The sequence below is a fragment of the Ixodes scapularis genome, unplaced genomic scaffold (genome assembly GCF_016920785.2).
Source record: "Ixodes scapularis isolate PalLabHiFi unplaced genomic scaffold, ASM1692078v2 ptg000247l_1___fragment_3__unscaffolded, whole genome shotgun sequence".
In the NCBI taxonomy this organism is placed as follows: domain Eukaryota; kingdom Metazoa; phylum Arthropoda; class Arachnida; order Ixodida; family Ixodidae; genus Ixodes; species Ixodes scapularis.
This window is the reverse complement of record NW_024609948.1, coordinates 1,621,683-1,765,861: the sequence shown is the minus strand read 5'-3', so window position 1 is coordinate 1,765,861 and position 144,179 is coordinate 1,621,683. Positions and strand designations below refer to the sequence as shown.

The window sequence follows — 144,179 nt, the reverse complement described above, 5'->3', positions numbered from 1 at the left end:
AAGCGTGGATACAGCCGCCGTTGCCAGTGCTCGGAAACAGCTTGCGGAATTTCTTGCTCAGTATTCTCCAGATGATATTTACAACTTCGACGAGACTGGCTTTTTTTACAAGTTGGGCCCATCTTCGACTCTGGCATCCGAACCTGTGGCTGGAAACAAGCGAAGCAGAGAGAATCACGGTGGGATTTTTGTGCAACGCAAGCGGCACCCACAAGTGGAAGCCCATTGTCGTGGCAAAAGCGGAGCGACCACGATGTTTTGGAAAGACATTTGACCCGAACATGTATTGCTCCTACAATTGTAACAAGCAAGCATGGATGACAGGAAAGATATATGAAATCTTCTTGGCGAAATTCGACCGCTTCTTGAAGGCTGAGAAGACGAGGGCTGTTTTGTTGATAACGCATCATGCCATTCTGTTCGTGCGGACTATGAAAACCTTACCTTGAAGTTCTTTCCACCCAACATGACTGCCAAAATACAGCCCTTGGACGCAGGAATTATTCGCGCGGTTAAGGCACACTACAGAGGTGAACTTGTGCGGCACTACATCGCTTGCGCGGAAGACAACGAACCGCAAACTGTTGACTTCAGGTGGTGCCTTCAAAAGCTGAAGAGGGCGTGGGACGCGGTAAGGCCTCAAACCATTGTGAACTGCTGGCGTCACGCAGGTATTCTTGTTAACAGCTCTGCTATGGAGGTGGAGGATCCGATAGATGAACTTCCGCTCGCGGCCCTTCGTGAAGCTCTTCGACAACTCGGGGAGAAAAACCCAGATGAAGAGGCATCGGCATTCTTGGATATAGACGAAGAGACTAACAGCTGGGAGCCTATGAGCGACGAGCAGATCATGGAGCTTGTCGGTGAATCCGCTCAACAGGGCCATCAACTTGTCGAAAACTTTGCGCCGACAGAAACAGACGATGAAGAAGAGAGACCAACCGTTACTCGATGTGAAGCTCGCCGTGGCTTGGAGACAGCAATCGCCTACCTTGAGCAGAAGGGGGACGGAGAACGTGCACTTCAAGTGGCCGAAGTGTTGCGCTTTTTGGACACTAAAGTGGGATCGAAAGCGTCAGTGCAAACTCATATCTCCTCGTTCTTTGCGAAATAAACAATGCTTTTTTTTTAACAATTATTACCTAATGTTTGTGTTTTTGACCTTGATTCGTTATTATGGACGATTTTTCTGGGGAACGGAGGCGTCCATATTAACGAGACATGACTGTATCACAGGTTTTTTAGTTTTTTGCTTGGTTTTCGGATTCTGCCACTCCATCTCCGCCTGGTCAGACTCAGGGGTAGATGGGGAGGTGGATAGGGCAGGAGCACCGCTCTCCTGAGCTCCGCAAGCAGGCTTGCCTGCCGACTTGGGAGGGTCGGAGTTGCGAGATCTTAACCTGCGGCCACGACCAGAACCTGACGGGAGGGTGGCAGATGTACTGGGGAGGGATTCAACCCCGTCCATCTTCTCCACCTCCTTCTGTGCTACAGAAGCTGCATGAGGGCCATGCAGCTCCTTGGTTGCAGGCGGTCTCTCCAGGGAGTGAGGCCGAGGGCCTCGCTTTTTCTCCCTGGTAGGAGACCGTGCAGACTGTACAGGCACAGCAGGCGCTGGCCTGTCTTGGGATGTGGGAGCAGCCTGCGAACCCTCTCCGCGAAGAGAGGGAGCCTGCTGCCCCTGGGTAGGCTTTGGGGTCCTGAGGGCGGCAGCCAGGTCTTCGAGCAAGACCTGGGTTGCCCTCGACTCCATACGCGGCGCAGGACCCCGGCGCGCCACGTCGGCATACGAGCCTTGTGCAAGGAATGACCAGCGTTTCTTGGCCTCAAGGTATGTAATGTTCTCTTTAGCCTTTAAACTCAGTATCTCCTTTTCCTGCTTCCACAGGGGACAGGCACGGGAGTACGCTGCATGGGTGTTTTTGCAGTTGGAGCAGCACACAGTGCTTTCACAGACGTCTGCGACATGTTCGTTGCTGCCACACTTGGCGCAGATCTCTCTTCCACGGCAGCTCCTGGACCCATGCCCGAACCTTTGGCACCTGAAACACCTTTGGGGGTTCGGCACATAAGGACGGACACGGCAGTTCAGATAGCCTGCCTTTACTGTTGCTGGGAGACAGTGCCGTTCAAAAGAAAGAATAAGATGTTTTGAGGGAATCTCCTGACCTTCGCGGCGAATTATAATCCGCTTTACTGCAATGACACCCGAGTTTCGTAGGCCTTCAAGGATCTCATCCTCACTTACATCTAGCAGGTCCTCTTCGGAGATGACACCACGCACAGTGTTCAAAGTCCTGTGCGGTGTTACCGTGACTGAGGTCTCCACGATGCTCTTCATCTTCTGAATGGCCACACTTTGCTCTTGTGTGGTGACCTCAACCAGGAGGTCCCCAGAATGCAACTTTTTTGCTTGGTAGGAGTGTCCGATCAAATGCTCAAGAACCTTGGCAACAATGAACGGAGACAGCTTGGCGGCAGGGCGTTGATTGTCTTCAGAGTGAACTACAAAAAACTTAACAAAGTGTTCTGTTTCTGGTGCTTTGGCGATGACTTGTTCCGGACAGGGCCGTTTGGATGCCTGCCTGGAACCGGGTTTAGAGAGAGAGGGAGCCATAAGAGGCGGAAAGTGTTCAGAACCTGTGGTGTGCCGCCCACCACGGAGCCCAACAAGGGAATAGTTAACGGACCATAACAAAAAGGGCTTTGCTGGAACCGTTAGACTATTAGCACTGCCCAGGTACTATAACCAAGTGTGGTTTTGGACGAGGAGTCTGTCGCCACCCAAGGTTAGCCCTTGCCGCCAAAGGAAATGAAAAAACGAAAGAAGAGAAAATGAGAAGAGTGAAAAGAAGGAGAAGACAAAGGTAAAAGAAGGGAGGGGATAGTAGAAGTGGCGACTGACTGAATCATCCTGGTCGGGCCAAGCCAGGACACCCGTCTACGGGAAGCGGGGGCCGAAGTGGTGTATTGCCTCACCCGGGGGGCCCCGAAGGGTCCAAACCTACCCCGGGTTCGACTCAACCACCAGGATGCCCTTTTCCCCGGACACGGGAAAGCCACGCACAGCCAGACGTGGGCGGGTGAACCCGCATGGCTCGGGGTCCGTGGAGACGCCACTCTCCAAACACCTGCTTTCACAGCTGCCCCCTGCGGGGTAACGTAACAATAACTGATGCGTCTATTATTGTGCTAACTGAGACCTGGCTTCGTTCTAATATTTCTTGACTGATTTCTTCTGACCTAATTTTACAGTGTATCAATGTGATCGCAAATTCTCTACTAGGAAAAAGATGGGAGGTGGGGTGCTATAGCAATTGATGCATCATTACAATCTGTTAGGCGTCCAACCCAGGCCTTCATTATGGCGTTCCAACGTTTCACCATAGGTCGGCATTTCCGAACCCACTCACTCACCATCACATCACTAATTACAGCAACATCCAAAAGTCACAGCCCTTCACATCACAAAGTACATTGACGTCCAAAAGTCACAGCCTTTCATATCACAGAGTACACCGACGTCTAAAAGTCACGGCCTTTCACATCACAAAGTACACCTACGTCCAAAAGTCACAGCCCTTCACATCACAGAGTACACCGATGTCTAATATTCACGGCCCTTCACATCACAAAGTACACCGACGTCCAAAAGTCACGGCCATTCACATCACGGAGTTCAACCGGACAACAAACTCATCCCCATCACGTCACCGCGATCTCTGAACTCACAAAGTCATTCACCGTCACTTCACGAATCCGTCAAGTTCACGAAGTACTTCACCGTCACATCACGAATCCTATAGAGTTCATGAAGCATTCCCCATCCCATCACCACCAACTCTGAATTCACAAAGTCGCTCACAGTCACATCACGAATCCGACAGAGTTCATGAAGCATTCCCCATCCCATCACCGCCAACTCTGAATTCACGAAGTCGCTCACCGTCCCATCACGAGCTCATCGAGTTCAGCAAGTCGTTCCCCTCACGTCCGTGAACTGATCCCGTTCATGAAGTCGTTCGACCGGTTCGACTTCATGGCCCTTCACCGAGTCACAGTCATTCACCGAGTCACAGCCATTCACCGAGTCACCGAGGTCACGGAAAGCGGCGTCGGCCCCTGCAGCCGCGGCCACCGCCACTGCCTCCGGCTCTCAGCCATCGTCGAAGTTCTTTCGCAGCGGCGCTGACGGCTCCAGATGTGTGTGTCAGTGTGTGTCTGTGTGTGTGTGTGTGTGGGGGGGGGGGGGGGGGGTGGTATTGGGCTGTGCCGGGCAACGCACCCTGCACTTGTCATTTTCTTGGTTTAGCTTGTTCCCTCTGGCTTTTAGTTTTGTTGTCCCGTTTCTTTTATTTTCGTTTTGTTTCGCGCTTTCTTCATCGTGTGCGCATGCTGTGGAGAGCGAGCGGCTTCTTGACTTCCCTGCTTCGAACTTGTGAGATAAGGTGCTTGTTTCCGGGAGAGTTATAAGCCCCACGAATGCCCAGAACCAAAATGACTGCTGGTTTGTGGGCGAGCGGTATTACAAAGGGTGGCATCATCCTAGCAAAGCGCACATGAAGGCTCCCTAGACTTCGCCTGGTTGTCGGCATTGTGATTGTGGAGGCGACCCCACCTCAAAACCTTCTGGTCTGTCTTATTTTTTTTTAAACTTTCGTTGCACACAATTTTTTCCACAAAAAAAAAAAAAAAAGAAGGCGCTTATATTTTTGCCCACGACCACTCGCCGAGGGGGCAAAAAGGAGAGACAGACACGAACCTGCGTGCACGATTTTTGTGAAGCATCTTACAAACATTAATACGAGTTCATATTATATGAACGAAGACGTTTTAGCGAATTATATTTTAGCGAATAGAGATCACATACGCGAGTCGACGTTTAGGCATTTGTAGGGGCGGCGAACTGGGCATCCAAACAGACCGCGCCAGGCGGTCTGTTCGGAACGATAGCAAGGGATATGAACTCAAGTTCGAGCGTCAATCGCCAAAGGTTCGGCAAGCTCGAAAACAGGACAGCGGCGGCCTCCATTTTATCTATTCGGTCAAATGAACGCCGCCATTCGCTAAAGTGGCATTCAATGAAACGTCGTGGGCCAGGTTTCGCTCGCTAAACCGTCGTTCGATCAGTACAAAATTGTTCTGTGTATTTTATCTTAATAATTATGATCCATGGAAACCAGCCTATCGTTGCCTACCTCACTTTACGTCGTAAAATAGCGCGTTAATGCCACTTTCATAAGAGATACCATGATAACGCAATACTTCACAACCAACCGCTGAATCACCCGTCTAATATTTTGTCACGGATTTCATCATATATATATATAAAGTAGACATTCCAAAACAAGAGTCATCCATTCCCGAAAATTTCAGTGGACTGGAACTATCTTCCCACATCTGTTGCCACAATTGCCACTTACTATATGTTTAAAATTGCCGCAAATAATCTATACAGCTCAGGCTAAGCTCCAAAATGTACAGCTTTGTTCTGTTTTCTTCTAACTCCCGCTCACCTCTGTAATGCTGATGGCCCTGAGGGTATGTCAGTTAAACAAATAAATAAAAAAAAGTAAGTGCCTCCCCTGAAAAACCTCTTAAAGAGGCGACCTGCAGCTTGCCGAAGCAATGAAATCTGTGTTTTATTCGAACCCGTTGGTCAGGGTACACCTCATCATTAATTAAACCACTCATTGGATCATTCACCTTAAAAGCAATATGTTTACTTCTGAGCGTGTTCGTGTCGCTCAACCCACAGGGTGTCACAAAAGAAAATTTACACGGTCTTTTTCACCGTAAAAATAAACTAGGCATCGCCGATCGCTCATTCTCCGCCCAAAGGTAGAGCTAGAGGTCACAACCAGATGCCGAAGTTTCAGCCCGATCCGATAACTCAATCAAAAGTTAAAAGTGATTTTCTGAAAAGTTCAATGGGAAAATGGAGCCCATTTTCGCCCGTTTTCGGTTTCTGGTGCCATACAGCCCCATGTGTTTGAAAACGCCGTCGGCCGCCATTTTCCCATTGAAAATTTCAGAAAATCACTTATAACTTTTGACTCGGTTATTGCATTGGGCTGAAACTTTGGCATCTGATTGTGACCTCTAGCTCTACCTTTGGGCGGAGAATGAGCGTTCGGCGACGCCTAGTTTATTTTTGCGGTAAAAAAGACCGCGTAAATTTTCATTTGTGACACCCTGTACTTTGAGCGAAATGCAGTCGAGGTAACTAATGATGGCGGTCGACTCCACTTTTCTCAGCTTTGAACCAAGGCACGCGCGCCTCACGCTCGCGCGCCTCACGCTCGTTGTTTTACGCCGGGGTTTGGCTGCGCATAGACTCGTATTATAGGTAGCGTACTGTGTTTTCGGAGTTCATTTTTTAATAGAATCGGAGCGTGTTTTTCGGAGTTTATTTTGTAGCGTAGTTTACACTGGCCGAGGTTGAGAAGTTTCGCGTGGCTTCTCGCGAGCCGTGCTGCGTATGCGCGAGAAGCAGTGACGTCACACGTGTCAGCACCGACTGGCCCACCTTCAAACTTTACCACAGTTCGACTAAACATCTGTTGGACAAAGATTCAATCATTTGCTAAAGTCCGACGGGGCGGTGTTCGCGAATATAATAGACTCGGAAGCTTGATGGGACGCAAGTTCTTGAAGCGGGAATCTCTACGAAGCGTTTTATTAGAGGACCGGGTCTTCCAGTTTCACCCCTTGGCATTGCTTTCAGTCAGAATGGCACGCTGTGCGATTGATTGGGAGCTAGTGCGCCACTTTCCGCGAGAACACCAGTAATGCAGGCGGCTGCTACCTACGGAGAAAACTGCGAATGACAAGGTCTAAAGTATCTAGACTTAAAAATGAATTTTCTAACGTTATACTCACATGACGTGACGTGAGCATGTAAAACGCGGTGCTCAGTGGCACCTCATTTCACATCATTTTTCCACTGTATTTTATACACCAACTCATGTTTACAAACAAACTGGAGCGCTCCTAGCCGACGCCACCGGCGCCGCGCATGCGCGATGGGGTGTGGGCAAGAAGCTCGCCGCGTCGCCGATAAACAAACCATTGAATTGCGTTGTTGTCGGCGGTGGTGTGAGTCCCCGTGCACTTTTCTGCGTTGGAATTGTTGATTCTACGTCTTCCTGGGCATTGCCTGACTACTTGAGCAGCCTCAGCGAAATTACTGAGGCTCGCTACACCACAAAACTTCGCGTGGATAATGTGACATGCAGCGATTCATTCCGCGTGGACGCCGCAGAGGGTACGCTAAAGCCTGATTCGCATGATGAAATTTCGGTCGCAATTTTAAGTCATGACGTCGCTCGGGTTACAACAGCGCGAACCGTAGCTGAGATGTTCAACATCGATACTGAAAATCGCAAGCAGAATCGGACCAAGTCGTTGATTGTCACTGGTAACAACGATCAACATCTCCCTGTATCCACTGTTTACATCGAGCCTGCTTACAAATTTTCAAACTTAAGCATTTTGAGGCCTGCACTCACTTCTTATCGCAAGTACCGGGCCAACATTTGGTCCACGGCCGGTGTCGTCTAAAAGAGCAGACGACGAGCAGAAGCGTTTGAAAGAGCAGACGACAGTTCGAGCGATCAGGCGGCCGTTCGATCTTGAAGACGCACTGAACGTCCGCATGCAGGCGGTCCCAACAACTTGGCGGTATTCCCGCTTTCATGACGGAACAAAACAAATAAATCTGATGACAACAAATATCCGTGAATTTAACCCAAACTGCCTCCCGCCCAAGCAATCGTGGTCCGACGGCGACTGGTTTTCCATTTTCACGGCACATATCCACGTTCTCGGACGAACCGAGCACATGAAAACTGATCTTCAAACCTTTCTCGACTCTTTTGGTGCAGCCCCAGTCGCGGCGTTTTGACGAGAAGGCAAGTTTTTGTCAGGTTTTTTTTAATACAACGCTAGAATACACGTCTCACATAGGGACTTCCGCCTTCAGCCCCAGACCGGAAGTACGCCCGACGCGCGAACACCGCGCCGTGACGTAACAGAGATGAGTTCGTTGGTTCGTGTATAGCCAGAACATAATTTCGGCGACCTATTTGCCTATACATGAACTCATCTCTGTTACGTCACGGCGCGGTGGTGGCGCGTCGGGCGTAACAGAGATGCTCCTTAAAACAAACACCAAAAGGCTCCTTAAAACCAAAACCGACAGACTCCACACGTAACTCGTAACAAAGAAGAACAGGTCACAACGAGTCGACAAAGGACTTAAAAGGAAAAACCCGAACAGCGAACTTTTCCTTACACCTGGCAAGGTCAAACTTTGTACCTACAGGTTACCTCAAGCTTGAAACACAAAAGCTTGCCCCAAGCTTGAAACACAAAAGCACCAATCACAAACGAGCGTGTTGGGGACGAATTAAGTAAGTGCTTATACTTCCTGTTTACACGTCTAAGAAACTAGGGAGTTTTGTGTATTGTTCCCATAATTCCTGTAAGGATACCCGATACTCCTTTGTCGTCTTTGTGCATGCATAGTATCGTTATTGGGTATCGTTACCGAGCACAAAAACCGTCTACAAGAACTCCCTACCGTTTATCGTTTTTCTAGTGAAATTAAAGACGACGTTGGCAAGGAGAAGAAAGCTAACTAATCTCGAAGGGAAGAGGTCGTCTTCGCTCCTTCAGCTCCCCTTGGTAACCGGTGATTTCTTCAAGCAGACAGAGCCAGTGAGGACGCCTTCAGCGAACATCAAACATAGTCTTTGAGATGAATAGAGGCAGGTTCTTAATCTTGTTTTTGTTACAAAAGAAGGGTCATTTTGAAACAAGGTCTGGTGGGAAATGCAAGATGGGAGGACGGGTAAACAGCTCGTCCACACTTCTAGACGGGGAACACAGCCTGTCAGAAAAACTGGACATCGCCAGCTCATCTGACAAAAAGGTGAAATGTCAGGCTCTAAAGAGCGTGGGAAAGTAAAAGCTCTTTGAGTGAACCGACGATACGTGCCCCAGAACAGCACGGCAATGTGCATGAAAAAAGTTTAAAGGAACGCGGCAAGCCCGGTTCAATAGTTTTCCATGTTTTAAAAATAACAGGCTTATTCAGCTTTTTGCACACCTCGTGTGTTTGTTTACCCCTCAGACGCTCTGACGTACCGCTATTTACACCTCGTTTTGACCAATGACGGCGCGCGCTTTTCTGTCTCGTCTTCGCGCGTTCTGTGCGCCCCCTTTATGTTTCCCGCTGATTGTTGTGCCATTCTTCGTATTTACTTATTTTCAATGGGTCACGATAACGTTCGCAAGCGCGGAAGACACGTTTTGGTACCCCTACTTGCACGTCGTATAAACACTTACTTCGAATTTGACTTTGACCTCGACCGCGCACCTTGTTTTTCATTGGTAGCCTGCTTGCAACAGAAAGATGACGGTGATGACAACGTAATCGCGGTTTGCTTGTGGTCCTGTGTGATGGGCTCTCACTTCCGATCGAAGTGAGAGCCATTCGTATCGCTCCGACGCTGTTGAAAAAACTCAGCATACCTTTGAATGAGTCACTTGCTCACGAAAATAACGAGGAGACGAATGTCTAAGCGCTTATGTAAGAAGAGTGGTCTCGATTTCAAATAAAAATCACTCCAGCAAAATGTGGCCGATATGGTTCGTATGCAAAACTAGCTAGCATAAAAAAAGAGATAAATTCAGAAATGGGGACGGTCTATCGTCTCCCCCCTTGGAAAAGATTTATGTCATTTTATCAAGAATCTTTGAACACTCGTACCCCGCCTTCGCGTTCGAAGCGCTGTTCACGGAGTAAGGCTAGGCTGCTTAGTGGATTGAGTTTCGCCACGTGTTCGTCGCATATTTTCTGATGGGGTCCGGCTTTTACACACAAGTATCGTGCCAGTAGCTGACTTTTGCTCAAATAAACAGAAACAAAAACCTCTTTAGTCAATATTCACGTTCAACGGAGATCGAAGAACTCTGTTCGTATTCCTGGAATTCAAGAACTCAGGCATATGCACGGCTGTGATGAAAACTATTATCGGCAACAGCCAAGCGAAGCCCCCACCTAAACGCCTGAGAGCACGTAAAATCCTCTCCGCCTGTTATTGCAACGGACACATCCGCGCGCTTTTTAGGAAACGTGGGCGACGAACCGTGATGCCAATCGGCTGCTTCCTCACATTTTTAAAATTATCATAATTCTCTCGCATATGAATAAAGCCCGTAAACTTCCGTGATTTTTCTAGAATAGCGTCAAGCCTTCCCGAGATCTTAGATGCTAAATAGCGTTTGAAAAAATCCGGAAGCGGCCGAAACAGATCAAATCCGGCGCACACTTTTTCGTGTGGACGAATAAAAACGAGCGTATGCCGCATATTACCAGCATCAGAATATTCGTAAGCATTATTAAGCGAGAGCGAGAAAACAAACATTGTATAGTCCAGTTAGGGTCACACCAGTACTCGCGTAAAAGCTCCGGGAAGGCGGTTTTATTTGTGTTTCCTTGAGGGGTGCGCGCACGCACGCACTTGCAAAAGACAAAAACATGGGCGCACGGACGCACGCAGATGCAATCAACGCGAAGAGAAACCCTCCCGTGGCAGAATAGCACAGTGGCAAAACGACACCTTCTCCGGCCCTCCCACACACAATGACACACACCGACACACACACACCGAAAGGAGGAGCCGCCAAGCCGCGCCGCGCAAAGGGAACCCCACGGCCATGCAGGAGGCTCAAACGTCTGCCGCGCACAGACAAAGCCCCCTAACGTTCGCCAAGCTGCACGTGTACTACGCGACGCGGGTACGCACGCCCGCAGTATCGGGGCAGAGGAGCGGAGGCCCGCCAAACTCGTTGGAGCCGCCGCTGAGTCTGTGCCGGTCCAAACATCCCCCCCCCCTCCCCCCCAATCCCCATCTGGGAAGCGCTGGTGCCGCTTCGTCTGCAATACACAGTCCCCTCCCCATTTCCGATTTCGCGCTTAAGCCGCGCACAGTCGCACACGCAAAATGCCAGACCCTCTCTCAAAGTCCTCCAAAGCAAACGCCCCCTGCAGTTGCTTCCCCCAAACGTTACCAGACCGCCCCTACGAATCTCGTTCTGGCCTCTAACAGAAGTTCCTTCCAAGTTTCTGCTCCGTCTGCACTCTATACTAACCACCACAGCATGCTTGTGCGTTTAAGGGCACCAACATGCTGCAGACACTACCAAATGTCAAGTTGGCTATCAGTCGCGAAGAGTACGCACACGCAAGCAAATCCATACCAACATCTCCTGAGTCCTGACTCCTAGTTCACGAACTCAGTCCCCATCACATCACAAATTCAGTTCACGAACTCATTCACCATCACATCACGTATACACCAGAGTCACGAAATCCTTCACCACTGCATCACGGGTACGTCAGAGTTCACGAAATCACTCCCCGTCACATCACGGCTCCTTCCGAGTTCATGAAGTCACTCCCCTTCGCATCACGACTCGTTCCGCGTTCACGAAGTCACATCCACTTCACATCACGGCTTCTTTCGCGTTCACGGAGTCACGCCTGTTCACATCACGACTCCTTCCGCGTTCACGAAGTCACATCCCCTTCACATCACGGGTTCTTTCGCGTTCACGGAGTCACGCCTGTTCACATCACGACTCCTTCCGTATTCACGAAGTCACATCCCCTTCACATCACGACTTGGTCCGAGTTCACGAAGTCATTCACAGCCCTTCACCATGACGCGGTGAGCGTGAGTGAGTGTGAGTGAGCGAGTTCGTGAGTGACTTCGCCGAGGTATGCGTTTCACTGGTCGTCAGGGACTGCCAAGCGTTGTGTACATAAACAATGCCCTCACATTCTAAAGGACTTCAAAGGACTTGCGTGGCATAAGGAACGTGCAGAAAGATCTACGTTTCCAGGGCCACTGCACACAACATTGCTTCAAGTGGAAGTTTATTGCAGAGGGAGAAGTGTCGTTGGCATCTTCTGGGAAAGAATAGAAAAGACAGTGAAGTGCAGCTTACAAGTTATACTTGAAAAAAAAAAAAAAAAAAAAAGTTTGGCTTTGAAGAAATGCCAACTATTCTACAAGAGGTCGAAGCCATCGTGAACTCTAGACACTTGGCTCCGGCTCACGACACTCCACACGAGACAGAGGCTTTAAAGCCTGTACCCTTCATGTCGGGATTGCAACTGACAGCGCTTCCATCAGCCAGTGTGGAAAACATGCCAAGTTCTAGAAGAGGGCAAGTCCCCAGATATTAGCTGCACGGGCAGAAACAGACAGGAAGAGAAGTTCTACAAGAGACACAGATCAGTTCTGGAGGAGGTGGCAAAAAGGATACCTCCTCCAACTCCGCTCTGCGCACCGGTCGACCAAGACACGTACAAACAACCTGTGGAACGGGGACCCTGTTCTCGTATGTGAGGACAAGAAATCCCCGTTCATGTGGAGAATGGGAAGGATCGAAGAAGTTTAGCGGGGCCGAGACGTGAATTTGTGTTTGATGCACCTACGATGTTACGCTTCAACGCCCCGTGCAGCTCCTCTACCCCTTTTGAACTGTCCGAGCGAATAAAACCTTCGTGACTCCTTTGTGCAGGAGAGAGGATGTTGCATATTCAAAAGGATTGGAATGACATTTTCCACCCCACTTCCAGCAAGCTCCCCCAGGGTAGGGTCGCCAAACTCGTCGAACGCAAAGTTGAGCTCGAAGTTTGCAGAATGCGCTAATTGGAATCTTGCGACGATGACGTTGCGCCAAGCGAAATGCCAATCATTAGATCTTCCTCATTTCTTCGAAATCGGCAAACTTTGTCAAATGTAGCAAAGTTCATTGAGGTGCGCGTGCAGCGTGTTGATTGAACGGTTGCGCCGACAATGCAGCGCCCGTTTGTCCCTACACCCCTATGCCACGCTACAATTAATGCTTTGAGGATTGTCCCAAGGCGGCCTGCTGACACGCCAAATCCATCCAAACTTTGTGTAAAAAAAAAAGCAATTAGAAACTTTGTTTGTTGAAGCTATCATTGACAACAGTGCGACGTTTCAGAACTTTGCGAGAGCCGTGGTCTGAGCCCGAGATCTTCGCTTTGGACCGAGGCAAAGTTAAACTTTTTAAACATAGCGATGCCGTACACTGCGGTCAATCTTATCTACCGCCACCGTCGACGTCCCTACTGGGACAACCGGAAAGCTTTTGAACTCCCCTATGAGGACGTTTGGCGACAGATGCAGTTATCGAAGGCCGTTGTGCGTTGGCTATGCGACGAGCTTCGCTCGGCGCCCAGACTAGGGAGGCGACGGACAATCGCGTCCACGATGACTGTTGAACAGCAAGTCCTTTGCGTGCCCTGGTCCCGAAGCACGGTGGCGACTGACAACCACCCTTCAGTCACCCGGACGACTGTGAGCCGGGCGGTCAGAGCTGTTGCGGCTAACATCGTCGAGTGCCTCGGCAGCTGTTGGATCAACTTCCATGCGGAAAGCAAGGCCACCACCAAGGAGCGCTTCGGCCGAGTCGGCTGCATGCTTGGTGGCTTCGTTGGGTGCGTAGATGGGACTCTGGTCGTAATGCTGGGCCCGCGAGACACGTAGACCGTCACCAAGGCAACCTACTGGTGCCGAAAGCACAACTACGCTCTGAATGTTCTTAAGTGGTGGTGTTCATCTCTTGCTGTCCTCTCTTTTTATGAACTGTGTAGTCGCATTTGGCAATCAATTCAGTAGAAACTAATGATTCCTCTGCGATACGTCACAGTGTTTTTATGCTGTTCACTCGTTCACATTGACTAGAAAAGACAATGTCTAGCCAGACAGTGAGAGGGGTTCTACATAAAGAATACATGCTGTAAACAACTTTATTTTTGCGGGCTCTATCTTTCGTAAATTCGGCAAAGTGTGGTTTACGTCAATATTTCGCGGGCACGAAATCTTGAGAATCAGGGTGGAGTGCTGTGCACTTGTTACCATAAGAAAATATATTCGTGGGACCCATTTTTCGCAAAATTATTCAGGTCACGAAATGTTTAAAATTTGGGTCGTTTACAGTTCTCCTTTTTCTGTCCTCTTTATATGCTTCGGGGTTTTGTGTCCCTCCTACTTTCCTTCTTTTCCCCGGCTCCAGGGTTACCGTGTCAGAGTAAACATCTTCCTCTGTCTTCTTTTTTTTTTTTTTTTAACTATACGACCTTGTCCCATGCTTGCACCTTGTTTATCTAGTCAAAACGTTGTCAAATTATTGCTCGTACTTTGATCTGTCAAGTTGATAATAAAAGCACATGTTCATTGAGCGACCACTTATTCTGTTTAAAAGGAGCAAAATAAATACAAAAAAACTCTTCGAGTCAGGATCTCGAAGCTTGACAAAAGTGGTCTTTATCGAGGTCGTTGCCGCATCATACCCGCTGTGGTGCGTGAAAAACGGACTTGTATGCGTTTGCACTGGAGTTTGTTGGATCATATCCTTCTAATATGAGTATGGCCGTATAGTTTTGTCGCGAAAGCAATATAATGCAAGTTAAAACAAGCATTTTTCTCTGAAAATCCGTGCAATAGGTAAACTTGCGAGCAACTTTGTACAGAGCATTTTTTGTGTCTTCAGTGAGTGAAAAGAGGAAGTGCACATTAAAGTTCTTGTGTTTGTCTGCCAACATGTTTCTGATTGTAGTGTTTCTAGTAGACAAGACCATCTCTTCATGAGTCTATGCAAAGAGTATTCTATAGCTTGTTGACTTCTCAAGGCCTTGACACACAATGACACGCATAAGCTATCTTGTTGAACTCAGATATATATTTTAGGATACTTCAGCACAGAATAAGCTTGTTCAACAAGTACTAGAAACGATTTAATTTTCGCACGGGACCCAATGAAGTCAAACTTCATTATTACAAACACTAATATAGCGAAGTACCGGATATAGCGAAGTAAATACGAATTTTGGTGGGTTATATGCTTTATTTCAATGGAAGTTCCACCTTTAAAATGAAACTGAAACCACAAGATCCGATGCGATATTGGTTATAGCAAAATTATTTTCGGCCGCGCACGACTCGAAATATGTGCAATACGCAAAAACAAAGCTAGAAAATCTTACGGCTTGACATCTAGGAGACTTTTAGGAGACATATCAAAAGCGCAGACTGTAGTAACATACAAGAAAAACTGATGTTAATGAAGCTTACGATATATTCATTAAAATTGTCATAAATCTGTATACATAATCTTTCCATTTAAAAACATTGAGAACCAACAAACGAGCCTGTAAGCCTTGGGTGACTGAGGATCATCTGAAATCGATGCGTATGAAAAGTAGCCTATACATTGCATTTTCAAAAACAAGGAACCTTGATAAGATAGCGGAATTCAAATCCTTCAGGAACCGCCTAAATGCGGATTTAAGACGTGGAAAGCGCGTCTACTACATGCAACAGTTTGACTGAATTCATGAAGCACTCCGACTTGCTTTGGAAGAAACTTCCTGCTCTTTCAGGCAAGACGCCTAAAATATATAGGAAAGCTTATTATTATGGTAGAGAAAAGTGTGGCTCTGCATTATCAGATGAGCTTAATAAATACTTTGTTCGCACTGGCACGGGAACTTATTGTAGTGGTGCAGCTAAAAACATACCAAGAATTCGCAAATCTATCTTTTTTCATCCTCCCGACGAACGTGAAGTATACTCAACCATATTAAATTTACGAAACAATTTTAGTACCGATGTTGATAGTCATAATATTAAACCAATAAAATTTGTTCCTGACCTCATTTTGTTTTTTGTAACAGATCTTCATAATCTTGCTCTTTCATGTAGGTTTAGAAAGAGTTATATACGTAAAAACAGGGGACGGGACAACACATCTTTCAACTTTTAACCTCCTTTTAACTTTCCCTCTCCTATAGTGGAGCTCCGAAGGCGAAGCGTACGGCAATAAATTCATTTGTTTGTTGAAAGTTGAAAGATGTGTTGTCCCGTCCCCTGTTTTTACCTATATAACTCTTTCTAAACCTACATCATTACCAACGCGCTCACTAAGAAGTTTGCTCTTTCATCTGGGCATATTTCCCATAAAATGCAAATCGCTAAAGTCGCTGCATTGTTCAAATCAGGAGATGGAAACAGTTTGGGGAACGATCACCATATATCTATACTTCTTGTTTTTTCAAAAGGCTTAGAAAAGATTATGTACTCCAGAATTATAAATTTTCAGCAAGACATGATCTTTTAACACAATGTTAGTTTGGATTTAGAAAACTTAGATCAACCAAGACCGCACTTTTACACCAGGAGACTATACTTGACAGATTACAAAAAAAGTTAGCAACTGTTGGTGTCTAAAATTTTTAGACTTTAGCAAAGCCTTCACTGTATCAATCACGACATTCTTTTAGACAAATTGTATTCATATGGCTTTCGAGGAGTTTCGTTTTCCTTGTTAAGGTCTTTGCAGTTCCGGCAACAATATGTTTCCGTAAATAATCATAAGTAGGGTTCAGTGTTTTCAGATAATACCGAAAAACTCTGAAAACATCCGCCGGTAAAATTTTGGTCAATTTGGAGTTATCCGATAAACTAACAATTTCGACGTGCCAATCCTCCCCTCCCAAACACACAGACATACATAAAAGTATATTACAATCAATGGTTTGATCAGCGCGTAGAGTCAATGGTCTTGGGAATATGCCAACACACTTCTGTTTCAAATTTCGGTCAGCACAAAACAGGTCATTGCACTTTCGGGTCACTACAAAAGTCACTGTTTATGTTTCCAGTTTGGGTCATAATATTTAAGCTTTAGAGGAAGGAGAGGTTGTGTTTTTGTAAGAGTGAAAGCTGTGGACCATAGAGATTGCATGAAGTGGGGAAGAGGGACATTTGAAACTTCTCTATTACATCATTTACTACACTACCTCACGCGGCCGCGTGAGCTAGTGTGGGGGGAAGCGTGTGTTCAAGCTTCGTTGCAAATCACCATGGTGTCCACTGCTCCGCCAAAACGACTGAAGTAGTTAATCAGGGCATCCTGCATCCTTTCCTTTGGAAGAACCCTGTACGATCGCCTTACACGTCCAGATTTTGACACTAACTTCTTTCGTCTCGGAGGATGCACCACTTCCAACACAGACGACGAGATCAACTGCTCTCCGTCCGAAAGTCAATCCCCACTCACTGTCGCAATCTCACACACAAACAGTCGGACAAGCACTCACGAATATCACCGCAGTGTGCAAGGTCCATCGAGGACTGGTCCTGCTCCAGTGTTCGGCCTTGCATAAGACATGTCCGATCATGAAAGGAAAACAGACAACCTTCGCACTACTTCTTGTCCTCGGCGGAACTGTCCTCGTCGTCCCCGTGATTCCGCAATGAGCCTAGGCTCAAGTGTCGGCACAACTAATTGGGGGGACCCGAGACCGTGCAGGGCCCCAACGTAGGTACCGGGGGAGCGGCGAAGAAGCCCGGAGGGCCCAGGAAAGGTTTGAAGGCATGACTCGGGCTCAGGTAGTGGGGAGACCACAGCCCCTGGTGTTGGGCGAGCTTCATTCGCACTGTCATCTGCTTCTCACGTGTTTCGTCGTGCCAACGCTGTGTTGAGGACGTGTGTGGAGATATGGTCGGGGACGTGGGTGTGACTAGTCGTCGATCTTAACGTTGTCGGAAAGAGGGGTGAGCAGAGGGGACCTGTTCTTTGTTTCATTCATGTCGCTTTGCCGGAAAGCTGGCGGACTACCCTTGGCTTCTGTGATGCTGGGCTCAATATCAGTAAACCGGACTGAACTTGCCAAAGTCTGTTTCACTTCCTCAAGGCACGTTTCTGGCGGATTGTTGTATACCAATTCGAAACGAGCTGCAGGAACGTCAAAGGAAGTTGGTCTTGGCATCATCACCGGCACATAGAGCTTCAAAATCAAATGATATTGCGGTGTGTCTCCTATGCTGTAGGTCCCCGTACCAGGCGTTCCATCGAACCACAGACCGCTTGGTGCGCTGTAACGTTAATCAGCATGAACTACCAACTCGCCCAGTCAGCAGTCTTATCCGCTTGGACACTTACTTGATGAACATCCACAGTGCGATGAGCATGAGGAAGATACAGTGGCACATGACGCAGTCTAACTGCACGAATGCCGTGATGACTTGAATACAGCATATTCCAGAGAGCTGCGCCGTGACCTTTCTAGGAGACAGGGCCCCCATTAGCGAAACGTTGCTGTCTATGTTGTGACACCTCAGCTAAAGCGTGAACAGGATGCAGCGTTGCCCAATGCTGGGCCCGGGACGGCCGGTGCAGTCCGCCCTGGATTCTGGTCTCGCCCCTCGAGGGGGACCTCATGGCGTGAGCAAGACGCGATATGGGTTCAATGCGGTCCCAGCTCTCGGTAGCCAAGCTGAGCCGGGACGAGACGTTTACACCCACATATTATTTATTTATTTTCAATAAGAAACACAGCGAAATCAAATTCCGAATTTCGGAGAATTGGGAATCAAACAAAAATAAACTCCGATAAACTCTTAATTTTCGGCAAAAAATTAACTTTGAAAAACACCCTCCAAATTTGACAAAAAATAAACTCCGAAAACATGAAACCCTAGTCATAAGTCATCTTTAGTTGAAATTTCTTGTGAAGTGCCACAAGGCAGCATTCTAGGACCTCTTTTATTTCTTTTTATATTAATGACATAGTTACTATTGGCACCGAAGTCAAATTCATTATTTATATAGATGATACGGCTATGATAATTTCCGGCACAAATTCTGAAACTGTTATTTCTAAGACAAACAATGTTCTGTGCAAGTTTAAGTTGTGATGCGAAAATAAGTCTCTTGCCTAAATACAGACAAAAGTAAGGCCGTAATATTTCAACTTTATTGAGGTAGTCGGCTTGACTTACACCTTGCTTTGAATTATGGCCCTGGTGTTAATCCTTACACAGATAATGTTAAAACTTTGGGAGTGTTTCTTTCTTATATGTCCTGGAATGATCATGTGCAACACATTCGTAATAAAGTTTCAAGAGAGCAAGTGTGCTAACTAAATATGGGAATATTTTACCCACCAGTGTTAAACTTCAACTTTAAAGGTCCCTTTTGTACGCACATTTATTGTACAACCACCATCTTGTCTGGAGATCTACTGGTTTGACGAATTTAAACACACTTAGTGTTTTACGAAAGAAAGCTATTCGAGCTGTTGCGAATGTCTCTGGGATGTCTCCATCGCTACCTCTTTTTGAAAAATATTCTATAACTGATGTATCGGATATCTACTTTCAGCATTTAATATTCACATACCAAGCTGCAACTTGTGGTAAGCATTAACATTCTTCACACTGTCTGACTTTCGTCCATACATCTCATTGTACCATACCCGTCTCATTCATCCTTGGCGAATTCCTCAATCAAGAACTAATTTTGGACATCAGAGAATCAAGCAAATACTTCCTGAATTGTTGAATCATATCGCATCAATGAGATTCCACATCACTTCACTAAATAAAAGCGACATACCCAACATTGTAAAAATCTGCGCCTAATTATTTTTGTCTTGTGTGTACAAAATTCTAGTACATCTAACATTATATAAAAGTTTTCATAGTGTACATCTTATTATTTGTTATTTAATTTCTTGACTTTGCAGCCCTCAAGCTGTGCAAACAGCTTTTTTCCTTGGCATCCCCCCATCGTTCAAGGCGGGAATAAAATCAATGCTCAATGTTCAATATCGAGCCCACAAAAATAGTCATTTACAGTAGAGCAAATGAAATGCGAGACAGAAATACGCAGGTGAAGACACAGGTCATTTAGAACGAAAAGCACAATATTAACTTGGACCAACAATGCTTGCACTGATAGAAAAAGGTATTCCTCCCTTCTGCATGTGCAATATGGAAAAGGCTTTGCCTTGGATTGCTGAATCTATAATAATTACATCAGTGTGTTAGAATTCTATGTGAATGATATAGAAAACTTGCGGTGCTGCCTTCTGCAGGTGTGTGATCCAAAGTCACGCATAAGCTACATTGACTCCAGCATGACTGGTGGGGCCCATGACAGCTATGTCTGGAAGCGGTCATCCCCACAATAAGGATGAATGTAGGACGTTCTGCAGTGCCATCGCCAGACACCTGCGTGCTGAATGAACCGAAAGTGTAATGTAGCATCCCGGTTTGCCCTGGGGTGGGTTGTGGCGGAGGCTGCGGACCATCGAGCAGGTTGGTGTTGCAGAGCGCCCTACGTGACCACTGACTGTAGGGTGCAGTGGGGCGCCTGCGCCGCTGACTAGTTTTGGGGCTTCCGCGGTGTCGGCCACGACTCACAATAGGGATTTCCCAGTCGTCCTTCTTTTCCTTTATTTTTTTTTTTCTCCTTTTGGTGCTGCAGGCTTCTGGCATGGAACCTCGGTCTTTCTGCTCTCACCGGCATCTCTTTCTGAGTGCAAATAAATATTATCATTATCATTATCATCCCTTCGAAGGGCAATGGAAAGCGGCATCCTTCAGCCTGGTGAATTCTGCTAAGTAGGAAATTAAACATTTCACAACTGTATTTGACGGTGGGGTCAATGGTGAGGCCGCCACACTGTGTGTAATACAGGGGTCTTCTATCTTCGGTAATAATTACCAAAACAAAACTAACAAGGAGGTATGTAGACAAATGGTCACCAAACTGTACCTTGCACATCTGTGTGAATCTTTATATTTTTAATTATCGAAGTGAGCTCTTGCCAATAGAAAATATAATCTATTGTTTTCCTTAATCTTCATCCCACTTCATAAAGTGGGATACAAACTGGGAAATGATCACAAGCAGGCGAAGCATAACATTACAAGTGGCTATGCAGATAACATAATTTAGTCAAAAAGGCTGTCTGAAATTTAGCATTTGCTAAGATTCGTTTACAAATCCCAGCGGTCAGCTCCTTGTAGGCTCGATGAGAAGGGCACTCTGCAAGTTAGATGTAGTAAAGACTTTACATACCATCGCAAAATAAATCGCAAAACGCAAGAGAACAAGTGGCACGACACTGTGAAACAATCGGCCTCACTAAGATTGCTAAAGTTAAAGGCAGCTAGAATCCTTTTCTGACACCTTTCATTGTGGTAAAAACCCATAAGGAAGGCAGACCATTACAAGTCAAAGTGGAAGACAAAGGAACCTGGCCACATGTAACAGCAAGGGAAATACAGGAACATGTACCACTTCAAGTTGAAGATCCAATCTAGGTCCATAATTCCGATGAAGTAATTGAATTTTGGAAAAAACACCAGCCCATCACAGCTTTTTCGGTAGAAACGAAAGACATGTTTTACAACATTCCACAGGAAAAAGCAACACAGGCAGTGGAAAAGAGCTTCGACGCTTTCGGCTTCAAGTTTTCAAAACGAGTGCGGAATCAGCATTAGGGATTTGCTAAGTCTCTTACAGACCTATTTAAGTTCTCTAAATGTCACGTTGAAAGATAATGTATACACTCAAAAAGAAGGGATCTGCATAGGGTCCTGCATAGCACCAGCTTTATGTGACCTGTTTATAGTAAAAGGAAACGGAGTTACAGCAGTTTTTCCAGGAGAATGGAGTCAGCAGGTGCTTCCGATATGTTGTCTATTTTTTGGTTTGTTTCCCAATACACCAAATGACAGACACATCATGCTCAAAGATCATGGAGAAGTAATATTTGGACGTGGGCTAGTCGGCGGTGCATAGTTAACATATAGTTAAAACAGAGTTCGCACTGTCATAATTATATATTTACGATCATAAAGAAGTTCCGAGAGGCGCACAAAGGACTTGAATTCACCTCTGAATTACTTGAGGGAGGTAGCCAACAATGCTTGGACATGAACACGACTTTCGAGAACACACAGATGTGCTGGGTGTACAAAAACAAGAGGTGAGAAAGGAGTACTGCTGTATGACTCCGGACACACCAAGTTAGTCAAGAAAAGTGTTGGATCAGGACGCATCTGGCAAGCTATACAAAAAATATCATGTCACCACGGAGTCTTAAAAAACCTCGGGAGCCAGACACGCAGACTAAGTGCAAGCGGTTACCCAGAACCCTCACTGGTCGCCGACGCAGAAAAATACATTTCCAATCTCACAGAAAAAGCAAAACCATGGAGCAGATTGTGGACAAAAGGCCACTGGTGGTACTGCCGTACATACACAATTTCTGACATTAAATAAAGATCGCCGAAAATTTTGAAGTTAGGGTGGCATTATCTGCCCCTTTCAAGCTCAAAGGATTATGCAAAGAAGCAAATAAACTGGAGGACGAAACGAAGGGCAAGACATTGTGTCAAGTGAAACACAAACGCAAATTTGTTGAATGTGCTGAAGGGGTGATACACAAGATAGCACTGACGTGCGGCAAATCCTACATCGGGCAGACCGGAAGATGTGTAAACGAACGACTCGGAGAACACAAACAGGCATGCGGTCAACTGCAAGCACCAGGCAACCTAGCCGGGCATTCTACAAAATGCAGCTGCGAAGCTCCGCTAAAGCCACTTTATTTTGGCCAGATCTTAAGATAGGACGACACGCAAAACCATCGAGGCTTTACATATGGTTTCAGAACAACACAAAACGTGCGTCAGCGTGCCATCAACAGCTTTGAAACAAAAAGTAGAGCTACTAAAGAAGGTACCACAGCATGTTGGAACAAAACACAGCTCCTAGGTAAATGCAGCGGAGACTGGCTCACCATCAGGTTCATATGTCTATGGCGGCTATTGCGAACACCACTGAGATCGGAAGCAGAAAAAAGCAAGGCACCAAATAATGGGGTTTTCTAGCCACAATAATTTTTCAAAATATGGTGTGGGGGAGAAAGAGGAGAAAGAAATTAGACTCGTTAGTCTGCGCCATTCATGCACGTTCTGTTTCTTCTATCCTGTTTTAGTTTTAACAATGTGCTGAGCTCAACACATTGTTAAAGTTTGACTATTTTCATCATTCTTTGATTAAAAACGAGTCACTGCCCGAATGCTCGCCGAGGCTTTCACTGTCACGAGCTGAAGTTGAGTCGTCTCCAATTGTCATCACAAGCAAAGGGTACGTCCGAATCATCAAGCTTTTCGAACCGGAGACTGAAAACAGTAGTATGCTGTTTACATTACAATTAAAACGCGACAACACAAGTTCTGGATTCATGGCATCGCGTTCGAGTATGCTTGGGTCGTGCTAGGTACAATATTTAGGTGCAAGGTGAGAAACATTCAAACCCAATACCGCTGCATGACCCTTTTAAGTTATGCATGTATCATGGGCCCTTCTGATAAGCACATGGCTATTATCTGGAACTTGAAGACAACTCCCCTGAGGAATTACAGGATGTGAATGAGACGGTGGATCTTCCTGAAAAACCGCAAGAGAAACCACCCAAAAAAAAAAGTCCTCCTGCAAGCAGGTGGACCTTCTCATGTTGGTCCTTGAGGAACAAGGGCACAGAGGCAAGAGCTTCGTGAAGCAAGAGGAAGGACACACAGGGAAAGGCAGCGTCAGTTTGCAATTGTGCAGGAGTCCAATGATCTGCAGTGGGATTTCCTGCAGTTCCTAAAATCTAAACCCCAAAAGTAAAAAAATGAAAAATGCAAAGAAATAGCCTCCTTTTTACTTGACTTCGGATTGCAAGCGTTGGCATGCAATGCTTTCAGTGATCATTGTCCCGCCTTGAAGCCCAATTACAGACGTTCTGTTCAAGGTGGGAACTTGTTCGGGATGAACGTCCTACCCCCTGGTATTTCCTAAAGGTGGAAGTGAGTTGATGCTGAAATGTGGGTACAAACAGGCGAGGTAAACTCAACACTAAAAGGACTGGTCCAGCAATACCAGCTATTTATAGTTGCTCAAGCTATTTATTTTTTCTCATTGGCAAGCTATACCAAATGTACAACTGTCCGGTCCACTTTTTAGCTGATCAGCTGTATGCTTCAAGTGTGGTTGGTAATTAATTACTGCTATTGTACTAAAAAAGCTGGCAGAGATCTCGGGATGCCTAAGAACCTCAAAGGTACCGCAAGCTTGGAAAGATGCAAACATAATGCTGATCACAAGAAGAGAGATGTTGACACAAAAAGAGATGTGATCACAAAAAAAGAGACCATGGACAACCTGGCAAAACTTCAATTGGTATGTCTAATCCATCCTGACCCTGAGTTAATTGAGCCTCGTATGGCAGTTACAGTGCTCGGAATAGCTGTGGCAGCACTGATTGATACCAGTGCGAGTCTGTCGCTTAGTGGGGCCTACCTGATTGAACGATGCAAAGAGCAGAAAGCTAACCTGCACAAGACTAACGTGCGCCTAGAGCTGGCGTCAGGACCAGAAATGCTCACGAGTCATGCCGTGAGGTTACAGATCGGGTTTAACGAGAAAAAACGTCGTCAGCATTTCGTTTGCTCACGTGGTCTCACGGTACCACTAATTGTGGGGTTGGGGTGTGTGAAACTGCCATGAATCACGCGCAGTCACAGAGACGCAACGAGAAAGTGTGTGATCTGTGCGAAGGGTTCCCACAATCCCCTGCTGCTGGCGCTCTATGTATTTCAACCGGTCCATTGTAGATTCGCTGCGTAAAAAATATGCACGGTGGCTCGCGGCAGCCATTAGCGGTCTGGAGACATGGAAGAGAGAAAAACATTTTTTTTCTTCTTTAAGCCACGAAACAAAAACCAAAATATCCCCTCCAGACATGGTGTACACATTTGTGTACGGGACTTAGCAAATTTATCTACTCTTCAAATGTGGTTTGTACCCCTGAAGACACACTGTGTACAATCATGTACACTCTGTGAAACCAGAGCCATATATTAGGAGTTTGGCCATTCATTGGTATCAATGGGGTGAAAATCGGGGAGCGCTATTGGCCGGAAAGTTGATTGGCAGGCCACTCGTCACCAATCAGAAGCCGCAAAACCTCCCCTAGCGGTGGTCGTGAGCGTTACAGGTAAAGCAGGGTTCGGTAAATTCATTTTAGCGTCGCTAGAGTTAGAAAAGTTAAGTGCCTGGTGACTGAAAACTTGGTGCATGTGAGCTTTTCGTCATAGCATTCTTTAATGGTAGAATAAATGAATGTGCACTCGAAACCCTGCCAACCAAATCGAAGAGGACCGAACACGCGGACATGTGCGTTTAAATGACGTAAAAAAAAGTTTGTGTAGCCGCGGGAGTTGCGGTCTTGTCTGAAAAATGGGTAGTTCTTGTGCGTTGAAGTGCCGGAACAGAGCTTCCAGGGGAATTAGCTTGTTGAAGCTGCCGGAATCCCAGAGGAGACGGAAACTGTGGCTTTTGAGAATCAAGCGTGGCACGGGGGGGAAACCTCCCAACTGGACGTACCTCTGCGAGGCGAGGTATTGTTCATTGTTAATATTGTGACGCGAACACGGTGGACACAAGTGCACTGCGACCAAACCGCGTATTTTGTGATCTTTTCTCTACTGCCGTGGAAGCGTCCTGTGTACTTTCGCTTCACCGCAGAAAGACGAGTGGTTCAGGCCTGTGGCGTCGTGCGATGATGGATTTGTAAGACCGCATATTTTGAAAGCATGAGCCTCTCATCAGCGGAATAACTGTACTATGACTTGAGCCGCTGAATACACAGCTTTGACGTCTACCAAAACGTTATTCGCTGCAGGACCACTTCCAACCCTCCCAGTTCCAGACGAGGTGCTCTGACGACTGGAGGAGACAGAAAGCCACCAGCAGTTCCAAGCTTGTTTCTACATTCTGAAAGTCAAGTGAGTGCGTGTAATGAGGATAAGTGAGATTTTTGTTCCTTTGGTAATTACCAAGATTATGAGAGTAAATTAAAAGCAATAATTTATCTTGTGTTAAGATGTTTTTACTGACATGATTTGAAAGAGGCACAGGTGACCTATAATATTGTGGACTTGGTGTGCTGTTGACATCTCTGTTCCATGCCAGAGACCTTTTTTTAATTTGGAGTGGTCCTTGTGCAAGGGTGCATGAGACACCATCAGTCAGTGTTGCAGCCTGACGCAGCACAAAGCCCCGCCTCATGGAAATGTAAGTCGAAATTCAATAACTCATATTCTGTTGCTTCTGTTAAGTTAATGCATGAGGCATTCGTCACTCTCAGCTGCCTTGCAATGCAGCGACAGCCTCACCAGCTAGGTATGTGTCATGGTTCTTGGTCCAGTGGGTGCTGCCCACCTCACGAGACACCCCAAGCCATGCAAGAACCTAAATACCTGGAATGCGCCTGTCCGTGTCGTATGTGTCTCTTTTTTCGTCCTGTTCGTTCGCGCCTTTTAACTTTTTAATCTAAATACCTCGTGCCTAAATAGCCAAACTTTCCAAGCAACTCTCATTTGCTCTTTGCATTACTGAAGATGCCTCCCACAAGGGAGGTGAAACGTTTAGCTAAATTATTATTTCCGTTGTGTCAAGCCGACTTTGTTACTGGTTATCATGTCTTCGCCCGGCTTCTAGAGTATTTTTGCATGCAGATTCACGTAAAAACAAGTATAGCAAGTCATCCCTTGAAGTCCTACTGCATGCAGCATGGGAAAACAAATGTGAAATTGGGGAATCTGGATCAGGACGTGCAAGATTACATTCAAAAGCTCCGATAGAAGGGAGGCATCATTAACCAGACGACCACCATTGTCACTGGTTGGGGAATTGTTAAGAGGGGACACTACTCAAAAAAAAAAAAATTTTTTTTCTGCAAAAAAAGTTGATTTTTGAAAAATGTCATATTTACATCCACCACCATCTGGAGAGAAATTTTTTACTTTGAACACATTTTTCTCCGTTCCACATTTTGGCATAAATTTCATTTTAGGAAAACTATTGTTTGTTAATGGGACAAGAGGAAAGACTCGCTTATTGTTTTACCTAAGTGGAATTTTATGGGCAGTGCAACTATGGAATTGTTTTTTGACTTTGTGGATGTCTTTTATAAAAGATGTTAAGGTTTTGTGGATGACATAAAAGGCAAAAAAATTTATTTGATTTTTCACTGCAATGTTAGTATAAAGTAAATTACTTTATGGAAATTTTCCTTTCACAGCTGCGCTCTCCAGGCATTCTGCTGCGGCAAAATGGGCAAAATCCATGATAAGAAGAGTGAACCTCGTCCGTAGGAAAGTAACGCGGACAGCCAGGAAAGTTCCAACTGATTTCGAAGACATCAAGAGCGAGTTTCTAGCAAGAGTTGAAGACGTGGTGCGCGAAAATTAGATTCCGAAAGACATGGTACTTAACTGGGACCAAACTGGCTCGAAGCTAAGCCTGGTAAGCCACTGGATCTCCACAGGATCTCCACAAATCTCCTTGGTTGGACGTGACAACAAGAGAGTGATTACTGTCCTGATCGCAATAGACTACTTCCATAAAGCCCTGCATGCAACACGGCGCGCGTTGCACTCTGGGAACTAGTTGGCCAGGGAGGAGGGTGGCATGGTTTCGGTTTCGATCGACACGTCGACAAGAGATTGTTTTCTGGTCCCGAGAGCGTCATTTGTGGTCTCTAAACTAACCTAAATGGCCAGACCTCGAAGCTTTAGCACAAGCCCGAGACGTATAGCTTGTCTTAACACATGCTTGTTTTATTTTTGTACTTGAGCCTTCCTGTTAGCGCTCCAATCGAGGTATGTGGACGAGCCAGTGCTGGGAGTCTCGACGCTGCGAAGCTCGGGTGCTCGGGGATCTTGCTTGTGTACGAACCAACAAGCTGTAGCAAACAATAAGTATGCATACATCGAGCTCGCGCCTTTACATTAGTGTTGTTGATCAGGAAGTTTGTTTGCTTCGTGCGTCCATAGACGAAATATTTCTTTTTGCAACTACTGTTTTTCTTAATGTGCCTGAGTATGCGAGGTAAAACTCGGAGGTGCCATTGAAAAGCTCAATTTGAACACACTACTTACCTCTTATCTGTACTGACCCGCAGCACTGCACGAAGTGAAGTCCCCACCCGCTTGCATTTCACTAATATTCAACATCGCGTATGCGCATAAAGTTATCCTGCAATCATATAAGCACATTCGCGCATACAGACCGTTTTAAGAATGCAAAAGTCGAGCACTTCTGTGACGAATGTCGCACCGTTCGCCGGAAGTGCGTCAGACGGGCATGAACCCCTATGCGGTCCGCATTGGAGTTCATGCCCGTCCGGCGCACGGTGCGACATTCTTCAGACAAGTGCTCGAACGAATTCAAAGCGCATTTGACGGTTGCTAATGGCCATAATATTTGTTATGTGTTTGCTTTCTTCCTGCCTGACTATGCCGAGATAATTTCAGACACACCGTTCCCGGCACAGATCTCGGACGTCAGTAAAAGCTTGTCCAAAAAGGCTTAGCGAGGAGTAGGAAACGCTTGTTAGGGCCTCCGTCGTAGCTAGCCGATCTCAGCGTTTGCGAAAAGTTAATCTTCTATCAGCATAAAATTTGAGTGGGAGATACATGATGTCATGAGGAAGACATCATAGTAACTTTTGTGCAGTAGTGAGGTCGAATTTATTGCGTTTCCTTAAAAGTTCATGCGTAAACGCTGGCCTCAACTTTGATATCCTGTGAGGATGCGGCTTGCTTTTCGCCCAATGAAGTAACAAGAAGCGGACGTTTGGCAAACAAAATGCGTGTAAGGCTCCAGACGAACAAATTTCAGTTGTAGCTCACTGGTACTAGACGGGATTACTGACATTTAGCTCAAAGATGCACTCGTGGGGTGAGGTGACTAAGCCACGACTTACTACGTTCACATACGCACGCACAATATCCGGTGTTTCGGGAACCAAGGAAATTGCCCCGGTCTTTGTTTTGTATCGCTCCAGAATGAGTGTATTGTACGTTCGTGACAAGTCAGATAATCGAAAACGCAAGCAGCGCGTTCGGTCGCGGCGTGATAGCATGAGATGGAGCTGCTCAGTCGAAACCGAAACTGAGTGGCCAACTAGTTCCCAGAGTGCACTGCGTGGTATTTCGCCGCAATGGGGTGCGTCGGTTTTGGAAGAAGTCCATTGCACTGGGAGGAGCCGTTCTGCCTCCCCAGATAATCTACACGGGAAAGACAACGAGATGCCGTGTAGCAATTGGTTTTCCAGCCCCCTGGGACATCTCGCATTCCCCAGACCACTTGAGTACTACCAACACGATGCTGCGTTACATAGACGCCATGCTTGTACTATAACTATCTACATTAGTGCGAACATATCTCTGCGTGGCCCGTGGTACTATCAGGGCCTCCTGTCGACTGCTCTTTGAAGTATGCGGAGAGCAAGTTCGTCTGCTTCTTGTGCAGGGGTTGCAGTAACGTCAGAACGCCGAGCTCTGATTGGCTCGAATGAAAAAATAGTGGGTCGCCACGACCCACTATCTAAACGTCGTCTGCTCCTTTGCAACGTCGTCTGCTAATCAACAGCTGTCTTACCTTTACGAGCGAGCTCGACTTCACCTTTCAGAGAGGGCAGACGAAATAACTTGAGAGGTAAGATGTGTTCTTGTCTAACAACTAGCAGACACACATCAAGGAGTGAAGCCAAAGGACTCGCGGCCGAGATGGCTGACGCGCCAAGGATTGTTTGCTAAGAACCGAGAACGAGGGAGGTTACCGTCCGCAAGTTCCCTCTTTTCGTGTACGGCGAGACTCCTCACCCTTTAACGGCTTCAGCGGGTTGGCGCGGTTGACGCAGTTTACATCGTCTGCTTTACGTCTGTTAGTCAAAGCAATGGCTGTTTTATCTTTCCTGCGTCTGTCGGAGATTCACCGCTTTTTCACAGACAAGAATGCGGCCTTCGAAAAAGGCGAAGGAAAATACCTTGTAGGATACGTCCTTTCTTTTGAGGCGAAGAGCTTCACTCTAGTAGCGAATATACAGGCGTCGTTTAAGAATTGTAGCTACGCAGTAAAAATGACGCTCTTCGATAAAGGCGACATTTTAGAGAGTCACTGTGAGTGCCTTTGTGGGGCCACAAAGTGCAGCCCCGTGGTGGCTACTGCACTTTATGAAAAAGTTGTCCTGGAGCCGCGCGCGCGCACCCACAAACTGGAAGGTCATTGAGTTTGTGCGTGCGCGCGCTTTCCGCGGCAATGGTCGCGCCCGCGGAGAGAGCCTTTTTATGGTTTTCGCTTTTGTTATCTTATTTTTGCTTTTGTACTGGGTTTGTTTTAGGCGTCGGTTAAAGGCTGCCGGTTTGCTTGGTTCCGAAGTCGAAAAGGAAGCGGGACCCGCTTTCCTTTCAGCTTTCGTCACCTTTGCTCGGTCACAATGGCTTCTTGTGATTTTTCTTTTCTTTTTCTTTTTTTCAATGATTCTCTTCTTTTTTTTTTTTTCCGTTCACGTTGGACCGAAGGCTGCAGCGGTCGTGGCTTCGAATTGCGCTTGCTCGGAGGAGGCGGAAACGAGCTACCCGTGAAGCAGTGGATTTTGCTCGACAGTAAAATGAGTCGCAAGTAAGATACCAACCCGAGATTTGAGTTCAGTTAATCTCCTGTCTAGCTTCGCTATACACAGACCAAAAAAAATCACATTTTTAAACTTTTGTGAAACTTTTCGAGCTCGGTACCCGAGTCATGGCCCACCCCACAATTTTTGAGAATTTCAGGCGGTGGGGGGGGGGGGGGGGGGGGGGGGGGGCGTTGACTCGGGATATTACGGTATATATTTTATAGCTTTCATAGTTGAACAGTACAGCGCACATATACTGAACTACACAAAGTTAAGCCTCATAAAAAGTCCTACCTCTGGAACACGAAAGTAAAAGAATAAAGGTCTCAGCTGTTCTACAAGGAGTGCGCTCTGGAGAAGGAGCACATGCAAGTACATTCAAATAGAACATACATTGTCGTGGGCTTCGTTCGAAGTAGCAAGGGCCGCCTCCGAGATGTTCTGAGCCTCGTCAATGATCTTGGCAATCTCGTCGTAGGCCAGGGCCGAAGAAGACGTCTGCTGCGTGGAGTTCAGGATTCTGCAAAGCAGTACTTGTTCAGTAGGTACCCTCGTCGTCTCCCACACGGAGCCACGCATAAAAGCATTTGGACGTCCACCAGAACGTCTGGTAATAACAGCAAAACACCCTCGGCCAAATACAATTCAGATATGTCTGCCCATGAATTGGCCAACTACAACCAGAACAGAAATTCTCCAATATTTGTGTTGCTCGCATTAAAGGTTCTAAGCAGGTTGCACACTTAGTGGCCTGAAGTGAATGGTGCTGTCAAAAACTCGCGGATGAAGATGACGCAATACAGTGTCACTGGACGGGGTAAACTGAAAGCCTTGTTTTGGATGACAACCAATTAGCTCGCTAAAATCATGTTTGCCACATTTTTCCTGTTTGGATGTATCAGTTTTCCTCGGACGCTGACACTCTTCGATTGTGGAAAGCTTCCCGAGGTGAAGACTAGAATAAATGCCACTTCTAACGAGGGTTAACATGTTTTAGCTCTGTTGAGCATGCACAGGGTAGTCCCAGCTAGAAAAAGTAAAACTTCATGGCCTGCTTGCTCAGCAAGCCACTGGCATGGTAAAAACTTTTGGGGAAATAAATCCTACATGATTATAAATGAAACTTGCTGAAACCGTGCATCTGAAGTTAATAAAACCCAAATATAATGTTTCTCATTTTTTATTAAAAAATGTCTTCTAAACACATTTCTTTAAGGGGTTAGGACATGCCGAAAATAAAATGAGATAACTACCGTAAATTCCGAGATAGCCCACCTAACATTGAGAGCGGGTGAAAATATAGGAGTGGGCCAACTTTCGGAGTACGATCGAGAAAAGTTTGAAAAAATTGCTATATTTAGGTTGTGTCCCTTCCAAGCTTTCTTATGGTGGGAGGGACAACAAAGCAAAAATGACTGTACTTCCCAGTCAGCAACGTTCGCTTATACCTCGCCAAAGCTAACCAGCCGCATTTATGCTGAGGCCATCATTGATCCCAACACTACTTGTACTAGACTGGGCTATCTCACGGTGTTTAATAAAACATAGGAAATCAAGCCAAAAGTAGGGGGAGGGCTATTTTTCGGGGGTGGGGCATCTCTCGGAATTTTACGGTATACTGCTATCACACATTGTATCTTCCTATATTTTTGCCAGCATTAGTAGAGATGCACGGAAACTGGAGCTTAAGTTAATGTGTCTTCGTATATCAAATTGACTCCGTAAGTGTGACGTCATGGGTCCAAACAAATCGTTGCTAGGGTCGTTGTTATGGACAAATACATGTGGCTCGGTTTCGCTGCGAAAACTTGAGCGTTCAAAAATCAGGAGTAGGATTCAAACTTCTAAAAATCACATATATACAAAGCTTGAATGTCATATATGTTTCGACAGAAGTGTGCCGGTAATCGCTACTTTCTGAAATATTTACGACTGCAACTTCCGGTCCTTAAGGGGGCACACCCCCTAGGGGGGTCAACTTTTGAACCCTTGTCTTATAATTAATGAAATTTACAGGGTAGGCTGGTGGTCATGCTAGAGGGTGTATAACAAAATTTCAGGTCTGTCGGTTAAGTGAGAAGGAAATAAGGGTAGCTTCTATCAGCAACACGCCTACGTTGTTTAGTTAATCTATCGTCAGAAAACTGTTGCGATATTAAAAATTTTTATTTGCTAGATATGTAGCAGAATGCATAGAGGATGCGGCTATGGAACATTTTTTTCTAAAAAGTAATTTATTTCTATAAATTTTCTCTTCTGAAAAATTGGTCAACGTTTTGGTCTTCTGTGCCTTCGACAAAATGTCAACATTTTTTACAAAAGACATCCGTAAAGTGACGAAAAAGTTCCATAGCCGCACTCCTTATTAAATTTCAGTCAGGAAAAGGGAAGAATGAGCTTCCCCTGTTTTGCCATTATCAAACGATAGATTGACTAAAATGGAATTTATACCAAAAAGTGGAACGGAGAAAAATGTGTTCAAAGTGCTCCAAACCCTACCTTTTCTATAGCTTTGGTGGACAGAAAATAATTTATAAAAAATTAACTATATAGTGAAAATTAATGAAACTTTTTGGGAATACTCTCTAGATGTTGGTGGATGTAAAAATGTAATTTTTCAAAATCAACTCTTTTTGCAGAAATTTTTTTTTCTGGGCAGTGTCTCCCCTTAAGATGCCTGCAGCAGACGACGAATGCAAGAAGTATGCCGTCTGCCACACGCCGGCCGGCGAAGCCGGCGCAGTCGTTTGAATCGCGTGAATAAAGACGATATTCTGATATTGCATTTGTTTGAAATATAATGAGTTTCAGACACTTACAAGAATTCATAGTGGGATAAGATGCAAAATATGGTTTTTCGAAAGTCCTGGCGTCGATCGAGATGATCGTCTGCTCAAAGATCACATTTGCACCCGTGAGAAAAGCACTTCAGGCGATCGGTTGACTTCCCAAATATTGTTTGAGGACTCGCGCTATGGGAGGGTGCTTCGTACCTGGTTGTAACCATCGCGTGGAGAAAGATTCTTGTAGTTTCTTTAGATTTCCGCAAGACCCCAAAACGCGAAAGTACTGGATAAAAAACATAAGGTGAGTACATGTAGCACTGGCGGACAGTCGCCTCGGTGTAAAAAAAAAGGACCGAACCAACCGAGAGCACGTAAAACCCGTATTCTGTTCGGTCATAATGTCTTAAAATATGGCGCTATATTTATATATTATTACTATAACATTGATAAAGTAGTTGCATGCAAGTAGTAGTGAGAGTAAAATCCAGCTGAAACCTGCAGTAGTCTTACATTGCTATGGTAAAGCAGCGTTAAGAAGTATGTCTGTGTCCATGCGCTATCCGGTTATTTTGTTTATGCTTATATATCTACCTTTGCTGTTGTTTTTTCATTGTGCTCTTCATATGTTCCCCTTTACGGACTAGCTCTTGAATTTAGCATATTTAGTACAAGACTGGTGGATAGCGTTCTCCTTGTTCACCTTTGTTTATATATACTTTTAATTGAGTGTTTTATTTAACTATATATTATTATTATTATTTTATTGAGGAACAACTGCAAGGTTGTTCATGGGTACAATAAAACGTTGATTGACTATTATTATTTTTTTAGGAGAGCAGACAGCGAGCCGGGGCAACAAGCACGCATTTGCAGTTGCCATTTCAAGGATGGAAAAAAAAGCAAAATGCCAACCATTTTCCCTTGGAATAAGGAAACTCGTTTCCAATTTCCAGAAACCCAATGTGGACGGAGGTGAGGACCTGAATATGCGTTATATTTCATTATAAGGTTAATAACACACAATTAATTTTTTCTATCTCTTTATATTTAACAAATATTGTTTGATGTAGCATATAACCTTTGTGTATGCTTTGCACACATTGTGATTTGCAGGAAGCGAACAGAACCCCACACACCACAGCAGGCACACAAACCTACCACGTCAAGAGCTGTACTAGAAGCGGAGAATTACTTCCTGCAGAGAGTATGTGTGCTTTTAATATGTTCTTTAATTGAAAAGATGTCACATCAAACATGCCTCTTTAACATATGAATCATAACCATGATTTTTCATCTGAAGGTTTAAGTTAGCATGCCTACATGCACATATTTTCACATCCAAGACAGTGGCATCAGGAGTTGTGCGGGGAGGGGGTGGAGGGGGGGGTGACAGGGGTGGGGTTGATTGATTCAGCCCCCTTTGCACAATATATCTTACTAGTATTACTTCAAATATCACCAGCTGCTTCAACACGGCAGATTATATAGTATAGCGAACAATGATTGAGAACTAGAAATAAGAGACTTAACTGGGAAAAACTTCAAAGAAGGGTTTGCTCTGATCTTAACTTTTGATGCACTTCAAACTTGAGTCAGTTGCCAAATTAAGATAAATATTTTCTTTTCTCCGGTTTGTATGCTGATTATGACTTGTCAAGGTTCCTCCGCAGATTTTAAGGGAAACCCATGTATATTGGGCACAAAATAGACTAAACTAATCATCAGCGATCATAATTTACTGTCAGCACTACTACATTCACAGAATATTATTATAGCATGCAACTCTGCATTTAAAGTATACATAAACTGAGAAGCGAGCTTACAATTTGACAGCATCAGTTATAGCACACATTTTTCGTTCCATTCAGGTCAGAGGGGGGTTACAAGTCGTACATACTGTAATTTGAGTACATATTTTGCTATGATATATCATATATATTAGGTTCACTAAATTATATTACAGGAGGAAGAGGCTTCCGGGAAAGAACACCAAAGACGGTTCACCTTCAGTTCAATTGAGGAGAAAACCAACCTGGTCGTTCTCTACACGGGGCTGCCACACAAAGATATGTTTTATCTCTTGCTAGAGCTGTGCCAGAGGTTCACCATAAGCTACCATGCGGGATGGCAGGTGCAGTCCATTGAGCTGGCTGACCAGCTATTCATGACTCTCGTCAAGCTGCGCTCGAACACCACCCACCTTGACCTTGCTGTTCGATTCAGCTGCAGCACTGCCACAGTCTCAAATGTGGTGCTCACATGGGTCAACATATTACACAAGGTGCTTTGCGATGGGCTGATGGGCCAGATTCCTTCGGTGAACAAGGCCTGTCTCCCGTCATGTTTTGCCAGCTTCACCAACTGCAGAATCATCCTCGACTGCACAGAGGTTGAAGCTGCTGTCCCAAAGGTATTAAATACAACTGAAGTTTTCAGCTTAGCCATATGAAGGAAATATGTATTATATTCTGCCATATCACACAAATACATTTCATTGCCTTAGTATCGAAGAGCATTCTGCTCTATCTTCCTAGCAGTGAATTTTTAGGTCACGGGCCTCAGGGTGCTGCCTCCGATTTGTTTTTTGGCAATCATTAACTTTATAAACTACAGAAGTAATACAATGTCAAATATAAAATGTCAGAAAAAAAAAAAACACAAGAAAGAATTGCAGCTGCTACAGGACCTGAACGTACACAGCTCACATACCGTTCAATGTTTCACACATATCACATTCTCCTGCCTGACCTATATTTCTAGCAATTGTTTCGCAACACATGTGTTTTGAGTGCTTGTAATATTGGGTGCCTCAGCCCAAATTTGTAACAGCCTATATGTAGCTGGCAAGAAATGTTGCCAACACATACAGGACTGCATGAAAGCAGATGCTGTCTTTGCCCAAGTGGTGATGTAACTTGTGAAGAACGTCAAAGTGCGATGATTAATGATAATCTTGTGAGAGACAAGTTTGAAATAGCTAAGTAAATAATTGATGCCATATAAAAACTCAAAACTTTTATAAAACATGTGCATAAATATCTACATGAACTCCTGGAACTTCTGCTTCTCCCAATGCACGCGGAAGCACCGTGGGAAAGCAGCAGTTCGGCTGAGCCTCGATCTGCTGGTTTTCTTGATCATGGTAGATCTCCATCAAAACATAACAAAAATCACACACGTCTTTGCTGCAGTCAAGCGCACTTCCCTCTTAAGAAGCTGGTATATAAGTTCTCAAACCTATGTGTTTCCTCTTAGCCCAGGTTTTCCGAAGAGCACTGAGTGAAATTTTATATTTTATAAATGTAAGATAATCTACCTTAAAATGTATAATTACTTACCCACTTTGTGGCGGAGGGTGTTAAGTATACATGACCCACTCGTGCCACTTCAAGAGATATAATTTGAGTGCTATTGTGTTTCAGGACAGTCTGAGCTAATCTGCTCATTTGTCTTTCAAAAATCCTCAATAACTTTGTTTTCATTTTTTTCTACAATGCAACAGGAGATGAAACTCCAGAACATCTTGTACAGCCCCTACAAGCGCAGCACTACTCTGAAAGGCCTGGTTGGTGTGGCGCCAAATGGGGTTGTGACGTATGTCAGCAAACTCTACCCAGGATCCAACACGGACAAAGATATCGTGAAGGACTGTGGCGTGCTAAAACAACTGGTGCCAGGGGACCTTGTCCTCGCAGACAAGGGCTTCCTGATCAGAGACCTCCTCCCTCCTGGAGTGAGCCTTAACATACCACCGTTCCTCTCAATGCCACAATTCACACCACAACAGGTCCTGCTGACGAAATCAATTGCCAGGGCCCATGTGCACGTTGAGAGGGCGATCGGTCGCATTAAGGGCTACACGATACTGGAATACATTCCAGTTACATTTTTTCCCATCGCCTCAAAAGTCTGGGAAGTCTGTGCTGCTCTAACAAATTTCCAAAATCCACTTCTGAAGGAAGTCGAACAGTTTTACAGGCCGAAGAACTAGCCTGGAAGTAGCTTTTGTAAAAGGGGTGTGAATAATGATTTTCCAAATCAAATCGAGCGCGAATCGAATAATTTTCTATTAGTTACCGAAGAGTTGGGTGCAGACTATAAATTATTATGCTTTTTTAGAAAGCATTAAAAGAACAAAATGCTATATACAAATTACTAGAATTAAAAGGTGTGATTAGATAGAGGCAGAAACTATAACAGTTTGTACGAGTTTTCTTGCCACAGCAGGATTTTGGCAGAATGTAAAGTGCAAAAGAAGCATATAAATCACATCAAGAGGCCACTCGGAGTCAGTCAATACAAAGTACATACCCAAAACAGAAGAAACGAACAAGGTCAAGATGCGGAATGTGAGCTCACAACTCAGATAGCAGAAACAATTGCAAGAAAAAAATTATACAACTTGTAATTACACGTCTTTCCACAAGCCACATTGGGATAGAAGTAGTTGAAGATTTATAATTCAAAGCATGCAAGATTAATTTCATGAAAAAGTGTGCAGTTAACAGTATACGCGCAGTAGAAGACAGGTAGAATGACCCCATACGAACATTGACCGGTACTGCTCGCGATCATCCTGTATAGGTGTGTGGCAAAGGCCTGTGAAGAAAAATTTGTGGCATGAATCATTTAGAGTGGTACTGAATCTTCGAAAATTATTAGAAAAATATTTGAAACTTTAGAAAACATTTGATTCAGATGCTTAAGACGCTGAATCGAATAGGGCGATATTTAACCCCTTATTAGAAAATTATGCAGATTTTTGCACCCCTAACTGGTAAGCTACTCCCAGGTAAAGCGTGCACATCCACTATAAACTCATTACAAGTAATCTGGTTGAAGCAGACATTTGTATACTTATTTGCCAGGTTTGGCTGGTTTTTCTTCCTGCCGGTGATTCAACCTTGGATCTGCATAGTGCCCACTCTTTTTACAATGTACCAAAATGTTGTTCATCATCAAGGTCTGAATTACGAGTTTAGACTGTTCTAGGCCAAACGCACAGAAACCTCACCTTAGCTTACGTTTTTCATGCACCTATTGTTCTATATGTCGAAAAATGCCTTTTTAGCAACCCAGCTTGTAAATATATTGTGGGTGCAGCAGCATTTCACCAGTTTGGCCCCTGTGTTATGTGTTCAATTCTCGTACTGGTGAAAAATGTGTGTGTCATCACAAGTGGAAGTCACCCTTGTATTCCTACTAAAGGCAGGTGTTTCTCTTTAGAGGTTTGCGTTATTAAGAAACAAGGAAAGTAATTCAGGACACCAACCGAACTCGCATGGCATGTTGCATTGCATGTTGTTATGTGCACTTCTTTTCTTGGATGAACTTTTGATTATTAAACTATATTTCAAACACAATAGTCGAGAGGCCATGGATGTTCTACAATAAATGAAACACGGATAACTTGGTATAATTTCAGTTGCCATCCATACTTTCCCTAATTTCCTTACTCAAATACTGAATGCATAAGGATTTTTTGACCAAAAAAAAGTTTCTTGGCTGTCTTTACCCTAAGAAAGGTGTATAGGCAGTTTAGACATGACTGAGCCATGCATTTAAGCCTTTGATTATAAGCTTCCTCACTAGCTTACATAGTGGCTAACAAGATTTAGAAGTCTCTTAATTATAATAATGCTCAATTCTCTGTTCTCAGCGAAGGTTGCTTGGGGGTTTCTGCTATTTTAAAAGATATTTGAGAATTTAAGTGTGGAACTGGAAGCCCCTGTATCTGTGAGGTATATGTAAATAAATATTTCCAAATGAATTCCTATAAATATGTGCCAGTGAGTACTGCTTGCTCCAGTCCCTACCTATTTAACATTGCATTCAGCTCACTGATGGAGAGAGCTCTGTAGAAAAAAAAACAAAGTATAAAATACAGAGCGAGATTATTGAGGAACACTAAATAGTTCACAATGGAAGCTTGACAGGTCAGAGATGTAACTGTTTGAAAGACACAGCTAGTATAAAAAAATACTGAAGTCATATGCTTCAGACAAAAACTAAATATATGTGGCTGCAGTAATGATTAACAGCTGGGCTGGTCATGTCTTCCTTCGTCTTCACTCATTGAATGATGTCTCTTGATGTGTAGTAGTGCGAAATGCATGCAGCCATGTCTCTCGTGTAGAAAAGACAGGATACGTTACATTGAACTGGATCACTTTCAGTTTCTTTTATTTTGCATGAATAATTATAGACAACAAACTGTACAGAGCATGACATAGTAGGCATAAACAAATGAACAATGGCTTTTATATTTGTGGTTAAATGCGAGAATAATGCGAGAAAATGCAATGTCATGTTTAGACTGCCTGAGTTGAGAATGTGGAGCTAAAAATACACTAGCATGTGCATAGTTCCCCTCTGTAGCAATACTAGTAAACATGTTTTGTATCAATTCGTGGCAAAAAGATGCTCCTAACATGAGAAGTAGTAAACAAATGACCAAATGTGTGATGATGAAGAGCAGCACCTGTAAATGCCTTTGTGTTCGAGTTCAGTGACATACGTAAGATGAGCATGAAAGTCAGTGTTGGGTAAAGTACACCTAAAAAGTATTTCAAGTAAAGTACAAAGTAAATGAGACGTGATGTACTTCAAGTAAAGTAGTAAGTACACTGGCTGCAATGTACTTGAAGTAAAGTACTATAAATACAATGTACTTTAAGTAAAGTAGTAAGTACACTGGCCAGTACTTGAAGTAAAGTACTATAAATACAATGTACTTTAAGTAAAGTACTACATGCTCAGAGAATGTACTTCAAGTAAAGTACAAGTTACCTAAACCTACTTGAAAAAGTACTTTTAAGTACAATGTACTTAAAGTACTTCCCAACACTGATTAAAGTACACGCAAGCTGGTCAGCTATCATGACTGTAGTAACCGTGAGACAAGAATCATGATTACTTTAATCATGATCTACATATTGCTAGTACGTGAATAAGTGTGGAATAAAAGTGTCATGATAAAAGTGCAGTAGAATGTCGAGATTAGCTGCCCACTCTGCATCCTTCTTAATGCCAACAGTGATACTGCCTTTTGGGTTCCAGATCGTGAGGTACCCCTTAGTTCGCTTCGCAAAATACATCTGAGCTTGGAGTTGGTGGTAGTGGTCATGGCCTTTGTTCACAAGCACGCTGCTGCCATCATAACGTAGGCTGTAGTCCTTGGCGTCCTTCAAGTGGCATAGCAACGACCCCTCACGAAATTTCCATGGGCATTTTACTTCAAGAACAGCCTCGTCTCCAACAAGACCATCTGGTGATGCACCTAACAGGCCCGACTCGTGCAGCCAGAGCCCTGTTGGCGTTGGCGTCAGGCTGGTGGCTTCGCTAAATGCCTTGATAGCATCTGGTTCATGGATGATGCCCCATTGGACAGCTTTTACACCTTCCAGTGAGTATTCGCCAAGTAGGTGACGAAAGAGTGAAGGAGGAAAGCTGTCGTTCTCACACGCCTTGAGGACTTTTCCAAAGTTACTCGCGGTCAGGCGTAGCTTTCTCTCCACTTGCCACAGCGGATTTGTGCGTTGTCCAGCTGTAGACTCTGCCAGCTGCTGGATCTCTTCACGTGACTTTGCGGCTTTCTCAACCAGATAGGCGGTTCGGTCGGCTGCCTGGGTGTATTCATCACTAAATATTAGGTCCTCAATAGTGACATGAATGGGCATGTCTGGCTCTCTGGACAACAGCCATGTGTAGCCAACTGTGGCCCCAAGAGCATCCAGGCGACTCCTAATCCAGTCTTTGTCCTCCTCACTAACGGGCCGATTCAGTGAAGCGGAAGTACATGGACTCGGAATCAGAGTCTCGACTGGTCCAACCTGTCTGTCCTTTGAAGTCGTCTTCATGGTCCATGTGCAAGCTCGATCTGTGCAGGAAATATTTTTATGAGCAAAGAGGAGGAGAGCTGCCATGTGATGGCATCGAAGGGAACCTCGAGGGCAGTTGCAGGTGGCCCTGGCCACAGTCTTGGGGTTCGTCATTTCAACCTGAAGAAAAAGATTTTTTTATAAAATTCCCTAGTTCAGCTCTATGTACCTGTCATTAGAATTTCCTGTTTGCAAAATCTTACTCAGCTTCACGAGCATGCTTCTTTGAAGCTTGACAGCGACATATAGCTATATCCCAATTAATTTTTTAAAATGTATTTATATGTTATTTTCTCAATTCGATAGATGAAAACAATTAAGAGGGGTCTTCTAAGTTGTCTAAAGTTCTTATAACTACAATGTATTTTACATTGAACTATATATTTTCGCGGTTTCAACGTAAATCAATGATTACAAGAGGGGTCTTTTTAATTGCGCACAATTAAAAAATCAGCCTTCTACAATGAAATTAACAACACTAAAAAGGGGCCCACTAGTCTACAGTTATTAAAATTACGATGCATTTTACAGGTTGTACTCGCATCGCGGGTTCGATGGAGATCTTCAACAAAAGATCACATCCACAAAATTTGATGTATACAAAAAAAGAAAAAAAAAAGCAAACTAGTGCGAAATTGCGATAGACATGCGATTCTTTAATAACCTGACAACCTTAATAATAATAATAATAAACGACTTACCTCGACGGCGTACGATCTGTTTTTCATGCTGGCCTGCACTACGCCGGTAAAGCACTTAAGATCGTCGTCGTAACTGATTTGCATGACATGGTTGGACTTAACGGCATTTTCACCCCTTTCAACTAAACTCGGTTCTTCACAGAAAAAAACGCACAATGCGGAGGCCTCTACTGCCATAGCGATGCACTTGTTTTTGCCGCAATAGACGCCCGCTGCAACCGTGTCGTCTGCTACCAAAGCAAAGCGAAGTGTAATACTCCCAAAATGGCTTTCATCGTCGGAATACGACACTGAGACGACAATAACATCTTAATAATTAGATATCAAAAAGTTAGGTTGCTTACAAAAAATTATTTACTTACTCGTAAGCAAACATTTAGCCTCATCTGGAGTCTCCATGCATTGGTCCATAGCAACGTCCCTAGCAACGATTTGTTTGGACCCAGACGCCATGTTGTGACGTCATCACTTACGGGTCAATTGTCATTATATCAAAATATTTTACACTTCCCTTTGAATTCTATATATACGGGTTTGAATGTATCACTGTAACGAAGTGGTCATTCACTGCTGTCGCAACACTCTAGCTCCCGCCCCCGGTGTAAGAAGGCTCTTTAGGTGTAGAGACTCCGCTCTCCGCTGCGACCAGATAATGACACCCTGCGCGCTTCACTTCACGGAGCCACCCCTAGATGACGCCGTAAGTTTCAGGCCGGCAGCGTACCGGGCTACTTGTGCTAGCTGCCTGCTCGGCGTACAGCTTGCTTTCGGTGGCTACGGGTTCGCGTACGATGTGGTATGTAGGTGGGGCCACTATCATCTCTCTCAGCACACTGAAGTTTACATAACCCGAAAAATGGCAGGCGGACAAACAAGAGTAACTCCCTAATACCAGCTGACGCGGGGGTCTACGAGTGAGAAAGAAATATCCCTCTGCTGTAGATAATTTCTAGCCTAGCTTACATTAACGTCGGTAAGCGTTTGTAAAATGAATAAACTCTGAATGCATCGCAGGTAAACGATAACTTGAGTGCGACCGAAAGAAAAAAAAAAGAATGCACAAAAATAAAGAATGTTTAACACAAACCTTGTTAGCGGATAATAAACTGAATTGTTTTAAGCTCCGTTCGCGTGACTTTTCTAAAAAAATATATATATTGGGTTCGCAAATTACTGTTAATTCAACTGGACTAATAAAAAAAAAATTTTTTTTCAACATGCGGGGCAGCTAACGTGATTATTCTTTTACATATTAAGGCAGCCTTTGAGTCCTGCTAAATTGAACTGCTGACCGAACTGGCACGAAGTTACACATTTTGCACGCAGTTTAATGAAAGCAGCTTTCTTTGAAAGGTTTACTTTGTTAGTACACTTACGTTGGCATGTAGCAGATTGCAACAAAAGTTTATAGTCACCACACTCGTCAAGGAAAACAAACCGATTGTATTAATGGCACTTCTGATATAAGTATAATAATAATACAATCACAAACTTAAAAAAAAATAAAAAAAAATTGCTGTAAAAAGAGATGCTGTTCAAACATTGCTTAATGTATGACATACTCTATAGTTGCTTTTGGAGTTCTTTTCCACATTACGAGTCGCACAGTCGGGACTCTTCCTTCTTCTCTCGAGACTGCTTCTTTGCATCTCGGTTTTTTCCTTTGAAGTCCTGTTGCATTCTCATGCGATCCGAACCCTTTTGCACGTTCGACTGAAACCAGAGAAGCGTCTGCCTTCCACGGAGGTGTCTGCATTCCACGAGAACGCCAGACAGAATCCGACCCTGAACAGATGGGCAGTCTGTTGTGTCTGCGTCTACCGCATGCAAGACAATCCCATACTAGTCGCCCTCAATTCGGAGAAGAACAACAACCGAGCATGTGACTGATGCATTCGGCAGACGTCTTTATCCTGATCGTCTCTTTTACTAATATTTTCATGTCATTGTTTTCCCTTTCTAAAATGTTCACGTTTCCCCAGGCTGGAGAGCAGTCGGCGTGTTCATTCAAATGTTTGGCCATTTCCAAGTTCGGATCTTTGGTTTTTTACATTTCTTTTATGCTCTTTTCACCATTGCAAAAAAAAAAAAAAATTTGGAAACAATTAGAGGGGGCGGAAGCAATGGGTGACTTGGCCCACGTTTCGGCAGAGGGCCGGCGACCGGATGGCCTGAACGTTTTGGCGCCCTCTAGGGGCAGGCGGAGAAAACATAGGAAAGGAGGGGAGATGATGTGTTCGCCGTTCCGACGGGGCGAGGAGAGGAGTCTCCACACCTAAAGAGCCTTCCTACACCGTGCTCCCGCCTTTGTCCGTGCCCTCCCGACGCAAGGGACTCACGTCTGGCACTCCCTGGCCTGCTGCTGGAGCTTGTGCGAGTGGATCTCCGCCTCCCGCACGTAGGGCACGGCCTTCTCCGTCGCAGGGCTCAGCTTCTCCAGGAACGTCTGCAGTTGGTCCACCATGTCTCGCAGACGGGCAGAGTTCTCACGCAGGCCCTGGGGGCAAAACGGGCCGGGGCGGTCATAATCTGGAGGTGCGTTGCATCGTCAAAGGTGCATTCCATATTCGCCCGCATTATACTTCACGAAACCGACGGGCACACTATTCTGGCAGGGGCAGTAGTGACACTGAATGCACCTCGTCGCTTCGCGGTGATGTTCAGCGCCATTTTGAGACATGCAATGCCATCTGGGATATTAAGAAGGAACTCTGCTTTAAGTTTCCGTTTCATTTTTTTTTTTCTCTTCTGCGAGGGGGCGTTATTTTGCGTGACTTTAAAGTTCCAAGATCGTGAGTGATCGTACAGGCACAGCGTCTTCGCTGCACGCCGACGCCCCTCAGCAACATCACCTGTCTCGTGATTCCGGTGCATATGCAATTAGTTTTCTGGATAAAAGTGGCAGCAGTGAGTCAGAAGATGACTTTCATTGGATCTTAGTTTCAATTGTGGCAGTGGGTCGAACCAGCAGGAATTATCCACAGGTGCCTGTCGGTACGTTTCGTGTTAGCTCGCTGAAGGCATTTCTTGCCTCCGTGAGCTTCTGTGGACACACTGGGTGTGTTCGAAACGCTTTATTTTTCACCTGCAGGGCGTCAACCTTACGTACAATTGGTTTTATGCTGTCAGCAGGAAAACGAGTGGAGTTTTCTCTGAAAAAGCGGCCCGGTCCTGACCTCGGCATCAGGCTACGGAGTAGCATGGAACGAGTTGGGTGGGGCTTTAAGGAATGGTACGGTCGTCACAAAACAAGAGGTTTTGCATGGAAACTGTTCAAATTCGCAGGAGTTGTTTCTAGAAAAGTAAGCTACAAAATATATGTTTTAATTTTTTTTACTCCTAATACTTTGCAAGGTACATCAAATTAAAATAACTTCTGCATTGGTTACACAAAATTTGACATTACATTTTTTGTGCTACATAATATCTTAATGACATTTTCGTTTTTGAAAAGAGAATTCCTTTAGCTACATTTTGGTATGCTTTGTACAGAATTATACCTAGTAGGGATATTTGCAGCTAAACAATTTTTCCTTGAGATCACCCCATAACAGCCTCTTTTCCTGTAGTAAGAAAGATTTAAGTTTACTCCACTAGCAAGCATATTATGTAAGATTCTGAGCGCATTTCCCAACACTCCTTGTGAAAGGCCATCGCTTTCAGTAAGGTAGCATGGGTGCTCACCTCATAGGCGTTTTCTGCGTCCGGGTAGTAGTCCTGGCAGGCCCGAAGGAGTTCCCTGGCCTCCTTCTGAAGTGCCTCGGACTGCAACTTGAGCTCCTCGCTTTGGGCAATGATCCCCTGAACCAAGCCACAAAGAATATTCAATTGGAATAATCCGCCAGCACACAGAGCCACCAAAGACGAGGTAACAAAATTCCATGAACTCATTGTAGAGTGACAATAACATACAATTTATCTCAATTGTGTTTCACTTGTCTTACCTATCTTACTAATCCTTTTAACTTGTTTTTGTACATTTTTCTTGTTTTGCCGTTATGTTTAGATATTTGTTACTTTATAATAATAATAATATTCTCTATTTTGGGTGCCCAAAAACAACCAGATCAGTCTTCCCCTTGGTGCACCAACACAAACAGCAAAACCAGCAAACAAACAAAAAATCCTAAACACACATAAAGTTAAGAGACAAATGTAAGATTATCCAAATGGCGACGGTACATTGAACAGCTGCAGATATATCAAGGTGGGGTGGAGCAATGGCGTTATAGAATGACTGAATCCGAGAGAGAGGTGAGGCATTGGGGCGGCGGAGAAAAGCTCACCGGAGAAAAGCTCACCGGAGAAAAGCTCACCGGAGATAAGCTCACCGGAGAAAAGCTCACCGCAAAACCGGCAGATGCGGAGAAAAGCTCACCGCGGCTGTTGAGCGGATGCGGAAAAAAGCTCACCAATTTTTTCTTTAACTTAGCGGATTCTGCATCAAACGTTGTAATTTAACATAATTCGCATAGTACAAAATCATAACATCGTACACCGGTGAAAAAGACAATTTATTGGCAACTGGCAAGGTGCCATCGGTAGCTCTGTCAAATAAAGATGTTTGTTCTTTGTGAGCTAATATGAATAGCGGTGTGGTGAACCGTTTCAGTTTCAAATATTGTGTAGTGCCTAATAGGTAAGTAGGTGTTTGTTGATGTATCAGTATCGGCTACGCTGTTTTTTTTTGTTTTTTTTTTTGTTAAATTCACTAACAAAACTTTAGTTGCGAGAACAGATTCGTCCTGTCGTGTTTGTTGTCTTCACTCCGTCGTCGTCGTTTGAGCGGTTTTTATCATGTATAACGTTTACCAACTCGCCCTATTCGCCACCTTAAAGAAGACTACTTCTTATATAGGTCACGAGTAACAACGGTGCCAGTGTGCAGCTCTGAAGGTCACTGGTGCCTCGCCGTAGAAAGGCACTATCACACAAAGGCAACGTGTAGAAACACCAGCACGAACGGCTAGAAAACGTGCTTCTCCGTGAAAGAAAAAAGTTTTTATATCCTGCTGACTGTTTTGTCCTATTTTCAAAAATTAACAAAAGCTTCAAAGAGAATTTCAAGCACCGCGTTGTTGTCCGCATGCACTTTCGGATCTTTGGCATTTACAGTTTTGATTTTTAGGTTTTAGGCAGACATTATTAAGTTTTCGAACTTTTTTCTGTTTTTCAAGTTCATACAAATTTGAGTTGGGCTTTCGTTGCCTACAGAGTAAGCCACAGAAAACACTCGCCCGCAATTATTAATTTGGAAGCAATATACCTAATAAGCTTAACAAATAATACAAAAAAAGGACATTTTCTTTTTTACAAAGCTGACAAATTTTAATGATAATAAATTGATATATGTTACGCATGATCCAATAGCCTCCATATAAAAAGAAGAAAAAAAATCGGTGAGCTTTTCTTCGCATACGCTCAATGGCCGGTGAGCTTTTCTCCGCATCCGCCGGTTTTGCGATGAGCTTTTCTCCGGTGAGCTTATCTCCGGTGAGCTTATCTCCGGTGAGCTTTTCTCCGGTGAGCTTTTCTCCGGGATTCGAGGCATTGCACAGTGGGTGAACATAGAAGCAAACAAAATGTCCCGTTAGACGTGAATACAATATATTCTATATTGTACCCTACATAATATCCTCCCTTGGAGAGCCTTAGGGGTATGTTGAATAAATAAATAGATAAGAAGGTTTGAAAGTGCACTACACAACAAGTAACAATGCAGCTAGAAAAAATTGCAAAATACAAAACAAAACAAAAATCACATTATATTACTGGTTACATTAAGGGGGACACTACCCAAAAGAGTTAACTTTTGAACCTTTTGCTTATTATGAATTAAATTTACAGTATATACTGGCAGTTGTGAGGCAGAATGCAGTGCAAAGCTTCATCTGCATACATGAATTGTCAAATAAATTATAGTCGTTTTTATCAGAAACACACTGACTTTGTTTGAGAAAACTATCGTTTGAAAAATAATGTAATACCAAACGTTTTTCTTCACTAGATCTGTAGCAGAATGCCTCAGCGTTGACAAACGTGCATGCAAGATGCCATTTGTTTAGGCTTTTACTTTAGAACAGTTATTGCTACAGACGCCAGCACATGCAACGCGTGGAACACCATTCCCTGCATTCTCCTCGATGCTTGGGTAATTTAGCAATAGGTCTATTGAGTAGATAAGTTATCAATAGGCACCATTTTCAAGATCAGTAGACTCCCAGGTAGATAATAAAAGTTTCTCGAAGATTTGCCACTGTGCGACCAGCGTCGGCCATGTTTACGCTCGCACTGCCCTCTATTTGTCGTCAAAGTCAAAAAGCCAAATTGGATGTTTAGTGTTTATACAGCGTAAGGTCGCTCTGCCAGGGGGGGGGCGACACTAGTTTACACTGTAGATGAGCAATTTTGCCAGTACAGTACGACTGCTAGCCTGGGTCTTTAACGTGCATCACGCAGTAGTGATACACGACCACACACCGGTACGATGCTCATCCAGATCGAAACGGGCAGGGGTGGGGCTTGAACCCTGGCTTCTGCAGCGCGAGCTTTCGCTCTACGCGCGTCAAGCTGGGTGTGCACTGTAGCCCACTTGGCCATTGAATCCCCCCTCTTAGTCGTCGTTCTCAGCTCTTGCCTGCCTAGTTTCCTTTCCTTCCTGTCTCCCGGAGGGGTGGTCCTGTTGTGCATGTCTAGTTTCCTCCAGCTCCTTAGGGCGGGTCTGTTTTGTGTGCTCAACAGCTTCGCAGGTCATGCACCTTCACACAGTGGAGTAACTTACGATTTCCGTGTTTTTTGTCAAATATGATATAGAAAAAAAAAACATTTGCATACAGCAAGCTGGTTTATTAAGCCCCTCAATTAGGATAGCTGCGACAAATATGTCATTTACATGCCCCAGTTAATAAATATAGTTATATCAAAATTAACCGAGCTTAGAAGTGGACAAGCGGAAGGTTGGGAACCATGGGCGCCGACTACAAGGGACCTTGTTACCATGATCAATGCCAACATGAGAAAGAGAGGTCTGTGGAGGGCAACTGCTCTCGGAGCAACGTGATTTTTAATATGGTGCACTGCACGTTAGCATGGAGCAGAGCCTCTGGCTCAGGATGGCAGATGCACTCACCCTGAACGGGGAGCTGTTAGCCGTGTTCTGCAGGTGGGCCACCTCCCGCACCATGTCCTCGACCCTCTGGGTGTGGTTGGCCAGCTCGTAGAGGCGCCCCTCCAGCTCCTCCGCCATCGTCTGCCGCAGGTCCTCCAGGGTTGCGTCGTTCTGCACCGCCGGCAGCGAGAAGTTCTGCGCACGCTCCAGGCCTGCAACGGCACGCAGTGGGCACCTTCAGCAGAGAGTAGAGAGGCACGGATGTCGAGCACTCGGCGACTTATTACAAGGAGGATTAGCCAGGGCCAAGGCCACTCATCCTTCTATAAAAACAAAAGGAAGAGCTAAAAGGAGGGTAAAAAAAAGTGAAAGCCGTTTACAAATCCCTGTAACGCCGAATTGGAGCGCAGCTCTTGAGGAGGAGGAGTGAAGGGTACTGAGAAAGGGTAGACCCCTCCCCCTTCTCCTCCTCCTCCCCTCATTCTTTAATATGCTCCGGGGGGGGCGTCACGTGACTTCGGGGAGGGGGTCACGTGACCTCGGGGAGGCGTGACCTGGGGGTGACCTCAAGGCCACGTGACCCCAAAGGTGACCCCCACGTGACCTGGAGGGGTCACGTGACCTCGGGGGGGTCACGTGACCTCAGAGGGGTCACGTGACCTTGAGATGACCTTGGAAGGGGTCACGTGACCTTGGGGGTCACGTGACCTTGGGGAGGCGACCACGTGACCTCGGGGGTCACGTGACCTCAGAGGGGTCACGTGACTTGGGGGTCACGTGACCTTCAAAGGGTCACGTGGGGTCATCTTGGGGTCACGTGACCTTGAGATGACCTTGGAAGGGGTCACGTGACCTCGAGGGGTCACGTGACCTTCAGGGGGTCACGTGGGGTCACATGACCTTGAGATGACCTTGGGAGGGGTCACGTGACCTTGGGGGTCACGTGACCTTGGGATGACCTTGGTTACGCCGACGCCGACGGCGACGGCGACGCCAACGCCGACGGCGACGCCGCTCAAGCCGGGAACGGGCCCCTAAGAGCTGCGCTCTAAAAAATTGACTGCATCTCCACGTGGTGAATGATGTTGATTGGGGTAAAGCTCTGGTGGTGCTTGTCTGCGCAGATGCTGAGCCGCAGCATGCCGAGCATTTCGTTCCTTTTCATCCATGTCAGAAAGAGAATGTGTAGTATGGAACGTGGTTATATACGCATTTGAGCATTTGACCGCAGCGCCTTCTCGTCTATTAACGTTGAGCCAATGCATGCAAAGTTTAACGCAATTATATACGCATTTGACCGCAGCGCCCTTTCCTGTATAGACGTTGAGCGGCTACATGCAACCTTTCATCCATGACACCCCCAGCTCTTAAGCTACTACCAGATCTCAGAGCCCCCTACTCGTGCCGCAGTCGTGGCCGAGTGGTTAAGGCAATGGACTAGAAATCCATTGGGGTCTCCCAGCACAGGTTCGAATCCTGTCCACTGCGCAAACTTTTTTTTTTTTTTTGTTTTTTTTCATTTTTTTTTTTTTTTTTGCACGAGCATGTGAGCACGTGAGCTCACGAGCACGAGCACCAGCAAGATCGATGTGAGCACGGACACCGGACGGACAAGGCTAGACCCTAAGGAGCTTTGCCCCTAAAAGCCATCACTTCAACAAATCTGCAATGATAATATTAAGGCTAGGTTGCAGCAGCATACGTGACATCACAGTTTACACTGGCCTATTGTCTGTCTGAAATTTTATTGCAATTTTATTTTGCTCTTTAAATACTAGATAGCATTATTAAGGTCACCCTTTCTTCGTGTTGGCGCCGTGGATGTAGCCTCGATGGAGAAGAGCGATCAGTCGCCCATCTGTTCTTGGACTGAGGACTTCTCTCGGTAAATGCTCAACAGAAGAAAAGCAGACCAAAAGCAATATGAAAGCTTTTGCTTGCAGCCTTTGTATATCACCAAAATCCTGCAGGAGCGACAACGGCAGGTGCAGCTTGGTGAAAAAAGAGCAGCGAGGGACTCGGCTGCCAAAAGGAGAGTGCTGGACCCAGTAGTGACACAAAGTCAGTCGCTCTTAGTGGCCGCCCGGCAGTTCAAGTGCCAGTTTACATATATAACCCATTTAGTATGGCGATAACGTCCAAGACAGACTGGTTTTAGACGGACGGGAGCAAAAAAGGGGCTTCTAAATGCTACAACGCCTTAGGTAAATGCCAAAGACTGCTATTGAACAAATATTCTAATAGTTGTAATTAACAATACACTATTCAATATCTGCTTCGAGATGAACTGCGATATTCTCGCTTTTACAGCGGACCTGTTAAGGGCTAGTTTCCCCAGGATCGTGTCCACCAGCAAAGAAATGATGACACCGAACTCTGGACACCTGCTGCCATCTATGAGCGATGGCGGCAACCACACAACTGCTTGCCGCCGTCGCTCGTAGATGGCAGCAACCTTTTTTTCGGAGGAAGAAAAGTGGGAGTGGAACGAGCGGCGATGTGCGCAACAGCGTGAATGGTTTCGCAATTGCTGCGAAGCCGCTATCACCCAAAGTTCCACCGCGTCGAACGGCTCAGATTCCCTTGGAATAGAAGAGCAGATTGCTCGCCTGGAAAGACATCACCGAGAACAGAAGCTACAGCTCCGCTGCTCTTCCTTCTTTACTAAAGTGGAAAGGCTGAACGTTTTTTTTTTTTAGTGCGGAAGCATTAACTGTCCCATGGAGCGAGCCGATGTCATCAGCCGTGCGAAATGGCAGATAAATTCGTGAAGCCACGATTTGAGGCATCCCAGCTTTGAAGCCGCATAAAACGCCACACAAAACGGCCAATAAATGAGGCCGCCGCGCGTCAGTTTCAATTAGCACCAATCCATGGCGCTGCCTGCCCGCATCTCCAGCGCACTAATAAATGGAATCGGCTGGCGCGCTCGGGTGGCGGCACGGCTGCCGGAGCATGCCGGCCGATTCCTGCAGCTGATTCTGTGCCACTGCGGCACGGCCGGTGTCAGCGAGGCGCGGCAACTTCACGAGGACGTGTGCAAGAACGACATTCATACTTTCGCATTCACAACTCATAAGAAGCCTTTTTTGTTGCCAAATTGGAACTTGGAAAAATAATATTTGCATATAGCAAGCCGACTTATAACACCCCTCGATTAGGATAGCTGTGACAATTTTGTCGTTTACATGACATAGTTAATAAACATAGCTATAATAAAATTAACCGAGCTTAGATGCGGACAAGTGGAAGGTTAGGAACAACCTTTATGAGTTGACCTGGAGTTTTCTTTAAACGCATGGCACACGGTAGTGGAAGACTTCGAGAAACTATTCGATATTCGATTTAAAAATATTCGGTCAAAATCGCCATTCGCTTCGAAATGGCTTCCAACTCAAGATTCACTCTTCGCACAGGGTTACTAAAGAGACAGCCAATTTTTAACTCGGCCAATTGTCTACCACATGCTAAGACGACAAAAATAGCAGGTGCCACATCTTTGCAGTAGATTTGGAGCCATCTTAAATCGCCGGCGCGGTTTTCGAAGCGCGTGTCCGGTTGGCCGACGGAGGCAACCTTAGTGCCATTAGAACCAAAGCAATGGATCGATCCATCGCGGCGGCGGAGAAGTGAACGAAACACCCACCTTCTCCGGCCTGCGCCAGCTCTTCCTCTGCTTCGGCGAAGGGCCTCAAGAACTCGGTGGCATTGAGAAGCTCCACGATGCGGGTGGCTTCGTCGAGCAGCGGCTCCACGTTGGCGGTAGAAGTCGAGCCCAGGCCCTCGGAGAAGGCTGTCAGGCTGCTCAGAATGTCTAAAGAGACGGGGCAGAATGGAGCAGCTAGAAGAGCTATGCTTCACACTTTTGGGGGTTTATTTTTCTTAGCTTGGGGCTGTTTTTTCTGGGTTTATTTTTCTTCTTGGATTCAGTGTTTTTCATAGTAAATTTTGGATGTCAGGCAAAAAATCTGCACTTATGGGTGCTTAAGTTAAAAAAATAAGACATGGACGTCGAATTCCTCGCTCCTCAACGAAACAAACGCGTGATGCAAATACTTGTAAAACATCCTAGTACCGATGAGAAGATGAAAGGAGAAAACTGGCATGGCACAGTTCTTGACGAAAGCAGCTGCAATGAGGGTCAGTTCAGGGGGCTGTCCCGGGTCAGTACAGAATAAAGCTGTACATAAGGCTCTCCTTTCTCCAAAGCTTACTGGAATTCTCTCATCCAAGGACAGCTCCAATTAGGGTTTCTTTGGTGTTTCCTCCAATTTTTAGTGCAAAACATTCTTTGGCTAGGAGCTCTGCATTTCGTGAAGCCCAAAAGTAAAACCTGGATCAAAGTGTGGCTGTAAGGCTTGACACTGATTCGTTTTGAGCGGGGGGAAGAGGCCATCGGCAGTAAAAGTGCGTTTGCACTTAGTGAAAATCGCACCCAGACCATTAAGATTTATTAAGTGGGCGTTTTTCCAGCATGTCACAACACGTCGGCGTAAGTAGAGCTGCTATTTGGAAGAAAAGCCCTGCAGGGCGTCCACTCTGCGTCTGGCAGATGTCAACTGGACACCCTGTCACACCTTTTGAAAACCCGGGTCAGCGCCAGGAATCGAGTGCACATGCCACGCATTAAGCCAGCTCACAAAAACTAATGCACAAAAAGAGAGCATAGATGCCACACGTTTAACATGCAACACAATTGCCCAGTTTTTCACAATGTTTCAGTCGTCATCGAAAACATCGAGCCCTACTTACGACACACATTATCTGAAATTTCAGGAAATACGCCGTATCTAAAGTGCGAAAAGCCGCATTTTCAAATCGTAATGGCCGCCCATTGCACCCGCTCTGCACAGGCAACAAAATGGCAATGCCCGCAAGACAATCGGGGGAATACAGTGCCGATACGCCAAGCGTAGCTTACTCAGTGGGTCTAGTGAGGAAGACACAAATCCAACGAGGGAAAGAAGGAAGCGGTTGTCAAGATTAAAAAGACACCTGGCTGACCCTTAAATCTCACCAGCCGCTTTCCTTTCTACCCTCGTCCACGCTGGCTTCCTCGTTCGTCGGCCGTCGTGACACGTCGTCAACTACTTCGACGGAAGCAGCCGAGCTTTAAATTAAAACGCACAAAACGGTACCTCGCATCTCCTGGACCGTCTTCTCCACGTTGAGCTCTTCCCGGTCGGCTTCCAGCCTGGTCTTGTACGCCGTGTGGTTGTTCGCCGTAGCCGAGAGCGCCAGGCTCGAAGCCTGCACGAAAAAGAGCAGAAATCGTCGGTGGTTGCGCGCCCTCCCCAGAGGTACAGCACCCGTTACGCGTGGCGTGATTTACGACGTCTCGGTTTGCCGATTCCTCCATTTCCACCCGATCACGTTGCACGTCTGTCGCGCCGGCGTGATCCCAGCGGTGGCGGAGCAGCGGCATGAGCTGCAGATGCCTGTTCCGCTGCAGCTCGTTTAGCAGCCAGACGGTCGATGGAAACCGAAGCAGACCCGAAATGGGACACTGGGACGGCGGGGACCGTTGTTTCCAATCGCCTTTTTTGCCGGCATTTCTACCACCAACCGTCACAATCGCGACATCCAACAGCATGACAGACTGTCTTCTGCGACTTAATCTGAGGCCACATCACAGCCACTTGCAACACACAGAGAGTGTAGTGCAGTAAACACACCAGTCAAAGGCGTGTTCCAGGCGTTGTGCACCCGAAACGCGTCTCTGACCGGTGAGCTTGGCATCCCATACTGGCAATGCATCAAAAGCGGCTCCGAGTGGCAACTGGCGTTGCAGAAGCCATCATGTCGTGCTGTCGGACGTCGCGATCCTGACAGCTTGTCGAAGAAGGTTGTGGGGATCGTGATCCCTGAACATTCTGTCGCGTCAGCGTTTTGGCGCGCCGTGGCGGCCGCGCTGACCTAGCGAGAGGTGGCACTGCTTATCACTGAGTGGCTTCCTCCTTTCCCCCCTGGGGGCGATTTTCGTAATGAACCCCCGCAGAAAGGAGATCGACGTGTCGCTTCTTGATTAGCCACTTCGCCCCGCCGTTATCTTAAAACCAGCGAACAGCGAGATCTTTCTCTCTCTTCTTCCTGGGATTCGGCGGCGGCGACAACGGGGAACCGCCCGGCGCACCGGTGAGCATTTACCTCGTCCTTTGTATCTTTGTGAACGACTGTTCGGCCGTGGGCGATTTCCACACCAACGGCGTTCACCAGCTGATAGCCGCTGTTTTCTTATTTGTTCCGTTGTTAATAAACAGAGTTTATCACCGTCACCAACGTGACTGGTGTCTGATTGCGCTCAAAGAGCAGCATGCCATGCGAGTACGAACTCGCTTCGTGGTAGAGCGTCTCACCGCGAACGTGGTACTCCCAAAGGCAGTGGCCCAAAGGAGAACCACAAGGTCTGGCAAAAAACTAGGAGCGAACGCATCGCAACTAATGGCCGCCGAAGCTTTTGTGGAGAGTCAAGCCAGAGAGCAGCCTACCGCATCTACCTCCGCTTTTGTGTGGATCGTGGGAGGCGACAACACTTCATGATGTGAGTGGGTGGACGGAGAAGCTTTCCAGGCACCATAGTAATGAAGGCGAGAGAATGACTCACGTCCTTGCGCACTGTCGAGGCCAGTGCTTCCAGATCGCTGACGTTCTGCGCCAGGGGGCTCACGTCCAGGGAGGCGGGCTTTCCGCTGAAGCTCATCAGCTGCTCCTGTCGAGGGAAAGAGCGTCTTATTTTATTTTCTCGTAGTCTCGCAAAGCACGGAGAGTACTCTGTCGAGAAAAAGAGGCGACAAATTCGGTGCACCAACGTTTGCCCTGCACGTGGCATCGCAACGGCAGTTGTTAGACTTTGCACAAAGCGAACGCGCCGTCGGGTAAAGTTCATTGATTGTTTGCGGCATACGGTGAAACACCACTAAAACAAACAGCTGAAGAAAATTTTGTAAACTTGCCCAGCAAAACAGCACTATGTCCACTGCATCCAATTAAGTGAACTCCCACTTTAGCAAACTTTTTTTTTAGGTCCCTCAAAGTTTGTTTGAGTGTTATTTCACCGTATTTGCTCCATGAAGTCCGGCCTCAACATGGTACTTGGGAAGTATGAGCCCATTTCAGATAATATATTCAAAGGGACCATACCATTGTGAGCATAATAAAATTTATATATATCCAAATATAAAGCTGGGAACATTTTCCATTATTTTCCCTGCTCGTTTGCATGTAAGGAATTGTTTATTAGCTCGATCAATGACAGAACTGAAGAATTGGGGCTGTATTTGGGTCGCTTAAAGGGGTACTACAACAAAATTTCGGCGCTCATTTCTTGGTCTATATGTGTTCAAAGGAGCAGCATCACATCGAACATACCAATATCTTGTAAAAAAGGCTCGAAAAGAAATTTTAAGACTAATTAAACGATTAGCAAAGAGCACCTGATGGATGTCGCTAACGCCTCGCTTGTAATGTCCGTCTAGGAACCTTGACAGCTAGTGACGGAGGTTGTCTCGCCTCCGGCCACGACGAGAGAAGGGGGAAAGGAGGAACTCCCCTCTTCCCGAGAATGCCTTTTGTGTGCCGCAGTAGTCGTTATTGTCCCCCCACAAGATTATAGAAGATTAACCCGTCGCTCAAAATTCGTACAAAAGCAGCCGCTTCGGTGGCTGGAACGACTAGGCCATCCTCTCGACGTCAGCCTCGCCGTAGCTTTGCTCGTCTTGAGACGACCTACGTCACGATTGCGTTGGATGTCACGTGGTCTCCGCTGGGCCTTCTCCGAGCGCTTGCCAGAGTGGGCCGTTTATAACGAAAAATACAGCCACCAGAATCAATATACAAACGTGCGATTGTCATTTACGGATATTAGGAATCATATTCAACCTATTTTTGAACACAACGGGAATCTTTCAAATATTGTTGAAGTATCCCTTTAAACCCAACAGTACTCCGTTTTTTCCCCCTTGAGAACTAGATCGGCAGCATATGCCGGAGCCATTTCATTCAACAAGCCGACTTCTCGAGCGCCGGCTCGTCTTAGCCATAATAAAAAGTGGTATGTATAAAAACTGAGTACCACCCGAAGCTCTTTTATCTCATCAGCTGCTCCATCAGACGCAGTCGATTACATAAGAAGGAAATTTGAGCGAGCTGGAAAACACTGCCTTTGTGACCAATAATACACAGAGCATAGGTGTCCACCATGAAATCCGGTGAGATTTGAAGCCTGAAATACCAAGAAAAAAAACTGAGGTACACCTAAGCACTTCTTATGAGTTGTGAGTGCGAAAGCATGTGCATCATTCTTGCTCTACGCGTGTTGGCGCGCCGGCTGGCGCTGACCTGGCGCTGCGTGTCCGGCGAATGGGAGCCTGGTCGACGTGCGCTAGCCAATGGGATCGAAACGGCGTAAAAGGTGCCATGGCTAACCGGCGAATGGGAGCTAGCTTGATTTGGAGAGCATTTAAGAGCCGTTTGCGTGGCTTCAAAGGTGATGACGTCGGCTCGCTTCATGAGACAGTTAATGCTTTCGCATTCAAAACCGAGTATGCACCCATGTCTCAATAAGTGCCCACCCCTTACTACAGAAACATTTCAAATATAAGCCGAGAAAATATGAAGTGTCCATCCCAACAAACTTCTGAGCCCACCGAGCTAACTGAAGTGCTTCACCACACTGGATGCCTCTTCAAGAAGACAGCGCGATGCAGTAGAGCAGGCTTGACGAGAGTGCCATGTCTGCTTTGAAAATTAGGGTTTTGCCAGACCCCTATATATCTCCTATACTGTTCAATCGGATCAAACAAAAACCTGCCCTACCACGTAGCTTTTCTGCTTTCAAACCGAACAAGCACTCATCCCCATATTTTTAAATGATCTCCCGTACAAGAAAACAGTGCCAAATAAATGCCAGGGCAATGATAGACAAAACAGGAGCACTCTGTACTGTTTCTGTCTATTTTTTTCCTTACGTTTATTAGGTGCCGCTTTCTCGTACACGACAGACCTACCAGCCCAAACCACCACTTGCTATCTTTAACTTTGCATGACACTTGCTCGGTATTTTACGGTATGTTACATGAAACTGGTCCAGAGCGCCTACGCAAACTTCCGCACCTGAGTGCACCTAATAACATTGCTCTCAATAACTCAAGAAAAAAGTAAGCTTTGCTCACGGTTCATACGTAGCGCGAGGTAGTTCTTACAAGATTTGATTGTGGAAGAAGGAAACAATGCTCTTGGCCTTTGGAATTTGTATGTCTTAATTGATAAAATAATTTACAGCTAATCTAAATGCCACCAAGATATATTTTAATTTGCTACATAAAGAAGAAAATAATTGATGCTCCGCAAGGAGCTGCACTTTTAAGGCGTTAGCGTTATAGGGCCAGCCAACCTCAGGAGCTGCCCAAGCACAAAATGTGTAGGTAGGTCAGTTTCTAACCACTAGACGATTCCGAAAAAGAGCGGCGACCGGTGCCAGAGATTGAACCCGCCACCGGCGTGGAAGCCGAGTGCGGTGCTGACCGAGCTACAAGCCCAGCACGCAAAAACGAAAGGAGCAGAAGCAGGTGGTGTAAGGTGGCACGAAGAGCAGAGGGGTGGAAAGAGCGAGAAAGCGTGCTTCACTTCTCTAGGTGACCCAGAAAATTCAGTGCAAAGGCTTTGCATCCGGGGGGTGCTGAAGGGAAGCGCGCTCAGTGTCAGAAAGAGACAATGGTGTGATGCAATTCGTTTCCATAAGAAACCCTGCCCCAGGCACCATCCAAACTATAAGCACCGCTTAACCTTTAAAGCTACAGCATTTAAATGCGATTGGGAGGTTGACCAAACATGCCGCCAATTTTGATGACTACAGTTCTTTGGGGAAATACAAGTACATCCCATAAATTGAAAGAAAGACGAGGGACCCACTTTCAGGTCGTGCGCAGTCTGGTTGACGAGCTGCAGCCGCTGGTTGGCCAGGTAAGTGGAGGAGATGTCACGCATCTCGTCCCCGATGTTGTCGATCATCTGCTCCAGGCTGTCCGTGTCATCCAGCAGGGCGTGCACGCACTCGCCACACTCTGCGTCCGTAAGCAACGCACATCGGTGAATTGTGCTGTGTGCACATTTAGACGGCAAGAAGTGAAGACAGCCCCAATGTACATCTGGTCCCTACTTTCCTGCAAAGCACTTGGGTGAGTCAATCGCTGCAATCCATAAAGAGAGCTCGGTAAATGACAAGGCTGTAAATACAGTCTAAGCTCGTTACAACAAACATTTGGATATAACATACCGATCTATGAAGTTCGGTTGGTTTTCCTTTACATGCCATTGACTCAACTTCATATCTGATACAACATACTCCTCTTACAACAGACCGAAATCTCGGTCAAAATCAAAGTCTGTTATAACCAGCTTAAACTCTATGTTTAGGCTTAAAGAACTGTCTTTGCTGAGACAGTAGGTGCGATGAAACGTCATGCCCAGTCGCGCAGCGCACAATGCTTTTTAAGTCTTAACATATATCCAGCCTCATCATTTGCCAAGCTCGCTCTGTAAATCAGAACGACTGGAATGTAGACTTTTCAGATTTCTTAGAACTGTAGCTGAGAAATTTATCCAGTGCAGTACAACTGCCAACCTGGGGTCTTTAACGTGCACTGCGCAATGGTGACAGACGACCGCACGTCGGTACGATGTTTGTAAAGATAGAAATGGGTAGCGGTGGAGACTGAGCCCGGGATCCCTGGGGTCTGCAGCACGAGCATTCGCTCCTCATGCTACGAGCCGGTATGCAATAACACACTCGGCCATCCATCGCACCACGCATAGTTCAGTCTAAATATTTTAACTGCTTCTTCAATTCTACTGGCTGTAATGCGCAACGGTTCCTTTACCACACGTGATGTGCGCAATAAAACTAAAGCAGACGAGAGTAGAAAGTTGGGCTTGTTGGTGATTCCTAAAGATTAAAAAGCGCGACAGGACAACGGACACAGAAGGAGACACAGACACAGTGCTTATCGCTGTGTCTGTGTCTCCTTCTGTGTCCGTTGTCCTCTCATGCTTTTTAATCATTAAAATAAAGCAGTTGAATTATATGTGCCACCCAGAGAGGTTGTCAGCCTATGACAAACCTTAAAAAAATCTTTTTAACCTTTTGATTTATACGATTGGTTGCAACGTTTACGTGTTCTGTCACAGAAGGACACCTACTCCTTTTGCTTCCTTTTTTCTGGCACTTATTCTTTGAATCTATAGGGTGCAATTCATCTGCAGGCATCTGTCTTAGGACGATGACATGAGGTCATTCTGCAACATAACACGACGCGTCTTTCTTTTCTGTGTTCAAGGATTCTGAAACTTTGTGACAGACCCCCCCTCTCTCTTGACTGTCAGCAAAGAAAACCCCTCCCACTAGAGGCAGTGGTACAACAAAGCAGTGCACAAGCCTAGAGAACATTGTCAACAGTAGTGCAGATATTAGGAAGCCTGACGTCACTTGACAAGGTGACGCCACGTCACACCATGACATCACATGACATTGCGAACTCTTCATACATTCACAAAACCCTCACAATGTGACCACGCATTTAAGGCGCCCTATTTGAGCCTGTCATGGCTGGTGAATGGAAGCCCACCCTTGCAGCCCTCGCGCTCCACGAAGACCCATCGGTAGGGGCACCGGTCACACTTGTCCCCTTCCACGCCGGGCAGGCACTGGCACTGGCCCGTCTGCTGGTTGCACACGGCACCCGCCGAAAACTTGGCCGCACAGTTGCACGCTGAAACACGAGGCACATTGTTGGACGACATTCGGAGAGCATCTGCCACATGAAACGCCCTCCGACGAACCATAAAAATTACTTTTCCATGCAAAGCACTGAAATATGATGCCAGGACACTACCCCAAATATGTTTTTTCTATAGAGTTTCTATAAAAAGCAAGCTCGAACCAAAACCAGAGGACAAGGACAGAGAAGAATGTGATGTCAGACTCAAGAAGTCCTTGGGGTCATTTCAGTCCCCTGAACCTTTTTGTTGAAAGTTTATCTAAATTGACATGTTTTTCTGCATTTCAGTGGTAATAAAATTGTGCGTTATGGATTTTATATATTTATTAATGAATATGTATCTGACTCAGGCAGCCTATTACTTCTAAGATACATATTGAGAATTGAAGCGCTCCCCTGGGCCGACGACTTTGTTGGTGATGGTGAGATTGTTTAACGAAAGCCAGGTCGACTGGCTTCGACGAAATCCATTCTCTAACTGCCTTTTTTGCTCCAGCTTGCTCTCTCTACCCATCTGACCTTGTTTTTTAGAGCCAAACGACAATCCCTCGCAGTCACTATTCGGCATTCAACGCTACACATTACTTGATTTTCTTGAGGACCTAATTTTTGCCAATTTCGCAACTTGAACAATTTCCAAAAACATCTTTTACGCGAATATATCACCCCATGGGGAAAGGGGTAATATTCACCCCTTTCCCATAACATTTTACTCCAAATCGCAAAACTTTGTGCCTCCAAAAATGACTAAATATTGAGCTCGCAAAGATAAAGTTCTTTACAGTATCCAACAATATAACAAGGTCTGCACCCTCATCGTTATCATACATGACTGAGGAAAAAAAAAGTGGGGGAAGCGCCAAACAGTGGATTCTCCACAGGTGGTTTTTGCACAAAATCAAAGTTCAATCACTGGCCACAAACAATTTTTCTCGATAGTTACGCCCTCATAGTTGCGTTCCTCTAATACTATTACAGGCACCCATAAATGACTTGTCACTACAGTAACTGAAACAAGTTTCCAACAGGTGCGTTTAATGTCCTATACTGCACGAGCATGCAAAGTGGTACAAAAGCGGCAAGAAATTACAACCCAGGAGGCAGTGGCAGGGTCCGCCAGTGGTCGCAATTCTCGCTGTTGGTCTCAAAAGTGCGAGCAAAGAAGGCGAAGCTACGAACGGGTCGCCACTGTCACAGCCTTTCAACTCCTGGCTGCCGGAGTCTCCGTCGACTGACCCTACAGCAAAACAGACGTCCACCATAACTGCCGCTTCACCCCTGCTTAAATCACAGTCAGCAACTAAACGCGACATCACGAGGCGGAAATTGAAAAGCCAAAAACGAGGACACGACGAACACATGAGGCGGCACCAAGAGGCGAATATCGGGAAACCAGAAATAAAGGCGCAATGAACGCCACGATTGAAGATGCGCCGGTATTGTGGGCGCTCGCGAAAGAGCCACTCACAGATGCATCCGTCGGCCGAATAGCGCCAGTAGCCCGGCTCGCAGACGTCGCAGCGCGGCCCTCCAGCCCCCGGCTGGCAGGGGCACTGTCCCGTCTCCAGGTCACACTGCTTGGACTGAGAGGCCAGGCTGCAGTCGCACGAGCGGCAGCCTCGGCACTCCGAGAACCCCCAGTGGTTGGGCTGCACGGCCAGACACACGCCCACTCACTCACCGCAAGCCCAAGGGCGGTTTGTCCGCCCAAAATGTTGAGCATCCTTAAAAGGCGGGCCAAGAAGAACACGCCGGTACTTTAGAACTTCTAGGCAAAACAGCGATGAGGAAAGAGCCACTGGGAACAAAACCAGCAGCATGAGCTTCAACCATTTCAACTGGCTGACATCCTTCCTTCACTGCAGAAATGACACGTAAAAGTTTACTGCCGATTAAAATAACGACCAGAAGTCCTTTCATCTGGTGCCGAAACCCAGAAATGAGGTGCAATAGAAAGAACCCGGTCGGTCAACTCGAGAGCATCTTCAGCAGCCAACAAAGGCCGAAAATATGTCCCATCAAGCCACGACTGACCATTCTTGAAGCACGTAAACAGAAACTTTTCAGCTCTCAACAAATGTTACATAAAAAACTTTCAGCCTTTCCACTCTGGTGAAGAAGGAAGACCAGCAAAGCTGTACTATGGTCAGACGACCTCAAGGACAACTTGTTGGACGACTTCTTAGACGACGCCTACAGAAATTCAGCCTTTCCACTCTGGTGAAAACCAGAGTAAAAAGGCTGGAAACGTTGCCGCCATCTATGAGCGGCGGTAGCAACCAGACAACCGGCAAGCCAGTTGTCTGGTTGCCACCGTCACTCACAGATGGTGGTAGCTGTCCAGAGTTTTGTGTCATCATTTGTTTGCTGACGAACACGATGCTGGGGAAACTAGCCCTTAACAGCTCCGCTGTAAAAAGAAAGTAGTTTTTTGAAGCACATTTTTTTTAACACATGCAGTTCGACGAGATAAATCTTTTGGCGTTTGAATTTTTTTAAATGGTCCACAAACAGAGAGGTTATGGTCATAAGATGAGAAGCTGATAAGCTCGAAAATTACTCCACTAGGGAAAGCACTCCGACACAAGTATGCCACGGCACCAATACATATGCTCGTTGACGATGACACAAGACATCTGTTTCTCATTTGCATCATACCGATTCCATGGGTTTACTCTAGGCACGAGGGGATTTTGAGTTCAAAGCGAATTTGATGCGGATAGTGATTTTGGCCGAATATTTTCTAATCGAATATGGAAGAGTTTCTCTGAGCCTTTCACTACTGCACCATGCTTAAACGAAAATCCTGCTGAACTCATAAGGGTGTTCCCAAGCTTTCACTTAGAAGTCCATTTCTAAGCTAAATTCATATATAACTATATTTATGGACTGCGGCCTCAGAAAGTTTAATGCCTAAGGTTTTAAACTTTTAGAGATACCCCGAAATACCTACCGTAGAATACTGTGCATCCACCCATTCCGCACTAAGCGCCTACCCTCAAAATTTAAAATATCTAAAAAAATATGCACAGGACATATATATAAGGGTGGTTCAAGTGACCAGGCTCGACCTAAAATGGGCCATATAAATCAACGCCTGCATGTAGCCATGTAAACTTTTCGTCAAAGGTGTATCTGTTTCACAGGTCGGTTTTTTCTTGTAAAATTACAAAGTGTAGTTCTCTTTTAGTAAAAAAAATTGGGCCAAGAAACCTGCCAGGGTCTATGGCGGACGGCGACCCAGACGACCAAGTCCAGTAGCAGGGTGTGTTTTGCGTTCGTATTGATAGATGGCGTCGGAGAGCAGTGCCTAAAGGTGCAGCCGACCAGCGAAAGATAGCAGACGAAATCCGTTGGCAGAAAAAGCGCCACCGTTATGCAGACGCGTTTCTTTACTTAAGTTTTGCTTTTATTGTTTGCATTTATTTTTTAACCGAAGGTACACTTCAAAAAGATTATATTCATTTTAATAAACCACGGTGGTCGCGAGCCGTCGCAATCAGGAGGGAGCGCCATCTATCAATACGAATGCCAAACACACCCCGCTACCGGAACTCTGTCATCTGCGTTGCTGCCTGCCTTAGACCCTGGCAAGGTTCTTGGCCTTAATGTTTACAGAAAGAGAGCTACGCTTTTGTAATTTTACAAGAAAAAACCGACCTGTGAAATACACCTTTGACGAAAAGTTTACATGGCTACGTGCAGGAGTCGATTTTTACGGTCCATTTTAGATCAAGCCTGGTGACTTGAACCACCCTACATGTAAAATTGATGACCTCACATGCGCCCATCCCCTATTTTTTCGCGATTATCTTCAAATTTTGAGTACCTGCTTGATCGGTATTTTACGGTAATCGAGGGGATTTATACTACATCTTTGTGCATAAAAAAAATCTTTTCTTCAATCTCGTATTTTATGTACAACGAAAAGGCAGTCACTAATGATAAACGCAGGTTGCCCTCTAATATATGCTCCTGCATAATAAGCACAGTCTAATTCTTTTCATTTTACCGCTACACAGATGATAACGTTCACAAAGCTCACGCAACTCCAATATTTACTTTTCCAAGCGCTGATCGCGGCAGCATAGCCCCATTGAGCAGGTTTCTTACCGAGCACCGGTACGCTCCGGAGAAACAGCACCCACGGAGCTACCTTCTGCGGGTGCTGCTTCTCCACGGAGCACCAGTGCTCGGCAAGAAACACAGTACTCGGGATTGACCCGCCGTCATCAACACTGAAGAAATATTAATATCACAGTCACCTGGAAGCAAATTTTGAATAGTGTATTAATCGAAACTATTATTTGAAAATTTCTACGATCCTAGTCACTCCCAAGCTGTTTTCCCATCAAAAGATAAAATGTTATTTGTATGCTTCCAATGAAACTACAGTTTTCATAGAGACGTATCCTCGACTGTTCCTTTTTCTTCTACTTTGAAACTTCCTCTTTTCCTGCCTCAGTCTCAGGCTAACATCAGAACAGTTTTCACTCGGCCAAATGGGAGGCCACCACGAGACAGCGTATACCACTCATACTGCCAGAGGGTGCAGGATGACACAGCGATATTGCGGTGATGAGCGGTCAACTACGGCAGCTTACTGCGCAACGGTCGCAGAGGCTCCCTTCCACGTTGGAGTGGCAGTTGCAGGTGCCCTGGAGGGGATTGCAGGAGTGCATGCCGCACTGGTTGCAGGAGCACTCTGCGAGAGAAAGCACGCAGGCTCCCGTTACACTGCCGGCAATGGATGCAGTTGCTTCAAAGCTACGGGGCCCTCTTACACAATAAACGATCGAGTGCAATGTTGCGAGTAAATGCCTGCGTATGTAATCCCTTTACAACATTTCATGTTACAATGTACCACAATGGGCGTTACGATGTACTGCAACAGACATTTCGAGCAACCTAGTTTCTAAGATAAAAGAACCCTTACGCAGGTTCTTTCTTTTTAAATGGTGATACCTCTAAAAATTACCCCCTGCGTCATAAGTCCCGCAACTTCTCACCCAATGATGATGCCACTATTACAGAACACTTTGTAAGATACTAAACCTGCAAATACGCTATCCTTCACAATATCTGCACAGTAACAGTGCACAAAGGTTTCATTCTCACACCCTAGCGAAGGGAAGCATCTTAATTTAAGATGTTTCCATTCCCTAGTTGGACTGTCAGTTGGAGCAGGCAAGCGCTTACTGCGACAGTCCTTGACCGAGATGGCGTCGCCGTAGAATCCCGGAGCGCACAGTTCGCAGGCGGGTCCGGACGTGTTGTTGAGGCACAGCACGCACTCCCCCGTCACCGAGTCACAAGAGGCCGGGTTGGCCGGGTCAATGTTGCCGCTGCACTCGCACGGCTTGCAGCTGCTGCCAATCATGTCGGGCTCGCCAAAGTAGCCCGCATCACAGCTGCATGGAAGACCGGTTTTTTCATTTAGCCAAAACTCTGTGAGCCTGCTTTGTGACTGTGCAACAAAGAGCGTGCATGCATGAAAGAAAAATAATTAAGGCTCAAAAAATGCACATATCCAGGAGAAACTGAATCTCTCGTGAAACTCTCGGTAAAATGCCTATAGACCAACATCAGGGTGTTTACAAACAAGTCCGTGTTTGCCAACGCCAGGTGTGAGCACTGCGTGTGCACAGAAACCAGATTCACGCATAAAGTATCTGCGCCCGTAGCAGCGTCATGGCAGTGGTGCGACGTCAGTCGTGCGTCTATGCATGGGACTCGTATGTCAAAAGACCAAATACGTGCAGAATGATACATTGATAGACCGAAGCAGCCAATGAGCCTATGCCAATAGAAGGTATCAACAGACCAATAGGTCATCAGTTTTGTCCATCCAAAGTTTTGCTCGAGTTTGCAGTTGTTCCGACACACTCCGAGATGCCTCGGCCCATTAACAGGTTAAAACAAGACAGGTCATGCTTACACGTCGCAACGAGGTCCGTAGTAGCCCTTCTTACAGTTGCAGCTAATCTCTTGTCCGCTCGGAGACACTTCGCAGCTGTCGGCGAAGCTGGAAAAGAAATAAAAAGAAGCGGGTGTCAAGCAGTCGTCTTCGATTTCCTGTCACTGGAACTCACTTGTTGGAGGGCAACGAGATCGGGCAGGCACAGATGAGGCAGTTGTCGTGGTTCCCCCTGGTGGCATCCCCGTGGTAACCGGGTAGGCACATTTAGGGACCAATATTGGATATCCCGTACAGCTTTATTTCTTTATTCGTTAAAAACATAACTTTCACACCTGCTGTCTTAAAGAAACTTGGCACTCTTCGTGCACAAACTTAGTGAACATCTCACTCGCCTCCAAATATCATCTTTGCAGCAGTCCTAGGTTTACAGTGACGAGCGAAATAAATTTCCCACTCGGATCAATTAAGGTGGCGGCCCTCTTTGTTTTTCGGAAAATTACTCCAACTCCTTTTTCGGCCGCAACTAGAGAAATTACCCCTAATTACGACTCAAACTCAATATATAAGAAGTGGAGAACAGCTAAATGCCCTTCTGCCCCAGCACTCATGCAACGTCACCCTCAACTTATCAGCTCAAAAAGCAAAAGTTTCGTCTGTGCGCGCTTCCGCCGCCACAGCTTGGCATGCGAAAAGGCGCCGCAGGCTGCTGAACGCGTCTCACAGTCGAACGCCAGCTCCTCCGCTAGCGGCGCTGCTCGCGTTTTTCAAAGCGCCCCCTATAGTTCCCGCACGGAGTGTATAGGTAATTTTCGTAACTAAAAAGAGTGTAAAGTTTTTTTCGGAGAGGCCTTGTACAATTTTTAAACAATAAGGAACTGATAGTTAGCAATAGCTGTACGACAAAAGTGTGTAGTCAACAACTGATACAAGTGATGCAGGTAAGTAATTGTAGTCATTCAATGTTCAAGGAATGAATTATGCACATGACATATTAGCCCTAAGAAAGGCCATCAACTCCGCAGGTTAGCCTCCAAACAAAGCAACCTGATGATGAAGCGTTTTATGGTGCAAAATGCACCAAACTAGGTTACACATCACATTCTTTTAGTATGACATGTGACCTGAGAGACACGTGTTGTATTGGAACTTGTGTAACAGGCCAGTGCTAGAAATAAAACTGTGTAATCAATCGAACAAGATGAGAGGATGATCTCCCGGCGAAAGAACAGGCTGAAAGGGCACAAAATATCTAAACGAATCTCGCAAAAACGATGGCACCATTTTTACTCGGCACCAGAACCAAGCCATGGAATGGGTGGGATGGACACAACATCTGAGCAGTGTGCAGAGCGCGGCGGAAGCAAAGCAGCCCGTGCAGCGCACCTGTCGGCAGAGCAGGTTGTAGTTGCAGTGGTGGAAGTTTGCCCTGCCCGTGGCCAGCCGGTCGGCGCCCGACAGCACCAGGTCTGCGGCCACAGAGCCGTCATTGTCCAGCGAGTGGTAGAAGAAGACCAGGGCGTGCGGCCCGGCCCTGGGCACTCGCAGGTCCAGCCGCAGGGACCCGTGGTCTTCGTCCAGGTGAGCCATGGGCCCGCTGTGCAGCTCCTGGGGACGACCGCCACAATGATGGGGATCACGGGTCTTATGACGCAAAAAAGAACTGCTTTGTAGGCTATACTGTGTCCAAACTAGGTTATATTGCTGCGAACGGAACAGTGATGGAAGCATACACAGCTACAACACGGGATAACTGCGTATGTATATACATTTATATGCATATTTATAAAAAGCCAAAAGGAAAGCATTGTTATCATTTTGATATAAGAAGCTAAGGATGTGTTCTCTTTTTCGTTAAATTTTTGTGCTCCATATAGCGTGCAAGAGCAGACGCTGACAGATGCTTATATACCGTTCCGATGTTTACAAAATCACAGCCAGCATGCTATCTTTTCCGCCGAGCACACGCTTATTCATTGATTCGGAAAGCGAGCAAAGCACCCACCATGCGCACGAATATTGAGCACTGCACCGGCTTTAAGCCCTTTGTTTACAAACTACTCGGCTATTGAACACCACACAGCTCAGCTCGCGATCTTCATGGCCTAGCATGCGCATGTTCGTTGCAACAGAAAGCGAGTAATGCATGCATAAGTACGAACATTGAAAACTGTACCGGTCAAAAGTCCTTCTCTGCCTACGATTGCAATTTGTACATGATCAAACGATAGTCATCATTTATCCACGTCTAAAGAATGGATTGCACGAAGCGAAGTTTAACAGCGAAATTCTCGCTGCTAAACTCCATCGCAACGCACTGCCTCCTATTTGTTGTCACCAGACGAGCCCGGTACATGCAATCAAGGTGCCGGTTGTGCTGGCGACTCCATAACTTGTGACAGTACAGAGGTTGTCTGCAAATGAAGACAACCAGCGTATACAACCAATGCACAACGCAATCGACAAATGTGGCGTTCACGTTAAATAGGTGCATTCAAATGGTTGAAACGTGGTTCTAACTTTGGAGCCAGTTCTACATCACTGGCTCATGTTCCGCGAACAATATCTACAGCTCGCCTAAATCGACGGTCAACAACTTGTGTCCCAAGCCAACCCTGAGCTGCATACCCAACTGGGAGCAGGTCGTTTGTTCCGGAAAAGTTTAGCACCATCTAGAAGGAAGAGACTACAAATAAATTGCCGGTGAATCCCTCTTAAGAAAGCACTGTTTTAGTACGAACTTCAATGCAAATTCAGCCCGCAGCGGTACTATAAAATTATATCATGGCTCAAATACTGGTCTAAAAAATGAAAAAAGTGGTAGATCACAAAAAAAAATAGCTGCATTTTTAAAATAGTAATTTCCAAAACTATGATATTTTAGGGAGTTTTTAGTGCCAAAGACCCATGTCTTCCCTTAAAGGGTAACTCGAATTAGTTGTCGAACTAAAATAAGTGACTGGTATCGATTCACGGAGACTAAATACGAGCACTGCCAAAATATTACGCTAATGAGAAAGTGCGATCCACTCTAAAACCGATATTAAAGATGTTACCACCAGCTTATCCTCGGGCATTCGGCGAGTTGGCGTCGGGGCCCAAGAAACCTTGGGCCCCGTCGTCACGTCCGCACTCAAGCAGGTTACTTGTTCGTATTGCCACTTCCCTTACCATGCTTTTCTGCTTTGTTTTCAGCTGTCCCAGCGTAAGATTTCTGCTCGTTATGTTACGCTTTAGTGGTTGTTGATTGTAAGTGCTCCTCAGCGACCGTGCACAAAGATTCTCGACTCCCTGCTCGCTCAATCGGGTCGTGCTGCCGAAGTGCGAGGAGCCCAAGGGACTGGCATCGTTGCACAATGCCGAGCACTCCTTGCCAAGCTGTGGGTTGTGCAAACAACCTGCTGCGCAACCCAAGCTTGTGTTTTCACCGGTTCCTCAAAAACTCAGAGTTGAGGAGGGTGTGGGTCGACGCCGTTTGTCGAATCGATTCTGGAGGACCGTGGACACCGAAACCTTCACTGGCGGCCATAATCGAGTTCGTTCCTGTGTTTGTGCCTGGAATCAAACTTTAGTATTCAAAGAGGGAAGGAAATTACGGCAGCCGTACACCTATGCGCTAGATACCCTGGTTTCTTGTCCCCGCGTAGTGACTTCAAAATTCCTCTTCCGGGTGGTTAACCCGTCGAGAGCGATACCCACCTTGATCAGCAAACCGGCCCAGGGCCGGTAGATACATTGAGGTCTACCTACTATCTACCTACTATTGACGCCTACCTACATTGTAAGCGTCATTTGAAGTGCTGCCACACGGTTCTCAGACAAAGCACACGAGTTGGAGATATCCACAAGAAAGCTTTTCAAGCCACGGCCCGAGCCGAGCTCTCGTACCTCCAGGACGTCCGCGTCGTCGAGAATTTGCACGGGGGCACCCTGTCCGTCCGCTCCCTGGGCGGCGGCCACCGGCACGGCCGTGTCCGGCAGGGCCGGGTAGCGCAGTTGGCGGCAAGGGCCCGCCATGTTGCCCCCCCGCAGGCACGGGTGGCGCACCCGCTCCTGCAGCAGCGTCGCCTCGTAGAAGGCCTCGGGCAGCAGCACCATGTAGTCCTGGGAATGCGGGGCCACACTCACTCCCACGTTCCGGGGGGCCGACCCAGCGAATCAAATCAAAGTTTTACGTGCCAAACCAATGAAGGGCATTCGGTACGCCTAAGCGTACTAAATAACCGAGGATCGAGTTCAACTGCCCGGGGACCTTTTTACACGCAACCGAAATGTTGGCTCCCAGCAATAAGCCTCCATCAAATTGCAGGGACCTCGGCCGAGATTCGGACCTGCCACTTGGGGATCCGTAGGCCGGTGCTTTGCCTCAAGACCACCAAGGCGGCAGGCCGACGCGCAGCCTTCCTCCCCGTGGGTATGGTGGCAGAACGTGTCTCCGACTGGTGTAATTACTGCATCCTCACACGTCCTCTCTCAATTTCTGACTGAGGACATCGCAGAAGTGGCGCGCCATCGCCTGCCGTGACCCCCGGCGGCGTCGCAGCCGTGGAGTTCTACAGCAGGTCGCACACGAGCTTGACAATCCACAGACGCTTGAGCAGCCAGGAGTTGGCATGCCACGACGACGACGCCACCCTCGCTCGCTTGCCTCTTTTTGCAAAACTTCTACGACCAACTGCCAGGATTGCAACGTCCGACAACGTGACATGCCAGCTCCCGCGACATACTCTGTAGCCACTTCGGGACCACTTCACTGCGTGGGAGGGACAGGATGCTAAGTACACCGGCCAAAGACGCGTCCCGGGCAGGCAGGGACCACGCATCCGCTACGTACCAGGAAGACGGGCCGGGGGGCCTTGATGGAAAGGGTCCATCGGCCGGGGTTCAGCACGAAGGGGAGGGCAGTGACCCCGTCCTGCCCCACCACCCCCTGGAAGCGGGGCTCTCGGCTCGGGGGCAGCACCAGCACCTACTCGTGCGGCGATGTCGTGGCGGCGCTCTCAAGACGGCAAAAACGCCCGTGTCGTCGTGTTTGTTTACTTCGACTACAGTGGTGATTTCTAAGCATTTGTGTCCTCGAACATCGCCCGGATTTCTTATTTGGCGCAATTCATGCGTGTGCTCAAGTTCAAGGTATTACTGGCGCGTAGCGTATGAAGGATACGAATTTTCACGCGTTTTCATCTCCGGAGAAAAGTGATTAGGGTTAGCAATCCTGAACGCTCGCAACGTCCGTCCGCAACCCGCGACGCCATTAAAAGGCTGCGCCAGGCAAAAGCCGCTAATTTCTTTTAAAATGTGTGACGCACTTGAGACATAACTGTACTAGTCTATTGAAATAAAGACTTTCCTCAAACTAAGCTTATTTTTTCATCTAACATAAAATAAATTCTTTTACAAAGGTAAGTTGTCTCATGGCATGTATTTTGGCCTGAAAAATTGATGTTTTGGTTATAGTGCGGTACCGCTTATAGTGCGGATTTTCGCGACTCCCCAGACATACGTTATATGCGGTCTACACTGTATACCTATAGGGAGTATTCACTGGACGCCACATTTGTGGGTGCTGTTTAGAGCGCATGCTCCGAACGAGCTCACATCAATAGGCTGCTAAGACCGGCACTCTTCATGGGCCGGAATGCACGTTGCAAAAGGACTGTGGAAGCTCGCAATCAGCACGCGCTCAGCAGTCGCGCACACAGCTATGGCCGCCAGTGAATACTCCCTATATGCTCAATAAATGATAGCATTAGGATTAGTCCCTGCATTATACTGTCAAGAATTGTGTCTTTGTATACTGATGTAGATGCCCTCTAAGCAGTGCGAATAGGGCAAGGTGGAAAACGATCTTAGTCTTGGGCAGGGTGTAAGATAGACAGGTGGGGAAACGGCCCATAGAAGCCTACCGCAGCGCCGTGACCGGATTGTGTACTTGTCTGCTTGCGGGTACCCCCGATTTGCGACAGATGGTGCTGCGGCGAGAGGAAAAAAAGTCGGAATCGGATTTGCGTGCAACTCTACGGGAGAGTGCGCAAAATAAACCGAGAGCACGACAGTCCCCCATTGAAAATCCACGAGAAACCATCTCCGTCAGTTTAGCTGGTCGCCACCGGTCGCCCACCCGGAGTGAGAGTTTGCGGTGCTCCACATAGATGGCGCCACAGAAAAAGAGAAAACCGAGGGGGACACAATCCGGTCGCTCATCTGACTCTCGTTTCCCCACCTGTCTACCTTACACCCTGGTCTTGGGCCCGTTCCATTTCAAGTATAGAGTAAGACTCAGTCAGACCCAACAAGCAAATGGACAGTTTCCTAGTTCTCAGAGATTCAAATACGGTACCAACTTCAGTGCTAAAGTTTGGTGATTTGCGCATACCTGCGAGAGAAAACTGTGCTAAAGGATCGGGGTAATGCCCACATTAAGATGAACACCGCTGTTGAGAGCTCCCAGGTGCTGGTCCCGTCCCAGGTGAAAACCATGCAGTCCACTTTCAGCTGGATTAGGCAACCAGTCTTAGCTGGATCCATTCAGATTGTCTGATTTTCAGCTGGAGGCATCTGAGACCACACATGTCAGGCGACATAATAACAAGACATTGCATGTCGTGTTGCGTGGTGCTCCAAACAACGTCGTCATGCGAAGCGTCATGTGATGCAACACACCATATCATGTGATGCTGATGAATCACTGCAATGTCACTCTTGCTATAATTATATATTAACAGTTCACCCGCAGCTGCATTATGAAACTGGTCCCAGCCGGATCCAGCTAAGACCAGTTCCATAATCCAGCACATTTTTGTGTCTTTTCTTATACAGACTCTCCCGTAACAGATTGTAAGGTTATATGGTATAACAGTGCTGTCTCGTCCATAGGGACGCCTCCGTTCCCCAAAACATTGCGAGTTGTTCATTATAACGAGACAAAAAAATGTGTATTTACCCAATTCATCCTAGAAAACCTTGCCTATATAAAGGGGGCATCCATTTTAATGGGGTTCGTATTAACGACACATGACTGTACAACGTACAGTGCAATCCACTTATAACGATAATTAAAAAACCTGAAAATTCAATCGTTTTAAAAGGTTAGCACTGTATCTGAACTAGAAACCCTAGAAACTGATCATTATAAGCAGTACATTGTTTTATGTGGTATCGGTATAAGTGGATTGCACTGTAGCGAGTAGAGTATTTTTGTCTCTCACCTGAATGTTGGAGAAGATGGCATAGCCCTTCCAGGAGAAGCCCGGGAAGAGGCCGCTGTCGAAGTCAAAGCGGGCGTTGACCCCGCTGGGGGTGTGTCCGTCCTCCACCTCGTACTTGTGCTGGTGCAGCGTGGGGAAGAAGTGCGCCTGCAGGGGCTCCGAGCAACGGCGCCCCGTGATGCGGGGCCGGCACTGGCACTGCCCGCTCCGGGCGTCGCACGAGCTGCCCACCGCTCCGCCCACGTCGCACTGGCAGTCTGCGCAACACAAAAGGAGCGGCACAGTGTTGCCAAACTATTACTTATGCCTATGCTTAAACGACAACTACGCTTCAGTTTTGAAAAAACAATGCAGTCCTCTTCAGTATTCTCTACGAAGGCCACACGTAAAATATTACGACCAAGTTCTCTCTAAATGTTTCTTAAACGGTCTGGCTGACTTTGGAAAGTGCCAAGTTGCCAAAATTGGGCGACTCTAACGGGCGTATTGAGGCACTGTTGACAGCGCAGTCGTAGCCGACATTGAGTTAAACGTCATCAATATTGCAATACTTTGTTTAAGCTGAAGTCTTGGCAGGCTTTCAGCGTTCCTGCCAAGCACGCACGCTCAAGCAGTGCAAGTACCGTTCGGGGCCACATGCTCAAGCTTGTAGCGTCGGCTGCATCAGGACTTAAGCTGAAACGAAGTCTACTTTTTGTTTGTTTTTACTTCCCCCGGCAAGCGTAATGGGGGACGTCACCAGCGTCTCTGCTCGGTGCTCGGCGGTATCCACGTGATTGGCTAAACACGCCTGCGCAGCCCGCTTCTCAGCCTTGGGAGAGCCGTCCAGCCTGCTGTTACCGCCGTCTGACACGTCTCAACCGTCGTCATCATCGCCTCGCCAGCCGCAATCATTGACTCTCGCGAGTTTTGTACACACTACGTGCACAGACTGATGCCGCAGTTATGCAGACCTTGTAAGATATCGTAGACACCAAAACGTGGTGAAGACTGCAGTGCAGAAGACACTTGCACCTTGCACACACCCGTCCTAAGTTACTTACCCTGATCCCGCCCATTGTTGCGTAGAAGATTATGTGACCGCACGTACCACGCAATAGCTATATTTTGGGCGGCCGGAAGCCAATGTTGCCTGACGGAGCCAAAGTTTTGGTTTCAGTGTCTGCTCATGTTTAAAGTAAGATTTCACAAAATATATCCCATTTCTTGAGAAGCAAATGATGTAGTGGCTTTTATTGGTGCTTTTAAATGTGAAATCACTCATAATTTTGAAATTTCCTGAATTGAGTGGAGCTGCCCTCTAACACAAATTGCCACCAAATTCACAAAAATAAAATACAGCGAACAAGTCAACTAAAATGCCTCCTACCACATATGAAAGGAGGTGCAAAAAACAGTGAGGATAAATAATTGTGTACAGCCAACTTTTCCCCAGCAGACAGCATCCTTTATGGTGGCTAGCACCTAACATCACAAAAGGTTAAAAAAAAAAAGAGAGATTAAAGGATTTAAAGATCTAGCACAAACCACACATGGAAGTGTGGTTTCTGCAGCACATTCTGTGAACACAGGTTTTTGTCAGCATGATTAGGCGTGTACATTTGTTTCAGAGGCCAAGTTCAGCTTTGTAAAGAACTGGTGGATCTCTGGCAGTCGCAGGAAAAACAAGGCAGTCATTGCTACAACTAGCAGACAATGCTCCTTTTGCACACCCATTAGTATATCCTCTGGGCAGAGCTTTGTTCTTTGACATATCACTTTCCTTTAGCCCCCGTCTCCCTGAAGCTTTTTGTGCTCAAATAATGCTGCTGCAATCTGGTGTCCTGTTTAGACCACCCTCACAGCTAACCTGGAGTCACTTCAAAATTGCAGTGCTCATATTATAATAACCAACTATCATCAAACACCCAGTGTTTCATTCATGAAAATTAACCTCTCTTTACCTCTTCTTTTATTGTGCCATAGGTTTCTATGTCTTCTCTACAAAATATATCATACTAATCCTCTCCTAAAAGAAACACTCTTCCTCGACCATCAGTTCAAAGTTGGCATTCCTCACTGTCAGGCCTCAGCCTATAACGATTCCTTCCAACCTAGAACATCATCAGAGTGGAACCACCTGCCTGCATCTATAATATCAATACCATCGTTAGATTTGTTTAAAACTACCATTAATAATAACTTTTGAAATCCCGTAACCGCGTTCAACTCATATGTATGTCTTTTTACTGTGTTCAGTTGCCCACTACCTTCTGTAATGCCCTTTCGGCCCCGAGGGTATTGCAATAAATAAATAAACAAGTAATAAAAAGTTCGCGAGCAAATACCTGCACAGTCAGTGAAATAGAGAGAGGATAACTACAAAAGAAAGTACAGTATGAGACAAGCAGTGAGGAAAAGAAGGTTGCCGTCCGGTCAGCGACCGAAAGCACCCCACTGCCCTGGATGCCCATCTACAGAAGACGGGAGTAAAATGCCAAGGCCCAGAGGCCAAGACCCACCCTGGCAGCCGAGCAGGTCCTGGTCCTGGAGGTGGAAGGTCCCGTCGAGGCACTCTGTGCACTGGTGCTGGCCCACGTTGGGCTTGCACAGGCACTGGCCGCTCTGGCCGTCGCACACCCGCAGCCCCCCCAGGGTGCCCGGGGAGTGGCACTCGCAGTCTGCGCAAGGGGAGGGAACGGCGGCGTTAGCAAACCACCTCGAGCGCTCCAATTTTGAGGCATTGTACCTTAAAGCGTGGGTTCTCAAACAGGGTTCCCCAGAGCACCCTTAAGGGTTCCAGAAGCAGCCTCAAGGGTTCCTTGGAGCACCCCCAAGGGTTCTCCAGAGCACTCTCGAGGGTTCCCAAGAGCACCCTTAAGAGTTCCTTGGGGCACCCCCAAGGGTTCTCCAGAGCACTCTCGAGGGTTCCCAAGAGCACCCTTAAGAGTTCCTTGGAGCACCCCCAAGGGTTCTCCAGAGCACTCTCGAGGGTTCTCAAGAGCACCCTTAAGAGTTCCTTGGCGCACCCCCAAGGGTTCTCCAGAGCACCCTCGAGGGTTCCCCAGAGCACTCTCAAGCTCCCCAATTTCCTCGACCGCACTTGTCCCAAAGTAAAGTGCCTTTCCAGATTAAGTAGGCAGATTTGAGCCATTGATTGATGCTTAGCTATGAGCCAAGCACTATCTAGTAAGTGCATGATTGTTTAGAAGGCCTGTGGGCTTTTGTGCTGCTTTATTGCATAAGGAGGGGTTCCTTGGTCTTCAGTCGAGCCAGATAAAGGTTCCTCAAGGTCAGAAAGTTTTGAGAACTTGTGCTTCACTTTGTCCCCATTCTTCTAGTGCAGTCTCTAACAAAAGGCAAGATTAACTTTAAGAGCATGGGGGTGCTGCACAGATTTTGGATGGTTTCATAATGTTGCCAAGAAAACCACAACCTGACCAAGTGCATCTCCTCCCCTCAAATGCGAGCAAGCAGAATTGGGTTCTTTATGCTTTTCTTTAACCGATACCCGACACCGTAAGGCTTGAATAACAGGCTTAGGTTGAGCTAATTGGTACTTGTCAATACAAGGAAGTCAGCTTGAACATTAGACAAACACAGAGAGGTCTGTATGTTTGTTTTCTCTCTTTGCATTTGTCTAATGTTCAGGCTGACCTCCTTGCATTGACCCTAAGGAACGTCATGACAGGTGGTCCTGGTGCCTCAACCATTCTTTACCGATTTCTGACAGCGGAAGTTACAAACACTGTTTTCCTCTTTTGTCTAAAAAACAAAATGATGCTGTTTTAGACAAAAGAAAAAGCCAGGCACATGAGTGCACAGAGTTTGCACTGCCTCCACCAGATGCCATCACTCATGACGCCAAATTTAGGCAGTGGTGGCAGTATTGAAAAGTCATTTTTGAGAACAAGACAAAGGAAGGAAGGACGAGTTCTTTTTCAGAGATCAATAAAGATAAGAATGGCTAAGTGGACAATTCCACGTGCAGATTCAAAGACGCTAACATTAATGAGACATGCCTTCAGCGGAATGGCGAGTTGCTGCCATTTGAACCGAATTCTCGAAACCCAATATGGCGACTGCACTGTCAACCGCAACAAAACACAAACAAAACAATTGTCGGCAAAGGGAGGAGAGATGCGACACTCCAAAAACTATGGCGGCAGAAAGCTCCTGGACGCGACATGAGGCCACGAGAGGTGACGCCAGAAGTGTGGAGGGATATGCCCTCAACGATGACCAAAACCAAGAGACGCCGTTGTACGAAAAGGAGAAATGACTTGGCGCCAACAGCTGTTCTGGTCACCGCCGGGGCCCCGAAGGGGACCAAGCGTGGTGTCATGTCGCCTCCAGAAGCTTTTGACCTCGACGCCAAAAGTGTATACGGTGTCTCTATGCCAGACTACACCCGAGCCTCACCCTCGCAACCCTGCGGGTCGCTCGGCTTGAGGTTCCAGTAGAGCGGGCGGCACTGGTCGCAGATGCGTCCCGTGACGCGCTCCTTGCACTCGCACAGCTCCCCGCTCGTCAGGCTGCCGCAGCCGCCAAACGTCGCCAGAATCCCCGCCGGGTTGCAGTTGCAGCCTGCGGGAAGCCACGCCCCCTTCCCCTTGAGACACCCTCGCAGACAACAAGCTTAGTAATTCTCAAAAACATCCGTGGGATGCCTTACAGATTGAAGGGGCAAAAACATTTACAAACTGTTACGTAAAATAGCTTAATGTACACTGCAAGATACTGTTAGAGAAAACAAAGAATTGGCAGTTTTTCTTGTCTTTTAGAATCGAAAGAGCATGATACAAATTACTAGTGTGGTGGAAAGGACTCGTCTGGGGCCCTCACCTAACGGCAAAATATAGTGGCCGCCGGTACGTGATTGAAGTGAAAAGCAAAAAAAAGTGCCGATGGTGTATTCGCACTAACAGTGTCGCACAGTGTACACGCTATGTTCATACAAAACTGAGCTAGTAAGGCAGAAAAAGTACACAATGAAAAATTCAAGATTCGGCTTTGAAGTTTGTATTGGGAAGCTCGCAATGGGTGACTAGGTACGACAGAGTGTGAACGTAAGCCCAAATGGCAATATTTAGGTTTTTCGTCTTAAATTTGCTCAAAATATTTATCGCTGAAACACTGGTCTTGACAAGCAGAGATATATAAAAGCTCTTTCAACATTACAGATAAAAATGACTGCCGTAAAAATCAGATTCCTTTAAGAAAAGACGTACCACAACACCTCTTTTTTATGTAGAGACAGCGCGTGGTCCGAACTCCATTCTGTCATTCACTCTCACCATCACAACGAATAATGCGTTTTTTGTGTATTTTTGTTGAATATGTCAATATAAAGATAACAAACAAGAGCTAGAGAACTACAAAAACTGCATTTTCGAAAACCTTAGCTCGTGGAATTAACAAAAAAGTGTTAATGTCAATTACAGTGATGCCAATAAGCAAGTTCAAGTCAGTCATGATACATAGCAAGAATGTGAAAACCTTATGCCAATTTGTCCGTTATAGTAATGGACTGAGTTTGAGCACATGATATTGTCACGGATGAAAAAGGATAGACAAGCGTCAAACCGAAAATAAAGGATTTATCCGCAAACTTGCGCCAGAAGTAAAATAAAACAAAAAAAAAGATCGCCGAAAAAGCAGAAGCGAGCATCGAGGTGTCGGCGTGACAGCTGGCTGGAGCGAGAGGGAGTCGGCAAGGCCGTGCTGGGCCCCTTATCTATTACCCTCGGGATCTCAAACATCCGGCCTAGAATGTTCGAGCGTTTTAACATTGGGGGTAAAAGTAAACACAAATCATTACAAGTATGAATAGGGTTCCGCGTTTACGGTTTTTATTTTTTCAAAATTCGGCATACTTTTTTCGGTGTCTATTTTAAAATTTAATTTTCGTTTTTTTTCGGTGAATATGAAAGTTTACCTTTTTTTTTCAATGAATATGAAAAAAAACACCATCGGACACCGGATCAGATGATCCTTGTAGCTGTGATACTTGTGATCACTCAAAGAATAACGGCACATATACATAATTGGTCTTCGCTACAACTTCCGTCAGGATACACCTCAAAATCGCGAAATTTGCGGGCATAACCTTCCGCGCGCTTCTTTCTCCTTCCCATTCTGACGACGTGACCGTCTGAGGTGATGACCGTACAGTGACCAGCGGAATGGCAAAACAAATCCATTTTATTTATGTTCTCAACCACAGGGAAGTTTGAGAGAGGGTGTTAAGAAAGGTATTAACGGCTTTCCTGGATGTCCCCTGAAGTGCATGAAGCGATAAAACATTATACTAGCCCACATCCAAACATTTTTTGGGGGACCGAGACTTTGACACACTAAGCCCGATCACAGAAAGGACACAGATGTCCCGTGAAGGCCAATCCAAGACCTCTTTTGTTGAATATTGAACCTTGGAAGAGGGCAATCTAGAAGACATCACACAAGGTTGAACCCTGCAATGCCCTCTCCCCCCCACCCCTCCCCCCATCCACCTTGACGCGGCCCTAAAAAAACTGACCTTTTCCGGTTAAAACCGAATTTCAGAAAATGGATTCGGCGTACTTTTATCGTTTTTTATCGGTTTTAACCGAAAACTCCAAACCCTAGGTATGAAGTAGCGTTCCCCCTCAGCCATGTACACGGCTATATCAGACCAATGAGACACATAAAAAGATGACAACAAACAGAGGCAAAGCAGATTATGATGCTACGAGAGAAGCACAACCGAGACAATTTTCTATGTGTTGACAGTGTGGATACCTTCGCAGAGGGGATAGTTGTAGAAGCCCTTCTTGCAGCGGTCGCACTTCTCTCCGTCGAAGCTGGGCTTGCAGAAGCAGGTGCCGTCGCTCCCACACGACAGTCCCACGGATCCGTACGAGTCGCAGCCACAGGCTGCAGGGGACACACTGAGGGTCATTCACTCCAGGGCGCAGCAGTTCTCACGAGATTTGAAGCATCAGAGGACCTTCGTGCCAACTTCTCACTAGTGTGAGCTCAGACGGTGCAGAAATGTTGAAGGACAAAATTGCCTAAACCAAAAATTAGGAAGTCAAGATTAAAATTACATGAGACTGTGCGACACAAGAAAAGGAATGTCTCAAACTTAGCTACTGCGTTTATTTCCTCCAATTCCTATACAGCCACGAATCTAGCACTTGATAACCGACCTCACAGCACCATTCTTTGTTACAGAGTGAAAGATGGGAAACCTTTAGGTTTCCCATCTTTCACCACAGTCCCGGGTAATTTTCAACACAACCAACATCCACCAGCTCACTTGCACACTCACTGTATTTTTGAAAAGAAAGCCACTTTTCTTCATTTACGTAATCAATCACAAATTGCAAAACCGCAAGTTATTACACATTCAATCTTCAGGCTGAGCAATCTGGTCTGTTCACAATGTCCCGCATAATGCTGAATATGTCCCGCATAATGCTGAATAAAGACCAGTGCTGCAAAACACCGGTTCAACCATCCAGGCAATTTTTCACGTACGGGGCCTGGCACAGATGATCAAGTTTTAGCAAACAAGCAACATTTTCGCAAGCGTCACATTTAAACTGAACTACGTAGCGTTGCCAGTGATGGAAGTGCCATTTGACCTTTTGGAGCAGGCCTTGTAGCAGGCAAAATGTTGTTTTGGAGCAGGTAGTGGCCCTTTTGGAGCAGGGTCCGGCATATGTTGGCATATTACTTGAAATTGAAATAATGCTGCTGTGCTATTAAAGCCCATCCCTGTTGGAACACAGCGTCTGTCGCCTTTTTAAGACAGGATATATCAAATTCAACAAAGTAAACAGAAAAAACCTTTTTTTTTAAAATAAAGTTTATCTGCTCATCAGATAAAAAAAATACAATTAAATATGTCACACTGAGTTCTGATGGTACAGGATATTTAGTTTTATTACCCTGCACTTCTTTAAAGGTATCTGCAGCAGCATCTAACGACCCTTACTGTTGTGGAATGTTTTAGTTCAGATTATAGTTATCTTTCGGGCAGCAGCTTCAAATATTGCGGTATCTGATATTCGCTTCAAAAATTACGATTCATTTTCGATGTGCTGGCGAAGTCACGATCGGATCATGGCGAGTTAACCCGTTGAGTGCGCTCCTTGGCATGCACCGACGCGGTGCAGAGAAGCGACACCTGCGGAGCAGACACCGCAGTCGCGCAGTGCTTTGTGCTCTGAAAAGGACGGTAAGGCTTTACCAGCACTACATCCAGAGTTTGGTGCAACTCAACTAGACTTCGTTTCAGCTTCAGTGCGAGCGCATCTGAAGCTGCAAGCACGCGCATGAAGCTTGTAACGGTGCCCACACTGCACGAGCCTGTGCGCGACTTAGGAATGCACAGCATTGGGCTCGCGCTAGCTTTGACTTCGCTTGCAGCTAGCGCTCGGGAACAGGGCGGGCCAACATTGAAAACATTCACAAGCTCGGCCTTTTTTCTTTTTTTTTTAAATAGGCAGCTCAGTGAGATGGTTCTTCGCTTAGCCTCTGCGGCTTTGGTCTCAGATGTTGCTGACGTTCCTTTCAATGATGATGATAATGCGCCCTCGCAGTTTCGGTTTGCGTAACAGTTGCGGCGCGGAAAATACCGTGGTACCGACACGCGCTCTGATAAGACTTCAGTTTCTATTTTTTATTGCTACATCTCATCTCGGCGCAGGCATGGCGCAATTCTTCGGTAAAATAACAATTTGGCGCTACATGTAGCAGGATTGCGTCCTTGGCGCAAATTGGCGCAATTGGCGCAGCACTTCCATCACTGCGTTGCAGTAGATTATTTCAGTGGAGCTCAAAGTTGTCTTTCCAGTGTGATATAACACCCTAAAAACAAAATCTTACGGGGGCTGACAAAAGAATATAGTTTTTATGCATCAAAGGGCTAAAACATTCGTGAAAGGTTGGCATAGCCTGTCAAACCCACCTATCCTTGGAATGGCACCTATACGAAAGTTTTCAATTAGTTCTTAGGCACCGCTTTTCACCTTTATGCTTTTCCAGCGAGACAGCTCGAAAGATATCTAAATTGTGCCAAAGATGATCAAATGCTTTACGTAGAAGGTGAAGAAAATCCGGGGTCTTAAGCTCTTGGCTGGAGAAGTTTGTCCGTAATATTTAGAGCGAGAAGACTGAAGACCTCAATTTTCACAAAATTTGAATGTGAATGCAAAGCCGACAAAGAATGATTTGCAAAGTCCATTTCAAGCCCCCCCTACACCCTTATATGTATCGCAGAGAAGCACTCACGGTTGCAGTCTGGGTAGCTGTAGTAGCCCGGGGCACACTGGTCGCATCGCAGGCCCGTGAAGCTGGCCAGGCAGTGGCACTTGCCCGCGTTGTCGCACGAATTGCCCAGGGAGCCCTTGCTGTCGCATTCACAGGCTGCACAAATAAAGCACGGACCACTGCTGGCACTCTCTCCCGTGGCCTTGCTACAGTGTGACCACCGTCGACACGAGCAAGCAAAATCTGTGCACTGCGCTACCCTGCGCTGCTCACAACACTGCGAGGCACCACAGTCTTCTCGGCCCAAACATTGCCTCTGGAACAAACTGTTAAGGCAGCAAGTTGCTGGTAGGAATAGCAAAAAAAAATTGCCAATGACCTTTAGCTTTAAATTACTATAATCGGGGTTCCGTGTTTCCAAAGTTTATTTTTCTAAAATTATGAGGGTGTTTTTCGGAGTTTACTTTTTGCCAAAAAGTCCGAGTTTATCGGAGTTTATTTTTGTTAGATCTCCAATTCTCCAAAATTTGGAGTTTAATTTTATTATGTTTCTTTTATTTTTAAACATAAAAATAAAAATAAATAATATAGGGGTCTATACTTGTGCTAGGTTCAAGAGAATGCACTTGTATCAAATAATATTTCTTTCGATGGATTTGGCATTGGCACCCTAGCTATTGGCAATACTAACCTGCCCCAAGACAAAGCGTGCAAACAATGTTGCCTTAATAAACGTCGATACCTTATAATTATTAAATTCTTCGAGGTAGTCACTGGAAAGCTTGTTTTCATTCCACCGTATTCCATCACCTTACCCGTGGCTGTGCGGGGTGGAGTGATAAAGGGTGTAAATATAGATGCTTCAACTGCCTTTCAGCTTCCCATGAAATCTCTATGGTTCGTAGATTTCACTCCTACAAAAACACAACCCTCCTTCCTCTAAGAAGCCCAGATAATATGGTCCAAACTGGAAACCGGAAGTGACTTTTGTCGTGACTTGGGAGCACAATGATCCATTGTTATGAATGAGCCTTTGGCTGAGATGAACGGTGCAACAACTTTTGTCAATATTCCTAGATTTGAAAGAAAACCGAGATGGCATTTTCTCAGCAGCATTGAACCTGTGCACTGATCAAACTTAATTGTAGGATACTTTTTTTCTTTACATTGGGACACTGAAATTTTGAGTTTATCAAATATAAATCCGAAGTGACGAAAACTTCGCTGGCGGTTGCTTCTCCGAGCTTTTCGGATTTATCTGAAAACACGGAAACCTACCTAAAATGCGTGAAATTCAGTATTTAGGAGAGACTGTTTCAATTGTTTGGGAGAGATTGAACAGTTGTTGCAACAGTGAAGAACCTATATTTTTATCACTTTTGGGGAAATAGAATTTGTGTGTCATGTAACCTGAAGTGGGGAGGGAGCACTGTAGGACTGCAAGGAAGGGCACTGGGAGAGGGAAAGAAGGGAAAACAGGGACACTGAATTGGTGTCACATGGCCAAGGGGGGGGGGGGGGGGGGGCAGAAGGAGGGGAAGGGAGAGCACCCTAGGAGAAGGGGGAAGAGATGGAAATAGGAAGGAGGAGGGAGAAGGAGGAGAGGGAAGGGAGGAGAAAAATGGGGAGAGGGAATTTGTGTGACATATGGCCTATATTTCCCTGCGAAATTTAGCATGGAAACTGAATTTTTTTGTAGGTCATGCGGTGTCAGGTCAAGTGACGTTGATTTTCCCCGCTAAATTCAGCGGAGAAGCTCGATTGGTGTTTAGGTAAAGTGACATCCATTTTTTCGGCCCTCATCGAGCCCACGTGCTCGATGGGGGCCGAAGTTGTCGAGTGCATGCAGAAGGTAGAGCTTTTCCGCAGATCCTGTATTTCAACAGGCTACAAGATTGTGCAATAAGATTTGTGCAAAAGATTGCAGATGTGACTAATCTACAGTCGTGCAGAAACTAAATTGCTCTGAGCGAACGAGCGTTTCTTTTCTGAGGAGTGCTTTCCTGCCGGTTTTCCTTCATACTAGCGCTGACATCAGGACTCGTCCATGTGAAACAGACAAGGGGGGAGCCCATCAATGCAAAGAAACCGCTGTTATCATCCGCATCTTCTCAGCATGGTCTGATTGAAAGGGGAGAACACACACTTGATTGGAGCTATTTAGTTTCTGCGTGACTGTACACTCACAGTTTCCACAAATGAATAAAAGCGCCCATATTGCTCCGTTCAATAAACAAAGCTTTCCTGCGTGTTTTTGTTGGATTTTTGTGTCTGTCCTGGATAGCTTTTTCAACTTACACTATTTAAGAGCTTTCACCATGAAGCACCAAAATAAAAGCAGTCAACAATCATTCCAAAAGAAGAGCAAAGTCGCAGGAGCACAGGAGGTACTCACGAATGCAGTTGGGGAAGTTGTAGAATCCCGGGGCACATTGGTCGCAGCGTGGGCCCCCGTACTGGGGCTTGCACAGGCACTGGCCCGTCTGGTTGCTGCACACCTCCTCCGTAGTGCCCGTCGGGTCGCACGAACACACTGTACGGACACCGGGCATGCACCATTGTCAGGACACGCCATTTTTTTAAAAGTTTACTAGGTTTGTTCAATCTATACCTACGCCTCCCGCACCAGCTGCACTCGATGCACGTTGTCGTGTTCGATTTACGAGTGCAGCGTATCTGAAAGCGTTTGCTGGCCCAGGCGAAAGTCGGCCCACCAGCAGCTGGATAACGAAACTGGTCTTTGCTGTTCCATCCAGTTCCATCATCCAACTGCAGGTGGGCCGATTTTCAACCGGGGAGCTACAGTGCCCCGCGATTTTCTGCACCGCGTTACAGTTTTCCACACCACCGTAGGCCGATGCACGTAAGTCGAACGAATCCACCACACTCCCAGAAATCATTTTGAACTGCGTGGATAGGACCTACCGTATTTATTCGAATATAGGTCGACCTTTTTTTTTTTCGGAAATGTTGTCAAAAATTAAGGGTCGACCTATAATCGTGACCAAAGAATTTCGACCTAATTCGCAACCAAAATTTGAAACCCTACCGAGGGTATGGAGCTATCAATCACCTAGCCGTTGTCGCGGTAGAGCCGCGCGGCTTCTTGTTTCAAAAAGCTTTTGATGCACAAAAAGAACCGAACAGCAGCAGCCGACAGTCCGTGACCGCCCGCTACGGCTCTCGCGCACATTCCTCGGGCATCGAGTTTCGCCATCACGCCTGTAGCGTTCCCCTCGCTGGGCAAGGGGGAAGGCGAGAGAGAGGAACGCGATGCGCCATGCACTTTACCCTCCTATGCGCTCCATTCCTCTCTCCCTCGCAAACGCGCAAAAAAAAAAAAAAAAAACCACCGGAGGTATTTTAGTTGTTTTTTTTTTCGGCGGGTCGCGTGTTGCTCAAGGGGCTCGCAGCGTTGCTCGTGTCTTTGTGTTTGATCTTTCGTCGCTCGCCCGTCTCCACCTTCTTTTGTTTCTTCTTGTTGTCATTTATTTTACAACGGTGTCAGTGAGGTATTGTTGCCAATTTGCGAGGATGTCTACCAAGCTGACGAAGCTTTTTTGACATCGCCCTGTGATTTAGCTGAGAGTGCTGTAAATAAAGGTTTGTTTCTTTTGCCCTAACTTTCCCCTGTTCCTTAAAAAAAAAAGAAAGGTCGACCTATATTTGAATTATTTTTTTTTATTCTCGGTGGGCTCAATAAATAGGGGTCGACCTATTTTCGAGTAAATACAGTAAGTGACAAACTGACGATTGCTCATTTACGACAATGATTTATCGACGCACCAAGCAATACATCCATTTCCTCAACTTTGTTCGTCGTTACTTCTGCGTTCACTTGATGAAGCATTCAATCGACCGACTTGTACGTCAATCGGGCAACCATTCGATCGACCGAGACAACATAAAGCAAAAATGAGCAGACTCACGTTTGCAGGTGGGGTAGTCGTAGAAGCCCACTTGGCAGTGGAGGCACTGACGGCCGCCGTAGCTGTTCCGGCAGGTGCACTGCCCGCTCTCCGCGTCGCACGAAGCGCCTAGGGACGCCGACGGGTGGCAGTCACAGGCTGCAAAAGGACAACCGCCAAATAAAGAACCCATGGAACACTCGAGTCCCTTTGTTGACTGAAGCTACAGTGCCTGGAATAAGTGTTTGACTGGCGCGTTTAGCGTCCCATTCCACTCATGCATCAAAAGCGGTACCGAACCGGCAACTGACAGCATCGCAGGAACTGGCATACCATCATGCTGCGTTGCTATCCCAGCTGTTAGTCCTAGAAATTTATTATTTATTTATTTATTTAGGAATACTGCAGGCCAATTGCGGCCCAAGCAGGATTGGGGGTTACAAAAGTGGAGTCAAAAAAGTGCAACACCAGGTAATCCGTAAAATGGGAGAGGGGAACAGGGGAAAATTATGCAAAAATTTAAATAAAGCATATGTAATAGCTCACAACAAAGTTGGGAGGGGTGGCGGTAGTGGGGAACAGGAAAATGAAACACAATGCAAAGAGTTACACATCAAACAAATGCTCAATCGACTCCAAAACATTGTCAGATATAAATAGGTGATGAGGTAGGTTGTTCCATTCTGTTATGGTTCTGGGAAAGAAGGAGTATTTAATGCAGGCGGGAAAGGGGACAGGATGCGAGGACCATTGTCGTCATCGCGTCCCATCTCAAGTCCGTTTTTGTTTGCGTGGACCGTCTTGCTGCAGAGTGAACTGCAGCGGAAGAGGATTCTGCTGCCCCACCCTCCGCTCCCACACCACGGCAAAGCCCACAGCCGGCAACAACATGGCACTTCTACCACCACATTACACGAGAATTGGGGAACCACATTCCAGGACGCGGTAAACGCACCAGTCGGAGGCCCGTTCCAGGCCCCATATCAAAACTAACTGAAGTGTTCAGTGATATTAAATCATGAGGGTACAGTCGAGTCCACTTATAACGATACCGTTTACAACAATATATCGGTTATAACGATGAACAACGATAGCACCGTCCACTTTTATATGCTTTCAATGGTAAAATAAACCGCTTATTACGATGCTCCAGGGCTGCGATATCGGATATAGCGATTAATTCTGGTTACAGCATGCGCCGAAAATGCCAGCCACCGCCGGCTCTCCGCGGCAAGCTGTGCCCCGCGACACGCATCCCTTCCACCCCTCAGAAAATGAGTCGACTGCGCCGCTTGCTAGGAAGGAAGCAAGAGGAGGAGCAGCTTTCCTTCCGAACTCCCCTCCCGGAGACGCCGCTTTGGCCTTGTCCGCGCACCCGGTCGCACCACACGCGCACTCGGCGCACTGGCGCCACTCGCTCGCTCACTCGACTGTTGTGTGCTCGCTGCTTAGATTATCTTTCTCCGACTTCGTTTTACATTTCACTGCGGACGGGGCGTCGTGGCCGATCTGTCTGCGGCGCATTCTACGCAAGATCGGGTCTGGACGACTTCCTTCATGCAGACGATGTTGTGGAAACGTCCGAGTGCCTCAGTGATGAGGCAATCGTCGCGCGTGTACATGCTGCTGACAACGGTGAGACCGACGACTCCGACGACGTGGTTGAGGAGCCTACCCAGGTACTGTCATCGCAGGAGGCCCAGCGGATAATACAGTCCCTCAGGGACTTTGTTTTCGCGAAGGACCTCCTGCTAAGCTACGTGGAGCACCTAGATGCTCTAGAAAAAGATGTGCGCCAGCTTCGCGTGAAGCAATCAAAGCTGACAGACTATGGCTTTTCTGCAAACAAGTAGTTGCACTTGCACAACCTTACTTGCCTGCAAATAAAATGTTTTGATCTCTCTTTTGTCTTTTTTTCCTCAACCCGCTTATAACAATTATCGGTTATAACGAAGGTATTTTCTTGGCACTTGGATATCGTTATAAGTGAACTCGACTGTATACTAAACGGCGGGAAGTTAGTGAGCCCCGACAGGCATTTGGTGTTTCTAATAAATTAAGCCAGTACTGCCGCTAATCTGGGGTCTTTTTGGTGCATTACGCGGTGGTTATACAGCAAGTTCTCATTAACTCGAAGTCATAAAAACTAGAAAGAAATTCGAGAGTAGAGCAGTTTCGAGATAAGCGAGGTACCGAATTTTCATTACACTGATAGTGCATTGTGCAAATGGAACCCTTCCAACAATCGCGCCAATTGACTTGGCGCTAACACATGCGGCAGGTGCAGGTGCGGTGGGGAGAACAAAACAAAATGCAACAAAATTAATATTAAAAATCAATAAGAAGAGACAGCAAAACTAAGAAACAAAATGCAAAAAAAAATTGAAAGAATAAAAAAAAAAGATTGAAAGGATAAAGCTGGAAGATAACGCTGAGTGCGAGGGAGACAGAAACAGGGGCACCAACCACCAAGCCATATTAGGGAAAGAAAAAGGCTCAAAGTATACCTAATCACTTCTTATGAGTTGCGAATGCCAAAGCATGCAAGCGGCTTGTCCGCTCCCTTGTTTCGTCTGCTGCATACTTTTCATTGCGGGTCAGCACGCGCTCACCTGGGCGCGCTGACCTTGGACGTTCCGTGTTAACGCTACGCTAACGGACACGCAGCGCCGCGTGAGCGGTCGTTGAAACTGACATGCAGTGGCCAATGGGAGCCTCGTCGACGCACGCCAGCCAATGGGATTGAAGCCGAAAATCCATCAGCTTTATTTCACTCTTTTGGGATTGGAGAATTTTGGTGCCGCTGGCTAGCTTTTCGCATGGTTTCACAGCTGGGAGTTGGCTTCACTTGGAGAAAGGATTTAAGATGCCGTTTGGCGTGGTTTCAAAGCTGATGACGTCAGTTCACTCCATGAGACCCGGTTAATGCTTTCGTATTAAAAGAAAGTGAGACAACAAATGTCCTTGAGGCACATGTTGCTCCACGAAGTGCCTTTGCTGCACCTGCGCACGTTGCCGCACTCATGACACGGACTTTTTTTCTTTTTCTTTGTGCGTTGTTGCACACGTGCGATGATGCACAATTTTTTTCTTTTTTGTGTGTTTGTGGGTTTCCTTCAAGAACCAATGTTTAGGCCACCAGGTCATTATTTGCTGTGCTCTGCCTGTTTTTCTTTTTTTTTTTTTTTTGTAATATTTGTTGTCAGGATTTCGAGATATCCAAGGTGGGTCTGAAACCTTTTTGAGATAAGCAATGAGTAAATGAATTGTGCCTATGTGAGTTCATTTTATGGCTAGGAAATCTTCCAACTTAACCAATATTTCGAGATAGCCGAGTTCGAGCTAACGAGGGATTACCGTACACGAATGCATAACGGTACGATGCTCGGTGCAATCGAACAGGCAGGGCTGGGGAGTGAACCTAAGATTCCTCCACGCACACCAAGGTGCGGCACGTTAACACACTCACTCGGCCACCATTCTCCCGCTGGTGCCATTCATTCTGGTATAGCCAAGAAATAAAGCATGGGCTAGGATGCATGCAGCATAGAAGATGCAAAGATAGCAAAAACTGATAGAGGAATGAGTGACTAGTTAACATGGCTATACATAGATACAAGAGGAGGAAGACCCACAAAAAGGACATGCACGAGGACAGTCCGTGTGTGTCCTCTTTACGTGTCTTCCTCCTCCTGCGTCTCGGGTTTAGTCACATAAAGATGGCAAGCAGCTGTGTCCGAGAAAGTCTCAAGTCTTTTCTCCTTTCTTGGTCAACTGTCATGTTATCACCTTATCCACCTTACTCATTTCGCATTTCCTGAAAACAAGAAAGTGCGATCTGAATGCTCAACGAACGGAGGAAGTTTGCCAGCTTGGTCGCATTTTGATGCAAGCCACAACTTCCTGACGATGACTGCTACAATCTTTGTCACCACGACGCCCAGTTTCAGCCTGGCTACCCACTGTGAATCTAAACACCAATTCATCGTTGCAGCAAGGAACTGTTAAAGTGGTGCTTCGACCTCAAGGTTATTCGCTACATGAGACCTAAGTTGTAAGTCGTTGGCCAATGGCACATCAACATTGTCACGCTGCCCTCTGCGACCCGTAGGCGATTCACGTCTTCCGACTCAACTGAACTAGGTATGCTCGGTAGGACTGTGAAAATCTGCTATTTACGAGACTCTGTATTTTGACCTAGTCTTGTTTAAGCTGTTAATTCAATTTTGTGTTGCATAAAGACGACGAGTCTTTCACAAGAGGGGAGTAATGCCACGTGCAAATAGCCGAGTCAGCAGCGTGATCGACTCACATGCCGCTTACCCCGCCAGCGCATGTCCTTCTTTCTTTTGTTTGCGTAACTGGAATGATGAGACGACTCTAAATTTTTTTTGTTCGAGCTCAGAAACTTCTAGATACCCACGCGCTTACAAAAGTACCTTCGCTTGGCTGCTTGAGGCAGTTGTCCTTTCGACACCATCAAAAGTCTTTGTTAATTTATGTTTCTCAGCACAAGTTCGGCGCATTACACACTGATTTTAAGTTTAATAAAGAAGTATGTTTTTATTCGTGACAATATTTAGATGAATTTTGATAATTCAATCTTCTGATATTTCAAACTAAAGTGTGTGGCTTCCAGGGCCCGTTTGCTCAAGCGCTAACCGCGGCTAAAGTTAACCGCAGTACCTAGGAGAGGGATTTTGAAATCACGTGACTGGCTCGGCAGGAATGCAGGGAAACATGGCGGTGCCCCGGTGAGTGAGCGCCGCTCGCTTTGAAACTAATATGTCGTTGTAGCTGCAATATTGGGCGCGTTAGTCAGCAATGAATGGTGCCAGAGGCTTTCGCTTTGCCTTACCTCATTTAAATCGCAAAGCATGAGCATATGACCTCGCCGCATTTTTTAGATAGTCTTTCGATTCTGGCCATTCTTAAGCCTAAATGAACGCGATAAATGTTAGCATGGCAATGTCTTTGGAAAGTGGATTGCCTTGACTCAATCGGCCGGGTATTAATAGCACACAAAGCAGACAGCGTCCCAATAGACCATATTAGACCTTTCTCTAAATTTCCCAAGCACCGAGGTGCATGCTACAAGTGTAGTTACACGCGTTGCACGTGCTGGCGTCTGAAGTAGTAACTGTTCTAAAGCAAAAAGTCTAAAACAAATTTTGTCTTGCACGTGCGTTGGTCAAATATTTATTATGATTATTTACTTCGAATCTTTTATAAGAGGAAGGCCAGTGCGCGCGGACCGCAGAATTATACTTCCAGCGTTCTTCTCGATGCTTGGGTAATTTAGAAAAAGGTCTATAGGGATGCTGTTTGCTTTTGTGAGCAATCAATACCCGACCGATAGAGTCAAGACAATCCGCTTTCCAAAGATGTTGCTAAGCCGACAATTACCACATTCATTTAGGCTTAGGAATGGCCAGAGTCGAAAGACTATCTAAAAAATGCGGCAAGAGCCTTGCTCATGCTTTGTGATGAAGTGAGGTAAGGCAAAGCGAAAGCCTCCTGCACCATTCGTTGCTGACTAACGCGCCTGGTATTGCAGCTACAACGACATATTAGTTCCAAAGCGTGCGGCGGTCACTCACCGGGGCACCGCCACGCTTCCCCGCATCCCTACCGAGCCAGTCACGTGATTTGAAAATCCCTCTCCTAGGTACTGCGGCTAACTTCAGCCGCGGTTAGCGCTTCGAGCAAACGGGCCCTGGAGTTTGAAATAATGAGAGTCGACTGTAAAACACCATTTTTGCTACCCCAAGTAGCAATTTATTTTAGTGTAATTTCTGGAATCTTTTATTCAGACCGAACACTTCTTTTTCAATAAGCTATCGGCATAAAATTTAGACTATTTTTTATAGCCTAAACGTAGCAAGCGTTCAAAACAAATGCAACCTAGAGCATCAGATACACAGAAAACACAATATTAGCAAATGCTACTTTTATTGAACACATCTGGAGTTTCTGTTGGATACATACAGCGCTGTGAAGAAGTACACCATTCTTATATGAAAATAAGCTTCCCACCAGTGAAATTTCTCAAGTTGGACAGCCTTGTTGTAAGTCAGGCACGTTAAAGAGAACCCTGCCCAAGTTTTCATAGACACTCTTACAAAGTTGTTTCATCCATACAATAGCGACTTCAAGGTATATGTGTAGAAACTTCCCAAAGTGCAAACATTATGTGAAGAAACTGCATTTCAAAGTTGATGTCCTCGCAACCCCCCCTTATCGGTAGCTGCTCTACCGGCAACAATGAAAAGAACTATAGAAAGACCGCTGAGGTCACATAACGTAAGACATGGTGTTCAAGATTCGCCATGGACAGCATTGTTGGTAGTTGGACTTGTTTGTGCTCACTCTTTTACCCAGTCTGTCGATTGACAGCTATTTAGAGTGCATGATAGGACCTATTTGTGCTGTAGACATAAAAACATGTACATGTTGCCCCCCCCCCCCCCTTTGAATCTGGCAGGCGAGACCACTCGAAAATGTTTGAGAGTAGCTGTCTAGAACTGACATGTTCTAACATTCTGATGACACAATTATTCATATTAAAAGGTATGCTTAACCGAAATTCGAAGCTTGCAAAACAACACTGGGGCGGTACGCGGGACGCTGCAAAACCCCCAAAACATCACATACAGCATTATTTCTAACGGATGGCCGTATTTTTGGAAACATGTGGGATTCAACAAGGCCGACGAGACATGTGATGTCGCAATTCTCATTCCCTCTCCTCTAGGCTTCATCCCCTTAAAGGCGGGCGCTCAAAATTTTCTTCAGCGTGGCAGAAATTCCCCCTCTTTTCTTTTTTTCCTCCTCCCCTTTCCTCCTCCATTTTCCTCCTCGCTTTTTTTTTTTTTTTTGGCCTTCTCGCACGAGTGCTAATGGGCTTACCGGCCCCCCGACAAAATCTCTGTATCCCTTCAAGGTTCTCTGCTTCAATCCCAAACATCAGGGATTAGTTAGGCAGCCTGGACATGAGCTCGGAAGGGTTCGGGCTGGCTCGCTTTTCTCCTTTTTTTTTTTCTCTTTTTTTTTTTTCTACTCTTTGTCTGCAGCTCTAAAACACACTCAGATAGTCACACCAACTAGCCCAACAACAAGTTCTTTTACATTCAGATACTTCCGCGTGCGGCCACATACGCTACAACACCGTATACGGTGGTATATTTTTTCTCGAGTGAACGGAACTTGAACATCACAGCAGAAGGAAAAAAAGATGGGTATTTTTATCTGAACTTTGAGCTCTACCCAGAGAGTTGAATATTGGTCGTTCTAACAACGGCACACTGAAGAGTGATTGTATCACTATTGTGTTTTTGTTTTTCTGTTTTTTTACAAAGTAATAATCATGAGTAACTACAAATCAAAGATATTGCAGTCAGAGGGACACAGTCTGACCATTTCTGGGGCATAATATATAGGTTCGCACTACTGGTGTTTTCTAGAGTGACGGCCGCCTCGTTGAAGCTACTAAGAAGAGTAAAAACAAACTTCCATAAAAAGTGAAACGGTTTATGGTATATTTCCTACCTTTGAAAAAAATTTCTTCGTGGCCAAAGGTGCATTTAGTTTCTGTCAACAAATGTAACTGAAAACCCGACAGCCGACCAATATCTTGCGTATCAGCAAAGAGAACGGGAAACACGGAGATTGAACCGCAATATCACAATTTTCTTCACGTAAAATAGTGCAACTAGCAATAGTAGCATATTATGCCATTTATTAAAAGACAGGAGGTATTACGAAGTTTTCATTCTCTTCTGTTCCGATTTGTTCGCTGATTAAGAAATGGAATGCGCAGATAGCCTCTGCAGCCCTTGCATCATAATTGTTCGGGGCTCTGTCAGGGTGGGCGAAGGCCAGCGACCATCTCCAAAAAAAAACCAGGTGTTCGGAAAGTGTACTACCGCAAGTTTTGGGGCTGCTTGGCTAATTTAGGCGTCTGGCGTTGCCCGTCCTAGTTAGAAAAGAAGCGGAACAGCGGCCAGCTCAACGTTGTCACCAAGCGGGAAATCATGCCGAAATGCGTCCTTGAACACGTGCGAGATCTTTACCCGAACCCCAGACGGGATTCGCTACAATTCATCTAAAAAAATAAACTATAAAAAGGGGTAGGTTTAAACGATTTTGCAATTTTTGAATATAGTCATGCGGACTAACTGTCCACAAGTACAGAAATAAATGCAGTACAAAATGCAGAGCTCTATTGTAGTCTTTAGTCCATACTTGTCTTTCGCGCTGTACGCGAATTAAAATAAATTCTGCAATATCTGTAGATTATGCCTGTTATGTTGTCTCTAAAAGAAAAGTAATCAAGCATGATCGGTATCGTGCCACCCAATGGGTGCAAATACAATTTTATGTGGAATTCAACGTCAAAACAGTACTTCCGCGGGAAATAATGCATCCGTCATTCTTCGTCTCCCTGAAGCTATGAACTACCAAATCTCGGCTACAGGACTTTTGGGTCCACAAAATATCACGCTCAGTAGAAAAGTCGCCTTTTGTACCAAGGTACTGGAAATTATTTATTTTTCAAACAGGTCGGGTTGTGATGCGTGTTTGAGTGTAGGACCGTTGGCTGGGCACTGGTTTGCGCCAAGAGTGCAGTGCTTTTTTTCATGCTGCCTGCGACGAGTGTTGAAATTTGAATATAGTAGAAATAAAATCAACTGACGCTCCTAGAATTATTTTAAACTTGCGCTTTCTTCAGGAATTAAGACTTTGATCGTACCTTTTATTCATTGTCGTCTTCGAACAACTTGCCGAGGAGGCCGCGCTGTCCGCGTACGCGGCTTGACAGATAAGTTCGAGAATGCTTTTCACGAATCTTTAAAAACCAAGCATAAAAATGAAAGACGCTTGCAAATCTCTGTAACGCGAAATTAGAGCGCAGCCACTTTACGCCAATGAAACGAACTTTATGTTTTGGGCAGACGTCTTGCGAGAGTTGCAGTATTTTTAATTATGCCTCATAAATTAAATGTTTAGGACTAAGTACCAAACTTTTTTAAATGTATTAAGAACCGAAATGCTAATTGGAAAGTCCTAGAGCTCCTTGAGAAACACCCCAATTAGCTGTTTGCAACGTGATACGACTGCCGTGGCTTCCTTCTGACCTGTAACAAAGCTTATGAAACATGACAAAATACCTTGTGATAAAGCGCCCGCCCCATCATAAACTCAATTTCGAATGTCCAGAAATTTGTTTTTAGAGGCCGGGAAAAAAAAGAGAGATGCATGCAAGGCACGTGCTTCACGCTTTATTTATATCAGAAAAGAACTGCCCTCTGTTTTATATACAGCGTTGATTTTCTTTCTTTTTTTTTCACCTACAAGATATTAGAAAAAAACATGCAAATTAACGTTTTGTGGATGTGAGCTACACGGCCAGGTGAAGATTGGGTTCAAGAAAGAACGCAACAAAAACCGACTGGTTACCTAACATTTGTTAATTAACTTTTTGAATATAAAAGAAAACGGGATAGTTGATTCATAAAGTTGTTGGGCATTATCGAAAGCCACCAAATTGTCCAGTGAAAATTAGCGCCATTGCGATTTGTGTAGGTGAGCTATACGGCCAGGCGAGGATTAGGTTCAATAAAGAACGCAACTAAAACCGATCGATTGCCTAAAATTCGCTAATTAACCTTTTAGTTAGAAAAAAAAAACGACATCGTGTATTTAGAAAGTTGTTGGCCGTAATCGCGAGCCACCAAACCGTCCATCCTTAAAAAGATGTAAAGCGCGTACACTGTTATACGGCGTCTTGATAGGGCGTCGTCCTAATTTGGGCGCGAAAATATAGTTCTGATTTTATGTGGGCTCCATCTCCGCGTGGCACAGCCTAACGCCATGAAGCCAAAACGGCAAATCATGCGCATCGCTGAGACAACGCCACTGTAGAAGGGGCGAGGAGTGCGGCGGCCGAAAAGATTGCGGTAACACGATTCGCGTCCAAATTAGGCTCTTTAGGACGCCGTGAACCATTTCACGTGCACTACATCTCTTTAAAAATGAATGATTTGGTGTTTTTGATGACTACAGATAAGGCACAAACCGAAATTGCGTAACTCGAACGTCTTTTGTAGAAAAATGTCTAGTCGTTAAAAAAAAAAGATCGCCCTGAATAAGCAGGATTGTAAGGCAGTTCTTTACGTCCGGCGACATAAGGCAGTTCTTTACGTCCGGCGACATCATTACGGCATGGAAGGAGACATTGACCACAGATCATACGCTGTGTATGCTCTGTGCATGGTCACTGTTTTTTTTTTTGTTTTGTTTTTTTCGTACGAGAATGAGCAAACATTTGATACCAAATAAAATAGATTTAGCATTCACCAAATTCCACTTGTTTTACTTGATTCAAATCGATATTTGATTTTATTACACTTATCTTGTACCCGCACACGCCTCCTTTATTCCCTAATGAGTTACAAGTGATAATTACATTGTTTTTTTTGTCGTGCGAGGTTATCACAATTTATTATTAACAATCGAAGCTGTGCGATTACGCGGAGGCGGCGCATTTGAAGATATTCAAAATTGTTCTGAATACACAAACAGCCTCAAACGTCTTGCTGTTTGGGTCCTTTCCTACACGTATGACCAATAATAAAGCAAAAACCTTATAGAGGAGACTATCTCTATCAACTCAACGCGCAAACACAATGTGAAGCGTGTCTGCGTACGTTGGAAAAGAGATACCGGAGAGCAAACCATAGCGTCGAATGTCCATGTATCAAAATGTCCGTGCACCGAAATATCCGCGCACCGAAAAGTCCCACACCAAAAAGTCTTTGCAGCAAAAAGTCCGTACACTGAAACGTCCGTGCACCGAAACGTCCGTGCACCGAAACGTCCGCACCGAAATGCCCTACAGCAAAACGCTCCACGCCGAAAACTGCTAGACCCACTACGGATGGGGTCCTCCGTCACCTCTGGCGGTTTACGAACCATAATGATTCAGAACCACTGGTCTATGGAGTGCCATCCCTGATATACAGAAAACGCCGCTCATACTTCCCGTTGTCACCATGAATCCGACAACGAAATATGCCAGATCAGATATTTATATTAAAATTGATACTTTAATGACTACTTCTTTGAGCAGAACGAGGTATTTGTGCTCTCACAACAGCAAAGAATCGTCTTCCAAACCAATGCTAAAAAAGAGCCAATGCAACTCGTTGGGAAGAGCAAGTGCCAAGCTCGCTCAAAACAGTTACTCGGTTGGTTCAGCTCCTTGTCGCAGGTGTGCCGGCTGGCTTCTGGATAATCTTTTCAAATCCTCGAAGCTTTCATTTCCTCCACCCCAAACTTGTAAAAAAACAAAAAAAAACAAACAAGCAGTTAGCAAAAAAAGAAAAAAAAAAACGGAAAACGGCGAGGAGGAAACGAGAGGCTATTTCGTCCTTTCACAGTGGCGAGAAGGAAAGTGAGGGTCGGGTTCCTTCTCTCTGCTTGCGGGCCGGCCTTTAAGCAGGTGAACCGAAGCGGGAATGAAAGAAGCGAGGCCGCTTCCCCTCATTCTAAAGTGTACCAGAAGTATGATGTCACATTTCTTGTTTGATTGTGCCCTTTCCTTTCCAAGAATACGGCCATCCGTTTGCGATATTAATGTATGAGTGATGTTTCGGAGTTTGTAGAGCTCCCATTCAAAGCTTCCGCGACCTTATTTTATGAAATCCAAATTTTGGTCCAGCATCCTTTTAAACAAGCTTTTTCAAATATTAGCATAATGAACATACAATTGGACAACTTGCTAACTCACAACAGCATCCTCCCGATGATGCCGTACAAAGGTTCTGTCACACGCACCAACCGAGGGGATTGCTGCAAGTCCATCCACCCTCAACTTTTAGTCACCTTTGAGCCTGAAGAACTGCTGTATGAGGCCCGTCCAGCCACTGAGCACACAAAGAGAAACACGGGAAATAACACTCAGTGACGAGCAAAGTCTCTGGGCGGGAAGCCCTCCATGACAAATGAGCACTGTTGGGTTACGGCAACGGCGTAATACACAGGTTCTGCTTCTTCGATGCCTTCACCGCTGCGGTGGGTGGTCGTAGCTAGTCGTAGCAGATAGTGTCACGTTTGTTGCTCGTACCAAAACACCAAAGCCGTGTAGTATTCTTGTTGCCGAAGTTCATAAGCCTACGTTCCCGGTTTACACACACTACACAAAGCCAGCCACGAGCAAAGCTAGCTAACCCCGTTTCTGCTTCGGCGACAAGCCGCCAGGGCGGTGACACCGCCGCTGAAACTTCTGCCTCGGCTCTTCAAACCAGGGCCCCTCAGTGCACAAGCATGACACTTGCTAGGCTGCTCTGCCTGTACCAAGTGACACGCGCCCGCATGTTCCCTCTCATAATTCTTCTGACTGTACGTGCCCCGTATTGTACACGGCCATACTGTGCACATGGCGAAAGTTCCCTTTTGAAAGTGCTCCACGGTCGGCTTACAATGCTGCGAACACATAGCACATGACCACTATAGGTGACAACACTTGGGACACTTGCCATCCGTCGTTGTGGCGCAAAGTCGCTTTCTCAGTCGTCCTCACAAGGGGCAAGGAAAGGCAGGCACTGCATAAAAAATCAATACATATTATAACACTGGCTGTGGCAAACTAGTTTCAAAGATGATACAGTCATGTCTTCTTAATATGGACACCTCCGTACTATAAAAAGATTTTTTTCTAAAATGTAAGGTGTTTATATGAGAAAATTAAATTTAAAACAAAAATTGGATAACAAGCATAACCAAACAAACAGTTTATTCAGCTAAAAGATAATGAGATGCGAAGTTTGCTCTATCGCTTTAGAGCCGTTTAACATGTAGCACTACTGTCGTTTACAAGAACAGATACCCAGGCTGTAAAGTGATGATCGGCTGAATAGCAAAAGATGTTGCACTGTATGCACAAGCCGGATGTAATTGACACTTAGCTGCCGGCAGTTAGGATCCTATAATCTTATGATTGCAGACGGGAATTACATCTGGTGCCTACGGCTGGAATAATGTCTCGCTTCGTAATAGAAAAAGCACAAAAAAAAACACAGGATGGAGAAACCGGGTGTCACAAATTCAGGCTTCTCTTCATTTTTTTAAATACTTTTATGATCTTTTTTTTGGACCACTTTAAGTTTTGGTACGGTCAAAAAGGGGGAGTGTGGTGCCACTTTTAATCTCAGTTCGTCCCGTCGTAGTTCCTTTCTAAGTCCCCAACGAATTTGCTCGTTTGCGGAATGGGTTTTTGTTAACGGGCGACGTAGATCATCCCAGGTCACAGTTTGTGGCTTTGACCTCGCGGATGGAGGGGTGCGTATGCTGGCTCGCGTATGGTGCCGATTTGACATGCAGGGGCGCCGCCGGGATACAAAGATGTTTACGCTGGCTAGCACGCTTTTTGAAGGCGGCGGCTTTGCTCAGTCTGCCGCCTGTCGTGTTCTATATATCGGCGATAATTGATGTTTTTGGACTCGTACGGGGGAATGGATGGGCACATATGTTTGGTTGTCTGAAAAATGTAATAGGTTTTGCCATTTGGGTCGTTGCTGTGTAGCTTTGTTTTTCTTGAAAGTTGACTGACCCGAAAGGCGGGGAAACGGGAGGTTGGTCGGTAGACGAGCCTATAAAAGGGGGTTCGGGAACAAAGAAGGTAGTCCAACCCCAGAGCTGGCCGGGTCGCTACTCAACGCGGTTACTCCCTGCAGATGAGTCATGGAACGTGTAATTTTTGGCTTCTGCCCTGCCTGTCGGACAAGTGTTTGAGTTTGTTGTGCTGAAGCGTGTGTGGCTGTGTGGTGCGCGGTGTCGACCTCATCAAGCCTCTAATTGGACCGCTGGACTTCGAGACGCCGTTCTTCGGCCGACAACTCCAGACTACGGACTGCTCTGGACTCGGCACCTACCAGAAAGCTAAGCCTGGTTTTCTAGGACTTGTCTACTGCATTCTCTGGCTCTGAAGTACGAATTGTTGAATGCTGGGAAGATTTTTACACAGTGCTACTTTCTGTCGCGACTGTTTTGGGGGATTATCCCATGTGTGTAGCGGTAACGTTCGAGCTCCATCTCGGTTTGCTCTCGTTGTTAGTGTCGGGTTTTCGTCACTGTTTTGTTGGCTCATTCCGGTTTTATGAGCGTCGAGTCTTTTTAGTATTAGTTTCTGGCTCGCAGGGCTCCATAGCTTTGAGCTGGAGTGTGGTTTGTGTTGAGTGCTCTATTGCCGTGTACAGCTTAGTTTTTCACTTTATTAAATCTAATCTTTTGTTTGCTTATCCTCCCTGTGTCATCATCTTTCTCTACTGATTGTACACCAGGCGTGGACCTAGCGCTAGTCAATGGTCGAACTTAGCTCTCTTGTTCTTTTCCCGTAATTTCTCGTTTATTCTCAGAGTGGATCATTGAATTATTTTTATTAATTTGAACCCCACTCCGTGACACCGAAACATATGGGAAAGCACCACAACGTATTAACATTAAATGTTCTTGAATTATACCTCACCCATGCTTGCTACGTGATGAAGCCCAAAGGTTAGTTCAATGCCAATCAATATTAAATGTCTTTAGATGGGCACCTGCTGCCCGATCATGGCCTTTATTGCAAAGCACTGTTCACACATTTGCGAGTCCTGCAGTGCCTTGTGGAATGGTGGGCGATACTTGCCGTTCCGCAAGGCACTGCAAGACAGATCAGGCTCAACTTTTGAATGTCGACATGCTTACGGAATGCTGCAGCAAACCAATCATTCGCCGAGGGAAAAAGAAAGGAAGCTGCATGCCTCCGTGTGCTCATTGCCAGTGTTTTCTGCTCTGCTACGTACCCTGCTTGTGTGCTGTGATTTGCAAGCCAGCGCGGGATATATTTCCTTGATTTGTTTGTCTGTTCAGCTGTGCGAGGTTGTGATTGAAACAACCAAGAATTATAGACCGCCATTCTTTTCATCAAGCTAAGGCTTCGCTCATCCGAACCGGGGACGATGACTGCTGTTGTTTACACGATTTTCGACAGCTATGTGGAGTGGCTTTGTGTTTAAAATTGCAATCCTAAGTGCAAAAAGAAGTTACCGCAGACTATATTGTTAAAGGTTGATTTCAACTGGCAGGCTCTGGCTACAACCACCTTAATATTCATTCAACATTGTTTGCATTTCTACTTACCCGTGATCGCTTCATTTGCCAAACACGTTAGTGGCCGGTCACCTTACCAATGAAACTAATGTGCTGGTGTCTCCGGCGAAGAATTCCCTCAGGGCTACATGCAATGCACAACCCAGTTTGTAGCCCGTTGTGACTGAAAGCTTTCACACTGGGGAAACGTTGTTGTCACAAACGCAGTCAAAGAATGCGATAGGATTGAGGGAACAGGGGGATTGTCTAAGTTGACCGACTGCATGAGCATATGTTTCTATCGCCACCGTGTTTCCTCCACGCAGGCGACGGAGAAAACGATATAGAGACTCCTCGCGCTTGCCAATGCCAAGTTTCTCTAAAACGTCGAAATACGAGACACCCAGCAGCGAAGTGTCGATATTGCCGGAGAGAGCGGCGGGACAACGATCAGCGCAGGATCGCGGCTTCGCCACTCTTATGCGACGGTGTCTTCGGTTTCCGCTCTCTGCAGCTTCCACCGGGACGCTAGCCGTGCCTAATTGTGCTAGCTTTAAGCACCACAGTTCATAGGGTTCCCAGCGCCCGAGCGAAAGCTCGCGCAAAAGAACCGGCGAGCAGTCGAGTCGTTTCCAATCGACGGGGTGGCTAAACGCCGGTTGTGTGAATCGGGCTTAACGCCTGAGCCGGCTTGCTCAAAGCAAATCTAACGTTCTTGAATGACATGTAATAAAAATCTGAGACGTGCTACATTCTATACAAACTTGATAAAAAAAAATCAAACACTCACCTTCGGCTGCTACGTCCGCCGTACCGCTTCAAGGCAGAAGCAACATGGCGCTCGACGTCTTGTCTTGGGGGCACAGTGTTGCCAACCTATTTTTTGAAAATACCCCACGCCAGCGTCCAGAAAACCCTACGTTACCCTACGAATATTTCTTATTGCCCTACGTTTTACCCTACGAGGCAAATCTTTGTTCAAATAATGCTGTTTCATGGATTATGCTGATATAGGGTTGTATTAATACCGTACAAAGCGACAAAGCACGCATGCACGCGCATACCTGGGTTATTCTAGAACACCATGCTTGCATGCGCGCTGTGTAGCATCAGCACAACAGTGTTCCTTCGAGCGCACAGACATCCTCAACCAACATGTTTAGTTGATTAGTCATAAAATTAAAAACTGGGCTACGTGGGACCAGCACTCGCGGCGACAGACAAGGCGGCTCATTACAAAATGAAGCTAGTCCGAACGGTATATTAGCTTATTCTTTGGGTGAACCGCCTAGGGATTCGTCAAACTAAGGTAATATTTCGACAAACTAGGCTAATACTCCGGGGGAGGATAGGAAACCGGCGGCTCTTCCATGTTCGTTAAAGTATCATTCGATGAAACGTGATGGTTTCGACTCTGTTCGCTAAAACGTCGTTCACTCAAGGTAACGCCTCCAGTCCCAACTACTTGCGCAGTCGGTAGACAGTCTTCAAACTGCCTACCGACTGCACAACGTGCCGGGAAGCTCCGCGGGAGCTTTGAAATCGATTTCCGTACTCGTCGATCATCCGTGATCAGCGCTCTATGGGCGTGGTAAGGAGAGTTAATTGCAATGCGCCATAACAAAAAAAGCGCGCAGTACGAGTGGTAGTTCCCGCTATGGTTATTTGCAGCATGCGCACCTTACGCCAGCGCGTTTAAAAGTCCAGTTGAACCGGTGGCTGCCGGTTCTGGCGGGCTCGGCCTGGTTCCGCCCGCGGTGCCACGCGTTTCGCAGGTGTAACAAGGGCTACCGGATGGACCAGAGTCATCAGAAAAAAATTGGCGGGAACATTTAAACTGGGAAGATACCCTCTTCTGGCTCCAAACTCCATATGCGCAACTCCACCTCCTCCCAACTCCCCTCCCACTTGCTCCAGCTTTCCAAAACTCTCCAGAAAAAAACATCGAGGGACATGGCGTATGGTGCACTCTGTTAGCACGTCTTGTAACTTGGATACTTTCGTTTTGCATGATGTCGTGGTGTGGCAGCACACGGGTTTAAAAGTTATGCAAAGCTTGTACATCAGCTTTTTTTTACGTTTTTGTATTACGCTTGCCGTTGAAGAAGCAACGTCTGAAAATACCCTACTTTTGGCAGGGAAAAGGCCGGACGGCCCTACAACCCTACAATGTACCAAAAATGCCTAAAATACCCTACAAGTAGGGTAATTACCCTACGGTTGGCAACACTGACTGGGCAGTGTGTCGTCCGCGCCGAGAAGCAACGGAGGGAGGAGGTCGGCGCAGCGATGACGGAGCGCAAGGACGCCAGGGGGCGCTGCGGGTAACAGGCGTGCTCCTTCCCGCTCGGATTGCCGCGTGGTCGTACTGCCTGTGATCGCGTGGTTCGCGTCGTCGCCTTGTTTTACTGCAGTTTTTTTTTTTTTAATGCTTGAGTGAAATGGATTGTGATCGGTGCCGTTCAGTGGGATGTAGACAACGCGTGCAATGACGGAAAAACGGCGGGATAAGAGAGACAGGACGTGTTTTGTGTCGGGGCAGTGATTTCCCTACACCCCTCTACGGGGGTGCACTCCCCCCTTGTTTTTCCGAAAGCGCCCCTTTAATTCGCAACGACTCTTATATTCTCAATGCCCCCCGAACCCCCCCCCCCCCCCCCCCCCCCTCCCTAACCTCAATTCCTGGGGCCCGTGTCGGGTTGCAACAGTGGCTACCGGTCCTGCAAAGAAGCCCGTTCCCTTTTTCGTGCCCCTCTCGATTTCGATCGGCGTCAGTCGTCGTCCCGCAACATTAAAAGGAGTGACAGGGAGACTCTGCTTCAGGGCCGTAACCATGCAGGGGGGGGGGGGGGGGGGGGGGGGGATAGGGGGTTCTGACCCCCCCCCGAAATTTTTTTCTGGGTACGGCCCTGGTCGGTGCACTTGCAGCCAGCCGATTTTAATCTCCACCTCTCCGCACGCGCAGCGGCACCGGTCGGCTACCGGGTACCAAACCGGGACCGGTTCTTCGGTTTGCTATAACTCTCCATTATATGCCACCGATGCACATGATTCATAGGCGAAAATAAGACAAAATGGCCGCCGTTGTCCCCGAAACCCCCCCCCCCCCCCCCCCCCCCCCCGAAATTTTTTTCTGGGTACGGCCCTGCTCTGCTTCAGGTAATGCAGGCAGTCATGACAGTCGTCCTCTACATTTTTTTTTTTCGGACTTTTTGCACTTTAAAGTGGCCATTTGCTAAATCGGTTTTATAGACACTGGTTTGGACACACCGAAGGGTCCTGTGCACGCTGACTGCATTAGAAAGGCTTGGAGAAGTGACTGTGAAAATGTGACGTTAAAGGTTATAGCCTCACATCAGCAAATTATTTTTTTTCCTCTCTCTCTCTCTCCTAACGGTTTTAAAAAGATGAGGGTTGGCCCAGCACTCCGTCTCTTCAATGAGGAGGTGCTAAGAGGCCTCTTTTTTTACCGCAAGAAAATTGAAGGGTCTTATGGCCCAGCGGAAGATACTGAGTCCTTTATCCTGAAGATGTCGAAGCTCATCAAGATCATGACCTCATGTTGGAGAATGTAGAGGTACAAAACGCCATAGGCGCCGACTACGGGGGAGCTCGGGAGCCCCCCTCTCCCGAGCTCTTGGGAAAAGCAAGTACCATCGCCTCCGGAATCCATGGGTGTAATCTCATCTGTGCGCTAGCGCCCAGTGCATGATTAAAATTTTATCTGTGTGCCCTGGTGCCCACACACATCAATATAGCTGGTGCTCAGTGGATAAATAAGAATTTATCCACTGTGGTTACTACCAGAGCTGGTGAGTGGATACATTTTTCTAACTATTCGCACAGTCCTGTTTGAAGACCCTACGTAGTAACAGCAAATACGATAAAGGCTAGTGCTGGAAATTCCTTCGAAAGCCCGTGGAAGTAGTTGCGAGAGTCGACGGTGGCATCTCCACGCAGCCTACAGAAGTAGACGATATAGTCCGTTTTGTAAGACCCATTTTGCTTCAACCACGGATTTTATTGATCATAACTACAGTGACAGCGAAATTATAGGGTCACAAAAGCACACATTTGTTTAAGTATCATGCCATCAGCATGCTTATCCTATGTTACCCAGAGGATTACACACGTTTGGGACGTCTCTTTCAAGAGACTTCCCGAACATTGCCCTGGGGGATGGATTTCCCGCAGCTATTCATAACGCAACATTGCTAGCGCGAACAAGCGATCGATGGTTTTTCTATGAGAAATCAAAGGATCTCAGCAAAGTTCTAATTGCTGGGGAAAAAGCTCATTCGGGTCTATAATGCAGGAGATAAAAGTTCGTCCTCGCTAATACTCTTTCGAAGTAAATGTCGGTGTCGCGATGTGTACTGTGGTGTCCTGCCCGAAGATGCACGTCTCGGGCAAAGCATTTGGCAACGAATTAGTGCGATAAATAATATGTGAAACAGCAGAACTAAAGAATACCGTAAAGAGTTAGCCAAACAATACGAAGCAATCGAACCCGTGCAGAACGCCAAGCCAGCCAAGCGCTACCGCCGCCTGCGCTCCGCACTCCGACAGCACGCCTACTACACGTTGCGCCCTCTCGCGGCCACCGATCCGGTCATCGCTGAAAGAACCCGCCCTCCGCCGGCGCTCGCTACACTGCCCAGTCTTCTAGTACACCATACTTGGGGTGTTGGGCTCGTTGGGCTCACGTGGTTGGGCTGGGGTGTTTTCAGTGTTGCTTACACGCCTAGTCGTGTAAACCGAAACCGAAACACCAATTTTTACGACCCCAAGTAATTTTTTGACGATTTATCACTAGCAGAGCGTGTAAAAATATGCTAACGAGTGAAAATGGGGTGTAAACAGGCGAAATATTACATTTTCGCTAACAGTGTACTTGTAAAAAACGCCTTTATCAAGGGGCTTTAGCAGGGACCCTGGGTTCAGTCGCCCATCTGCATACTACCGTCATGCGATCGTGTATCACATATACGCGTAATGCACGTTAAAGACCCCGAGCTAGCAGTTGCACTGCACTTTTTATAACCTTCATCGGGTAACAATGTCGTCCTACGAAATTGCTGCTCTCTAAAAAAACTAACGACTAATTTTGAATGCGCCGTTACATCGCATTTTTATTGTGTGTTCGCGTTCTTTTTTATTTTTAATTTTCTGTCTACATCTTTGATTATGTGGCTCTTACTTATAATGAAACAGACTATAGTTGTCAGACTTCTGGGAAAATAATATATAACTAAGAAAATGGCACGTGAATGTAAAAGTAAAAAAAAAAAAAAGAAAGAAAACACGCATAGGCGCACTTAATAAAATAATTGAAATAAGAGAATTGATTATAATTGTGTTTTCAAAGGTTTGAGCGCCCCAAACGCTATAAAAGCGAGCTGGGTGCTTTGGATGGCGCGCTTGTTCCAGTGGGGATCGTTGAGCGCACCAAACGCTATAAAAGCGAGCTCGGTGCTTTGGATGGTGCGCTTGTTCACTGGAAGTGTAGTTGAGGACAGTATGCTCGCACTTGTATGTTCCGCTTCGCTCGCAGGATAAAACCAAATATCTTATTGGTAATGTATTTAGTGAGACAAAGCTTACCTTCTGTATATGTGCAATGCCCTCAGTGTTCGCGTGATTACACGCTTGTTTATCATTATTGTTTTCGTTTCAAACAGCGATTCAGTTCGTGCTCTTTTATGATGAATGATTAGAGACCAAGGTAACCCAAGAGCATTCTTTTTCGGGAATTCTAGAAAAAAAAATTATGCAACTTGCCACGTGTGCCACAATCAATAGAAAATATTCTAAGCTTCACATATCACCGCTTGCCTGACTAAACATTGTTGTTTGTCAAGAACAATTGCGATCGTATGAAATCACGTGGGAAAAACTCGTTCTTAGCACGCGACCGTTGGCATGCAGTGAATATATAATCGGCGCCGAGATGATTGGTGGCCGTCAGCAGGTGGAGTTTTTCTACCAATCCAGAGTTAGAATGTTTTCTTCTTTCTGTTGTAAGCAATCAGGAGACAACTTACACCAAATCTGAGGGTAATAAATTACTGTGAGCATTCAAACACAATGGCCTGAGCAGTATATGTGTACAAGCTTTAGCTTTTGATGCACCCTTAACTTTCGACACACTCAACGCTAGTGTAAAACGTAGGGCTGTTTCATTTTAAATCAGCGTATCATGTGCGTGCTCACACTATATTTTATGCAACGTCAAAGCCTACCCGTTTTCATCGTTTTCATTTTTGCACACCACTACTTGCGCGCATGAATCACCAAATTAAGACTGGCAAAGGATGTCACAAAAACAATTTGCAGAGTTGTTTTTTTACCGCAAAAATGAACTACGCATTGCCTAACGCTCATTCTCCGCCCAAAGGTAGCGTTAGGTCACAACCAGATGCCAAAGTTTCATCCCGAACGGACACCTTATTCAAAAGTTATAAGTGATTTTCTGAAAATTCCAATGGGAAAAATGGAGCCCATTTTTGCCGGTTTTTCGTTTCTGGTGCCCATAGAGCCCCATGTGTATTCGAAAACTCCGTCGGCCGCTATTTTCCCATTGAACTTTTCAGAAAATCGCTGATAATTTTTGAAGAAGGTATCGTATTGGGCTGAAACTTTGACATCTGGTTGTACCTCTAGCGCTACCTATGGCCGGAGAATGAGCGTTCGGCGATGCCTAGTTTATTCTTGCGGTAAAAAGAAATCCTGTATTTTTTTTCTTTTCTGACACCCTGCAAGTTGCTTAACTATGTGCAAAAGCTATCAACAGACCCAGAATCGTTGCATGGTCAGTCATTGCATTTATCACCGTATTCGTATTAAAATTAATAATTATTATTTATTGCTGTGAGTTTATTTTTAACCTCGGAATTTTTTTATTATGACCCCCGCACCGGTCCTACTTTGGGTTTACCAAACTCAACATCTAAACCTGAGTGTCATTTTTTGTGTTTTCCAGTCTCGAGGTTTGCGTCAAAATAAACACCCAGCTACCTAAATGAGACACCTGACCGCCCAAAAGATAGTCTTTTCTTTTAGGTAGTTAATTCCTCAAGCTAGAATTTTGGAAACCAGACTATGGCGTCATCATGTTTTGCTGGAAATCCACAAAGGTCCAAACACATGCACGATAAAAGGGCCGGCCCGTCATATTGCCGCCCGCAGAGCTGAGAAAGCAACGCTCGGTCACGGACTTCTAGAAGATTCGCGTTTATTCTTCCACCAGACGGAACTTTCGCCCTGTTTTCTTGTCCTCGAAAGTGCCAGTTCATCCTCGCGCCGAACGCGCGACGCTCAAACCTTCTTTGCCGAACTTTTGAGATGGTGACGTGACGCACTCTAGATAAGCAGCTGCCAGTGACCTTGTCGAGTCAGTGTCGCTCTCGGTCTTTGTTACGCTACTGAATCGCCGCCTGCTTTTCTGCTGCCTCGACGCTCTTTGTTTACTTTCTTTTTTGTTTGGAACAAGTTCGCTGATTAAACCTTTCTTTTTCAGTTCACTGTTCATCCTCTCGTCATCTTCATTCGTATCAGTATAAATCTGATCACATTGTAATATGTGTCATTGGCCTCTGAAATCTCCGATAACGGCGCACAGGCAAGTTTATATTTTTCAACGCGTCGGTAGTTTTGTTGTGCATGTGTCTCGCCATTTGGTTCAGGACGATTTTCGCGTTTTGTTCTGCCTACATTTGCTGGAGACGTGAGTTCGGAGCGTGGCAACTGACCCCCTTGCACGAGAACTGGCGCAGCCGTGCGCGTTCCGAAGAAAGCTCGTGCAGAGAAAACCAAGCAAGGGACCATGATTCTGGATATAGAAGAATATCCAACTGTATCGAAGCGCCACCACACACGATTTCTCGCATACTCCGCAGTGCAAAGAAAGTGAGGCTATGAAACCCCCTTGCCATCAGTGAATAAGAAAATACCTAGTTTTCTCTCGATTTCTGCCACCATTCACTTAATCTTTGCTTGGTAATCTCTACAGTCTTGAAATCCACTCTCCCTTCGCTGTCTCTAAAACCCAATGACTTTATTAAATCTATGTTGTCTTCGGTAGGCATAGGGTGAAGCCCTTTACAGTAGAGTATCAAGTGCTCAGCCGTCTCATCCTCCTCTCCACAAGCAGTGCACACTGTATCAATTTCCTGGTACTTCAATCTGTATGTTCTGGTTCGCAGAACACCCGTTCTTGCCTCAAACAGCAATGAGCTTCCCCTAGAATTGTCATAAATGCTTTCTTTGGCAATAACTTTTTTGTTTAATCTAGCTTTCCAGAGCCGTCTTTGTCTGCATTCCCTCTAGCCACCGATCTCTTTCTGTGGCCTTAACTTTCTTCTTAACTGAGACTTGCTCTTCCGTATCTTCGCTATAGCCCAAAAACTTTCCTCTTAATTTCCTAGTGCACTGTCTCCACTTTGTGTCTACACTCCTCATGTATAAATAGCTGAAAACCTTTCGTGCCCATTGCTCCCCGTCCATTTGCCTCAACCTATCCTCAAATTCTACCTTGCTCACCGCTTCCCTGCTCTCAAATGATGCCCATCCCATGTCTCCTTGTACTCCCTGGTTTGGCGTTTTGCAATGTGCCCCCAAAGCCAGTCTACCTACTCCGCGCTGTTTTATTTCTAGTCTCGCATGCACTTCGGATTTCATGCATAGCACTGCGTTTCCAAAAGTCAAGCCAGGCACCACCCCTTTCCAAATCTCTCTCACCACCTCATACCTGTTGTAATTCCAAAGTGCTCTATTTTTCATTACGGCTGCATTTCTGTTACCCTTACCTATTATATACTTTTCATGGTCTCTGAGATATTCTGCACCATCACATATCTATAGATACTTGTATTTACTAGCTCTCTCAACTGTAATATTCTGTATCTTCAGCCTCTCAACTTCATCCTCGTTAAAAATCATGACTGCCGATTTTTCGCTACTGAATTCTAAACCTAATTCCTCTCCTTCCCTACCACAGATGCTCATTAATTCCTGCAACTCTGTCCTGTTGTTAGCCATTAGTACAACATCATCCGCATACATCAATCCCGGTAAGGATTGCTGAATTTTTTGGCCTAGCTTACTGTAAGAAAGGTTGAACCCAAGCCCACTCTTCTCTAGTCTATCCTCCAATCCTCTCAGATACAACATAAACAGCAAAGGCGATAACGGGCACCCCTGCCTAAGGCCTCGTCTTATCTCTATTTTCCCTGTCGCCTTTCCTTCCCATGTTATAATCACCTTGTTATCTTTGTAAATGTTCCTTAATAGTGCTGTTAGTCCTTCATCTAGGTTTAAGTTCTCCATTATGTCCCACAGGTTTCTTTGGTTCACATTGTCATAGGCACCCTTGATATCCAGAAATGCCAGCCAGAGCTGTCTGTTTTCTTTTTGCGCTATTTCTAAACACTGTGTTAGAGAAAATAAATTGTCCTCCAACCTTCTTTGTTTTCGAAACCCGTTCTGTAACTCGCCCAGTATGCCCTCGCAATCTACCCATTCCTCCAGTCTGTTCTTTATAATCTGCATTACCAACCTGTAAATAACCGGTGTCACGGTTATAGGACGATAATTCCTAATATCAGACTTATCTCCCTTTCCCTTATATATCATACTCATCCTACTAAGCCTCCATTCATCTGGAAAATTTCCTTTTGTTATCATGGTACTCACTACCTCCCTTAGTTTTGCCTTAGATTTAGGGCCCAAACTCTTCACCAGCTTGATAGGGATACCATCTGTGCCTGTCGACGTGCCACTAGGGACTCTTCGTTCCGCCTTTTCCCATTCTCTTTGTCCAAAATCCGCGATGTCACAAACTGGACTGCTACTTCCTTCGGTTCTCCTATCTTCCACATGTACCCGTTCCCAAAATTTCTCCTCCATCACTGCTCCTATATATATTGTATCGCATCATCTCCCTCTAATTGATCTCCCTGATGCGAGAGTATGAACCTCTGTCTAGCTTGCGTTGTTTCACCGAGTGAGTTCAAGTGCTCCCAAAACTTCTTGGCAGCGTTTCTATCTTTTTTACTTACATTACTCATCCATTCCTCACCCTTTCTCTGAATTTTCGCATTGATCAAACTGGATGCCTCTCGGCGACATGTTATAAAATTGTCCCATTTTCTTTTTACTTCCGTTTCGGACTCCCCACTACGCTTGGAATACCTGTGTTCTCTAGAGGCTTCCTGACGTTTTTGTATCGCTTGCTTCACTTCTTTGTCCCACCAACTTTTTGGTCTATGTCCTTGCTTCCCCTTTCGTTTACTCTTAACTTTGTCTAGTTCTAGAGCAAAAAGCCTAGTTAGGCTCTCATAGGTCCAATCTGTATGCCGTTGCCCTGAAACTGCTGCCTCTATTCTTTCAACAACTATTTCCAACTCTTTGTCGCTGCAGGAAGTTTGCTTTGAATTATGTTGTCTAGTTTCAGCATTCACTTCTCTGGCAAAATTCAGCTTAATACGTTTGTGATCACTACCAAGACTTTTGGAACCTTCTTCATCTATTTTCATTACTTGTAACTTACCATATATTTTGTGTGACATGAGTACGTAATCTATAGTTGAATGCAGATTGCCAGTTTCCCAAGTTATGTGCCTGTCACACTTCTGACAGGTATTACATAAAACTAAGTCATGTTTTTCCACCAGCTCTAGTAATATGCTTCCAGTTGAGTCCGTATACCCATCCAGACCCTCAATATGGGCATTCATGTCTCCCATAATAATTATTTCGGAGCCTTCCCCTAGTTCACTAATGTCTCTTGATATGCAATCAATCATTTTTCTGTTTTCCTCTTTAGCACCTGTCCCTGTCCATAAGTAAACCACTCCAAGGACTGTTGATTCCCCAGCGACTTTTCCTTTCAGCCACAAATGTTCGGCGCACTCCTTTCTGATCCTTTGAAAGTTCATATTCTTCTTAATAAATGCTCCAATTCCACCTCCCTTCCTCGTTCCCTCCATTCTGTTGCATTCTTCCCACACATAGTCAGGGTTGCAAGGTGGCTGCTCCATGTCTCTGAGATGTGTTTCCACAAACCCATACACCATTAAATCCTCCTTTCTTAGTTGCTCCTCTACCTCTTCCCATTTTAACCTATTTCTACCACCCTGCATGTTAATATATCCAATGTCTGATTATGCTGTTTTTTTATACCTGTTCTTACGTTTTCTCCTCTTTTTAACCCTAGGTGCCTCTCCTGACTTCGTTGGGTTTTCAATTACTTCAGTGCCCCCAGGGCCCTCGGTCCCCCCAAAAAAGCAGTCACCGTGCGGCCCATCCTATCCCCCACCCTGTAACCCGTGGCCTCACTGTAGTGAATGCCATCTGCAAAAGGGCGGGAGCCAGCCTCGTACACTTCTCTGTTTACTTCCATTACGTCGTACCGAAGCTGTCGACTCATTCCCTTAATTACTCCGTTGGCTTCGACAACCCTCCTCTCCGTTAACCCGGACTGCCCCCGAACTTCTGGAATGGTGCACACAACCACATGCACATTCTCAGACACGTCCCTCAGCTTACGTATTCCCACGTTTAGCTGCTTTCCGAGGTTCTGGCTCCTACCCTTCAGCACATCATTAAGCCCCGCATGAACTATTACTGGGTTCCTTCCCTCCCGGTTATCCCACACCCCCTCACGCGCTGCGGTCATAGCATCCACCATACACTTCCCTGGCTGGACCTCTACGGTTACCCTCTGGTCTCCCTTCACCCTGTTATGTACACCCCTCCTAACCCGTGCTACGTTAGAGCTCCCCACTACCAGTACCCTCGATCCCCCTGGTGCCTGCGCGCCTTTGTCCTGCGACTTATCTCCTGTCACCTGACTGCCCGACGCCTGCTGCTCGAAGGCGCCATTGAGCTGAGGTTCAATCAGCTCTCCAGCGTCGTCGAGCCCGCCTGCCAACAGGCCGGACTCCCGACCACCAGGGACCCCAGCCTGCAGACTGGTGGTTCGTCCCGCTAGAACTGACACTTCCTCCTTTCTTCCCTCGCTACTCTCACTTGCTCGAATTACCCCTTCCAGGCGCTCTACCCTACTGTCACACTCCCTCTTACGCTCCTCTAAACCCGCCTTCCATACTTCCCCCAGCTCTTCCCCCTGCTTCTCGAGGCCGACCCGCTGCTCCCTCTCATGATTAAGCTGCCTAGTCAGCTCCTCTACCTGGGCCTCGAGACCCACCCGCTTCTCTCCTTCTGCCTTAAGCTGGGCCTCAATCTCCCGATCTCTACCCTCCCATTCCCCAGTTACCTGCTGAAGCTTCACACAAAGCCGACACTCGAAACTCACCCCCGCCGCCTCCTCCAGGCTCCCGAAACCCGTCTCCTCCAGGTAACACCACCTCCCACACCCCTCGCACTGCACCAACTCGTCCCCACCCTTGTCATGCCGACCCAAATCTAGACCCATGTCTAGACCGGGAACAAACCGTCCCTTCCCGCCAAAAATTCAAACAGAGCCTACTTTGCGAAACTAACGTTAACTGCTGCTGTTCAAACCTAATACTGCTACCGCATAGTCACTTCCAATCAACTCTCAAAAAAAGAGAGAGAAAAGAAGAAAAACTGGCACTTAGCTTCGGATGCTCGAGGAGAACCAGGAAACACGTCCGCTCACCGCAACTCAGTACGAGTGGCGGTGGGATCGCCTGGATGGATGGATGGATCTGGCTAAACCCTGTGAATCGGGCGGTGGCTTGCGCCACCTAGCCAACATTATAAATCTAATTATATGTTTTGAATTCCAAGATTAAATCTCACCCCTGCCTCGATTTTAGCCACCAGTCTGATAACCTCCGCTTGGTTATTTCTACCCGTGTAAACTCTATTTTTCCTTCACTGTCTTTAAAACCCAATGCTTTGATTAAATCCGCCCGGTCACTGTTAACTGTTGGGTGAAGCCCTTTACAGAAAAGTATTAAGAGTTCAGCCGTTTCCTCCTGCTCCCCACACACACTACATAAAGTGTCCATCTCCTGGTACTTAACCCGGTACGTCTTAGTCCGCAATACTCCTGTCCTGGCCTCAAACAACAAAGAGCTTCCCCTAGAATTATCGTAGATATTTTCTTTGCAAATTTCCTGTTTGAACATTCTGTACGTCTCTAGTGCTGGTTTTGTCTGCATACCCGTTTCCCACAGACCCTTCTCTGTTTCTTTTATCCTTTTCTTAACCCGTAATTCCTGGTTGGCGCCCCCACTGCCGCCCAAATATTTGCTTGATAATTTTCTAGTTCGCTTTCTCCATTTGGTATCTACATTCCTCATGTACAAATAACTGAAAACTTTCCTAGCCCACTGCTCTTCCTCCATTTCCCTCAAACGCTCCTCAAATTCTATCTTGCTGCTAGCTTCCCTGCCCTCGAATGACGTCCATCCCATGTCGCCTTGTACCCCCTGATTCGGCGTATTTCCATGAGCTCCCAAAGCAAGCCTACCTACGCCCCGCTGTTTAATTTCTAACTTTGCTTGAATATCTGGTCTCATGCACAGGACCGCATTGCCGAAGGTCAGGCCGGGAACCATGACCCCTTTCCAAATCCCCCTCACCACTTCATACCTACTGTAATTCCACAGAGCCCTATGTTTCATGACGGCTGCATTCCTGCTACCTTTCATCGCTACATGTTTTTCATGCTCCGTTAGATACTCAACACCATTATTTATCCATACCCCAAGATACCTGTACTTATCCACTACCTCCAACATGACCTCTTGTATCCTGTGCTCGCCACCATCTTTATCATTAAAAACCATCACTGCCGATTTTTCTTGACTAAATTTAAGACCTAGTTTATCTCCCTCTGTACCACAGATATCCATTAATTTCTGCAAATCTTCTTTGTTGTCGGCCATTAGCACTATATCATCTGCATACATCAGCCCCGGTAGTGATTGTTTAATCCATTCACCTTGCTTGATGAAAGAAAGGTTGAAGCCAAACCCGCTCCGCTCTAGTTTGTTCTCCAATCCCTGTAAGTATAACATGAACAACAAAGGCGACAAAGGGCAGCCTTGCCTAAGCCCCCGCTCTATCTCTATAGGCTCCGATACATTTGTTTCCCATTTTATACGCACCTTGTTGCTATTATATATATCTTTTAAAAGATTAGTTACTCCAGCTTCTACCCCTAATGTACCCAGTATGCCCCACAAATTCTCTTGAATTACACTGTCGTAGGCTCCTTTGATATCCAGAAACGCTAGCCATAGGGGCCTTTGTTCCTTTTCTGCTATTTCGATACACTGCGTTAAAGAGAACAGATTGTCCTCTAACCTCCTTTGCTTCCGGAACCCATTCTGCAGCTCCCCCAGCACCCCCTCGCTCTCCACCCATGCCTGCAGTCTATCCTTTATAATCTGCATCACCACCCTGTAAATCACCGACGTCACCGTTATAGGACGATAGTTGTTTATGTCCGCTTTGTCCCCCTTTCGTTTATATATCATGCTCATCCTGCTTAGTCTCCATTCATCGGGGGCTTTCCCATCCGTTACCATTTTATTCACTGCCTCTCTTAATGCTTGCTTAGATTTTGGGCCCAAGTTCTTGATTAACATAATGGGAATACCGTCAGGGCCTGTCGATGTGCTACTAGGAACTCTTTTCTCTGCCCTTTCCCATTCTCTTTGTCCGAACCAATCCATAGCACTTACCGGTCTGTTCTCCTGCGATAAAGCATGTGCCTCATTCCTTCGGTCTTTAAATTTTTCCGCCATCATTGTCCCTATATGCTGCATTGCCTTATCCCCTTCCAGTCGAGTACCTTGAGCTGTAACTATAAACCTCTGTTCTAAACTTGTCTTATTACTCATGGAGTTCAGATGTTTCCAAAATTTCTTGGCTGCTTTTTATCCTTTTTGTGCACTTTTGACAACCATTGGGACCCCCTTGTTCTCATTTTCTCACTGATTAAACAGGATGCTTCCCTTCTATAAATTATGAAATTATCCCATTTTCTGTCTACTTCGGCTTTTGGTTCCCCCCACTGATCTCAATGACAATTGCTGGATCGCGCTTGCCGCTCCCGCAAGTGAAGCCACCGGGCTTCACTCGCTTGGGATACGATTTGCCGTTTTTGCTAGCCTTTGCTGCGGTTTTCCAGCGTGCTGACGACACGTTTTCTACTCGTTCGTCGTCATTCGCCGAAGAAGTTTTTTTGAAGACTCTGTGTATTGTTGAGACTTGCCGTTGTGAACACGTGGAAAATTTTACGAAAGTGCAGTGTCGCAGGAAAAAGACACAACGCGTCGAAAGGAAGGGCTGGCGGCGTGTTCAAAGCTTCCTTGGCACGCCGAAGTGCCGTGTCTCTGTGCCTTCGCGCGCTTGGATACCGACCAAGAACCGACGCCGTGTGAATGTGTTTAGCGAGTGCAATGTGCGTGAAGCTGTATCAAAAGGTACAACTCGTCGAAAACGTGTCGCCGGTGTCGCGGCGTGATCAAAGCTTCCTTGGCACGCCGAGTGATGCATCTTTGTGCCTTCGCACGCTTGGATACCGGTCAAGAATTGACGCCGCGCCAAAGTTCTGAACATGTGTCGCGCGTAGATGCCTTTAGATCATTTATATATATCGGCCACGGAGTTCTGGATCGTCCAGCTGTTCCGGTGAGTTGCAATCAATAAAAGGGGGAGATCTGTACGTGTTCTTATGTACTATATTAACCATGGCAATGTCCCAAATCTACTCTAATAGATTCCGTGGGAGCACGAATAGGGCAACGTTGTGGAGCCAGGGGGGTTTTCGAAAGCAGAAGTACAAGACGGCGAGAATGAAAATCTTTGAAGCGCGGCCGATATGGTCGTGTGCAATCTGTTGACCAATTACAATTAGGCGAGCCGCGCTCAAACGTCAAGTGCAATTAAGTAGGTTGATAATAAGCCAGCACTGATCAGTGATGAGGAGCTGTTGTGCACGGTATTGTGTAAATCGTCTAAGGACGAAAAAAAAGACGTACCTTCTCTCCATCTTCCGTCGCTAGTGGACGCTGGATTAAGCTCGTTCCTAAACCGCGAGGGGAAAAGACGCTGATCCAGAGGCACGAACAGCTTCACGCACATTGAACTCGCTGAACACATACACACGGCGTCGGTTCTTGGTCGGTATCCAAGCGTGCGAAGGCACAGAGACACGGCACTTCGGCGTGCCAAGGAAGCTTTGAACACGCCGCCAGCCTTTCCTTTCGACGCGTTGTGCCTTTTTCCTGCGACACTGCACTTTCGTAAAAATTTCCACGTGTTCACAACGGCAAGTCTCAACAATACACAGAGTCTTCAAAAAACTTCTTCGGCGAATGACGACGAACGAGTAGAAAACGTGTCGTCAGCACGCTGGAAAACCGCAGCAAAGGCTAGCAAAAACGGCAAATCGTATCCCAAGCGAGTGAAGCCCGGTGGCTTCAGTTGCGCTGCAGCGAACAAGCGGGGAAGCGCGATCCAGCAATTGTCATAGAGATCAGTGGTTCCCCCCTTTGCTTGGAATGTCTGTGTTCCCTGGATGCTTCCTGGCGTCTCTCTATGGCCTTCTTAACCTCCCCGTCCCACTAGCTCTTGGGTTTATGCCTTCCTTTTCCTTTTTCTCTAGGTCGGACCTTGGATAGCTCTCGCTCAAATAATCTCATTAAATTTGTGTAAGTCCATTCTGCTGTGGTATCGCCAGAAATTAATTCCTCAATTTGTTTGGTTGCTATCTCCAGTTGCTTCTCCGAGTAAAAGATCCTGACCCCGCGACCCCGCCATCTTTTGGCTAGCGATTCAACCTTTCACGCTATCCGGTAAACAGCGGCTTCGAGTTTGTTCTTTCGAGAGCGGCTTTTGGAACTTTTGGTTCGCGGATTGAGTTTGCCCTTCTCCGTGATGTACGGTTGACGAAGGAATTGTGACTCGAGGAACACCTAAGGTAAGACGCAAAGTGCGCGAAGTAACTGGGTATCGGTTGTCTCCGTTTAACATCGCAGTGCTGTCGACGAGAAGACTGAGTAACTGCTTTCGAAACGCCTGTGGCGGGAATCTGGCTTCGGAAATAAACACAGTTCGCGGAAAGCTCGTGTTATGCTTTTATTTGCTGCTCCTCTCGTCCCGTACAAGAGACGTAGCGTCCTCGTCAAGCCTTATTGGGCTCGATTTGCTCGATTCGGGGCCGCCATATTGAGATGCAAGCGACGGAGGAACTTTGCTCCCCTGCTTCAGGGACGAAAGTTTCTCCCTTTCTAAAGGAACATAGGTTACAAGACCGTTCCTCCCCTAAGGGAGGACTATCCATACACTTTTTTCTAAGAGTGTACTAGAATACACCGCAGTCTAGCCTTCGACCTGATAAAACGTACTGGACGGAGCGCGCGCAAGCCTACAAGGAGTCCTTCTACAATCAACCATCCATCTTACACGTGACATGTCACGCGCACCAATCGCCAGAGAGATCTGCGGTCACGCTGGCCACAAAATCGTTTAAACTTTTTATGACTAGGCGTCACCAATATTGCAACGTGCCCCCTCCTAGTACTTCTAACCTCCTTGGTTACAGGGGTGCCATCCCCGTCTCCCCAGCGGACGCGCCGCGTCTTGCTACCGAGGTTAAAATGCACCTAGGTCGGGACGCGCTACCTGAAAGCACCGCTGAGGCATGGTTGTATAAAAACAATATTAATTGTGCCGCAAAACCCTGCAAACTAAACATTTTAAAAACATCACGTGCCCATCATTTTGTACTAAACTCCAATGAATTTCATACAAAAAGAGTCTTTTCCCTTTGTGTTTACGCAAAAATATGCTATGTAAAAGTTCAAGGTGACAGCAGTACAGACAAATGACAAAGAGTGGCGCTGTTGTCGTATTTAGCTCGGTCTCGGTGGACGCCAGCGGCCCAGGTTTCGACGGCGAGTTTCCCAACTAAGTGTTCTAGTAACGTTGGCTGTTGTATTGATGTTTGTATGTGCGATGCATGTGTATGCGCTCAATATATGTTCACCTGATGCTTGTAGTGTGCGTAACGTGTCTACATATGTTAGAGATTCCCGAAGAAAGGGAAACGCAATCGTGGGATAAAAGAATAAAAATATTGTTTTGTAAAACATGAATTGGGCGGTACCTAGCGCCACCTAGCTACTTGCGATTACTATGCTTGACCCTGCCATCTGGTTGTAAGCGATTTAACATCCTATTACGCTACGCGGCTACGCCATAATTTCGTGTTACCGTGCTAAGATAGGCCAAGAGGTTGCTTCGGATTTTTTTTTTTTTTTAGAGCGGCTTTTGGTTTTGCGGGCGAATGATTTTGACTCCTCCGTGATGTGCGGTTGACGCAACGGTTGACGAAGGAATTGTGGCTCGAGGAATAGCAAAGGTAAGACATAAAGTGCGCGAACTGGGTGCCGGTTGTCTCCGTTGAACATCGCAGTGCAGACGATGAGAAGACTGAGTGACTGCATGCTTTCGAAACGTATTTCTTTATCTGCAGGAGAAAGTCGGCTTCGGAAATAAATACAGTTCGCGGAAAGCTCGTGTTACGTTTTTATTTGCTGCTCCTCTCGCTCTGTACAATAGACTTAATGTTCTCGTTAAGCCTTATCGAGCTCGATTTGCTCGATTCGTGGCCGCCACAATGAGATGGAGTCAACGGAGAAACTTTTGCTCCCCTGCTAAAGGGACGAAAGGTTTTCCCTTTCTGAAGGAACATATGTATCAAGAGCGTTCCTCCCTTTAGGGAGGACTATACTGACCCTTTTTTCTAAGAGTGTAACATGCCTCGAGCTTCATATCGGGAGAGCAGCTATCGAGGTGGTTACTGCAGTTACTCAAACTTTCTCTTTCCCCTTCCCTTTTTCAAAAGAACACGTCAGCCGGCGGTAACTTTTCGTTTCGGGAGAAGACCCAACTAGTCTCCGAGCAGAGAAAACACCAACACGCTCGTTTTTAATGTTAGTCTCCGGGCTTGTTCAGCCCACGTTGTCTCAGTTTTTGGACTTAAAGGGCAGCTCCGCCGTCAATTTGAGCGGTTTTATCGAAACATATTTTCGGAAAGGGTACTAAAAATTTAGCCTATAGCAGCGGTTAAATCATTAAAAAACTGTTTACATAATTTATAATCGTTAAAATACGCTGAAACCGAAACCGAAACTAAATTGCCACTCGACTGGTCCGCCATTTTGATGTGACGTCACATATGGTATAAACACTCGCACGTGTGCAGTTTGAGCCTGGCCAGCCTGGCAGCAGGTCACTGTTTTGCGTTCGTGCCGCGGATGAAAATGGACTCATCAAGCTCGTCTGAATCGAGCAACGATGAGGATATGCGGCTAGATTTTGAGGACGATGACGATACCCGTTTTCATACGATCCGCCGGCATCGCCTCCGAGGGAAGCCAGCGGCGGCTGCATTCGTGATCCGCCGCCATGTGGAACCAGATGCCGCTTCCGAAGCGGAATGGTAAGGCAGTTTTTGTTGCTAGCACGCCAAGAAAAACTGATCGACCTTATGCCTTTTAATTGGAGGCACTTTTTGTTATATCTTGGTGTCTGACAATAGACGGTTTTAGTAGACCGTGTTTTCAAGAGACGCCTTGGAAGTGGCGACATTTTCGCGCCGCCACTTCCAAGCATGCTCCAGCGCGCGCCCGGAGGGTTAGCGGGCCTCTGATAACTATTTGCTAAAACTCCCTATGGACAGAAGGCACGAGCGCGGGGACGGAAGATCTTTAGGGCCTCGTAACCTCAATTTCCATTCTCGCGCTGTAAAAGCGTCGTTTGAGACAACATTCGCGCGTGTAGCTTCGGCTTCGTGAACGTGCATTTCATCAGCGCGCTCGCGTGTGCTGTATAAACCGATAAAATAAGCAAAAATCAGACAGTCCTAGCACCAACAAGCTCCAAAGCAAGCACCCTGACCAACATGTGACGTCACGGCAACGTCAGTGCCATCATGGCAGCCTCCGTGTGCCGCTCTTCCTCAGTGTTGCCAGTAGGGCGGCAGCAAGTGATTTGGGTGTGGACGTGTAAATTTCAAAATTCATTTTCTTCTAAGAAAATTAATATTTTTCCGAGATATTTCGTACACATGCTCAGGAAGTGAATCCAAATACACGGTGAAAATTTTATAGAAATCGGTGACTATAAAAATTACGGCGGGGATGCCCTTTAAGTTCAATGTTCAAACGCGTGATCAAAATTGTCACGGCTTATAATCCATTTCTTACAAGTGAACGTCGTGTGGTCCTCGGATGGTCGTGGCAGCCTTGAAGAAATAAAAGATTCTCACCCCTTTGCGACCGTCACTTGGGTGGTTCGACGTATAGACGCTTTACACACGCGCCAAATTAGAACCGCCATTGCTGACCTTCTCTTGTCTTACCGAGATGCCGAGCAACTGAAACGGTAGTTGACGATCCTCCACAAAGGCCGACGCTTTAAAAAAGGACACAGTTGAATCTAATATGGCAATAACCTGGCCTGCTATGGTAATGATGAAGTGAAATAAACGAAATAAGAGGAAACAAAAACTGAAGGTCAGTTATGGCGGCGTCCATGCACGGCTGCTGCAAGGCGTGTATAGTCAAGAAAAAGAAGATGGGCAGAAAAGAAGACAGAGAAGTTAACCTAGGACATTAAAAACATACTAAAACAATTTTGAACTTTAGTATGTGCCGTTTCGTTTCATTATAATATGATAGAAAAAAAAAAACTGCTTCAGAGTTTTAGATATTTCTTTCAAATATCTAATGTTCGGCCTTTGCGACCAAGGAAATGGGCATTTCATTTAAAATGCTCACCATCCGACAAACCGAAAGTCGCAGCTGATTCTATGCTGAAACAACTTGCAATCCGGTTCTTTAAAGGGATACTACAACGAAATTTCGGCGCTCATTTTTTTGGTCTATATGTGTTCAAAAAAGCAGTATCACATGGAACATACCAATATCTTGGTAAAAAAGTCTCGAAAAGGAATTTTAAAACGAATTAAACGATTAGCAAAGAGCACCTGGTGGATGTCGCTAACGCCTCGTTTGTAATGCTCGTCTAGGAACCTTGACAGCTAGTGACGGAGGTTGTCTCGTCTCCGGCCACGACGAGAGAAGGGGGGAAGGAGGAACTCCCCTCTTCCCAAGAATGCCTTTGTGTGTCGCAGAAGTCGCTATTGTCCCCCTAGAAGATTATAGAAGATTAACCCGTCACTCAAAATTCGTACAAAAGCAGCCGCTTCGGTGGCTGGAACGACTAGGCCATCCTCTCGACGTCAGCCTCGCCGTAGCTTTGCTCGTCTTGAGACGACCTACGTCATGATTGCGTTGGATGTCACGTGCTCTAAGCTGGGCCTTCTCCGAGCGCTTGCCAGAGTGGGCCGTTTATAACGAAAAATACAGCCACCAGGATCAAAATACAAACGTGCGATTGTCATTTACGGATATTGTGGATCATATTCAACCTATTTTTGAACACGACGGGAATATTTCAAAATTCGTTGAAGTATCCCTTTAAAGTCGCAATTGTTTTTATGTAAAAGGAGGGTAATGTAGCTTGTATCGTCCAATACATTGAAGCATCATGTTGCTAACGATCGTGCCACCGCGTAATTGATGCCGCGGTATTACCGCTGGCAGGTCGTAGCTCTGTCAGAAATCTATGTGCACTCCACCAAAGAAGCACCACAGATTCATATTTTCGCGCGTGCCGCCGCGCATGCGCACACCTTCTGGATAACGTGCCGGTGTTGACACCGGTCGCGATCAATACCACGCGCTTCAGGCGAGCCCCTCCCCCGGTCCCAACACTACCCAAGTATTCTAGTACACTGTAGTCTTGTCTCGTCTCCGGCCACGTAGCAAGTAGCAGTCATGAGATATTAGTGAATCATAATTTAATTCGATCAGCATAACAGCACAACGCCTAGTGGCGTCCCAGTGTGCTTAAAACGTGCAGCTGGGGGCACAGTGGAGACCTTTGAAGTCCAGACGCAACCGACGCTACGAGGTCATAAGCCCAGTCAAGCAGCGTCAGAAGCAGAAGTCACTGGTCCTTTTCTGTTTATGATTGGATCAGCGCCTACATAACGCGTGCAGGAACACGACGAACACCATGATGGTGTGCTTTTGACACTTTCTTGTTGGTCCTATCAGCTCGCAGCGTCGGCATAAAATGTTTGTAGAATCTGTCTCAAACGGTGATAACTGCTGTTGAACTATCGAAATCGAAAAGCGTGCCAAGGTCAGAAATTCTCATTCCGAAACCGAAATCGAAGTCCTCGTCGAAGGAAAGTTTAGTCGGTCGCAATTTATATACGACATAAATACAATTTTTATACGATTTTTAAATATTTTTGTGTGGTTAGACTATTTATAGCGTAACGAAAATATAACGATTTACTTTAATTGTGATTATGATTGATATACCTGCAAAGCCAATCCAATCCATTATCTGGCTGTTTTTCGCCGTGGCGGTAATCACGCTTTTCTGCTTTTGTTCCGTTTTTGGTGCGCAGTTAGTTGTGCTATAAGCTGTGGGTTGACTCTAGCTCCAAGTGGCGGACTAGACGCTCGGTGACACCGACATATCGGACTGGTGGAACGACGACACACGACACTTCCACAAGGTATGGCTACCCGACATGTAGACGCAGGCGCGCGCTGTTTGCTTCGGTTGCATGACGCGAAAACTATAGTGAAAACTGTAGTTCGCCGCAGGCTTCTTCGTGAAGTGCCTTATCGTGACATCCTGACAGCGCTTGTTGCTTGCAGTAAATGCTTGTCTGTAGGCTCATTTCTTACTTGATCACTTATAAGTAGCGACCGCATTCTGTCCAATTGTTCACGTCGGCGAGCTGCGCTCTTTTGAGCCTTTGGCTACAGTGCGTTCGAGTCATAAAGTCTGCTCTGCATCATCGTGCGCTCAACTCTTTATTTTCGGCGAACGGAGGTCTGAAATGCTTCGGTGCGAGTTTGCAATTTCCGCGCGCGTGTTATTAGGTCTGTTCGATTCGGCCAGAAAGTTCTGAACTAGTTCTGTCCGAGTTCAGAGGAGTGCAGGAGTCGTGCAGCGGCGGCACAGAACCAGTGCAGCCGCCGCGCTAGGACTGGCGCTGTGATCGGCTTTCCGAGCGGAAGCGCTGCATGGGTGTCGTCTGCATCTGTTGGCTCTTGTTTCTCCTCGCCACGTTAGATGCGACCTTTATTGAGTCGCGGTTTGATGAGACCATTCGTGTTTCCTTAGTTTTAAAGTATAGTAACGGAATCTTCCCTGTGAATATTTTTTTATTCGCGGCTACTAAAAACGTTTTCTGCACGAAATGTGTTTCTGTCTGCATTTTTAACGGCTGTTCAGTTCATCTCATTTCCATAAGCGCTCGTGTCCTTCACATTCATTTAGCTACAGTAGATTCATTCCAAGTCTCCCGAGTTCCGCATTTCGACGATAGGTTCGCGGCATCAGGATGATTTTGCGTCGGGAGTCACTGGCGGCAGCGTGCGGTCGATAGCGGTCACCTCGAAGACGAAGGCCTCACGATAGCGTTTTGGCCAATACAGTTATCAACCGTAACTTTGGCGTCAAGCTGAAGCGTTTATGCTGATTCTCAAGAAAGACTTGCGTGGAACTACCAAGCCAATGCCGATTCTCAGCGCCGTTTTTCCCAGACCCGTTAGTGGGCTTCCAGATATCAGCGGACAAAGCATGCGGTATTATGCTCAGCTGCATGCGAGGGCCAATATACTAAATTCCAGACCTCTGCAGTGTATTGGATTCGTCAGAATGCATCCAAGAGCAACTGAAGGCGGGGCCTATCAAGACTGCACTACCTTTCCCGTGTTGCTAAGGGAGAATATCAACACTGTGGATCCCCACACAGCATGAAAAAGAAACAATTTACGTGAGCCAGTATTTCAACACTTACCACAGGTAGCCAAACCTACACGAGCAGGTGCCTAAAACGCTTTCAGAATATCATAGTCAATCAAATTCCTACCCCCAGTTATGATATCAATTCCGCGTCCACCGCGGGTACGTTATTATCATAAATGAGATGAAATGCAACGTCGTATCGGCGTTATTGTTAAACATCGCAGACATTTGAGCAAGAGCTGCGAAAAATGGCACCGCGAGCAGAGACGAACGAGGAGTGTCGTCTGCAATCGCCCTCTGCTCTTTTCGTCTGCTTCTGCACGGACGCTGAACTGACTCTGGAGGCGGTGCAAGATTTTGAGGAACTGGGCCTGAACTCGTTCAGAACTGGGATGAATCGAACGCGCCAGTGCAGCGGCCGTGCAGCTTCCGGTTGAATCGAATGCACCAATACCTGCACTGCTGAACTAGTTCAGCCAGTTCAGGCGAATCGAACAGACCTACTGTGTGTTTGAAGCAACTCGCCCTCACCGCTGCAAGAGTGGTGCAGGCTTTTCATTTGTACGGGATGTCCGCGAGAACACCGACCCCTGCTCTTTGCACCGCAGAGATTAACTAGACGTCGCGGAGAGCTCAAACTCCGTCACAACGTAGCCCCAGCCGTTCGAGCAAGATTCCAAAGTTTGAGCACCAACCGTTATCATATTCATAAGCGATTTTCCGAAAGTTTCAATGAAAAAATGGCGGTCCACGGAGCTCTCGAACACATAATGGAGCTCTATGGCGCCATAACCGAAAATGGGCGAAAGTGGGCCCCATTTTTCCATTGAAAATTTCAGAAAATCACTTACAAGTTCTGAGTACAATAACGATTGGTGCTGAAACTTTGGCATCTTGCTCGAACGGCTGCGGCTACCTTCTGACGGAGTTTGAGCTCTTCGCGACGTCGAGTTATTTTTGCCGTGCAAACGTATGCAGTGTAATTTCAACCTGTCAACTGTGATGGACATGCCCCATGTAGATATCTTTTTGCTGGAGAGTTTTAGTATGCAGTCCCTGCTAGTACTTTTATACACAAACTCATGTTTACAAACAAACCGGAGCGCCCCTAGCGGACGCCACCGGTGCTGCGCATGCGCGGTGGACGGTGGGCAAGAAGCACGCCGTCACCCATAAACAAAGCATTGAATTGCATTGCTGTCGGCGTCGGTGTGAGTCCCCATGCTTTTTGTTTTCACGTTGGAATTGTTGATTTTACGTCCTCCTAATAATGTCTGACTACTTGAGCGGCTTCAGCGAAATTCACGAGGCTCGTTACACCGCAAAACTTTGCGTGAATATTGTGCCATGCGGCGATTCATTTCACGTGGACGCCGCAGAATGGGCGCTAAAGCCTGACTCCCACGGTGAGATTCATCCGGCTATTTTCAGTCGCGACGTCGCTCGGGTTGAAAAGCGTGGACCGTAGCTGAGATGGTGGACGTCGATACTGAAAACCGCAAGTAGAATCGGGCATTACAAGTCGGTGACGGCCACTGGTAACAGTGATCAACATCTTCTTGTATCAACTGTTTACACTTAGCCTACTTACCCCAACCAACCTTCAAAAGTGTTTTGAGGCCTGCACTTACTTCTTATCGTAATTACCGGGTCAACGCTTAGTTTACGGGCCGCTGTCGTTTGAACGAGCTGTCGACAAAAAGCAGACAAGTTTGAAAGAGCAGACGACAGTTCGAGCGGATGCGCAACAGAGTGAGGGCAAGATGCACCGCGTCCCGCGTCAACAAACCATTGGAATGTCACGTCGTCGGCATCTGTGTGAGTATGCATACTCTTTTTCGCGTTGGAATTGTAGATTCTACGTCCTCATAGCAATGTCTTACCACTTTAAACGCCTGAGCGAAACTATCAAGGTTCGTTAAGCCGCTAAACTTTACGTAAATAATTTGACGTGCGGCGATTTATTCGCATGAACGTCGCAGAGTGGACGCCAACACCATGATGAGATTCTTCTAGCTATTTTCGGTCGCAACGTCGCTAATGCTGCAAAAGTGTAGAAGGTAGCTGCGATGATCGACGTCGATGCTGAAAATCGGAAGCGGGAACAGACCAAGCGTAACAAGTCGGTGATGGCCACTGGTACCAGTGATCAACATCTCGTATCTACTGTTTACACCGAGCCAACTTAAGTCTTTTGAGGCCTGCAATTATTTCTTATTGCAATCACCGGGTCAAAATTTGGTCGACGGGCCGCTTTTGTTTGAACGAGCAGACGACAAAAAGCAGACAAGTTCGAAAGAGCAGACGAAAGTTCGAACGATCAGGCGGCCGTGTGAATTTGAAGACGCACCAAACCCGCGGGTGGTCCGGACAACTTGGCGGTTTTCTCTTGTTCATGTTGGAACACAACTACTACATCTGGCGAGCACAAAGTGTTTGCCGCACAAGCAATCGTAGTTCGACAGCATCTGGTTTGCTCTTGTCACAGCAACTATCCACATTCTCGAACGAACGGAGGGGGCAGGAACACATGAAAACTGATCTTTAAACCTTTCCAGACTCTCTTGGTACAGCCCCGTCGCAGCATTTTGAAGGGAAGGTAGGTTTTTTGTCTGGTTTCTCCCAAAAGAACGCAGGACTGCATGTCTCGCACCGCGACTTCTGCCCACCACCCCAGACTGGGAGTGCGCCCGACGCGCCACCACCGCAGCGTGACGTAGGACAGTTGAGTTCGTGCACAAGGTGTGTTTTCTCGTATGTCTTTTAGCAAAAAGTGTTATCTTTAAGTTCATGCACTTCTCCTCCTTTAAAATTTATATATCACATTTTCATTTTCTTGATAATATGCATGCGTTTTGTGTGCCTGCCCTTTATGCAACACTGCATGTATGTGTAAACGGTGCACCCTTATGTAGGCCCCTGGGCTGTTTAGAGCACCGGAAAAGTGCAAATAAAGGGGCGATGCAACAATTTAATTTTCGAAAGACTTTGCAGATTTAAATTTTTACATTGTTTATCTTGCCAAAAGAGATGGAGAAACCATCCCATTCTTTTGAAATATTGCGATTGGTGCGTAATAGCAAAGGCAAGAAGGGGATATGTTGCGATTGGCGGCTGCGGTGTTTATTTGGGCTTCATATCGGACTACAATAGGAGATATAATCGATGAACATGCCATTTTTCAACGAGAGCATTCGTCACTGCTGCCTCGGAAAACAAGGGGATGACAAGGGAAAGAGATTGACTTCTTAATCTGAGATTGAGGTCAGCGATTCAACTATTAATACTTGAAGGGTCCAGAAGTATTGTGCGGGCATATTCCATTCAGCTAGCCAGCCAGTCGTGGGCAGACGGTCTCTGCCAGGGACCGTCGAAGCACACCGTGTTGAAGCAGGTCGGAGCGCCTTGCTGGGTCTATATTCCGCCGGGCTTGCCGAGCTAGGCCTTGGCGGTCACTTGATCGGTGGGATTGTTGCTGTTGTAGCTTTTCCCGGACGTTTTTGGATCCAGCGTTCATGTCCGTCGTGATCAGTTTCAAGTACTTCCTTTTTTCTTGCTGCTTGAAGTCGGGACGCGCGAGAAGAGCACAAAGAAAAATAAATATCCGTTGTTCGTCGCGAGCAAGTGACTGAGCGACGCTCTCGGCCATGTTGACCGGATTGTAAAAAAGTGTGTAAGGGTTCCATCGTAACCTGCGTAAAAGTTACAATAATTTTGTGTTGTGAATACGACTTTGTTTTTACGTTCTTTGGGGCACATATTTTTGGCGGAAGTTCGTTTCGTGAATCTAGCCTCGGTTCTTGGTTTTGATATGTTTTGTCAACAGCATATCGATACCTTTTGCTCCTAGCATTGACGCTGGCAAATGCTGAATGCACTGACTGAACGTCGTCATTTTAAGCTCAACATACTGTTTTGAGTTGACACGTTGAAAACTAGGTGCCTTCGATGAAAACATGATGCATGCCTGCTCGTTCCGGGCCATGTATAGTAGCTGTTTTCTGGTAGAGTAAAAGCACGGGGCGAACTTGGCGTGCCCGATTGGCCTTTTTACAAGCATGTCACAAATGCGCAACCTTTCAGGCAACTATGGTCTGTGAAAGGTTAAGAGTTCAGGGAAATTCCTCCAACCTCTTTACACTTTAGCAGAGTAAATACTGAAGAGGAGATCACCTCCTCTCCAGACTTTGCTCTGGTAAAATGGAGTGAACTGGGCAGTTTCCCCTGAACACTTAAGGCACGTTCATACTTTAATGTAACGTCGACGGGCGCTGCACAGCGCAGCGCAGCGCAGCGCACATTGATACTGATTGGTCGCAGATATCGAGTTCCTGGTCGCCAGCCAATAAAAGGCGCCGCGCGTTCTGCACTACGCCGCGTTCAGTGCGCTCATCGTCCGAGTATAAACCAGGGTGTCGAACTGGTCACTAATTCGGTTCGGGTTTGGGTTCAGTATCATTTTATTTTGTTCCTGTTTGGTTCTGGTTTAAGGTAGCGCACATAATGTCACTCCGGTTACCGGTTTTAATAAGCACGAACCGGTTTGAACCGGCTCCAAACTCGACCTTTTGATATTGACCAAGCACTTCCTGTAGCCCTTTCTGAGCACGAGATACTTGCAAAAGGCTCATTTCGAAACTACTCCCGCTTCAGGCAGATCTGAAAACCCTGCACAGTGATGTGCGCGAAGGACGCCATTAAAGGGGCACTGACACCCCAAAGGACCTATTTTTTTATCGTCTAAATCGATACAAGTTGTAGTCATAGACACGCAAAAAAAAAAAAAAAATGCATCGCGCAAAAACTTTCTCTGCGCGCGCGCAACTTTTTATTTTTGCGTTTATATCTCCCGCCGCTCACCTCCTTGCTTCTTTTGATCGGTGACGTCAAAAATCAGGAAATTTAGAAGCTTCGTAGGCGAGATTTCTATAACATTTAATAACGGCAATCATAAAACATGTTTTTTAACGCAATTGCGAACGCACTAGTCCCTCTTTTTGAAATACCAAGAATCTGAGTTCGGTGTGATGTCGCTTCCTGGATTTGTATCCTCCCTCGGAAAACTTGACGCTGCTCGAGCAGAGGAGGATCTGCGAGTCTGTGAAGAAATCATTTTTTTTCCGCGCCGGCGCCATGATTCTATCCTGCCTGATCACCTCCTCCTCGCTTCTGGTCGCGGTGGAAACGGCGCTTTGCTTCACAGCGTGGAGCGGAGGTCCGAAAGAAATTCGAGTTAAAGGAGACCGCAAAATTTGATTCACTGTACTGGTGCAGATCGCGCGGGAACTTCAAATTCGGCATTTGGAAATTGTTTTTTTAATTCAGAAATACTGAATTCCCAAGTTTCGAATTTTGAGGGTAATGTCCCGGCACCGTTTTCAATCGTTTCGGATAAGAAACAAAAATATGAATTCAATGTGTCAGTGCGCCTTTAATGTGGCAAGCTTGATATTTGTGTAATACAGTTCTTAAGTGAACTATATATAAGCGATCGACTTTCCATTTTTATGGTGTCTTTTGCACACGCAGCTGTGCAATATTTTAAGCTCTGTCAGAAGAGGGCGTAATTTCGGGATGGGTCTTTCCAAAAAAGAGCTTATGGCCGGTGCCACCTTTAGTGTTCTTGTGTGTAGCGCAGGCTTGCCTTGCTTTCTGAATCGACAAAGACGAAAAGGCTAACAGCGCGCAGAAAACGGGGACTAGAGGAAGTGCAAACAGGACAAGCGCTTTTTTCGTCAGTATAAACCAACTAACCCACATCGCCACCCTTATTCACGACAAAGACGCACGTGCTGGGCTGTGAAGATCACACGCTGGGCTATGATTTTGTAGACAGTAAAAAGGCCTCTAGCTGGATTGTTTGCCCTCTATATATTTTTATTTGTTTTGCTCTGCACACTCGTGTTTGTTACACATGCTCGCTGTTTTCAGCACCCAGTAAGATGTCGCAGCTATCCCCCAGAGTGGCTGACAGGGGAACGGAAGAAAACATGTGCCGCAAAACACAGAAACACGTACGTCATGTGTGCATTTGGGGTTGTTTATCATATCCCGTGGAGTTGTGGTCATGTATACATCGCCAAGATTGGCCGTTGTGTCAATGACCGCGAACATGTGAGCACGCACTGTCGCTGCGGTCAACCTCAGGAGGCTACCTTCTTTTACACTGCGTCACTTGCTTTTGTGTGCCGAAATTTGAGAGCATCACAGTTTTGGGGAGGGGTGCTGACAAAACTGCACGCGAACAGCTGGAAGTGTACGAGATAGAAAAGGAAAAAAGTCCAATGCGTCAGCCAAACCTCGTTATATTTACACAAAAGAGAAATGGCTTTTTTGAGCACATGTTGATGCAGTGATGGTCTGCTGATTTGGTTGTTTTCCTTTGTGTTTACTTTTTATCAAACATTGAGTTGAAGTCCAGCGCTAGTCCTGTTAATTTTTTTCCTGGGTCCGTGTTTGTTTGCGCACTGCTACTTGTTTGTTACCTGTTCTTATTGTATCCCATCCTATAAAATACCCGCCCGGGGTGCTTAAATGTTTAAACAAGTGAATAAATAAAACAAAATTACAAAAAAAAAGTGGGGGCATATTGAAACCATTATATTTATTTGGAATTATTTTATCTCGCAGCGAAAAGGGAATATGTTTAATCAAACCCCGCTAGAGCGTTTACCTGTTATGACATTTCATAGAGTTATATATACTTACGGAGCCTTTCTGTTCGCGCGGATTAACATGGATGTCTATCGACGACTTGTTCAAGTTGGCTCGAAGCAGTGAAAGCACAAACTTGAGACCTGAGAAGGTTCGCTCTACGCTGACTTGCGCATTTGGCGGCGCCAGAGCAACCTTGTCTAGCTAAAGTTCTCGTCGTTCAAGCTTGTGGTTCTCAGTATTCTGTAACGTAACGAGTAAAGTAACCTGTTACTTTTCAGTGAAAGTAATTTGTAACGATAATCCATTACATTTGAGGCTCATTAGTTTGTAATTGTAATGCATAACATTTTTCCAGTCAACAAGCACAAGTTTGCTTCCAAGGTGCAGCGCGTCGGCGAATCATCGCCGAATAACGTTGTCTCCAACACCGCAAGCTTTTTTTTTTTTTTTGAGGTAGCATTTTTAACGCGTTAAAGAAAATATTGTTTTTCATTGAAATGAACCAGAGGCGGCCCTACAAATTATACGACCGATGCAGCGCGGTCCCACTTTCCTTCAGCGTGTCTCTGCACTGAAGCGGAAGGTGACGCGGTGCGATTGCAACTGCGGTCCATTTTGAGGTCAATCATTAGCGGACTCGTAGGCGTCCGTGCCTAGAGTGGTGCAATCCGCTCAAACACTTAAACATTTCGTAGCCAAGCAGTGCTTTGAAATCGCCGCCACACCTACTGCGCCACCAAGGTCAAGCCAAGAAACAAAGTAAAGTTGAAGCTCTTCAGATGCCTAAGTAGAGACGGGAACTAAGCGAGCTCGCTGACCACGCCGTCTCTTTGTTTTTCTGCTTTTGATGATGTATTTTTTTATTACGCATGCAATAAAAAAGAAATGTAAATATCTCACAGTACGTAGGATTAGTCTTGGCAATATCAGAGAGAAATGCGCTCACAACTTTTCCCATGAAGACCAATTATTGAAACAATTGGCCCTAAACTGCTTTTGTTGAACCGGTAACTGCCACATCAGATTATGGTTTCGTTCCGCTTCGGGTTCAATAGGAACTGTTCGGTTTCGGTTTTGCACCAGTTCGGTCAAAAATTACGGTTTCAATCCGGTTTTCGGTTCTGGTTTGGGTTCAGTTTGACACACTGGTATAAACAGCCCTTTAACCTGTGTAATGCAGCTTGTTTTTACGATACAACAGTTCTTAGTGTCAAAATTTTTCTTCGGTGGCATATCAATACTTTTTGCTCTCAGCATCGTCTCATGTTACCCTGGTTTATGCGGTGAACAGACGAGATGGGAGGGTAGCTCGAGACTTGGGTAAACAGGTTCCAGTGTTTCACTCATATGTAGATGCCGCCTTGAAGTTGACTACACTTCAGAAGGTTCTGAAACACTTGAAACTCAAGCTCATAGCTTGTTACTTGAGTTCCATGTTTATGGTAGTTTATTTTCTTAAAATTAAAGCTATTTTGTTCTTTTTTGGGGGGTTTATTATTATTGTTTTTTTGCATAGATCCTGTATTTTTTGTTGTCAGTTTTCTGTGTCGAAACCGGCATTTATTGGGCTTTCATCGAAGACAATAGGACATGAGCATGGAATTCCTCACTTTTGGTGCGTGACTCAATTTACCTGGAAAACATCCCCGTACTGATGGCAAAAAGACATGAGATGAGACCTCTGGTTCCGGGGCAAGGGGCGTCGCAGATGGTTTATTGGAGGCTATGTTCCAGGTCCATGAAGAACAACGCTGAAGATAATGGTGTTCTTCCCACAAAGTTTTTCTTATACTAGAATAGCTCTAATTCGCAGTTCTTCGGTTTTTCTAGATTTTTGTCAAATCGCCTGGGGGAACAATTGTTAGGGTTTATTGGTAGTCACCAAAGACACTGAATCCTACTTATGACTAGGAAGTATTGAAGGTGCAAACCGTGTGCTTGACTAGTGACGGGAGCACTTCTGCAGTTCTCCCTCTGGTATTGGAGAGCAGCATAAATATTCTTAGAGAAAACAAAAAAGCAACAAAAAAAAAAAAAAACATGCCCAGCTGTCTGCCTCACTTTAAGTGTGCCTGTTGCATAAGCTACAAGGGCATGCTCTGGGCTTTTGGCATCCCTCGAAACATGCATGCTGGTGCAGTGAAAACATTATTCGGTGCAATGATGTTGTGCTTGTGGCTTTGCTCACAGGGGAAGTAAAATGAACCATAAACAATACTTACCCGGACCTGAGCTTGTAAATCCTAGTTCTCTAGTGCGATAGGGAAAAAAATATACGCCGTAAAGTACCCAGCACGTGCCTGCCCGTGTTGCAATGAGTGCTTGCCACCTACTTCTAAAACGTCTGAAATACAGGCGAAGGGCCTCAAGCGGCCACTCCGGGAAACTTCTAAGCCCACCGAACTAATTGAGGTGCTCTACTGCATTGGCTGCTTCTCCAAGAATCCAGTGCTATGTTGTGAAGCTTTATGCACGTGCGTTGGTGCGACGCAGTAAAGCTCGACTCGGGAGCACCGGCACAAAGGGGTGAGAGTGGTGAGTCTGCTTTAAAAAATTGTGAGCCATTCCACTCTGTGAAGGTGGTTGGCCAGCAAAGCTGTAGAGCAGCACCACAGATGGCTCACCATGAGACACACAAAAGCACTTCACCAAATGTTTATTTACAGTATGTATACATCATCTTGAAAGAGTAGTGATGATTGTTTTCTGATCGCTAAGATACTGTCAAGATGGGTTATGACAATGTCGACGGGAATCGAAAATCACTTTGCTCTATCTGCTATTTCGTTATAACCGACTTAAGGCTTTACATATACTATAAGAGCTGCTGCTTTTATATATATGTAAAGAAGTGACGTCACCCGACTGGAGCGGGAGAAGGCACATTGTTCTCGTATGTATCTCTACTATCACACATTTCAACGTCTTTCTTTATCAAAATGCACATCGGGGTGACAAGTCGTATATGCATTTCCATACAGTAGAGCGCTTTTACATGCAATTTCTGACTTTTCTTTTTACACACGGATACCAAAAATGCACGGAAACCTAGCCATATGCTCCTTTGCTGTAAAATTGAGGGTTCTATCAGACCCCTGTACTGCTCCTATAGACGCTTTCAGCGAGTCAGTTACTCGAGCTGCCACCAGTCGGCGCGCCCTTCGCGCGCTTTCCGGGCCGCCATAGCCGACCTTCAGTTCCTCGCCGTTGCTCCGCGTTGTGTGCTGCACAGGCCACTACCGGAGCTTCCTTTTCGTGTACTTTTACGTTCCGCGTTCAAATCTTGTATTTTTTTAGATCTTTTCGATATTTAGGACTTTCATTTAATCATTTGATATTTATATTTCGACATAGCTCTTGTATTTTCTTATTTATGGAATGGAATCGGACAGCGAATGGGTCGGCGATACAAGATTATGACGCTTCAATGAGCCTGTAGGTTAATCCCATTCTTACGTTTTTGTAGCTAATAAAGGGCAGTCAACACTATTCCGACATATGTAAATCGCAACTGACGCAGTAAGGCTATCACAGTCGTGCTTCTCGCTGCATGTGCGCGCTCGTTTCCGTAAAGCCGACCCGCATGTAAGCAATTTAGCGCGCGACGGGACGAGCGACGGAGATTTCTCGCCGTTGTCCGTCCCATCGCTCGGTTTTGGGATTTCTGAGAAAACGTCGCTCACCGTCTTGGTCGCTTGCTCCGTCACTTCCAGGCGGTTTGCCTCATCGCGCGACTGACTGAGCGACAGCGAAGCGGGTCGCCGTCGCTTATCTGGTCGCTCGCCAAATCGCTTACATGCGATTTATACTCAATTAATTTCCATGCACACAGCATTGAATCATTGGCGCCTCGATATTAAGTATAAACCGCATGCAAACGATTCGGTGAGCATCGAGACAAGCGACGGTGACCCGCTTCGCTGTCGCTCGGGCAGTCGCGCGACGAGGCAAACCGCATGAAAGCGACGGGAGCAAGCGACCAAGACGGTGAGCGACGTTTTCTAGAAACCCAAAAAACCGAGTGATGCAACAGGCGACAGTGAGAAATCTTCGTCGCTGACTCGTCGTTGTCGCCGTCGCTCGTCTCGTCGCACGCCAAATCGCTTACATGCGGGTCGGCTTTACGGAAACGCGCGCACATGCAGCGAGAAGCACGACTGGATTGCCTTACTGCGTCAGTTGAAATTTGCATATGTCGGAATGGTGTTGACTGCCCTTTATTAGCGAGAAAAAACGTTAGAATGGGATGAACTTACATGGTCTTTGAAGCCATAATCGTCGATCCATTCGCCGTCCGATTCCATTTCATAAATAAGAAAATACAAGAGCTATGTCGAAGTATAGATATCAAATGATTAAATGAAAGCCCGAAATATCGAAAAGACCTAAAGAAAACACGATTTCAACGCGGACCGCAAAAAGAACACGAAAACAAAGCTCCGGTAGCGGCCGGTGCAGCACACAACGCGGAGGAACGGCGAGAAACTGAAGGGCGGCTATGGCGGCAGGGTCACGTGACGTCAAGATGGCGGCGCCCATGAAATGTTGCCTGAAAGGGTCTATGGACCTTTGAAGTGGCAGTCTCGCATGAGGTGGTTTACAGTGCGCGTCACTGGTTTCAAGAGTGTACTCCATTCCTTAGGGATTATCTCCAACTCTTGTGTGGGTGCCTGTTCTGTATTTCACAGTAGTTGATACTAGCACAGTGTAAACAAAAATCTGAGGTGGATCTATGTAGGAACAACGCTCATAAATACATATTACGGTGCTAAACGGATATGCTGTAAACAACTTTATTTTTGCAGGCTCAATATTTCGCAAGTTCGGGAAAGTGTGGGTCTCGGGATTATTTCGTGGGCACAAAATTTTGCGACTTTGCGTGATATGCTGTGTATTTGTTATTATGGGGTAACAATTGTGAGACCAATTTTTCTTAATATTTTTCAGGTTGCGATATTTACGAAAGTTAAGTCATTTCTATATAGTCCGGGGTCTCCCCACAGTGGGCAGCAGTGGTTTAGCCACCCACCTGTCTGGCTGACTGTCCATCTCTATGTTCAGCACGTCTCCATATTTTGCCTCTGCGGGACAAGACAATACTGGTTTTGAATGTGCACGAGAACCCCAGATTGTCGTGTTTGGCAGACTTATGTGGCACTGTGTAAAAGAACAGTAGAATCCCTGTGAAGTGGCAGCAACAGCCGCCTAGTCCTCCTCCCAGCACCCTGGAAATTGTCAGGTGTCCACATGTGAAAACTTTCCTCTATATAGTTTATTAAATACTTTTATCTGAAAAAAAAAATGTGCTAGAAAATTTGTCATACTTCTGGAGCAACAGAATTTGATATGCATTCTTATACCTGGTTAAAGGGCAACTTGGTCAATTTCAAGAAATTTGACTTAATGGTTAATTATATATCCCGGGGTAGGAAGTCACGGTTCTATTTAATTACTTTTCGAAAAAGTGTAATATTTTTTGCGCAATCTTCATTTAAAGTTTACCACAAACCAAAACCGAAAGCTTGTCTATGGCAGGCAACATTGCTGCTGTGCATCAGCTACACGCTCTAACCACGCGGTACCAATTTCGTCGTTGCGTACCAGGCAACCGGGCGCAGCTCGACGCGAAGGCAAAAGTCCTTTGCTATGACTGGTCTTCCGCTACACCCGACGACGCCTGCACTGCCACGGCTGCAGCTTGTGCTTTAGCTCAGAAAAGCACTACTTTTCCCATGGGCTTGCTTTAAAAGCATTGGCAGAACGTGAAGTTCAGTAAATCGCACGTAAATATGTTGCGACGGGCTTGTAGAAGTATGCCATGCTAACAGCCCAGTCAATTCAAACATGCCATGCTCAACTGCCTCTCTCGCACGGGAGCACATGAGCGTTCGTGGCGTATGCGCATTCCAAAAATCGCGTGGCCAATGATGAGCGGATCTGCTTTGCTCGAAAAAGTACAAAACAAGCAAACAAATTTTCCTGAGCATGACGTAGGTAGTGCAGGGTGGGCTGCGCCGGCATGGTTGTATGGACTGGGCTGTTGGCTATCCGCAGCTCGCTTGCTGGGATTAGCAGATTTTGGGAATTCCAGGCACCTCAAAATTTGTTGGTCAGTTTCATCAATTTTTAGGCAGAATTTGATTGAAATATGTGGCTTGTGGCTTTTTTTAGGCGATAATGAAGAGAACTGCATTGTTTTCTTAATGTTGAAAATGAACCGGAGCTGCCCTTTAATTGAGAAATATACCTGACAGCTATTTTTGGCTTCTCATTGGCTTTCTAAACCTTCCGTATGCTTCTATAATCTGCGAAATTCAGGAAAAGGCTAATTAACTTTGTGAACAACACGCTCTGTTTCTACAGGGTGATTCAAGGAGACGCCTGGCTCTTTGAATCAACCGCAAAATTAACCTATCACGCTACTACTTTGTGCAGCGTTGCCCACAGATGTTGCTTTTTTTTGTTGTAAAATTTGCAAAGAGTGAACTTGCCTGAGGTAAAAGTAAAGAAAGAAAAAAAGCTTAGCTCCTATAGAAACACAGCGGAAGCCGCCGGTCTTCAAACAACACGGCGCCATTTCGCACGGGAGACAAGAGATGGCGCAAGCGGTCGCGATGCCAACTGCCGCCAACGAACGACCATACGACGCGACGACGGTGAGAGCCGGCGTTTCTAGCAGACAAGGAACTTCACTTCCTCGTTGTTACCGTACCTGTTTTTGTTTCTGCGACTGTCGCCGCCTGCGCAACGCGCGCCGCTTTTGAGTCGAAATGATTGTCTGTAAAAACGCCGGCTCTCGGCGCCGTATGTTCGTTCGTTGGTGGCGTTCGTTGCACCATCTCTTGTCTCCCGTGCGAAACGGCGCCGTGTTGTTTCAAGACCGGTGGCGTCGCTGCATTTTCTTAGGAGCTAAGCCTTTTTCTTTCTTTACTTTTTCCTCAGGTAATTTCGCTCTTTGTAAATTTTACAAAAAAAAAGAAAGTACCATCTGTGGGCGACGCTGCACAAAGTCGTAGCGCGAAAGGTTAAGAAACCGAATTTCGCGGTCAATTTAAAGAGCCTGGCGTCTCCTTGAATCACTTTGTATTTGCAGTAGGGGAACTGCTGCACCACTTGCATCAACCTGTGCCAAAACAAATAACCTGCTACATGCTGCTCCTGCATTGGTGCACAGTTTGTGCCAAAAGGGAGCTGTTCTCAAAAAAGAAACAAAGTGTGGCACGTGGCATTGTTGATGAGGCCACTAAAAATAAAGTACAGCTGTGTTTTTTTTTTCCGGATGTTTGAGTACTGTGTGCAAAGAGTAGGGTTGCACAAATATTCAAATGTTAGAATAGTAGTTTGAAATACAATGTAATTTGATATTCAATTCAAAATGAGCTGCAATCTTCATACTTCCCAAGAGGTTGTTGGGAGTGGGTTAGCCCCTTTGAGTGTGCTTTTCGTCGAGCACCGGTGCGCTGCGGAGAAGCAATACCTGCAGAGCTGACACTGCAATCTTGCGACTCGCTTCGCCGCAGCGCAGTTTCACGCTTAGGCTATAAACACAACTAAAAAAAAAGCGGTACGATGCGCACGTGTGCTTGGTATATTAAAAAAAAGAAAGAAAAGAAAGGACACGAGATTGTTGATATTTACATTACAGTAAAATTCTCAAAATTTAACTGTGGCTATTATGCAAGGGTATGTGTTAGGCTGCAATGTTGTAACAACCTGCGATCATTTGTGCTTGTTTTTTCCTTTTTAATTCAGAATCGAAGGTATTTGCGAGGATATTTATAAATACCCTTCATTAGTTATGGCTGGGCTCCTTTATAGGTCTAATTTTATGTCAAATCTGTCATTTACTTGTCATCCCGATGTAAGTATGGGACTTTCTGAAGGCACAGTCTATAAATATAGCTAGATTAAATTTAAGAGAGCTCATAAGTGGGCAATTAGAAGCTTAGGAACAACCTTTGCCGGTTCAGCTAAATTTTTGTTTAAGCATGATGTAACAGTAGTGAAAGGAGTAGAGAAAGGCACAGCAACTATTCAGTATTCAATTAAAAAAATATTCGACCAAAACCACTTTGCACTTTAATTTTGCTTTGAACCCAAAATGTGTTTGCACACGCCTAACTACTACAAAACAGAGACCAGGAGACACGTTCAGCACGAAAGTGTCTGTTTGGTGTCGAACTTGCAACAATTACGTCACCGTGATACAAACCCTCCAAAGTAGCCAAAAACATCTTTTTACGTCAAACACGGACCGAAGACGCCATCGGTACTCCTAATAGGTTAATTGAAATGTCTGCAAAATTACCCACGTATGATTGTTCAATAAATAAATAAATATCTGTAGAGGCCAGGTCCTCTGTTGGTACGACACTTTAAATAGTCTCTCAACACTCCAACAACTGCGGTTTTTAAATTTTTTGACTTGAAGGCTCGAAATTCTCTGCTTCAAAAGTGGGAATCTCTTCTCCAAAACCAGTTGTTTCCTGCTACAAGAGCTGCTCAAAATCACCACTTGTCAGTCCCACCATTGTATTTGAGTTCAGGCTTTGCGAGTAGTGCTGGTCATTTAAGGGTAGATTGTTCTGTCTAGGACGGGAAACATTGCTTTGTTCCTTCATGATCTTGTTGACAATGAAGAAGCTCACGAGGACATTTCTTCCGGTGTGTCCTGCAGATCTCGGCTGGATTCGTGCGGTTGCGTACTGAGGGAATGGCATCTGCTATTCCTACTGACAAGGTCCGGAAGGAGGTGAGACTACTGCGGAGGAGGAGGCTAGCTGCATGTCTGCAAGGTGAGTGATGCAGCTGTTTCCTTCGTCCAGATTGCCCTCAAGAGAAGACATAGCTGCGGCATTCTCTCAAAGACTCGGTTTTTGAGACATCCTGGGCAAGATAGCCGCTTCACGAATCCCGTTTCATCATCTTGCGAGTTGATGTCCAGGCCTTTCTTGCAATGTTGTTCGTGGCTTGCGGAGTGTATAAAAAGAACCAAGACACAGACATATAGTTAAAAATGTCTGATTATAAGAGAAGGAAAAGACAAGTTTATGCACGCAACTGTACTGTAAGATGCAGAGTGTATGACCATGCAAAAGTTCTAGGTAGCTATGAACAATGGGGATAGAAACTTGTTGGGACTAAGAGCAGAAAAGCCGAAGGGTCACTTTGTAGGGTGGTTTCTGTTTTGATCCGGTCGAATGGTGTAGGACCTGTATAGGAGTCTGGTGGAAGCCCCAAGTTCTAAAGCAGCTGTGCTGCTTTGTCAAGCAAGCTTTGTGCTGGCGCTCACATGTCGAGCTTGGTCGCACAGTACCAATTTCTCAGAGAAGCGGCTGACGCATGGGTAGTTTTCTGGGAGTAGGGGGCACTCGATATTGCCTTTGCTTATATTTCAAGTGTTTCAAACGGGGTGGGCACTTGTTGCGACATTGATGCGTGCTCGGTATGTTACGGTATCCAGTCAAAAAAAGGACCACAATATTACAAGACCGGGGAAATAAGCTAGAGTTCTCAAGTTCAAGTGTTAACCCATCAGAGACTGGTTTCTTTTTATTTCAGTGGAGCTGCGTTTATATTTTAAAAATTGTTTCACCTAAATCACGGATACAGAAGAAATCACCCATTGCATGCTCTTAGTTTTTGAAATATGGCCTCTGACATATGGTGACGCTGGCCCCTTGGGGTAAACAAAGATGTGTGAACTGAGGATATTTTATTTCAACCTCGAAAATAGAAAAAAAAAAATCACTTTAGCGGGCAGTTTGCCACTGTTGGGTATTTAGACGCAGTTAGGCACAGTTAGAACAGTTGGAAATTGTTACAATAGGGCATGAAACATGCTACGCACGTGCCAACGTCGCACTTTGTGGTGTGTGCGCATGGTAGTTCACGGTTGTCTTCAGCGCACCTATGCCTGGAGTGGGTCATTTGATTGTATCGCACACCTCCAGATGCACTGTCATCGTGTGCCCATCTTTCTTTCCTCGATTGGGGAGGAAATGGCTGCGCCTGCTTTACCAAAAAATCTTGCGCTTGATGAAATGTCACCCAAGAAGGACATGAAACTGCAGGTACAAACTGCTTTCCCCGGAGCTGTGCTGAATGATGGCGTTGACAATAGCCGCATCTCGGATGAAGTAGAAGTGCGGCTCCACCACCTCTTCGACCTTCTCTCTAGAGCAGGGGTGGCCAAGCTGCCGCTCACGAGCCGCATGCGGCTCTTCGCCTGTTAAAGCGCGGCTCGCGGCTTTCCTCCACTGCCCCCCCCCCCCCCCCCCCACACACACACACACACACTTCCCCGCCTCCCTCCCGGTCACACGAGCACTTCCCCAAAAAGAGAAATGGAACGCGTTTTAAATCGAGACAGGTAGCCATTTGGTAGTCTTGTGCTACTGCTACCTTACTCGTACAGTTGGACTGCTTTTGACTTGGATAGATAGAAAATAGTTTGAATTTCGTTTTTTGCTGTGGACAAAAGTCCCCCCCCCCCCCCCCCCCCCTTCCTCCCTTTGTTGCCTTTCTTCTTCCATGCGGCTCTTGAAAGTTTCGTGGTTTTGTTTGCGGCTCTTAGGCCGGGTCAACCTGGCCACCCCTGCTCTAGAGGGTAAGCGTTATGCTTTTGATCAAAACGATCTACTTCCCCTATCCACGCATTGTAGTCTTCCACAACAATGGGATACTTCACGGGTAGTTTTTGTCGAGTTGCCGTCATCCTCTCTACATCCACCTGCTCCTCCGTCTGGTTCGTGGTGGTTGGATTTAGGCAAACATTCTTACTGTCCCGCCATTGGTAGGCCGTGACATCATTTTTCTTGTGCCAGATGTAGCCACCTTTGTTCATCTTGTCAACCTTGACCTCATTGGGTAGGTCTGTGCCGTCACGTAGCTGCTAAAGCAAACTTGTATAACTAAAAAAACAAAAAACAAAACAAAAAAAACGCTGACTACCAGGGGGTACAATTCCTTCAGACAGACAGCACAATATGCTCCCAGAGAGTTCTGTTTTTTGGACGATCTTAGTTTTCTCCTTGGTACAACTGAAACCTACAAGGTAGCTAGCATTTGAGTCCGCCAGGCACCAGACTTTGAAGTCCCGCTTTATTTTTGGCTTCATTGGCATGTACCGTGTTTGCACGATTCTAGCACGCCCCCGACTGTAACGTGCAGGTAAATTTAGCTCTGAATAGTTTTAAGAATAATTTGATGCCGATTGTACCGCACAGGTAAAATAATGAGTGCTGAACACCACATCCGTGAAAGACACACATGAAACCCACCCACACGCACTAACAAAACAGCCACACTAGTCGCCGTCGGAGTCCGACGTAAGTTTCAAAATCTCGCCCTCGGTTCCGTCAATGGCGTTGAAAAGGTCACACTTTTGAAAGGAACGTACGACCATCGCCCGCAGGAGTGCTTTCCAGGCGTCGTGTACCCATTGCTCCAGGGCCCGTTTGCTCGAAGCTGGTTAACTAACCGCGGTTAACCGGATTTCCCTACGACGGGGAATTTTGGGTCACGTGACCGGCAGAGTAAGGACGGCGGGGAAACATGGCGGTGCCCCGGTGAGTGAGCTCCGCTCGCTTTGGAACTAATAC

General features: G+C 46.1%; 2 protein-coding genes across 2 annotated transcripts; one reads left to right on the top strand and one right to left on the bottom strand.

Annotated features, from left to right (window-relative positions):
• Window positions 1–23,248: 23,248 nt before the first annotated feature.
• On the bottom strand, window positions 23,249–99,510 carry LOC120847120 (laminin subunit alpha; the record flags this gene model as incomplete). Its single annotated transcript, XM_042287728.1, has 27 exons — window positions 23,249–23,563; window positions 30,812–30,938; window positions 44,125–44,282; window positions 45,470–45,586; window positions 48,915–49,105; window positions 52,540–52,707; window positions 54,032–54,143; window positions 55,498–55,602; window positions 58,803–58,954; window positions 60,515–60,658; window positions 62,136–62,316; window positions 65,272–65,372; window positions 65,867–66,078; window positions 66,606–66,692; window positions 66,760–66,816; window positions 67,624–67,631; window positions 67,812–68,192; window positions 70,473–70,688; window positions 71,419–71,553; window positions 73,793–74,049; window positions 76,294–76,452; window positions 78,194–78,358; window positions 80,552–80,686; window positions 83,051–83,185; window positions 85,425–85,562; window positions 86,959–87,096; window positions 99,477–99,510. Coding segments are annotated over 27 exons (4,083 nt in total), but the record flags the coding sequence as incomplete, so codon positions are not given.
• Window positions 34,029–35,815, top strand: LOC121834019. The gene is made up of 3 exons (XM_042287748.1): window positions 34,029–34,176; window positions 34,318–34,408; window positions 35,168–35,815. Exons 1-3 carry the CDS (start codon window positions 34,109–34,111, stop codon window positions 35,651–35,653), a joined length of 645 nt encoding a protein of 214 aa, XP_042143682.1. The 5' UTR covers window positions 34,029–34,108; the 3' UTR covers window positions 35,654–35,815.
• Window positions 99,511–144,179: the final 44,669 nt, after the last annotated feature.

Coding starts and splice junctions, on each gene's coding strand:
- LOC121834019 (XM_042287748.1), top strand. CDS start 34,109: ATGCCAACCATTTTCCCTTGGAATAAGGAAACTCGTTTCCAATTTCCA. Junction 34,177..34,317: donor GAAACCCAATGTGGACGGAG/GTGAGGACCTGA, acceptor TGTGATTTGCAG/GAAGCGAACAGAACCCCACA. Junction 34,409..35,167: donor AGAATTACTTCCTGCAGAGA/GTATGTGTGCTT, acceptor ATTATATTACAG/GAGGAAGAGGCTTCCGGGAA.